This window comes from Panthera tigris, chromosome B4, assembly GCF_018350195.1.
Source record: "Panthera tigris isolate Pti1 chromosome B4, P.tigris_Pti1_mat1.1, whole genome shotgun sequence".
Taxonomy (NCBI): Eukaryota; Metazoa; Chordata; class Mammalia; order Carnivora; family Felidae; genus Panthera; species Panthera tigris.
This window is the reverse complement of record NC_056666.1, coordinates 79,600,929-79,732,206: the sequence shown is the minus strand read 5'-3', so window position 1 is coordinate 79,732,206 and position 131,278 is coordinate 79,600,929. Positions and strand designations below refer to the sequence as shown.

The following is a 131,278-nucleotide window of genomic DNA, read 5'->3' as shown; positions in this document are numbered from 1 at the left end:
ACAGAATCCGAAGCAGGCTCCAGGCTCTGAGCTGTCAGCACAGAGTCCGACACGGGGCTCAAACCCACAAACCGTGAGATCATGACCTGAGCTGAAGTCGACGCCTAACCTACTGAGCCACCGGGGCACCCCTCTGTGTGACTTTTTGAGGACCCACCGAGCAATTTTCCACAGCAGCTGTACCATCTTCCTTTCCAAGGTATAATGTCTCCACATTATAACTAACGTTTGCCGTTTTCCATTTTTGTTGTTGTTTTTAATGACCATCCTAGTTGCTATGGAATGGTATTTCATTGTGGTTTTGATTTCCTTAAAGACAAATGATCTGAGCATCTTTTCATGTACCCGCTGGCCATTTGTAAATCTTTTTTGGAGAAATGTTTATTCAAGTAACTTACCCATTATTTATTTATTTACTTTTTTAATGTTTATTTATTTTTTGAGAGAGAGAGACAGAGTGGGAGCAGGGGAGGGGCAGAGAGAGAGGGAGACACAGAATCTGAAGCAAGCTGTCAGCACAGAGCCGGTCGCAGGGCTCGAACTCACGGACTGAGAGATCTTGACTTGAGCTGAAGTCAGAAGCCCAACCGACTGAGCCACCCAGGCGCCCCTTTTTACCCATTTTTTAAATTGGGCTGTTTGTCTTTCTGTTCTTGAGCTCTAAGAGTTCTTTATATACTCTGGATACTAGGCCATTCATTATCAGACATATGAATTGCAAGTATTTTTTCCTATTTTGTAGGCTGCGTGGAAGACATTTTAAGATATTTAATTTGATGGGCACCTGGGCGGCTCAGTCTGTTAAGTGTCTAACTCTTGATTTCAGCTCAGGCGGTGATGTCACGGCTCTCAAGACTTGAGTGGGGCTCTGTGCTTGCACCAAGGGGCCTGCTTGGAATTCTCTCTGTCCCCCACTCTCTGCCCCTCCCCCACTCGTGCTCACGCGTGCGCATGCGCTCTCTTTCTCTCTCTCTCTCTCTCTCTCTCTCTCTCTCTCTCTCTCTCTCTCTCTCTCTCCCCCCCCCTCCCTTTCTCTCTCTCCCCCTCCCTTTCTCTCTCTGTCTCTCAAAATAAATAAACATTAAAAACAACGATAATTAGGGGTGCCTGGGTGGCTCAGTCGGTTGAGCATCCAACTTCGGCTCAGGTCATGATCTCGCGGTTTGTGAGTTCGAGCCCCACGGCGGACTCTGTGCTGACCGCTGGGAGCCTGGAGCCTGCTTCGGATTCTGTGTCTCCTTCTCTCACTGCCCACCCCCCGCTTGTGCCGTCTGTCTCTGTCTCTCAAAAATAAATAAATAAATGTAAAAAAAAATTAAAGAAAAAAACATAAACAAAGATAATTCATTTGACAACTGCATGTGCAGGAAGGGGTCGAGGAGAGATGAAGGGCAAAAAGAGCAACTCGGAAACCACTGTAGTTCTTCAGTTTGCAGTGAGCACAGAACAGTAACAGTGGGAAAATACCCCCTAAAGATTATGTAACACAAGTGAAATTAGGAAAAGCCAAAGTGTAATGGATGAGATCAGCCATATGTAGAAGTAGCAAATGAACTGGTGTCGTTTTCAGGAAAGCATAATTCTATCAATATATCTAAAGCTCTACAGCCTAATCACTTAAAGTAGAATGGCTGGAGCCCTAACACAATCAAACCCTAACCTAATCAATTATAATAAAATGGCTGAAGTGAACATAAACAGAATCAATTATATTAGCTTGGCTGGAGCTAAAACCCAATCAATTGAATTGTACCTTGTCTTCACAAAAGGGGGAGATAATCCTCCTAGGATTCCCCCTCCCCAACCAAAAAAAAAAAAAAAAAAGTCAATATTTCTCCAGTAACAGGGAAGAAGATTTCCTGTTCTGCCTCCATAAGTGAATATTTTATATATTTATAAAGGAGATGGAGGTAGTTGTATTAGCCATTAAAATTATCCAAAAATTCACCTGTTCACTAAGAAGCCGTCTAGTTATAATGTTTGATTTCCAAACTTGTCAAGTATTTTGATTGGTCAAGAGGATTGTCTAGGCCACCGTAAGTCATATGCAGGACATTAAATCAACCATATGGCTTATACTTCATGCTCTTTTAAGTTTGGTCAGCATAAATGAGTTCTAAGATGAATTGATGGGCCAAAATCAACTTCTGGGCATTCAAGCTGAGGCCCAGATCCTCTTAAAGAAGAAAAATCAACAATGTTTCTATCTCTTGTCACTCTAACATCAACCCAAGTGTGGAAGGAGCCTTACTTTGTGTACTTGGAGAGGTAGTGAGAGGAGTTTCTCTTGTTTGGTTTTTCCATTTTAGAGTGGAACAGAGATTTGGAAAACACTTGGGGTCGCCTTGGGCCACACAGAGTTCACCCAGATTAGGTGCTAAACACTTCATCCAACTCCCAGCCCAGGGCTTGCTCTGCCTCTTGCTAAAGCAATCACCGAGGGGCGCCTGGGTGGCTCAGTTGGTTAAGCGGCTGACTTTGGCTCAGGTCATGATCTCGCGGTTTGTGAGTTCGAGCCCCGCGTCGGGCTCTGTGCTGACAGCTCAGAGCCTGGAGCCTGCTTCACATTCTGTGTCTCCCTCGCTCTCTCTGCCCCTTCCCTGCTCATGCTGTGTCTCTCTCTGTCTCAAAAATAAATAAACATTTTTTAAAAAATTAAAAAAAATAAAGCAATCACCGATTGTTTCTACAGAATGGAAAACAGCACAGACACTGGTAATCACAGACAGAAGAGTGCCAGCAGCCATTGCTGGTGACTTGCAGGTGTGAGCACATTCCCTCCACAAGATGACTGGTGAAGACACCTCAAGCCTTGGGTGCTCAGTGGAGGCACCTCCTGACAGTGAAACAGGTCTTGGGGAGACAAGAGAAGACAGTAGTCTCTTTCTGACCTAACAGCAGTCTGCCTTTTTCTCTGAAGTGTGGGAGGTGTCTTACCAACACACAACTATGATGAAACTTAAGACCACAAAGAGGAAGCTTCCCGGGGTGATATAGCTGCTGTTTTCTTCCAAGAGAAAGGGTTGGGAATTCTACCTGGATGAATTCTTTTTTTTTTTTTTAAGCTTTATTATTTTTTTTAATGTTTTTTTAATGTTTATTTTTGAGAGAGAGAGACAGAGTGCGAGCAGGGGAGAGGCAGAGAGAGGGAGTCACAGAATCTGAAGCAGATTCCAGGCTCTCAGCCGTCAGCACAGAGCCCAAAGCAGGGCTTGAACTCACGAACGCCGAGATCATGACCTAAGCTGAAGTCAGACGCTTAACCGACTGAGCCACCCAGGCTCCCCTAAAGTTTTATTATTTATTTATTTTGAAAGAGTGCGAGCAGGGGAGGGGCAGAGAGAGAGAATCCCAAGCAGGCTCCACACCAGCAGCGGGGCTCAAACCCATGAACTGTGAGATTGTGCCCTGAACCAAAACCAAGAGTCAGACGCTTAACCGACAGAGTCACCCAGGCGCCCGCCCCTACCTGGATGAACTCTTAGGACTGCCGCCTTGCAATTCAGCACCCCCACCCCCCGAATTATTGTATGCCTCTTCCTCCGGACTGAAACCACATAGTCAGCTGTACAGAGAGCAACCTTGCTGTGTATGGTGCAGAATTTAATGTTAGCTATACATCAGAGGAATCGAATTTTCTCATCTTTTCACAGAGCTGAGAGAAGGTGGCTTTAGTTGGGAACAGGGATACTTCTTTCATCTTAATAAGGTAGAAGGCTCTCAGCATGTGGGAACGCGTGCAAGTAAGCTGGTGGATTTGGTATTAGAAAAATCAGACAATCCATCTAACTGCGTCTATTTTATCAATGAAATACGAGGCAAGGTCATCTGCTAAGAGGGAAGTGGAGGGGGTGTTGGAGATTTTAGAAGACAGAAGGTGTGAAACAGTTATTGAGCAGAGTAGAAATGAGAATTTACCAGGGAAATGTAGTATTGGGCAATGTTGAGTTTTGGGTGCATAAATTGAAAGTGATACAAGTCAGGGGTGCCTGGGTGACTCAGGCAGTTAAGCATCGGACTTGGGACTCAGGTCATGATCTCGCCGTCCGTGGTTTCCAGCCCTGTATCGGCTCTGTGCTGACAGCTCAGAGCCTAGAGCCTGCTTCGGATTTTGTGTCTCCCTCTCTCACTGCCCTCTCCCTGCTTGTGCGCTCTCTCATTCCTTTTTTTTTTTTTTTTTTTTTTTTTAACGTTTATTTATTTTTGAGATAGAGAGAGACAGAGCATGAACGGGGGAGGGTCAGAGAGAGAGGGAGACACAGAATCTGAAACAGGCTCCAGGCTCTGAGCGGTCAGCACAGAGCCGGACATGGGGCTCGAACTCAGGACCGCGAGATCATGACCTGAGCTGAAGTCGGACGCTTAACCGACTGAGCCACCCAGGCGCCCCTGTCTCTCTCATTCTAAAAAATAAACATAAAAAAAAATTTTTTTTAAATACAAAGAAAAATAAAGTGATACAATTCAGCAAGAATCTGAGATTTTCTCTATCAATATTTAGCTGCCTAGGTATAGATGTGGAGAGGCTAAATTGTTGGATTTAACCAGAATTAATTTTTTTAATTTATTTTTTTAAAATTTTTTTAACATTTATTTATTTTTGAGAGAGACAAAGACAGAATGAGAGCGGGTTAGGGGCAGAGAGAGAGAGAGGAAGAGACAGAATCCAAAGCAGCACAGAATCTGTGCTGACAGCTCAGAGCCTGATGCGGGACTCGAACCCACGAGCTGTGAGATCATGACCTGAGCTGAAGTCAGACACTCAACCGACTGAGCCATCCAGGCGCCCCAATTTTTTTTATTTCTTAAGTAATCTCTACACCCAGTATGGGACCCAAACTAACAACTCTGAGATCAAGAGTAGCATGCTCTACTGACTGAGCCAGTCAGGCTCCCCAGAATGGATTTTTTTTTTCTTCCCCAGGAAAGTTGAATGGAGGGGGGAAAGGGCAAAGAAGTTAACAGTGTTGCAAGTTTATAGTTCTGGATATGAAGGGCAGTTGATGGATTATTTAAAGAATAAAATAGAGACATAGTACCAATGGTTTAGAGGTCCTTGAGGAAAAAGGGGTAATTGGGTGGGAGGAGTGGTGTTAGGGTATGAAAAGAAAAAGCAGAAAATGGTGCACAGAAGGTAAATTACTTGGACATTTCAGATTTTATCTGGATTAAATTGTTCCAGCTTTCTTTTCTTCTCCAACCCTTGGTCTTTCCTTATTTCTTCTTTCCACCTCTCCTCCCACCAGAGAGTAAGAAACAATGAAGTCTGCTTTTCATTTCTTGTCCGGGTAACTGAGCTTCTGGCTCTCCACCAATCCTCAGTCTGGATCTCTGTCTCTTTTCTTCTGTCCCTTCATTCTGGAAAAGGAAAGCTGATAGTTTGGGGAAGACAAGGCCAGGAGCCCTCCACCTTCCTCCTTGTGGGTGTCTCATTCTCTGGCAAGTGATCTCTTTGGGGAAAATATGACCAGGATATACAGGTTACGAGCATGGTTTCAGCTGCAAACAGGGAGAACACACTTAAGAATTGCCAACAGGGAAAATGTGAGTCCCTAGTGTGAAGAACGGCTTTTTGGAAGAAGCTTTAAATACAAGAAAATTTTGGAAGGGGCCCAGAGGCACGGGGCAAATTAGGCAACTTTCATCCAGTGTCTCCCTGTGCTACATAAAGGTGAGCCCAGGCTCACCAAGGTGAAGAGAACCCCAGAATGTCCCCTCCTTGTCAGTTTTGGCCAAGATGGTCACTCCTAGAGACTGGAAGAACCTCAGTGAAGCCCTCTAAGTTTTCCCAGGGGAGGTCAACCCAAATTGGCCCAGGGTACTTGGAGGGAGGGGGCTATCTGAGAACTTTGATAGGCAACTAGCCTCCAGGCAGGGTGTGGGCCCTGAATCTCTTCACGAAGATCCATTCAGCTGTCCCAGAAAACGTCAGGAAACTTCCTCTCCACCCAAACCTCTTTTTACAACATTGGGGTTTCCATACAATGTAACTGGTCAAATCTAACAGGCTTTCCCCCCACAACTGTGCATTTGCATATATTGTTTCTTCTGCCCAGTATGTTGTCACTCATTTTTCTCCCTAGGAAATTCAGATTTTTCCATCTTTCAAGACTAGTTGAGAGGTTACCTCCTCTCCAAGGCCTTCCCTAAAATAGTTGTCCCTTTTCCTTCATTCCCCCCAAAATTAACTTACCTATTCTCACATCACTGGCCATATCCACTAATCTGTTTATACATGTGTCTGCACCATTAGACTGTGAGTGCCCAAAGGCAAAAATCACGACTTAGTTTTCTTGGTATCCTCCAAATTTAGCAACTTGGTAAGTACTCTAGAAATATTTGTTGATTGAGTGAGAATGTTTATGCTCAGAACTAGACACCTTGTATATATAAAAAAGACAAAACATGAAATGCAATCCTTCTCAATAAGATGTTTATCTACTAGTTAACAACAATTTAATGTAATAATTTAATTACTTAATAATAATATCAGATGTGCCACATACATATGTACCATTTAATGGTGCTCACTATATCCCAGGCACTGAATCACTGAATTAAACATATATACCTGGTTTTTAACTAATTTATTTTTCACAATAACATATAAGTATTGTTATTATCCCCCAAATTACTAGGTGGGTAAAATTAGGCTCAGAGAGATTAAATAATTTGCTTGAGATCTCAAAGTGATTGTCAGAGTGCAGGCGCTTCCAATTTCAAAATTCATGCTCTTAGAACAAAGGGGGTTGGCAGGGGGCACCGGGGTGGCTCAGTCAGTTAAGTGTCTGACTTCGGCTCAGGTCACCATGTCACAGTTCATGAGTTTGAGCGCAGAGCTGGCTTCAGATCCTCTGTCCCCCTCTCTCTCTGCCCCTCCCCCACTTGCCCGCATGTGTGCACTCGCTCGCGCTCTCTCTCTCTCTCTCTGTCTGAGAAATAAATAAACATTAAAAAAATTTTTTTTATGTTTATTTATTTCTCAGACAGAGAGAGACAGAGCATGAGTGGGGGAGGGGCAGAGAGAGAGGGAGACACAGAATCAGAAGCAGGCTCCAGGCTGTGAGCTGACAGCACAGAGCCCAACGGGGGGCTCGAACTCACAAACCGTGAGATCATGACCTGAGCCGAAGTCAGTTGCTCAACCGACTGAGGCACCCCTTATAAATAAACATTTTTTAAAAATTTGGAGGTGGGGGCGCCTGGATGACTCAGTCGGTTAAGTGTCCAGCTGTTGATTTTGGCTCAGGTCATGATCTCTCGATTCCTGAGATCAATCCCAGAATCAGGCTCTGCGCTGACAGTAAGGGAGGGACCTGCTTGGGATTCTCTCTCTCCCTCTCCCTCCGCCCCTCCCCTGTTCACACACTCTCTCTCAAAATAAATAAACTTTTAAGAAAAAATTGGGGGGGGGTGCCTGGTTGGCTTGGTCAGAAGAGCATATGACTCTTGATCTTGGGGTTGTGAGTTCGGGCCCCACACTGGGTATAGAGATTACTTAAACAAATAAAAACTTCAGAAAACAAAATTTTAAAGGTTTTTTTTAAAAGTTTTTATTTGTTTAAGTAATCTCTACACCCAATATGGGGCTCAAATTCACGACCTCAAGATCAAGAGTTGCATGCTTTTCCGCCTAAGCCAGCCAGGCGGGTGCCCCTTAAGATTTTAATTTAAGTAATCTCTGCACCTAATGTGGGGATCAAACCCACAATCCCAAGATCAAGAGTCATGTGCTTCACTGACTGAGCCAGCCAGGTGCCCCTAAAATTCATGTTCTTAGTCTTAATGCTATAGTGCCTGAGTCAAGTTTTGTACAATACAGTTTACACCATCTCTATTACAGAGGAATATAATAAAGCACAAACTCATATACACAATAAAATATTAGAAAATAAAATATTTAGGGGCACTTGGGTGGCTCAGTCAATTGGGCATCTGACTCTTGGTTTTGGCTGAGGTCATGATCTCACCGTTTGTGAGTTGGAGCCCCGACTCTGGCTCCGTGTGGACCCTGCTTGGGATTCTCTCTCTCTCTCCCTCTCTCTCTGCTCCTCTCCCACTCACACACACACACACTCTCTCTCTCTCAAAATAAATAAATAAACTTCAAAAATAAAATATTTAGGGGCACATGGATAGCTCAGTGGGTTAAACATCTCAGTTGGTTAAACATTCCAGGTCAGGTCATGATTTCAGGGTCGTGAGATCAAGCCCCAAATCAGGCTCTGGGCTGGGCATGGGGCCTGCTTCAGATTCTCTCTCTCTCCCCTCCCTTCCATCCCCCAGTTCATGCACTCTCAAAAGAAAGAAAGAAAAGAAAGAAAGAAAGAAAGAGAAAGAAAGAAAAGAAAGGAAGGAAGGAAGGAAGGAAGGAAGGAAGGAAGGAAGGAAGGAAGAGAAAGAAAGAAAGAAAGAAAGAAAGAAAGAAAGAGAAAGAAAAGAAAGAGAAAGAAAGAAAGAAAGAAAGAAAGAAAGAAAGAAAGAAAGAAAGAAAAAGAAAGAAAGAAAGGGGAAGGGAAGGAAAGAAAAGAAAAGATTTAGGGGCACCTGGGTGGCTCAGTCAGTTAAGCATCTGACTTTGGCTCAGGTCATGATCTCGCAGTTTGTGGGTTTGAGCCCCGCTTAGGGCTCTGTGCTGTCAGTTCAGAGCCTGGAGCCTGCTTCGGATTCTGTGTCTCCCCCTCTCTCTCTCTGCTCCTCCCCTACTCACGCTCTGTCTCTCTCTCTCTCAAAAATAAACATTAAAATTAAAAAAAAAAAAAATAGGCATCAAGCCTTTCATCCTGTAAGGAGCAGAGGGTGGCACTTCCTAGGCAGCCCCGCCCCTGCAGAGGATTGCGACAGGGTGAGGTGGGGGTAGGGGTTTTGGGTTCCTGGAAGGTGGCTGAAGCCCATAAGGCTGGCCCTGTGCCCATCGTGTGGCTAAAACTGTCCCCGCCCAATAGTGGCGGTGGGAGAGCCATGGCCTGAGGGCTAGTTCCTGGAAGTCTAGCCACCACTCTCCCCAACCAACTGCTGCATCCTAGGCCTAGATGTCTCCCAGAGTCAGGCTGCCCACTGGCTGCCATTCTGTTCCAAGCGTCTCTCCACAGGAGTGTGGCCTCCAGATGGGTCGTCTTATCCCTCAAGCCCCTGAGGCCCTGCAGCCTCAGACTTTGAAGCTTCCCTCTCCCCGACCATAACAGACTCCAATTTCCTATTGATTCCTTTTCATCTTCCCAACAACACCACCAAATAGGTATTATCATCATTATCTCCATTTTTCAGGTGGGGAGACAAAGCTTGGAAAGGGTGGGCTGCCGCAAGGCACATCGCCTGGAAATGCTGACTTAAGCCCAGGCCTCAGGATTCAGGATCTGGTCCTCCTGCATTCCTCTAAGTGTCATGCTCACATCTCTTTGGAGGTTTAGAAGTGAGCCCTGGGGGTTATTCCTTCAGGGCCACTCTGGACTTATCTATTAGCCTTCATCCATTTGGGGTTCACGGCTAGGTTCTGCTATCAGGACATAGCTCTTAGATGCCGGAGTCTGGGAACCTCAGTCTTACCCAACACCTTAGGCCCATAAGCTCCAAGGTTTCTTGGTCTGACAGTGGGACTCAGTCTCCCCTCAACTCCTGCCTGAGTCAATCCTCTAAGAATTCTTACCACTGCAAAGCAACCTCTTCAAAGACCGTTTTATATGATCCTCACCCAAACTAGAACACAAGGAAGAAAACAATGGATGGTTTAGGAGATCTGGTTCTACTACCTGGGCCTCAGTTTACTTTAGTAAGAGGGGCCTCAACTATTCCGGGGTCCCAGACCCCCCATCCCTACCTCCCCCAGCCATCCGGGGTAACCGCCAGGCTCTGGTGCCTAGGATAACGCCCAGCCCTCCCCTTGCCTCCTGTGGCTGCCTCCCCTTTCCGTCTGTTGAGAGAGGAAGCCGGGGGGTGGCGGGTGCAGCCCTGCAGGGCACTGATAAAGGTCCAGGCCTGCCCCCGCCCCCTGGGGCCACTGCGGTCAGACCAGCAGGCAAGCAGGCAAGGCAGCCATCTCCCTCTGGGACCCATGGCCCTCCCCTGGTTCCACCTCTACTTACCCCGCCCTACTCGGGAAGCTGGTTGCATAACCCAGTGGGGTGTTTGGCAACATTGCTTGTGGCTTGACCTGATGCTGGTGGTGGTGTGCACATGCGTTGGAGTGAGGGTGGGGGGTGGATTCATCAGGGGTGACAAGTCAGCCTTCTGGGGATAGGTGAGCAGCATGGATGGAGAGTGGTATAACAGTAAAGATCTGTTGCTATGTTTTTCTCCATGTTCTGTCTGCTACCTTTGCTGAAGGGGGAGAATCTTGAGATAGGAAACTCTCAGGTATCTTGCCTTGCCAAGCCACAGGCACGATCCAACCCATTCAGGTTCCTAATTCCCTGTTAATCGTAAATTAAGGCAAAGACTTAAGATAGAAGGTTGTTGACTTTGGGGATACCCAGGCAGCTCAGTTGGTTAAGCGTCTGACTCTTGATTTCAGCTCACGGTTTGTGAGTTCAAGCTCGGCGTCAGGCTCTGTGCTGACGGTGTGGAGCCTGCTTGGGATTTTCTCTCTCTCCCCCCCTCTCTCTCTCTGCCTCTCTCCGGCTCCCTGCTCATGGTCTCTGTCTCTAAAAATAAATAAATAAACATTAAAAGAAGAAGAAGAAGGCTGTTGACTCTGGACATCAGGAATCTGAGAGGCGGAAGCTGAAGGAATCATTCCCACCCCCTGAAGGCTGTAAAGGATGCTCTGGAGGCAGGACACAGCCTGGGAACAGATGTAATGGCCTCTTCCTACAGGAGGAGAGTCGGGGAGAGGTGGGAGAGACACTTTTGTCTGGCCAGTCACCTCAGTGAACACTGTCTGTTCACTCGGTTTGCTGTACATGATCGTGTCTGTCCCCCTGAAATAAGTAGGAAACTGCCTCCCTAGCTTGACTTTCAAGACTTTACAATCTAGCTCCGAACTTCCCAGGCTTCTCTTCCACTGCTCCTACCCCACACCCCACCCTAGTAGACCCAAAGAACTATTTCACATTTTATGCCTCTGTTCCTTCATACCTTTGCTTGGAACACCCTTCTCCCCCTCTCTGTCTGGTGAACCCCTAGTCGTTCTCCACAGCCCAGCTCAATCGTCACCTCCTCTGTGAAGCCTTTCCTGAATTTCACAAAGCAGAAATTCGACTCCACGGCACTTTTTTTTCTTCATTTTTTTTTTTTTAACGTTTATTCATTTTTGAGAGACAGAGTGTGAGCAGGGGAGAAAGCTGAGATAGAGAGGGAGACACAGAATCCGAAGTGGACTCCAGGCTCCAAGCTGTCAGGACAGAGCCTGACGCAGGGCTCGAACTCACAAATGGCGAGATCATGACCTGAGACAAGGTTGGACACTTAACCAACTGAGCCACCTAGGCGCCCCCAAAGCACTTTATATAGACCTTTATTAGTGTCATTCCCCAACTAGACTGTGAGTGAGGACATAGACTATGTCTTATTCATCTTCGTGTTCCTGGAGTACATAGCAGACACTCAATAAATATTTGTTGAATGAATTAACGAGCGATGAGGCTCGTGTTATCCACAGTTGTATCTGCAGTGCCACAACCGTGGCCTGAACCGGTAGTTTTCATTCAATAACCGTCTGTTGACTAGCTGTAACCTGATATCATTATTTAATCAGCCACCAGTGTGACTATCGCCACCCTTCATCCCCTCTGAGGGGCCAGAATAAGTATGCCACTGAGAGAGCTGTGTCTGAATGCCCAGATTCCAGGTATGTGACCCAGATTCACGGCCAGGTCATCAAGAGATTCCGGACCCACATGTGCCGTGCAATGAAGCCGCGGGTCCCCTCCTGTCCTACACAGATCACGCATGTAGAATCATCATCTCCTGGGCAGGAGATGGAATCCAAAGGATGTAACCATGGGTTTGGGGTGGGTGTTGATCAGTCCCACACACACAGGCTGCAAGAAGGATGCAAAGAAGCCGTATCAAACTGCCGCTTGAGTTGCTTGCTTGTGCTGCTGGCTGTGGAAGGTCCTAAGGGAGAAGTGGGGTTGATGTAAGGCTGTAGGGGTGGGGAACACTTGGAGGAGGACTCCCAGCAGCTATGCGTTACCAAAGGAAACAGAACATTCCCATTATTTGAACAGTGAACAGGAGCCTATCAGAGGATGTTGGCTGGGTGCCAGCTCTGCCTTGGGGTGACACCTGTCTGCCTCCCACTCTTTGTTTCCAGTATAACTTGAACATTATAAGAAGAAAAAAACAGAGAAAAAGCCTCAGCTGCAGCTGTAAGGACTGAAGCTAGACATAGGAGGGACTTTCCTGACAGCTAAGAGTCAGTAAAAGTAAGCTAGGAGGAAGGAAGCCTCTTCTAGTCTCCAGAGAGAGATCTGTTTGGCCTGGGTCTTGGGTTGTGTGTTGGAGGCCAAGGGATGATGGAGTGACTTCTGGGAGTACTTACTGGCCTGAGAAAGAGCTGCTGTGGGTGCTGGGGATGAACCTGATACCCTATACAGGTGTCCTGGCCTGTCCAGAGTATGCGGCTGCCATGTGTTCGGGTGCCCGGCCTGGCACCCAGGGCCCCCTTTAAGAGAGGTGAATAATGTCCCTTCTGGGCGCCCCCACACACATCCAACTCCCCTCACACACTGACAACAAACCTGGCCAAGAAAGAGGCCTTTGTCCTAGGACATCTGAGGCTGCTGGGGGAGGGGAGAGGGCTACAGGTGAAAGGACACATCAAAGCAGCAACTGCCCCTCCTCCCCAAAAGAGCTCCCCTGCCTCTTTCCCAGAACCCAGGCTTTCCTTAAATAAAAGCAGCGCCCTCCATGCCCACCTGCCTAAGCAGCTGGGACACTAGACATTAGGTCCTTATCTTTCGCTGCCATCCACCTCGCTGTGACTCAGTTTCCCTGTCTCAGAGAGAGTCAAGAGGGCATAAGGAAGGAGGTTGCGACCTGTATAAAGTTTAGAGGTCAGTTTGGAGCGGGCTACCGGGTTGGAATTCATCCTGTGCATAGGAGAAACGCAGGCCTGGCGGGACTCCTGGGCTCAAAAGGAGGGCTGGGAGCCGCTGGGAACCGTGTGTGCCCCCGCTGGCCGGGGAACAAGGTGGGGGCGGGGTGTGGGCAGAAACCACACCGGGCTCAAGTTTCCTCTCTTGGCCAGAAGGGGCAGGAGGAGAGGAGGGCCACGGGGAAAGGGGAGGGTTGGAGGAAGGACGGAGAACTCAGGCCGAGGGCTTCACAGTGGAGGCTGGTGCGCCGCCGGGCGCTCTCCCTCCATACTCAGTGCTCAGTAATGGCCCGGGGGCGGGGCGCAGCCCTCCCCCGTTTTCAGAGGTAGCAGAGATCCTCACCCAGGAGGTGTCAGCCCAGGCCCAGCCTCCCCAGAGACAGCACCCCGGAGCCACATCTCTCTCCTCACTCTGCTTGGACCCTGCACAGGTGCCTGACGGGCAGGGTGGGAGGGGGATTTCAGTGGGATCCCCCGAGGGGCGAGCTGGGGAGGTGGAGGTGGCAGAGGGAGAAAAGAACCAACTTTCCTCACGTCCCTAGGAGATCTCAGGGCTTCCCAGGCTGCCCTGGGTTTAGGAATTTGACATCTTTGGGAATTCATCTGGGAGAAGACCTTGATGGCTTCTGGAGCACTCTGAGAGGCTTGGGGTGAGAGGCTGTAGATGGGGACCAGGCAGGGGTCCTCCAAGGCACCTCTGAGGGGCTGAGGCAGAACCCTTTGGCAGGGGGCTGCCCCTGGAGAGCCGATAGACTCTCAGGTATTTGGCACCGTCCTTCCCTACTCCCGTCCATCACTGCCCTGTCCGGCCAGCTGGGAAGATTTGGGGGAAGGTGAGGAATCGGAGACACCGGATGCCTGGATAGCTGCCAACCATGGCAGCAGGATGGAGTGGTGGGCGCAGGGCTGTTGAGGTCTTGCCTCCTTTGCCCCCCTCACTTCTCCCAGGCCCCCGGGGAAGTTAGAGATCAGCTGGAACCAGCAGGGAGAGGAAGGCATCTGGCCCCCAGTGCGGTTCCTTCAGACTGGAAATCTTAGCAGCTTGGGAAGTAGGAGGCAGGGTAGCCGTGGAACAGAAGAGGAGAGGTATCAGATCTGCTGGGGCTGGGATTCTCTCTAGTCATTGGCCCCCAAATGACCAGGGTTTGGTTTCTAGGGACTGAGTGAGGATAACAGAGACGTAGGCCTTTCTCCCCTGTTCCCATACACCTGTCTGAGTCATGTATGCCCCCAGGAGACTAATCCTCACTCTGAGCAAATCTCTCTCCCCTTTTCTTCCATTCTGTTTCTCTATTTTACCTCTATGTGCCTCTCCCTCTTTTGGGATTCTTCTTAACCTCTCTAAATAGCTTGCTCACTTGCCTCTCCAACACCCCAGGTGTCGCTGATCCGTGCCCATTCTTTCACTGCTTCTGTTGACACCTGGAGAGGCGGGGTGGTCTAACAAGCCTCAGAACAGGATCCCAGAAGCAAGCACCCTCTCTATCTCTGTCTTCCCGTCAAGGCATCCCTTCCCAAATGGTCCTCATCTCGAATCCTTAAGCAGAAAGCTCCATATCATTCTGTGATCACTTTCCTGTGATAAGATCTTTCTGGGTAGGACCATCAGGATCACAGTAAGGAGGATGGATTATAGTCCCTGAAGATGGCTTCAGTCCTACCTGATACATGTTGGTGGGGAGGAAGATGGCTGTGTGACCTCAAAGTGCAGGTGAAACTGGAAACTGGGAACTGTTTACTGTAAAGCAAAAGGGACACAGGGAGGCTCACTCTCCTTTCCCAGGATCTGTCCAGCTTCTGCGTCCTCTGTGATGTTCTGTTTGATCCAATTCTGACTACACTCTCCTCCCTGATCTGTATCACTAGCTGCCAGCCCATCTTCCAGTCCCATCCTTAGAAAGGTAGGCTCCTAAGACCCAGAGGGGACTATGCCTGGTGTATAGACCACTACCAATCCCTGAGTATTTAGGGGAAAACATACTACTCCCCTTTGGCCTGGTACAAACTTGATGCGGCACCAGGGAGATGGTTGGAGCTGGTCCAGAGATTCTCATCAACTCCCTCTTCCCTGACCTTTTGCCTCCCTGAGGGACCCTTCTGGATTCTCATTTCCTTGTCTCAAAGGTGCAAGGCAGATTGAGCTCCTGGTCTTCATGAGAAGGGACTGATATCTAGTCTCAGAGACCAGGGCAGCCTAGAATCCAGCCTTGCCTGGGTCATGGGTTTGAAGTTAAGAGAAGTCTAGAAATCATTTGCCAGGTTCTTTTCTGGCTTTGTGTTCTTTCCTGTAAATACATATGGCTGGACTAGTTGAGCGTTTCTCAAGGTGGGGTGGGCTTCTGGCATCAGAAACACTAGGGCACTTGTTAAAATGCTGATTACTGGGTACCTGCACCTATGAATTCAATTCAGTAGGTCTGGGATGGCTTGCAGGAAGGAGCCTGTGTTTTTACAAGTATGATGGATGAATGCAGTGCATCGTCCAGTTTGTGACTGCCTGAACTAGATGCCAGATACTGCCTCTCATAGCAAAGAGCTTCTAGGGTCCTGTTTCCATTTAATGGAAGAAACTGAATGGGGAAGTGATTTGGCCAAAGTCACACATTTGGAAGGCCATAGAACCTGGTCTCCTGCCTCCTAGGGCAGGATCTTTGAACTGCACCTAAGAGTCAGATCCAGGAAGATACAAGGAGGGAGAAGGGGGGGGGGGGGGGGGGGCAGAGGGCAGAGGGGCAGAAGGACTATGAGGCAAGAAGCATTGTCCCTGCCCCCTAAACCCCTAAACCCCTTCTCCATTCACTTTGCCTTTGGGCAATTTCCTCCAGAACCTGGGTGGGGGAGGGTGGGGTTCCGGTGTTGAAATGGCATCCTGGACAGACATAAACACCCCACCCACTTTGCCCACTGGCCAAGGGCCTGTGCCTACACCAGCTCCCAGCTCTGGGGATAGCACTGTAACAAAGAGGTGGGGGCAAGGGCTAGGGTAGATCCAGCTTTAAAAGGATAATTTGTAATTCTTGCTAATTTGGGGTAAGTCAAAGCGTGAATTCCATATTAGATAGCTGTGATAGGCCATCTTTGTGGTGATCTAAGGTCATGTAATTTGAAGTCATCCAGTCCTATCCTCTGTCCCTTTAGAAGTTTCTCCCACCCCCTAGCCTGCCTGCCTTTACTTATATGGCAGGGGTAGGGTGCTGGGTCTGGCCCTAAGATATTGGGAGGCCCCTGCAAAATCTACTTGGAATCTCTTGCCAAAGGCAGAGAGAACAGATGCAGGGAGATGGGTGTTGGGAATAGGGAGGTAGGATGAGGAGAGGGGCAGATAAAGAGGAAGATGAAGGTAGGGGTGAGGGTTTGTTGAGAATGTTAAGCTGCCCAAGCAGAAAGGGACCTCTGAGTTCAATTTATCCAACTCCCTGGTTTTATAAATGAGGAAACAGAAGCTCAGAGAAGTGCGATGGCCTTGCCCAACCTCACACTGCTGCTTTGTGGCTGACCAGCAGCTAGAACCCACATCAAAGAAAGCGGGGGGTGAGGGTGTGAAGGGGAGTGTGTATGTAAGGCTCTAAAGGATATTCCCCAGAAGAGGAGAAAAGAGATTCCACAGAACTGACTGGCCAATATGGGACGGTAGACCACCAATAGAGGACCGGAGTATGGACACACAAGAGTGGGATGGGAAGGGGTCTGAGAGGCCAGTACAGGCTAGCAGAGTTAGCTAGTATGTTCCAGACCTGAGCCTGTTATTTCCCAGGTTGGGTGTCACTCTCTGAATGGACATTATAGGATCTTGGCAAAAATCAATCTCATAAACTAATAACGATGGTGAAAACATCAGCGCAGTTCTTGGTAGTTCTTAATAGGTCTCTGCTATGATTGTCCCTTTAGGAACCCTGGAAGCCTGGCTGTGTGGGTTGGGGTATGGCTGAGATGACCCTGCAGGGACATAGGACAGAGAGGTCCAGTGTCCCCAGAGACCATTCCTCCTCTGCTGCCTCCAGCTGATAAACCTCTTATCTGGCACAAGCAGGGGAGCCCAGAGCCAGGATAGGAGGAGAAGGCAGGGCTGCTATCAGCCACCAGGCCTGGGCCATATCTCAGAGAAGGGGAGGGGCAGTCTGCTTGGCTCTTCCCACAACACACTCCTTGGGGATCCCCAAGCACTTACTCTCATCTTGAGAACATGAGACAGAGGAGGAAAACTGAGGACAGAGGAGGAAAGCCAGAGTGATCCCTGATGTTGCCCCAGAACAAGGGAAAAAAACCAAACCAAAACAAACCAGAAGATGTGACTTCTGCCCTGCCCAGCGATACGGTTTTGGGGGAGTAAGAAGTAGGAGGAAGAGAAGGAGGCGTCTTGTCTGAAAAAGAAGGTGAAGCCCTACTGTGCTCCCAAAGGAACCGACTACAGCCACAGCAGGTGAGGCAGAGATCACACCGCAGACAAGCCTTTGCTTAAGGAGTTGGTTGATGAGGACAACATAATTGGGGGGATGAGGCCTGTCCTTCTCTCAGGCGAGGCTGCAGGGAATTCTCCATGGAGGCAGGACAAAATTGCTGGGCACTCGAGGGGCCTTTTCTTTTCTTTTTTTTTTTCTTTTTTCAAAGCCTGTTTCTCCTTTGCCACAGGTTGCAGGGGCCTTTGGGGCTTTGGGGACCCTGGACCAGGCCCTGGCCCAGTAGGATGCCCCCGTGTCCTCCCCAGCAGAGCAGGAACAGGGTGACACAGTTGCCCACTCTGGAGCTGGGCGAGATGGAACTGACCTGGCAAGAGATCATGTCCATCACTGAGCTGCAGGTGAGCGGGGCTGGGGGAACCTGGGGGAGGGAAGAGCAGAGAAGCAGGGAGGCTGGCTGGGACGAAGGCAGGGGACTGGAGCAAACAGGGAAGCTTCCAGGGACTGGAAAAGGAAGGGTCGGAGTAGGAGGGGGATCTGGATGAAAGACCAGAACATTAAGGGGAAAGGGGTGTAGAGGAGCAGGGGATAGGAGTGGTGGAAGAATCTGATTGGGGGGTGTAAGCGCTCCCAGCAGCCACTCTGCTCACATCATTCTACCCCACCTCCTGCCCCGCCTACCCTTTCTCACCTTCTTCCCTTCTGAACCCCCTCTCCTCCAATCCTGCCCATCTTCTTCCTTCATTTCCTCCCCCTGCCCTCAGATGCCAGGGCCCCTTTCCCTCAGGTAGTAGAGCAATAGTTCAGGGGCCTCGGGAAGGGGGGTGGTCAGACTATGACGGGGTCCTCGCCTCCTGCTAGTTGGACAAAGGGGTGTCTGTTGGCCTCACAATGATGCCTTTGTCCCCAGCTGGGCTGGAGCACGGTGGCTCCTCCATGTGGGTTGGGGGCTCTGTTTCCAGCATGTTCTCTCCTCCTCTCTGCACCTGGGCAGGGACAGAGGGACTGAAGAGGAGAGGGTAGAGCTAGTGCCAGCTCCCCAAGGTGCCTCTTGGCCCCCAGGCCTGGCTCTGCCTGCCCCCCTACCCCCCCTTCTCTCCCCTGCCACTGTGCCTGGGTCCTCAGGATCTGCCCTAAGCCCTCCTCCCATGCAGCAGCTCCCTCTGCTGGGCACCCAGGGCATGACCAGGGTCTGAACTTGACCCTTTGACCCCAGATAACCATGGCAGGAAAGGCATCTGAGGGGGTCATTATAGATAACAACTTCTTGTGTTCCTGAAGGAAATAAAGGAAGAGCAGCCATTTCAACCCAGTAAGAACTTCTGAAGAGGAGATTCCATGTTGTTGCAACATTAGATAGTCTTTCCTGAAGTCGGACTTCAGTGACTTTCATTCAAGTTTAAGCTGCTTTCTGCTTAAAATAGCTGCGCTGCAACCTTACAAGAAGCTTTGGGTGATTTTTTAGCACCTTTCTGTTCCCTTGTTATTATCTCACTGTGTCTTTCAGCAGGACCCAGCTTGATCCTGAGAGAGAGCTGGTTTCTCTTCCTCAGCCTGTCTCCAAAACTTCTTTATGGCTTTTCTTGCAGGGACTAAATGCTCCAAGTGAGACGTCGTTTGAGCCCCCTGCCCAGGCCCCATACCCTGGACCCCCACCGCCCCCAAGTTACTGCCCCTGCTCAATCCACCCAGATGCTGGCTTCTCCCTTCCTCCACCACCCTATGAGCTCCCAGCACCCACATCTCATGTCCCAGACCCCTCATACTCCTATGGCAACATGGCCATACCAGTCTCCAAGCCACTGACTCTCTCCGGTCTGCTCAGTGAGCCCCTCTCAGATCCTTTGGCTCTCCTGGACATTGGGCTGCCAGGGGGGGCCCCCAAGCCTCAAGAAGACCCAGAATCTGACTCAGGATTATCCCTCAACTATAGCGATGCTGAATCTCTTGAGCTGGAGGGGACAGAGGCTGGCCGACGGCGCGGCGAGTATGTAGAGATGTACCCGGTGGAGTACCCCTACTCACTTATGCCCAATTCCTTAGCCCACCCCAACTATGCCTTGCCACCTGCAGAGACCCCCTTAGCCTTAGAACCCTCCTCAGGCCCTGTGCGGGCCAAGTCCACTGCACGGGGGGAGGCGGGGAGTCGGGATGAGCGACGGGCCCTGGCCATGAAGATTCCCTTCCCGACGGACAAGATTGTCAACTTGCCGGTAGATGACTTTAATGAGCTGTTGGCGCGGTACCCACTGACGGAGAGCCAGCTGGCATTGGTCCGGGACATCCGACGGCGGGGTAAGAACAAGGTGGCCGCCCAGAACTGTCGCAAGAGAAAGTTGGAGACCATCGTGCAGTTGGAGCGGGAACTGGAGAGGCTGGGCAGCGAGCGGGAGCGGCTCCTCCGGGCCAGAGGGGAGGCTGACCGGACCCTGGAGGTCATGCGCCAACAGCTAACAGAGCTGTACTGTGACATTTTCCAGCACCTGCGGGATGAAGCCGGCAACAGCTACTCCCCTGAAGAGTATGCTTTGCAACAGGCCGCTGATGGGGCCATCTTCCTGGTGCCCCGGGGGACCAAGATGGAGGCCACAGACTGAGCTGGCCGAAGGGGTGGGACTGTGATGGAGATTTCCTTTAGTCCCTTCCGATCAAGGTACTCCCCAACCCTGAGGCCCAGAAGGAACTGGGTTCTCTAGACCAGAAGGGGACAGTGGGAAACCTGACGTTTGGAGGGTCCACAGCATGTTCAGGAAGGCTTGCCTTGAGACAAGCACGTGAGGGGAGGGTTGGAATCTCTTTGCCGTGATTCAGCTTCCCGGGACTCCAACCTCCTCCTCTTGTTTGAGCTTTGATATATAAAGCGCTCTACACTAATAGCCTTCCACTGTGTCTTCCTTCTCGAGAGAGGGTGACGAGCTGAGCACTTCAAGTTCACCGCTTGGTGGTGATGGGGAGGGAACCCTGCCAGGCTCGTTTCTTTCCCCTACAGCTCTGTATGAGAGAGGTACGCAAGAAATTTGGGCTTGAGCAGTGTGGAGACCTACCTGCTTAATCTCCTTTTGCAGAGCCAGGCGCCGTGGATGATCTGAGGAAGCCCACCCTCCCGGGTGGCCCAGGATTCAGAGAGCTGAGATTGGGGCCCAAACTGACTGCACCCTTGGTGCAAGGTCTCTGAAGTTTAGGCCTCTCCTTTCCCAATCTTTGGAGCAACAGAGAAGCCTAGAATGCCCACAGGCCTTTTTCTTGTTCTCTCCCTGCTGTCTACTTCCGCAGGACTTCCTCATCATGATTGTGCCAGAGCTCTATTCAGAAGACTGAGATGGTCTTGATTGGAATGAGATAGTTTGATTGGCCATCAGAGTTTCAAGGGATTTCATACCCAAGTCTGGGCAAAACCTGCTCCAGCATGGAGCAGGATATGAATTTTGGTAACATTTTCTATCTCCTTGGTTATGTTAGACACACTACCCTGCTCTTGTTTGGGGCCCTCCCTTTTCTAGATCCTTGAAGATCTAGGGCCTCTTATTTTTCTCTTGAAGCAGAACATGATTGAATGTCAGAATCTGGGGTACCTGGGTGGCTCAGTTGGTTAAGCATCTGACTCTGGATTTGGGCTCAGGTCATGGTCTCCCAGTTTGTGAGTTCAAGTCCCGCATTAGGCTCTGTGCAGAGCCTACTTGGGATTCTCTGGTCTCTCTCTCTCTCTCTCTCTCTGGCCCTCAGTCTCTCAAAAAGAAACATATAGAAACAAGTTTCAGAATCCATCACATCAAAATCCAAACTTTTGACATGACACCTTCATCTCCCAAGTTGGAGTCAGGTGGTTCCCCATCTTTCTAGTCATTGAATTACACCAATTACCTCTTTAGGGTATTTTACTTCTATTTACCTTTCTATTCAATTTGACTAGCTCCATTCCAACAAGGAAAACTTACTTTCAAGTTCTCATAGACAGTTGTGAGACATAAAAGGCAGTGATCAAAAGAGGTGTGGAATCCTTATGCCTATAGATTTCCAGGAACATGGTCTCTAGCCTAGGTTTAGGGAATGAAAGCAACTTAAAGCTGATTCCTAGTAGATCTTTTAAAAACAGTTTAGACAACCTGTCGACTTTGTTTTCTAAAAAAAAAAAAAATAGAAAACGTGGGATCTAGTTGTGAAGGGCAGAGCCTGGGATTAGCTGTTCAGAAACTGGACTAGTTCGGGGCACCTGGGTGGCTCAGTCCGTTAAGCGTCCGACTTCAGCTCAGGTCATCATCCCACACTTCGTGGGTTCGAGCCTCATATCAGGCTCTGCTGACATCTCAGAGCCTGGAGCCTGCTTCAGATTTTGTGTCTCCCTCTCTGCCCCTCCCTGCTTGCACTCGGTCTCCCAAAAATAAATATTAGAAAAACAAAAACAAAAAAAACTGGATTAGTTCACCTGAGGGAACATCGGGCAGTGGTTAACCCGGAGGCAAAATCAGACCTTCATTTATTCAACACTTACTGAGCACCTGAGTTCTAGAGATACACCGGGGATGCAAACAGCTAACAGGAGAAATGCCAAGCACTCAAGATATACCGTAGTGCGGAAGACCACCACGTATGCACACAACTTGGTACGTGGCTACCCAACGCACCGAACAGGTGGAACACCCGTGGACTGTGACCTGGGTTATGTTTCAGAGATTGTAGAACTTCAACAAGGTAATTTTCCTCATCTAGAGTATGGGATTTTTTAACAATCTTGTATTTGTAAAACATGTAGCAAAATACACAGAACGGAAGAGGCATTAACCTCACTTTCAATAGGAACGCTTTTTGCAGTCTAGTGGCCTGAGTTGCTAGTAACTTCATGTCACAAATTAGATTTTTTAAAGAGCCTGAAATGGGGAGAGGGGGAAGAGGGAGAAATCTTAAGCAGGCTCCTACACTCAGACTGACATTGACACAGGGCTTGATGCCACCATGCTCAAAGCACGACCTGAACAAAAATGGGGATGTTTGACCGAGCCACCCAGGCACCCTCAAAATTCGATTCTTAAAACTGGCAAGTGAAGGCTACCTATACATTCACAGCTCAATACCCCTCTTTTTTGCTAGGTTTAAAATTGAGGCTGGAGGGGCGCCTGGATGGCGCAGTCGGTTAAGCGTCCGACTTCAGCCAGGTCACGATCTCGCGGTCCGTGGGTTCGAGCCCCGCGTCAGGCTCTGGGCTGATGGCTCGGAGCCTGGAGCCTGTTTCCGATTCTGTGTCTCCCTCTCTCTCTGCCCCTCCCCCGTTCATGCTCTGTCTCTCTCTGTCCCAAAAATTAAAAAAAAAAAAAAAAAAAAAAAAACGTTGAAAAAAAAAAATAAAATTGAGGCTGGATAACCTTCTCTTTAGCATAGGGGACATTTAAGCATTTGCTAGGGGATTAAATTCTTGCGCCCAAGCTTTTGATTACCTTGGAAACAGAGACTTCCTTCCCTTCCATACTCATCTAATCCTGGTTCCAGATATTTTAGGAGCCGGAGATAGCTGGCAATAAATACTTGCGGAGGCCACTGTAAACACCCTACTTCTAACTAGGCTAAGATTTACTCCTGCGCTCAGAGCCAGTTTTTGCTTTCACTAAACCAGGATCCTACGGTGTAAAACTTCTATAGTAACACCTGGTATTAGAACTACTTCCAGGGGTGCCTGGGTGGCTCAAGCTGGTTAAGCATCCAACTTTGGCTCAGGTCATGATCTTGCGGTTCAAGCCCCGTCTGCTCTGGACTGCCCTCAGAGCCAGGAGCCTGATTCAGATTGTCTCCCTCTCTCTCAAACCAATTGTTCCTCCCTAATCTCAATTCAACCTGTGGTTTTGTTTTAAAGTGTTTATGTTGTTTTACTTTTCCCACCTACATAAGGTCTTGCTTGTTCCTTTATTTTTTTAGTTTATTTTTCAGAGACAGAGCATAAGCAGGGGAGGGGCAGACAGGGAGACACAGAATCTGAAGCAGGCTCCAAGGCTGTCAGTATAGAGCCCAGCTCCAACTCACGAACTGTGAGACCATGACCTGAGCTGAAGTCAACACCCAGACACCTGTTACTTTAAATTTAGAAGGATCCAAGGAAGAATTAGCAAGGAACAAAGGGGAAAGACTTCAACTCTGCTAAAAATTCTGATTTACTATATCATGAAAGTGAAAGAAACAAGACAGAACCAAGTTGAAATCAAAAGAAATTTTATTTAAAAAGTCCATTCATAAAACTGAATGATTAATTCAAGCTGCAGAACAGCTAACAACTACATGGTAGTGAAAATGAAGTGCAGTGGCTCAGATAAAGGTTGTCCTCATAAGGATGTTCCTGCCAAAAAAAAAAAAAAAAAGTTATGAGGCATTTGCATAAGCACTTGGAAGATCCTACAATTATACTGTTCTGTTGACTGGGAACCCAGCTGCTTTAATCACTTTTTGCTAGCTATGGCCTTTTACTAGACCAGACTATGAAAGTTTTTGTTCTCAGGTACAGCTCGTCACGGTCTACTCTGGCAATACCGAGCACTCTTGGCGCCTGTTAAGTTTGTAAACAGCTTACCTTTTAGCCATAAATTTGGACAGATGAGTTTGTTTTGTTTTATATTTTTAAAGAGAGTTGATTAGCCTGGAGTAGCAGACTCCTCCCTAGAAAAGTAAACAACCTTTAGAACTAGCTTTTTGGGAGACCAAGTCCCAGCTCAGGGTAAACCCCCCACCTCCCCCTCCCCAAAAGGGTCCACCCTCCCTCCCCCCAGACTCTTGGGAAGATTCTAACACATTACTTTGAGCCATCGTTTTAAGGAAATGGGTCAAAGGAAGGTAGGAAATAAAATTAAAGGGCAAAAATATATTGTCACAGAATTAAAGTGTTTACTTCCTTCATTTGGGAGCCACCAAATCTAGGGTGTCAATTTAAGAAAATTCATCTCCAGAAAAACCAAGTTCAGCTTAACTGGACTAGTTTTGGCTCAATATATGAAGGATTAATGTTAACAGAAAACTGGATTTTAGAGAACACTATATGGATGGAAGTAAAATCTGTTCTTACCTACCAGCATAGCAATAAAACCTTTTCTCCTGGTCCTGACTGCTAGTCCTAAGAGTCAGGTGTGCCTTACTCTTGTCTGCCTCCTTTCTCGCGATGGTCACTGAAACTTCACTCCCTCCTAGCTTTCATGGAGCGTGCCGTGGCCTGCCCCTGGCTTATCTGTACTCCACATACCACAAGTGTCTACTCTCAGCTGTAGAGTGTCTGAGCTCGGAGCCATTCGCGCTATGCTTGCTAGCAGTTCCTAGTAGCTGAACATCTCTCCTGGATCTTTAAAGGCATTGTCACGAATCCTGAGGTATCTGCAAACTCCCTCAATAGTTAAGGTTCCACCTGCCATTGCAAACTCAGCCAATATCAAACTCACGGAACTATCACCCATGCTTTCCCACCCACCTCCCACCCGCTCCCCCCTCCGCCCTCCTCCCCAAACTTCCAAGTAACACACCCACGAAATTGGGAGGGAATACACAGTCCTAGTGATAAACAATTCTCTATGCTACCAGGTACAATGGCACTGAAATTGAGGGTACCAAAGGGAGGGCTCAAAAGAACCTATGTAACAAATAACAATGATTGGATATTAAGTGACCGTAAAAAGGCTTCAGAAATCATTTTCTGTACAATTAACATTTTCGGATGGTTGTGTGATGTACCATATTTAAAGGAAAACTGCAGTTAGCGTGAATATAGTAAGTTGCCTCCCCATCTCCGCAATTTTAATGTCCAAATAGGTAATTAGTACAGTTAATCTATAGACCTCTATTAAGGACCCACCCAACCACAAAACTGCTGTTTTCCTTTAATGTAAGCCTGTTTTTGTATTAAAAAGAAGATATTCTTACTGGTGCTGGTCAGTTTAAAAAGGTCTCCCAAACACTTCTAATCTGTGGACTTATGGGGTGGCATTAGCCAGCAGCTGGTTTCTATTCTCTGGCAGAGTTTTGAACTTGAATCATGATAGAAGCATTCAACATTATGAGGGGTAGTGGGTAGGGAAAGTCCAAAGCTCTGCCAGTCCCAAATCCATACAGTTGTCATTCCATTCAAGAGAATATTAAATCGTTTATTGATTACACATGATAATGGACGATACACAAGCTTTAATCCCATCTATAATTTTATCTGATACCATAATTCAATTTAGATATATTGCATAGGATGTGCCAACAATCATATTAATAACCAAATAAACTCCACGACTTTGCTTGGGTGACCCTTTTAACGGTGAACTCCAGGTCACAACACATTAACTGTCAGTTCAACCACACCAATGTTTGTGGAGACAACGGCTTCTGTGCCCAAGCAGGTTGCAAATAAATTTCAAATGGAACCTGGCATCACCCTGATGGAATTCTAACTTCACACTGTTGGGGTAGTTTACCAAGATGGCTTCAGAGTAGACTAACTTTACACAGCACATTTAAAAAAAGACACATTTATTCAGCGTCATGATCAGACTATTACATTTAGCAATCAACAGCATGGGTGCAAAAAAAAAAATCTACATTAAAACCCTTTGTTGGAATGCTTTACACTTTCCACAGAACAGAAACTAAAATAACCTGTTATACAATTAGTCACAAATACAGTCCTCGAGTTTTTTGCCCATACACATGAGTATTGTCTAAAACATGTCTTCTTTGTAGCAGCTAGGCCCTGCCACCACTGTGCTTGGCTGAGTTCACAAATCTGTTGTAACCTGTAGCTTCCCTGTCACTTCTCTGGCTCTCCTCTCCTGCTAAGCTTTGTTTCCTGTTGAACAATATGGAATAAAGTTGTTAATCTAAACATATTAAGACTCAAGGCTACAATCCAATAGCAAGTTTTGTTTCCCACAAATTTTGCTGATCTGAATATTAACTTAATATCCACAATTTTACTGCAATTATAATGTTAACTATGTTGCACTGCTCAGCTATATTAGGGTTACTGGATTCATTATCATTTACAAAAGTTAACTTCAAACATAAAAAGATGTTTACTTACCTGGCAGTAATTAAAACCTTCTGCCACTGCCATAGCTACTGCTGCTGCTGGAACCGCCATAGCCACCTAAGAATAGAATTTGTCCCTTTAAGCTTTGGAAGCACATAGAAACACTTTTTGTATCAGGGGCAATAAAGCCTCAGATCTGAGTTCGGGGGCACATGATTTTCCCAATCTGATTAAGTTCTTGAAAAGCTTTTAGATTGTAGCTTTTCACGGTCTACACACACCTCACCCCAAAATTACTGGACCTGGTTATGGGTACCTCACCCTCTAATAAACATATATACAATACCTTGGTTTCGTGGTTTGGCAAAGTATTGGCCTCCACCACCATAGGGGCCAGAGCTTCTGCCTCCAAAATTTCCTCCTTTCATGGGTCCAAAATTTGAAGATTGATTGTTGTAATTGCCAAAATCATTATAGCTTCCACCACCTCCAAAGTTGCTTCCTAGAAATGGAAAGAGAACCTTTATTTGTTATTTGGAGAAAATGGTTAAGTTCTGAATTCTATTTAGTGCTCAGAGCAAAAAATGTTGTGTGATCTGCTTGCCTTCCTCCCAAACTCTGGTGGCTCCAATCATCCTTTTCTGGGCAAGGCACTCAGTTGAATAACTCAATGCTTTTAATAAAATTTACCCAACTTACCATGGCATAATAGCAATATATTCTCTAGGCTTGAAAGTCTGTGCCCATCCGGGGCACTGCAAACGCATGCTGGATGTATCAACTAAGTGCCTAGGATCCCAAGGGAGTTAAGACAACTAAATCCTGCTGGAAGCTAATCTAATTCTGATTAAAGACAGGACTATCCACTTATCCATCTATCTTATTTGGGAGTGAGGCGGCCCCAGCTTAAAGCTAGGAGGTAGCATTAGCAAGCCCGTTAAAAGAGAACACCATGCATTGCACCACATAATGCTTTTAAGAGCATCAAATCCCCTTATGATCATAAACTCTAAAGAGCTAATCTAACTATTGCACCAAGTACTTGGATCACTGGATACCTACCACTACCACCGCCAAAGCCGCCTCCGCCTCCTCCGTTGTTATAGCTGTCATAGCTGCCACTCCCGCCATAGCCACTGCCCTGGTTTCCATAACCCTGTCCACCACTTCCATAGCCTCTGCTTCCTCCAGAGTAACCAGGGCCGCCTCCTCCATAACCACCTACAAGAATACAATTCTTCTCAATAAGACAAAAGTATTCAACAATCAAAACCTGTGCAAGTGTAACACCTAAAAGCCTGCTCACAGCATGCGGTTACGGTCAGAGCTGAGCTGGTCATGCACTACTTTAGCTCTACTACCCTACTCTAGAGATTCCAAAACAAACTTTTCACCTACATACCCATGATAAACTTACCATCGTTACCAAATCCGTTATAGCCATCCCCACTGCCACCATATCCACCACCACCTCGACTGCCGCCAAAGCCACCTGGAAAAAAGTAGAGTTTCAACCACTTTCTGAGGTGTATTGGCTGCATACAAATTATACCCTTCCTAAATTCAAGTTTTCTGAAACCACCCCTGGTCACAAAAATGATTTCTATACTGAAGACTTAACCCTCCAGTAAGAAGCCCCAACACCTGGATAAAAATTAACTTTGGAAAAGCTGGCCCATAGGTACATCCACCATAGGTTGCAAGTGGACAAGTTATCTGGGGATTGTCAAATGACAAGCTTACTATTAATTTTCAGCAAACTATATATAACCACACGTACCTCGCCCACTGAAGTTTCCTCCACGGCCAAAGTTGTCATTCCCACCAAAACCACCTCCACGACCACCACCGAAGTTCCCAGAACCACTTCGACCTTGAAAGAGAAGTTTGAAGTGTTAAACCTACAGATTCGAATGACTTCGTGGCGTGTAAGATCTAATTAAACAAACTCACCTCTTTGGCTGGAAGAAGCACTAGCCATCTCTTGCTTAGATAAAGCTTTCCTTACTTCACAGTTGTGGCCGTTCACAGTATGGTATTTTTGAACTAAAAAAAATTTCAAAGAGAACACCATCTCAAAGACTAGAATACAGCACGGATTTCAGAAACCTTAGCGAGTTGCATGCCCCGGAGACTTACTGACAATCTTGTCTACAGAGTCATGGTCGTCAAAGGTCACAAAAGCAAAGCCTCTCTTTTTGCCACTGCCTCGGTCAGTCATGATTTCAATCACTTCAATTTTCCCATACTGTTCAAAATAATCTCTTAGATGATGTTCTTCAGTGTCTTCTTTAATGCCACCGACAAAAATCTTTTTCACAGTTAAGTGGGCACCAGGTCTTTGAGAATCCTAATGAGAAAGCCCAATTAATTTACTTCCCAATAAAACTATCCTTAATCAAGATCATTAAGAAGTTTAACATCCCCAAACGCAAAGTCCGCTTAGTGGAACACTTTTAAATAACCGAGAAAAGAACTAGATCACTCACTTCTCTCGAGACAGCCCTCTTTGGTTCCACAACTCTTCCATCCACCTTGTGTGGCCTTGCATTCATGGCTGCATCCACCTCTTCCACAGTGGCATAGGTGACAAACCCAAAGCCTCTGGAGCGCTTGGTGTTTGGATCTCTCATTACCTGAAACGTTAATAAAATTTACTACATAATAAAACCCCAGAGACTACTGTCATTTCTACCATGAGTAAATACAAGGCCCTTCAGTTTCCCACTAAATTAACAAGGGAGCCTCTAATCAGCTAAAGCCACACCTTCCCTTGCCAGGTTATTTTCAACTATAATCCCGTTAACAATCTTCACAAGTACAGTAATCACGACAAGATAATCCAAAGAAATCAACTCGTCCTACTGGCCTTTTGTCTCTTCTAAGTCTTACCACACAGTCCGTAAGCGTTCCCCATTGCTCAAAATGGCTCCTCAGACTCTCATCGGTTGTTTCAAAGCTCAAACCTCCAATGAAAAGCTTCCGCAGCTGTTCAGGCTCTTTGGGAGACTAGGAGTCGGGGGAAAAAATCATTACGTGGGGGGGTTACAACACAAAAAAGCTCCCAGTTAGGAGAAGCAAAGCTACACGACAATGATACATAGCACTTATTGTTCCTTTGGGTCGCCGCAAGCCACGTGCTTCTCCCCATTAGGGGAGACGATATGTTGGGGGCTGGGAAGCCCCGAGCGCATGCGTCCCAACTCTGCCTCCGACGCACGCGCAACAAAAGGACGGAGCTGGAAGAATACACAGCCAATAGAGAACTACATCTGCTCCTTAAGAAAATCGTCCCCTGATACAAGGTGAAAAAATAAAGCGAAACAAAACAATCGAATACGCATGAGGGTTTTGCCAGGAGGAACAAGCCCGGAGTGAAAACCAAGTGTTGCAAGACGGCGGCCTCATGGCGACGACGAGGACAAAATGGCGACCCGAACTTTGGGAGGGGTAGGCCCTTGGCAGCAACGGAAGAAATGCCGAGCCAGAGCTGGCGCAAGCAGCCAAACCAAACCACATCCTACCGAATTCAGTAACGGCGAGAAAGAAAATTAGGCCGAAGAGAGCGTGTTACTCACCTCTGACTTAGACATGACGGCGGTGGGAGGGGAGACTTTCACGATGCTTACTCGGCGGCGTCCACGGGCAGAAAGGAGTAATCTAACGAACGTATCTGCCAGCCTACCTTCGGCCTCGCTTTTTTATCCCGCCTCCTCGCTTTAGGCATTGGTAGACTCCGCCCCTGAGTATCTCTGATTGGATATATGCAGTAGCTGCCCCCCTGCTATTGGTCTGTAGTGCCGCATTGCTGTGTAACGTCATCCGTTTGGGCGTTCTACGCAGTCTCCACCCCTTAGTGTTCATTGGTTCCTGAACAATATTACTTTTAGCCAGTGTGATTGGCTCGCCAACCAATCATTCATATTTGAATGTATCTAAGGTATTTAAATAATTTTTCAGTCCTTCGCGCCCCGAAATTACGCTCAACTCACTTGGCAAAACATGATTAATACTATGTATTAGGAAAGAAGTTATGAGGTGACGGTTTTCTTTCTTTTTTTGCAACGACCGCCCACTAAGCGCATGTGTAGTAAAATGGCGAGTTTACGCAAGCGCATTAAGAAGTTCCGCTGGGCGCTTGGAACACGTGAAATGGCGGGCGGGAGACAGCGGCGAATCTACAGCGCTTGCGTAGTGGCGGGAGTTGTGCCTCGTTTTGCGCAGGCGTAATGGGCGGAGAAAGGGTACGGTCCCAGGATTGGTCGCGCAGGCGCAGGGAAGGATCCGTTTTGGCGGGCGGTTGGCGTTGCGCAGAAGGCGGCGGCGGCACTGTCTTGTGGTCCTGCCTCACCACAGAGGAACAGGGAAGACGTTTGCGTGAGTGATCGGTGTCGATTCCGGGTAAGTGACGGATAGTCTTGCCTACCCATACGAGGTCTTGAACTGACTCCAATTGGGCCCGTTATTGTGTGAAATGAATGGACCGCGGGGTGGGGGCTCGTGAAGGGGGAGCGGTGGGTCCGGCCAACCAATGGAAGAACAGGGGTGGGATGTTTTATTCCTGTAAGTTCTGTGGTGCTGTGCAGCCGGAGGGCTTGACTGGCTTGTGTTTAGGCCAATTGGGTCCGCCCTTAGCTGCCGACTGATCGGTCCTTGGGCCATCGGAATGTGGGAGGCGGGTTTCCAGCTCCTGAGCAGCGGCTCCCTGAGCCAATGAGCACGGAGCGCGCGGTAGGTTGGGCTCATCCAAGAGGCAGCGGATTGACTCCAATGGGGAATGCGGGAGTCGGGCGGTTAAATGGATGGACCAAATTTGGAGCCAGTAGACGAATAGCCTACGGGAAGCGCTCGGGCAGGTCGTCCAATCAGCGGTCCAGAAGAGGGAGGTCTTAACGTTAGAGGTTGTGAAGAAGGAGATTCAATGCCTGTGATGGCGCGGCAGCGCATATTTTATCCACTGTGACTTCTCTAACGAATCCTTTAGGCCTCCGTCCCATACACCTTTCTTGTAGGGAAACTATAAGTTCTGTCCCCACACTTTTGGTTTTGAGGGGAGCAAGGTAGGTCTTTGGGACCTCGCTTCTTTAGGAAGACTGACTTGAAATGTTAGAACCAGTAGGATAAATCTATACTGTCGTGGAAAGGCACCCGAGAAAAATCTGCATCGTGAAGCACCTTTCCACGGACAAATGGGTATTTGTAAATCCATAGAAAAAGTTTTGGAAGGCTACATACCGAAGTGTGTTACCTCTATAGACAGAGTGGGATCTAGGCAGGTTGGTGTCTGCTGTTTAAGCCTTTTTAGGGATCGTAATTTGTGATTAAATAAAGATTAGATTAAAAAAGTCAACTTTTGTGTTTCTAGTCATAATCACGGGCTTCTCACAGCCTCTTTTATCCTTACACCTCGATAGAGTTGTTTTTCCCCTAAGAACTAAGGTGATCCTCAGTATAAAAATACAAATATTAAAAAGGTAACTTTTGTTTGACTACATAGTACCTACTAGAGAGGCTAAGCTAAGCGCCTTACAAGCATTATTCATGTCTCAGTGCCTTTATCTTTGTCTCTGATGCCTCCCCCCCCCCCCCCCCCCCCCCCCCCCCCATGTAGATCTTTCTTTACACCACTAAAGAGTTTCTAAGCTCTCTTTCTTCTCTTCCTTTGAGGATGTCTGGATTTTGATAAGGAAGTTGCTTAACAAGGGGGATATTTAGGGTGTTAGAGACAGGACTCATCCATCACCTGGATTATTCCATTGCCTTTTGATTATATTTCCTTCAAAATATTTATTTTACAGGAGCTGTAATCACCTGTTGGTAATGCCCAGTCAGCTGATTTGAAGATGTTTCAGTAAAATAGTGACATTTTCATTACATAATGGCCATATAAGAATCTAAATTGCTCTGTTGTTGTTCACTGATGTATTTAAGGTTAATAGAAGTACTGTTAATAAGTTCAACTACATATGAAGTACACTTCTGATTAGAGACCTTTGTGACATTGTACAAAAGAAAGTTTAGCTGCCCAGAGGAGAGAGTCTCTGACACTTGGCAAGAAGATAAATTTATTTCATATTTGGTTGTAAACTGTAGGTATGCTAATTATGCACTTTTTTCTGCTTAGTTTATAAAGAAAGATACAGATTAAGGTTATCTATCTCTATTTTATTTAGGTTTAAAAGGAATACCATCTTGATCTATTACAGGGTTTCTTGACCTCAGCATGTTGACATTTTGAGCCAACAAATGCATCTCACCTCATCCGTCACCTCCATTTGTGACTATCAAAATGTCTCCACACATTGCCAGATGTCCTGGGGTTGTTGTTGGTGGTGATGCAAAATCTTCCTCAGTTGAAAACCTTTGATTTAGGGGTGCCTGGCTGATTTGGTTGGAGGAGCATATGCTCCTGATATTAGGGTCGTGACTTTGAGCCCCAAATTGGGTGTAGAGATTACTAAAAAATAAAGAAACTTAAAAAAAAAAAAACCCACGTTGATTTAAAATGATATGCTGGGAGCTGGGACTGGCTCAGTGGAGGAACATGTGACTATTGATCTCAGGATCATAGGTTCCAGCCCCAACTTGGGTGTAGAGATTACTTTAAAAAATAAAAATAAATAAAATGATAGATGCTGAAATTATCTTGTCAAAATCTTTCATTTTAATAATTGGAAATTAGACGAAGAAGACTGGTAAAGTGTTTAGAAAATAGTCTTTGGTGAATGGATCACTAAATCCTAATGGATATCTCTTCATATGTAGAGTGATCTTTGTTCCATTGGATAAAAGGACAATTTCATTAAATTTTTACCATTTCTTGAAGTTTAAACACGATTGCATCCATTGTTTGTTTGGCTTCCTAAAATATTAGCAAATATTTTTTGGAAGAAGGTGGACCTTGCATTAGATGCTTCTTAGATTTTTGCCTGCTTTAAGCCTCTTTCCTTTACTGAATTCTTTTGGATCAGAGAGTTTTACCCTGACCCTGTACACCTATTGAAATAGGCTTTACTATATAAATACACGTGCAGAGCACTTTGGTATTTTCTCATCTGCAGTACACGATTTCATTTTCTTAGAAATACAGGTCAGTTTCTGCTGATTTCATGGCCCTAAACTCACAGTTTGGGGAAAAAAAGCTGATCTGAAGAAAGAGAACCAAATCATGCTTCTTACATTACTCTGAATGGATTCCTTCTATCTCCAGCCTGAGCTGCTTGGATTTATAAACAAATTAACCTGTGGTCCGTTATTTGACGATTTTAGTGATATATTTTAATTTGAAAGATTTCAGGATTTGAATACAGGCTTCTTGGTTTACTGTGGTATGCAAGTACAAATTGCTTTTTTGTGAATTCTCTTACAATGTCAGTTAATAGGTCTGATGAACATTTCTCTCTCTGGTGGGTAATTTTTCATTGAAATTCGGAGACTATCAGATTGAAAATCTTAAGTTTAGGCTTATTTCTTGCCGTCAGAGAACCTGGTCTGGTTGTTCATTTGTACCGGTGTGTTAATAAAACAAGATGTTTAGCTTATGTTACAAAAATTAAGGTTCAAGTGGTTATGCTTAGAACTTAAGGGTATACTATTGCCACCAAACCTGAAAGGGAAAATAACACATCTTCACTGGTCTGTCTGAAAACCAATACAAAGAAAGCGATCTGGATAGTAGGTGAGCCGGGTGATGGTTGGGGCAAAAAGGAAAGAAAGAACATGCCTCTGCAGTGACTGGATTTTAATATGTCTGGGAAAGTTTTGGTGGTTTTCAGACCCCTTGATAGTGGCTCTGGAAAAGAGGAAAGGCATATAGGATACAAAGATTTCTGAGGAAGATTAGATTAGCATTTTTTATTTAAGTTATATAATTTAACCACAAAGCATGATTTATATATCTTACTGGAATAGCCCATTTAATAATTCTCGGTAAAGCATCTCTTTCCTTTCCTTGTTCTTTTGCTCAGTCTATTTTTATTTCCATTTACCTTACATGAAATTGGGCTTAAAGCTGTGTGCTGTGGATATTGATTTTAAGAGTAGTGAATTACAATGTGAGATATCACTTGTAACTGGCTTAGTATGGCTGCTGTTTACACATTGTTATTCATGAACTTGGACTCTGGGCAATTATCTTTTTTCCCTGACATAACTTTGATTTTCCTTTCCTCCTTATAAAGGATGCCTTTAACTGATCATTGTACTAATGGGAAAGAGTCCAGGTCATCCTGAGAAGAGTTGGCTTGTGCAGAGTCCAAGATACAGCTTTGTTGGATTTCTGTAAGCTACTCGAAGCCACATATTCATTTCTGATGACAACTTTACACTTGTGTTGGCAGAACACCCACAGTGACAACTGGTGCCTATGTTTAGTCTGTCCAGGAGCTCTACCAGCTAACATGTTTGGGGAAAAACCTACACTGTTCTTGTTAGCAGCTATGTAAATACTAGACCTCGCTGAGTTTGTCTTCCTGGATCTGCCAGTATTTTGGGAGGAAAATTACATTCCCTGATTGCTTCAATTTACCCTTTGAAATGAGGGATTAAAGGTTTTAGGCATTCTTTGGGTTACTTAGAGCACAATTCTTTTTGGATGAGGAATTGGTTTTATATATATCCAGTTTATGATTTTTAAAAATTTTATTTCCCCTGTGTATTAGTTTCCTGTGGCTCCTGGAACAAATTACCACAAACTTAGTGGTTTTCAAACAATAGGAATTTATTCTTACAACTCTGTAGGCCAAAAGTCTGCAGTCAAGGTGTTGAACCCCCTCTGGAGGCCCGAGGGTAGAGTCCCTTTCTTGCCTCTTCCAGCTTCTGGTGGTTGTCAGTCTCATCTTGTGGCCTCAGCTCTTCCTGCTCTGTCTTCACATGGTCTTCTCTGTCTCAGAACTCCTGCCTCTCATCAGGATAAATGTGATTGCATTTAAGACCCAATCAGATATTCCAGGATAAATTTTTCCTTTCACATCTTTTTTTTTTTTTTTTAATTTTTTTTAACGTTTTATTTATTTTTGAGACAGAGAGAGACAGAGCATGAACGGGGGAGGGGCAGAGAGAGAGGGAGACACAGAATCGGAAGCAGGCTCCGGGCTCTGAGCCATCAGCCCAGAGCCTGACGTGGGGCTTGAACTCACAGACTGTGAGATCGTGACCTGAGCTGAAGTCGGACGCTCAACTGACTGAGCCACCCAGGCGCCCCTCACATCTTTTAGTCACACCTTTGCCCTATAAAATAATATTCATGGGTTCAAGGGATTAGGACTTGGGTATCTTTTGGGGGGCCATCGCTCAGACCACTACACCTTAGTTCTCTAACCCCTATCCAAATAAATTTTGCATAATTCAAAAAAGAAAACTTTTTTTTTTGTTTTTACTTTAGAGAAAGAGGGGCAGAGAGAGAGAGAAAATTTTTTTTTTTTTTTTTTTTTTTGAAAGAGAAAGAGAAAGAGAGAATGAGAAGCTCCATGCTAATTGTGGAGCCCAATCTGGGGCTTGATCCCCTGACTCAGATCATGACCTGAGGCTGAAATTAGGATGCTCATCCGATTGAGCCACCCAGGCACCCTAAGAAAAAGTTATTTTAAAAATGAGAGGCAAATGGGGACAAAAAAAGGCTCAGGAAACTTAGATTCTATTCCCATATCTGTCATTAACTAGTGATAGAACCTTGGGTGAGCCATTTGCTCTCTTTGGTTCTTAGTTTCTCCATCTTACATGAAAGGAATTGGATAGGTGATTGCTGATAGCCTTCTAGACCAAAGTCTTTCATTAAATGACTCCTGAATTGTCTTGGAGTTTGTTTTTGAAGCCACTAGTTTTAAATGTACATGAAGAACTCTTTCTAATATTTTGGGCCAATGTAGTCCATTGGTGGTCTTGCCTAGGACTTGAAGGATAGAAGGCTAAGTTGTTGGCTGGTTGTCTGGTTGTCATATCCTTGGGGTACTGACACAGGATAACACATTTGTTAAGTGTGTGTGATTTTCTAAAAAGGGCATAATGGACTACTTGGGCCATTTTTCACTCTCATCCTAATGAGGCTATGGACTGTGTAGTCTGGATTTCCTTTCTGGTAAGTGTAGTTTGTCAAAATTAAACAGTGACAGATTTTTTTACCTGCAGGTAGGTCGTGGGGCTATAGTTTCAAAATTCTTCACATGCAGTCTTATTCTTCAGACTTAACTGAGTGCCTGTTCCATCATGCTTCATTGCTAGAAAGGACACTAGAAAGTATGGGCTTGAGATGGTGTTGTTGAAAGGACTATTCAAAGATCAAGCTTTATAATACACTCTCATTTCTTACATGGAGAAGAGGAGAAGGAACCAAATTGAATTCAAGTATTCTGATTGTAATCTCCATTTCTTAGAATAAAGCAAGTTCATATCTGAGTCAGCAGGCATAATTATGTCGGAATAAAATGCCCTGTTAAAGAGGTCAACCAACAGGCTGGGATATCTATCTTAAGTTTGGTTTCTGAGGCAGATCCTCCACGTGCCTTCTTTCTCATCCCTAAATCAGTAAGACTTACCTCACAGGGAGTTGTGGAGGGTAATAATACTGCTAATTTGTTCTGTATTTCCCAACAATAAATCATATCTAAGGATCTGATAAAACATAGGCAAACCTCATTTATATGAGTAGTTGGAGACAGGCATAGATATAACTTACAGATAGTTCAGAAAATTCATTAAAGTTATTTTAACTTCCTCTATCATCAGACATCTACCTTCTGTTTGCTGTATACTTTCCAAACTGTTCTTTTGTTCTTTTTCCATAACAGACATGAGGTAGGTAGGGCAAATAGCTAACACCAGATTAGATGATAAAGGGATCAATTCATCAAGAGGACACAACAACCCTGAGTTTTACACAACTAATAATAAAGCCTCAAAATACCTGAAAGAAAAAACAATGGAACTGAAATATATACATCTGTATTAATACACTTCTAAGCAACCCATGGATCAAAGAAGACATCACAAAGAATATTAGAGAATATCTTGAACTGAATAAAAATGATAACATGACCTTAAAATTTGTGGGATGTAACTAAGATAGTTCGCTTAGAAATTTATAGTATTAAATGCTTCGGTTAAGAAAGCAGAAAGGTCTAGAGTCAGTGACCTACATTTCTGTCTTAAGAACCTAGGAAAAGAAGAGCAAATTAAACCCAAAGTAGGCAGAAAAAAGGAAATAGTAAAGATAAAAGCATGAAGTATAAAGTAAAAATAGTAGAGAAAATCAATGAAGGTGAAAGTTGATTATTTTGAGAAAATCAGTAAAATTAATAAACCAAGCTGGTCTGATCCGGGAAACAAACAAACAAATGACTAAGAGAAGGGATGTCACTACTGATTGTAGAGACACTTTAAAAACAATAAGGGAATATTATGAACTATGTCCATACATTCAGTGTCTTAGATGAATTGAATCACCTCCTTGAAAGACAAACTACCAAAGTTCACTTCAGAAGAAATACAGAACCTCACTAGCCCTGTAGTTGTTAAAGAAATGAAATTTGGGGGGTGCCTGGGGGTTCAATCTTCTGACTCTTGATTTTGGCTCAGGTCATGATCTCATAGTTTGTGGGTTTAAGCCCCGAGTTGGGCTCTGCGCTGATAGTGCAGAGCTTGCTTGGGATTCTCTCTCTGCCCCTTCCCCATTCACCCTTTTCATCTCTCTCTCTCTCTCAAAGTAAACATTAAAAGAAAAAAAAAAAAAGAAATGAAATTTGTAGTTGAAAACCTTCCCCCAGTGAAAACTCCAGGGCCAGATGGCCTCACTGGTAAGTTTTACCAAACCTTTAAGGAAGAGATAATACTAATTCTACACCAATACTTTCAGAAAATAAGAGAGGAGGGAACACTTACCTAGCATTCATTATTTTTAATTTCATTTATCAGGCACTTCTGTTTCATATACATAATATTTTTTTTGAGCGAGAGAGAGTGAGCGTGAGCCAGCGCACAAGCAGGACGGGGCAGAGAGAGGGGGACAGAGGATCCAGGGCAGGCTGTGAGAGGACAGCAGCAAGCCTGATGTGGGGCTCAAACTCTGGAACTGCAGGATTATGACCTGAACCTATGTCAGACACTCAACTGACTGAGCCACCCAGGTGCCCCATATTTCCTTTATATTTTTAAAAGTGTTTTCTAGCTCATTTGTCTTACCTTCACAGCAGATCTGTGAGATAAGTATGGCAAATAACTTAACACCCTAAGGTTAACTGAACTGTCTAGCTTGATCTTTTCAGTGATCTGACTGGAAGAGGACCACATCTTCTAATTCCTAGTCCTGATTTTGCCACTGTTAACAAGTTGCCCTTTTAGTAGCTTTTTTGTTAACAGCCTTTGGGGACAGGACTAACCAGTGCTGACTTAATCCAGGAGAAACTGTTAAAATCCTTAGCTCTTAAATTGAAGACTGGGTTAGAGACCGTGCCCATGCAATGCTTGACACTTACTAGGCCCTCAATAAATATCCCAGAGCAAGGATCAGAATTGCTATATTAATCATCCCTTTGGCATAGGATTTAAATTAGGGTTGTAGTTGGAAACTGGACAAAAAGCGAGTCAGAAACATCTTACTTGGTTTAAGTAACACATCAGAGCATTCAGTGGAAGAGCTGGGTAGTCTGAGATTGGCTATCCCTTTTAGCCGTTAATCTGGTGGTGGCCTTTCTTTGCATTTAACTATCAATATATCTGAAGTGTAGAGCACACTTTTATGATATTGTGGCATAGTAACTCACACTTAAATGTCAATAGAGACACTTACAAAGACCTACAAGGTTCAATAATTTCTGGTGTGGGTTTGTTTCTCCTGTCATCACCCATTATGTATTTTTTTACAGCGTTTAAATTGCCACAGAGAGAAATTGGTCAGGAACATAATGGATGGCCAAGGAGCTGCCAAGGATACTGTTGTATGGGATGGGAAAAAGTTCAATACTGCCTTGATTTTATTTATCTAAATTGTAGGCTATGACTTCAATATAATTCATGTTGCTAATACACCAAGGTAATAGTAAAGTACAAAATTATGCCATAAGTTGAAGGAGTGCTCTTTTTTACTCCATGAAGTTTAACAGTCTAACTCCAATTCTATAAAACTCTTTTTTTGTCAGCATTGTATTAATCAAATTTTAGCGTATTGACCTAAATTATAATAGCATTTCAATAGTTAAATTAGAGATTTTAGTTTATGGTTATGCAAATTAATTTTTATGTCACTTGAACGTCTTCTCTAAACTAAGGCTGTGAGATAGTGTAAATTGGCATAGAAGAGGCTTTTCCTTAAGATAGAGGATTTGTGGGAGAAACCGGAAGGGGTCTTTGTAGACCCTTAAGCTGCTAATACCTAAAATCTGTACAAGCTGGGGGCACCTGGGTGGCTCAGTTGGTTAAGCATTTGGACTCTTGATTTCGGCTCAGGTCATGATCTCACAGTTCGTGAGATCTAGCCCCACATTGGGCTCTGTGCTGACAATGTGGAGCCTGCTTGGGATTCTCTGTCTCCCTCTCTCCCCCTCCCCCCACTCTCTCTCTCTCAAAATAAATAAATAAACTTAAGAAAAAAATAAAATCTGTACAAGCTGGATGATGTCGGATTAGCACTGCATCTTAATTTTATGGCTGTTTGAAAAATATGACCTCAATTTTACTTGTGGGTAGATCTTTTAGTTCTGTTTTAACCCTTTCATGTTTTGTGAACATGCTCTGCCAAAGTGGTATGTAAAAATCTAAGATTCGTAGTAACTACTCAAACATTGCTGGAATCCATTTTTCTTAAGATTTACTTATGATGAAATTGCCAGGTTCTTCATGAAAGGTGACTGAATCTACTAGTTCATGCTTCATCACATTTAATTAAGGGAGGAGTGGGTGTGAGATTAACTGTGGGACCCAAGGAATTTAACAAAAATCCCCTACCCCTGGACAAGCAGAGCAAGACTAACTCCATCTTGTGCTACACCCGCTATCTCATGTATAACCCCCACATGACCTACTTATTGCTTAAGACACTCCCCCACCCTAGTCACGCCGCCGAGTACACCCTTACTGGAAACCTGCTCACTTAGGAATGCGGAACCCCTAACCGCCAGAGAATGTAAACCCCGCCTTCTGCTCGCCAAACTTGCGCGCCAATTCTGACCAGAGTGATAGGCTAGTTCAAACAGTTACCATAGGGTAAATTGTAATTCAATTGGCCACCTGCATGTGGACTGACATGAATGTGCAACTTTCTGTGTGTGTTACAATCTCATTGGCCACTGGCCCCCTTAAAACTGCTACCCCTCTTAACCTAGGGGTCCAAGTCCCTGCTCTGCTGTGTTGGGTATACTTGGGCCCAAGCTCGAGCTTGCAAATAAACCCTCGTGCGTTTGCATCGGTATCGGCTCCTTGGTGGTCTCTCGGATTCGAAATCGGGGGCATTACATTTGGGGGCTCGTCTGGGATTCGAGACACCCCCAGGACCCCACTTGGAGGGTCCCACGTCTGGTGACTGCACTCAACTTCTACCTTTCGTGCACATATTTTCTGAGAGCTCTATACTGTATCTCTACCTGTAGGAATTCCAAACTGTCTTTGGGTCGGCATTGGCTTAAGTGGACACGCTGGCGAGCCGTCTTGGCGCTCTTGGGAGACATCCCTTGCCCCCGCCAGGAGGACAAAGTCCTCATCTGTGAGGAGGGCCGGCTGCCATTACGGACAGCCAGCCCTTCGTTTTACTTTCTGTTTTGTCTCCGCGGCCGCACTGGAACGTTTGTCTGTGTTATTGTGTCCTTGTTAATCGTCATAACTGTTTGTGTCTTGGTGTGGATTGAAATGGGGCAGACCCAAACTACCCCCTGTCTCTTATGCTGTCCCACTTCTCGGACGTTAAGGAAAGGGCTCATAATTTGAGCACAGACATAAGAAAAGGGAAATTTCAGACTTACTGCATGTCAGAATGGCCAACCTTTGACGTTGGATGGCCCCGAGAAGGAACTTTCCACCTACCTATTATTTTGCAGGTCAAGGCTGTAATCTTCAAGGACAAACCAGATGGCCACCCTGACCAGGTGCTCTACATCCTGGTCTGGCAGGACATGATCAAAAACCCCCCTTCTTGGCTAAAACCATTCTTACCCCCCAAAGCAGGACATACCAAGATTCTAGCCCTGGGGAAAGCCGAGAAGGAGACTGACACAAAGGCCAAAATGTCCCTTTATCTGGTCTTGCAGGATTCCTCTCCAGAGGATCTGATTCATCCACTGCCCTACCAGGCTCTCCCTCCCCCTTCCGCCCCTCCATTGGAAGCACCAGGGGCTGCAGGAGGGGCACCATCCCTCCCTGACGAAGGAATTCCTGTGCGTGGGCCAGCACCAGGGACACCTGGATGGACCCACCGGGCGGCCCCACCCTCAAATATGGGGCCGGCCGACTCCACCGCCCTTCCCCTCCGTGCCATGGGGCCTCCTGACGAGTCTGGAAAACAACCAATGTTATATTGGCCGTTCTCCACCAGTGATTTATATAATTGGAGAACTCAAAATGCAAAGTTCTCCGATAACCGTAAAGATTTAATTGGGCTTTTAGATACTGTTCTCTTTACCCACCAGCCTACTTGGGATGACTGTCAGCAGCTCTTGCAGGTTCTCTTCACCACCGAAGAGAGAACGAATACAGGTGGAAGCTTGGAAGTCTGTCCTGGGAGAGGACAAACGACCGACTCAAAACCCAGACCTCATAAAGGCTGCCTTCCCTTTATCCCGCCCTACCTGGGACTACAATTCGGCTGAAGGTAAGGAGAGACTCCGGGTCTACCGCCAGACTCTAATGGCAGATCTCAAGGCTGCCGCGCGCAAGCCTACTAATCTGGCTAAGGTATATGATGTAAGACAAGGTAAGGATGAGAGTCCAGCAGCCTTCTTAGAAAGAATCACAGAGGCTTTTAGGCAGTACACCCCTGTGAACCCAGAAGCCCCAGAAACAAAAGCCGCAATTATCATGGCTTTTGTTAATCAGGCCACTCCAGACATCAAAAGAAAATTACAAAGAGTGGAGAGGCTAGGAGAAAAGAGCCTGCAGGACTTAATAATAGTAGCAGAGAGAGTTTACAATAATAGAGAAAGCCCGGAGGAGCAACAGACTAAACTATGCGACCGGCAGACCCGAAATCTGGCTAAGATCCTGCTGGCTACAACCATGGATGACCCACAGGAAAAACGGAGGCACCTCAAGAAGCTGACTTCAGGGACAGGTAAGGAAGATGGCCCTGGTCCCTGACGGGAGCACCCTAAACTAAACGAAAAACCAATGTGCTTATTGCATGGAAGAGGGCCACTGGGTGAAAGACTGCCCTAACAAAAGATCTAAGGCCCCTGCCAAGATATTAGAGATGGAGGACCTGGACGACTAGGGGAGTTGGGGTTCGGTACCCCTCCCCGAGCCCAGGGTAACTCTCAGAGTGGAGGGGCAACCAGTTGAATTTCTAGCGGACACTGGGGCACAACATTCGGTCTTATTACAACCCCAGGGAAAATTGGCGAGCAAGACCTCATGGGTGCAAGGGGCCACGGGGACCAAACAGTACTCATGGACTACCCGAAGAACTGTGGACCTCGGCATGGGTCGGGTATCCCACTCCTTCATGGTCATCCCTGAATGTCCCTACCCGTTATTAGGTTGGGACTTGCTCACCAAGATGGGGGCACAAATTTGCTTCCACCCCAAAGGGGCAAAAATCCTAGACAAAGAAGGGAAACCGATTCAGGTGCTTGTCCTGAGTTTGGAAGATGAATATCATCTCCACCAGACGCCCCCAGCCCCAATGACTGACATTGACCGTTGGCTACAGGAATTTCCTCAGGCATGGGCAGAAATGGGGATTCGGGCTGGCCCGACACCGACTGGCTATATAGATAGAACTAAAACCGGGGGCAGACCCTGTCAGGGTCCGCCAATACCCCATGCCTCTCGCAGTGCGAACGGGAATCACGCCCCACATACAACGACTACTAGACTCAGGCATATTAAGGCTCTGCCAATCGGCATGGAACACTCCCTTGCTGCCGGTGCGAAAACCACACTCTAACGATTACAGGCCAGTCCAGGACTTAAGGGAAGTCAACCGGCGAGTAATGGATGTGCACCCCACGGTCCCAAACCCATACACCCTCCTCTCCACCTTGCCTCCAGACAAAAATTGGTATACAGTATTAGATTTAAAAGATGGCTTTTTCAGCCTGCCTTTAGCACCCAAGAGCCAAGACCTTTTTGCCTTTGAATGGACGGACCCCGAGAAAGGCATCAATGGCCAACTCACCTGGACTCGCCTACCACAAGGATTCAAAAACTCACCAACCATCTTCGATGAGGCCTTACACGAAGACTTGGGTGAGTTCCGTTCTGAGCACCCTCATTTGACCTTATTGCAATATGTACATGATATCCTGCTGGCGGCGGAGGACCAGGACACTTGCCTGCGAGGCACCAAGGACTTACTCCAGACTGTAGCGGCTCTAGGATACCGGGCCTCAGCCAAAAAGGCCCAAATCTGCAGAGCAGAGGTGAGCTACCTGGGGTACAAATTAAAGGATGGACAAAGATGGTTGACGGATGCGCGGAAGGAAACCGTCCTAAGGATCCCACAGCCGCAAACCGTCCGTCAGGTACGTGAATTCCTGGGGTCGGCAGGGTTCTGTCGATTATGGATTCCGGGTTTTGCCGAGATGGCCATACCCCTCTATGAGGCCACCAGGCACCAACAAAATTTTGAATGGACAGAGGCCATGAACAAGGCCTTTAATGACCTTAAACAGGCCTTGCTGTCTGCCTCGGCTCTCGGGTTGCCTGACCTAACCAAGCCCTTCTACCTGTATGTAGACGAGAAAGACGGGGTGGCAAAAGGGGTCCTTGTCCAGTACATAGGTCCCTGGAAAAGACCCATAGCTTATCTCTCTAAAAAGCTGGACACGATGGCCGCTGGATGGCCCCCATGCTTAAAAATTATTGCCACGGTGACCACTATGGTCAAGGATGCAGACAGGCTAGCCATGGGGCAAGAGCTATATGTTACCACCCCACATGCTATTGAAGGGGTACTCAAACAGCCCAGACCGCTGAATCAGCAATGCTGGTCTGACCCTACTGCTGAAGAGCCTACTGCTGAACCTATCAGAGCCTACTGCTGAACCCCACCAGAATTTTATTCAAGCCACCTACAACCCTGAATCCGGCAACGCTACTCCCCAACCCAGACTGGGACACTGCTCTGCATAACTGTCAAGAGATTTTGGCACAGGTGCACGGAATCAGGGCTGATCTCCGGGACAAGCCACTGCTGAACGTGGACGCCACCTGGTATATGGACAGCAGCAATTTTGTCCGAGAAGGAATCAGATACGCGGGGGCAGCCGTAACCACAGAAACGGAGATCATCTGGGCAGAGCCATTGGCAGCCGGAACATAGGCTCAACAGGCAGAACTGATCGCCCTGACCAAGGCACTAACCATGAGAGAAGGTAAACGAATAAACATTTACACCGACAGCAGGTATGCCTTTGCCACCGCTCATATCCACGGAGCCCTTTACAGAGAGAGAGGGCTTCTGACAGCAGAGGGAAAGACTATTAAGAACAAAACAGAGATTCTTGAATTCCTAAGGGCCCTCTGGCTGCCCAAGGCACTAGCTATCATCCATTGTCCAGGACACCAAAAAGCAGACACACCAGTAGCCAGGGGAAACCAGCTAGCCGACTCAAAAGCAAAGGAGGCGGCCCTTTCGGTGACCCAGGTTTTAACCACGCTACCCGATCTGGGAGCATCAACCCTGCTGGACACCCCCAACTATACTGGCACTGACTTACAATGGATTAAACACTTGCCTATGACCCAATGCTTGCATGGCTGGTGGAGGGCCGCATACTTCAGCATCATCCTGCCAGAGGAACTAGGACAACGAGTCCTATCCAAAATGCGTCGGAGTACTCATATGGGAACAAGAAAGATGGAAGACCTCATACGACATGCTAAGATCATTATTAAGGACTCTTGAGCAAAGATCGAGCAGATTGTGGCAAGCTGTCATGCATGCCAGCTAACCAACGCCACCACCCATGGGTCTAAGGCCGGAACCCGACTCAGGGAAGACCGCCCAGGAGCATACTGGGAAATAGATTTCACCGAGGTAAGGCCTGGAAAATGTGGGTACAAGTACTTGCTAGTTTTCATAGATACTATGAAGATGTAGATACTACGTGGACAGAGGCATTCCCCACTAAGCACAAAACAGTGCAAATCGTGACCAAAAAGCTGCTGGAGGACATTCTGCCAAGGTATGGATTTCCTGCCAGGATCGGATCCGACAATGGACCGGGGTTTATTTCTAAGGTAACACAGGGAGTAGCACAAATACTGGGGGCAGATTGGAAATTGTGCTTACAGACCCCAGAGCTCAGGTCGGGTAGAGAGAATGAATAGGACATTAAAAGAGACCTTAACTAAATTAGCCTTGGAGACTGGCGGGGACTGGGTCACTCTCCTCTCCTTTGCCCTATATAGGATGAGAAACTCACCATATAAGATGGGACTAACTCCCTGCGAAATCATGTTTGGTACATCCCCACCTATCATTCCTGCCTTGAAACCCGAAGTGCTTGCTGAGTTCAATGACCAACAGCTTCTTTTCTCCCTCCAAATGTTACAAAGAGCCCATGAGCAGGTATGGCCTAAGCTGAAGGCCCTCTACGAGACCGGGTCGCCTCCTGACCCCCATCGGTATCAACCAGGCGATTGGGTGTACGTGCGGAGGCACCAACAGCAGGCACTCCAACCTCGCTGGAAAGGACCCTACATTGTGATCATGACCACGCCCACTGCTCTCAAGGTCGACAGAATAACTCCCTGGGTCCACTACACCCACGTCAGGCCAGCTGATCCACACGCCGTCCTCAAAGACTTTGTTCCGGAATGGAAGAGTCAGCCTGACAAGGACAATCCTTTAAAGCTAAGGCTGCGTGCCTACCACTTGCCTCGCTAATATTACTTGTGCTGTATCCCCTCGCGACTAAATCCAACCCCCACCAATCACTTAATCTAACCTGGCAAATCATCACCCCAAGCACTAATCAGGTAGTAACCCAGCTGTCAGAACTACACCCCAGGGGAACCTGGTGGCCTAGTCTGACAATCGACCTATGTGACCTGTTTGGGAAAAACCCCAAGTTCCATAACGGATGACTAGGGATACCAGGGTGTGGCACTGAAGTAGGCAAAACAGCCCTCCAAAATACCTGTTTTTACATATGTCCAGCCCCCTCCCAATCCAGTAATAGTATCTCATGAGGTGGCTGGGCAGACTACTTCTGCCAGGCATGGGGTTGCGAACACACTGGGACATGCAATTGGCTATCACAAAACCCATCCGGCCTCATAAAATTCCAACTGAATACTACACACCCCTCATGCTCAGAACGCCCCTACTGTAATCCAGTCACCATTTCCTTCATGGAGACCGGGAAACAAGCAACAAATTGGGGAGCAGGACTTCTGTGGGGACTCCGGCTTTACCAAAGCGGGTATGATAATGGAGTCCTATTCATGATCAGACAACTAGAGAACCCAAAAGGTCAAACCCTTGGAATAGGTCCCGACACTGTGCTAGTGCCACCCGTGCTAACATCTCCTCAACCTCAGAGGCTTGCCCACAACACTTCTGATGGGGGCACCCCAGTCCCAACTCTCCTCTCCCCTCTCCTCCCCCTCGACCCTTCTCAACACCTTCTTTGGGCCCTGATGTCCAAAGCTTACAAATTCCTTAACGCAACTAAGCCCAATCTTACCCGATCCTGCTGGCTGTGCTATGATATCTGCCCCCCCTTCTATGAGGGTATCGCAATAATGGGGCAATATAACACGACCACGGACCCTAATGCTTGCAGGTGGCACTGAGAGCCTGGTAGTAAAGGTCTCACCTTGCAGTCCGTGTCAGGCCAAGGACTCTGTATAGGCACTCCTCCACGCACCCACCAGGCTCTGTGCAACGTTACACAGCCTATAAATAATACAGGGTATTATCTACCACCCCAGGACAGTTGGTGGGCTTGTTCCGAGGGTCTAACTCCCTGCGCTCATGGTCAAGTTATATACAGAACTGAGGGATTCTGTGTGCTGGTTCAACTACTCCCTAGAATCATCTACCATTTAGATGAACAGGTGCTTCAATGGAAAGATGCGGATACCCACCAACAAAATAAACGGGAACCCATCTCAGCCATCACCATTGCCTCCCTATTAGGAATTGGATTGGCAGGCGCAGGAACAGGAATTGCCTCACTAGCCACCCAGGCCTCCCATTACAGTAGCCTCAGGGCTGCCATTGATACAGACCTAGAGCGCATAGAGACCTCCATTTCTCACCTCCAAGAGTCCCTAACATCCTTGTCTGAAGTGGTTCTCCAAAACAGAAGGGGATTAGACCTAGTCTTTCTACAACAAGGGGGAGTCTGCACTGCCCTGAACGAAGAGTGCTCTTTCTACACTGACTACTCAGGGATAGTACGAGAATCAATGGCTAAGGTAAGGGAAGGATTAGCCAAGCGAAAACGAAAACAAGAGCAGCAACAGGGATGGTTTGAATCACGGTTCAGTCATTCTCCCTGGCTGACTACCTTATTGTCCTCCCTAGCCAGTCCCCTAATCATCCTTCTCCTTCTGACCTTCGGGCCCTGCCTCATCAATAGACTAGTGGCTTTTGTCAGGGACTGAGTCAACACAGTTCAACTCCCGGTACTCAGGCAACAATACCAACCACTGACTCTCTCGACAGAAACCCAGAACCCATGATTGGGTCCTGCATAGGATCCTCTGGAAAAGGGGGGAATGTGGGACCCAAGGAATTTAACAAAAATCCCCTACCCCTGGACAAGCAGAGCAAGACTAACTCCATCTTGTGCTACACCCGCTATCTCATGTATAACCCCCACATGACCTACTTATTGCTTAAGACACTCCCCCACCCTAGTCAAGCCGCTGAGCACACTCTTACTGGAAACCGGCTCACTTAGGAATGCGGAACCCCTAACCGCCAGAGAATGTAAACCCCACCTTTTGCTCGCCAAACTTGCGCGCCAATTCTGACCAGAGTGATAGGCTAGTTCAAACAGTTACCATAGGGTAAATTGTAATTCAGTTGGCCACCTGCATGTGGACTGACATGAATGTGCGACTTTCTGTGTGTGTTACAATCTCATTGGCCGCTGGCCCCCATAAAACTGCTACGCCTCTTAACCTAGGGGTCCAAGTCCCTGCTCTGCTGTGTCGGGTATACTTGGGCCCAAGCTCGAGCTTGCAAATAAACCCTTGTGCGTTTGCATCGGTATCGGCTCCTTGGTGGTCTCTCGAATTCAAAATCGGGGGCATTACATTAACACCCACCTGAGACTGTGGTCCCTTAAGAGGAGTTCAGTACATTGCAAGGACAGAATTGTTGGAAAGCATTATCTGGAAGACATTTGCCCATAGCGGTGCCAAATTCTACTTTCTCATAAATCTTGGAACAATTGGATGTCTAACCTCTTGCCCAGTGATGGGTTTGGGTGTGGCCTAACTAAATTTAAAGAGGACTGACACTTGAAAGAAGAAATTCAGTAGATTAAAATTTTTTTAAAGTGTTTATTTATTTTTGAGAGAGAGAGTGTGTGTGTGTGAACAGGGGAGGGTCAGAGAGAGAGGGAGGCACAGAATCCGGAGCAGGTTCCAGGCTCTGAACTGTCAGCACAGAGCCTGACACGGGGCTCAAACTCACAAACCGTGAGATCATGACCTGAGCCGAAGTCGGACGCTTAACCGACTGAGCCACCCAGTCACCCCAGAAATTCAGTAGATTTTAATAAAGGAAATAAAATCCCATATAAAATTATTTTGTGAGATTGTGATCTCGTAATGAGATCTCAAGAATTTGTGCTAAACATGTCAGTGAACCAGACTGATTAACTTCAAGCGGTTCTGAGAATCACTATGGTACACATTCATTTATATTTTTTAATGGTGTGGTTCATTGCTTGGAGGAGAGTACAGCCAAATAAAATTTATAAGGCACCCTTTATCTATTTATAATGTATATGTTTTAATCTAAAAGTACAAAAGGCCCTTTACTCCCTTGCTCACTGGAGCAAGAGTCTTGGATAATCAACAAACAGGATACTTTGCCCCAGAATAATTCTGTGACTGGTTGAGGCAGTGCCTAGGCCTGATTTTTAAAGGATCACAAACTGGAGCTGCACTAGCCAAAGGGAGAGCATTTCCTCTCTCCATGCTCCTCTCTATTAATAAAGTTTGTGTTGTCTATATGTGGCTTGTTAATGATAGGGGTGTTAACGACCACAGTTAATCTTCCTCCTCAACTCTTTCCTAATCCAGTCTCTTAAATAGACATTTAAAAAGCTTTTAACTCCTCTTGAATTGGGTGCTCATGGGCTTTTGGTGGAGGTGGAGTGATAGTTACCAGCCCATTTAACAAAACCTGAGACAGGCAGGACAGCTGTAATGTGCATCTCTATGCCGTGTTTTTGTTAAAATGCCACATGGCTAATACTTTGGAAATCATAAATCTAGTAGAAGAAAACATCTTTATAGAGGGTATTTTAGTTTTATGCTGTATGTGTTACAAACTCAAAATCATTGGTACTTCTAGATACATAAAGAACAAAAAACATAGTAGACCAGATTAAAACGGTTCTGTAAATTTGGTTTCTTTTCATCTGTTTTATTTATCACGATAAGGCGATACAGACGACTCCTGGAAGACAGTGCTGTAGCTGACAATTTAATCTTCACCTAAGCTACTAACTTTCCCCAAGTACTTTTGGGAGAGAAATGGGAATTTCTCAAGCCTGGGCTAACTGAATTCACCCATTGGCAGCATATTTAATTAATACATGTGATAGGGAGCTTTGCATATGCCCTCACCCTTTTCTCCTCTTTATGTAGGCTTTCTGGAGGATTTTTGCCTTGCTAGTAGGCTTATAGATTTTATTTTGAAACTCTAAAATGGAGGTGCCTGGCTGGCTCACTTGGTAAAGCATGCAACTCTTGATCTCCGGGTTGTAAGTTCAAGCCCCATGTTTGGTATAGAGATCATTTAAATATAAAATCTTTAAAAAAAAAGAAGAAGAAGAAGAAGAAGAAAGAAAAAGAAACTCTAAAATGAAGAGAGAGCTCACCGATTATGTGTTTTGACATTTGGTCTGACTACCGCCTCCAAATAGTTCAGTGGGTGGTTCAGTGAGGCACTTTACCAGTTGGTTTTCGTTACTTTAAAAAAAATACAAAGCAAGCTCAGAGAAAGATTTAGAATTATGTTGTATATATACTTTTGCTCGTAAGTAGTGATGAAAATAAAATGTGCTACACCAAGATCTAAGAAAAGCCACCAAGACAGCTGGCATTGCAAAGTAGTGACTGGAGGGACTGGAGCAGAGCCTGAACTGGACAAACAGATCCCAGAGACCCTATGTGGGTGATTCTGTGGTTCTAGGATTGATAAATGCAAATAGCTGACCATTACCTCTGTTGTTCTGGATTGTCCCAGTTTTCTGTAATGGTCTCTCTGTACCTTCTGCAGACTAGCAGTTCTTAATACATTTTTTTAACCCTTGTAATGATACAATGAGTGGGATTTTTTTGTCCCTCTTCTCTTTCTGTTTTACCTCCTCACTCCCCCCCCCAAAGATTTATCTGTTAAAGAAGTCTCCTGTCATCGACTTGGAATGTGGGTTCTGACTGTGCCTGGCCACAAAGCTCTTTGATGTTTTTCCAAGGCTGACTTCTTACCAGATCCCTGGTTTAGGTATTTTTTTTTTGCCTAGCGCTCAGGCCTGTAAGGTGAGTTTGCCTTGTGTTGTTGATATGAAGGGTTGGTGGAGCCTACTCTTTTCTCACATCCTGATGGGCAGTTAAATTGCTGGAATCTATCTGTAGCTGTTGATGCCTTTAGCAGAGTTACTGTGTGTAAGAAAGGGCTGAGAACTGTTACGCTTGAAAGACTCTAGAAACTTGAGAAGCTGCTCACCCCTTCCTATGGAGATTTCTATAAGGATAAGGTTGCGCTCAGGCTCATCCTCTCTTCCTTCGTCATGGTATCGGGATTCTACCTTAATCACTCCATCATCCTGCCAGCCATGTCTCATTTCTCATACTTGAACGCTCCCTCCTCTCAAGCTCAGCGTGAACCACCAGTCTTGATGCTTTATCTGGTCCGGGCTCTAGCCCTTAAATTGTCCGTCTGGCTTTGTGTTTCATTTGACCCTAATATACTGGGTCGCACTGTCTAAAGGAGAATTATGTTCCCTCCAACGTCTGAGTGCATTTCTCATTTCTTACTGCTGCTCCTGAGCAGATCTGTAACTTCAAGGTTAAGATAAGACACATTCCATCAGAACTATGTCGTCATCCTTGCCAGCTTCTGATCTGTGACTGTCCAGGAGATTTACAAGACACTTGCATGCCATTCTTTACAGAATATTATGGTTGGACTCTGACTCCTGGCATCACGCCCAATTTGATTTGTCAGCTGTTACAAAACCCATTTCCCAAAGAGAAAAGGACCTTAGCCATGTGCCCTTTAGGCAGTTCTTAAAGAGGGGAAGGAGGAAATTGATCTGACATTATTTCCGGGTGTTTCAGGGAGGGGATACACACCAGAATATTTTTGTCCTTTTCCTTGTTGATTTCACTTTTTTTTTTCCTAAAAGATTGCACTAAAATATTAATGTTGCTGTCATTCTTTCCTGTTCTTTATCTCTTCACAGAATTACTGTTAGTCTTTTCATACTACCACTCCAATGCTTTTCTGAGCTTTAAGAAGTAAAAATAAGTATTTTACCCTTAAGAGAGAATGTACCTGGGGGCGCCTGGGTGGCTCAGTGGTTAAGCGACCCTTGATTTGGCTCAGGTCATGCATGATCTCACAGTTCATGGGTTTGAGCCCAGAGTTGGGCACTGCACTGACAGCTGCGGAGCCTGCTTGGGATTCTCTGTCTCCCTCTCTCTACACCTCCCTTGCTCACTGTCTCTCTCTCTCTCTCTTTCTCTCTCTCTCAGAATAAACTTAAAAAAAAAAAAGAAGAATGTACCTGTGTATTCTCTGAAGCTTTATTAGTTTACTGGTGCCTAGTTAACAAAGACACTCTTCTTGATGTCTACTAACATGTTGAGTTGCAGGAGTTACTACATGTGATAGGGTTTAACAGTTTAGGAATTTGGAAGGTCACATATTTCCTGCTGCTGTTGTGTTTGGCCCTATATTTTTACAAAAGCTTCTCTTTGGGGCACTTACCATCTCTTTGGTTTCTATATAAACTCACTGTTTCCCTAGGAGGTAGGCAGTGGGGATTTATTTGGCCCATTTTAGTGACTGGGGTTAGATCTCAGTTATTTACTCTGTATCACACATGGCAAGTTAATCACAGAGTCAGAACCCTGATCTAATTCCTTTGGCATTGTTTTCATATCCCTTAACTACAAAAAGTTTTAAAAAGTTAGGAAGAGTCCAAAAAGGCAGTTTTTACTCAGATTTCCTGACGGGTCCATTCAAAGTTGAGGAAATCTGTAGTTAAAAACTGTCTACTTTACTCTCATACCCTGCAATCTCTTCTGTTTGATAACCAAAATAATCACAATTCTCTGCTTTTTCCTCACTTGGGTTCTTTGCTTTGGACTGTCCCTTTTTCTTACTCTCCTATGGCAGCAATCTCTGGCTCTAAAGACCTATATTGTAAAGCAGAGCAGGGCTTTGGAGCTCTCCTAAGTGTTCTTTAGGGCCAGGAGAAAGGACACTTTATGGGACTGCAAGTCACCAAGTATTTCTTTTCTTTATCTCAGCCTTCCTTTTCTCAAGTGTTAGGCATTATTGGTATATAGGGTTTTAAATTATTATATATTAATGCTTTGGGTGGGTCGTAATTATTCAGAAATTTGTTTCATAACGTTATAAGAACAACTAATGAAAATGGTTTTAACGATGGTGAGGATGGACTTTTAAACTATTCCCTTTTTAAAAACTACTGAAGGATTAAATCTTTTTCTACCTATAATGTCAGTTGATAGGTTTTTTGGTAATGCTTCAAGTGTTTGGATTCTGTTTCTGTATCTCGTATTCTCCCAAAGAAGGAAAGTTGTATAGTGTCTTGAAATACTTCCTTTTTCCCCCTTTCCTGCTATCCCCCGCCCGCCCCCCCCACCCCCCCGCCGTGCATCCCCCAAGCAATTTTAATTAACTGTTCAGTGACAGATGGTAGAAAAGGCCTTGTTTAAAGTGCTTCTGGGCTCGGTTGGGGTGGGTGGTTTGAACTGATTCCCTGTTGTACAAGGACCTAGCCTTTCCCTTCCCCCTTCCATTTGAGCTATAATCCTGTTAGATGATCTTAAAATGCTATTGATTAATTCCCAGTGCTCTTAGAGGAATAAGTACAAGTTTTGGGTTTAAAACCCAAGAACCGATTCCCTTGAGCTCTGAATGCCTTAGCTTTGAGGCCAAGGGAGTACCTTCCAACTTCTCCACCCAGTCTTCACAGAAAAGGAAAGTTAAGCCTTTTAACTTTTCCGTTTGCTCCCCCCCCCTTAGTCTAGTACTGCTGCCAGTTGCCATGGCAACGGGCTGGGACAGCTGCGCAGTGGCTCCCAGGCAGCTGGGTGGGGGCGGGGGAGCTGCCAGCCCGCCAAGCCCCAGACCTGGGAGGGGAGGCCCCTCCTGTTAGCCCAGAGGGAAAGAAAGAACTGGGGCGATCCGGTAGGTAAAGGAGGGAACCCCCATTCATCTTCTACCTTTGGGGCTCCTCTTCTGCATGAAGGTATAAAGGGAGATTTTCCTCTTTCCTCCCTCAAACTGAAGAACACATATGTAAATCCTTGTTTTTCCTCGTGAGGCATGGGAGGCCATAGCCACAATGCTTAACTGCATGCATCTAACCCGGGGCTGGTTTTAACCCCAGCGCTCTGACTTAAACTGCTCAGCTCCCGGAAATTCCAAGGTGAGTGGGGGTGGGGGTGGGGTACTCTCCCTGGAATATGACATTTCCTGTCTCTGGTGAGGTCGGAGGCTGTTTTTATTTTAAATAAGATTTTTTTTTTTCTTAAAGCTTAGGACTCTCTTCTAAATTCATGGAAAAATTATTTTGAAACTCCTGTCTACATTTCTCCCCCTGCCACCCCCTCTTCCAAATAAAGGACTTTAATAAAAACTTAGTTTTATTACAGGGCAGTAATGGGTACAATTTTTTGGGTGGGCAGCCCTATTGCTAATAGGTTCTGGAGACATGGTTTCCAATTAGATGTTCTTGGAATAATTCCTTAAATGTTGCTAACTTGAGGCAAATTGATAAATGCAACTTTTTATGCTACTTGACTTGAACAAAATTCTGGAATTAGTAGTGGCCTTCCTTGTTCCTGGGAGTCCTCTTCTAGTCAGGATGGAAATATTTTTAGAAAGTGGTGAAGAAAAATCTTTTAAGATTGCAGGAAAAGAAAAATGGAGTTCAGCTAAGAAAACAATTCCTGCTACTCTATAATCCAGGCTGTAGGCATCATTTAACATGGTTAAAGAAGAATTCTTAAAAATGATTATGGAAACAACAACATGGGAACTTAAAAAACTAGATTCTGTGTTGAGTACCCCCTAGTTGTGCATTTTTCTGAGCTTAACTCAATTTCCATTTGTGTTGCCTTGCTTCAGCTTTCCTTGGGCCTATGAATGGTTCCTCTGTGTTTTGAGGCTTCGTGTTGATGTGAGTCTGGGGCCAGAGTTCTTTTTCCTCCTCTTCTTCCTTTGGCCCATAGTCAACTCCAGTTAAGAGAGGTACCTCCTTAACTATTTGGATTAGTTGAGCCTTGAGAATTACTGAACAATCCAATAACTAATTTCTATTCTATGGAATAAAATTTTCTTTTTCTCCCTATCTTTCTCCCATCCCCAAATGAAGAAGGAGGCTTGCTGTGTCTGAGATGCCAGCCTTGCTTTTGTAAGCTGATGGATACTATGTAGGGACAAGCTCAATTTGTTTAAGGGAGAGATGTACCAGGTCACCGAAGACAGTGGTGAAAGATGCCTGACCAAGCCTTTTTTGTGTGCTGCTAAGAGGCTAGTCAGGATCCTTAGAGCAGAGGAAGGCTTACAATTCGTGGCTTTTCTTTTTTCATTTTTATAAAGAAACTTACCTTGTAGGGAAAGGTTTTAATTCTATCCCTCTTTTAAGCTGATGGTTTTCTGCATTTCTTTGAGATCCTGGGTTGTAAACAGTTACAGGAGTAACATACCATACCACTTGTCTTTTGGAATCTGAAAATAGAGGAGTTAGACAGTTGTGTCTAATAATGATTTTGGTCTTGTAAGCTGAAGAGAAAGTTGTGGTTGGGAAAGTGGGGATTCACCCAGTTTTTACTTATATTCTTAGGAATCATCTGTAGAATGCTTCAAGACCCAAGAGAGGGGTACAGTACTCCCTGCATTCCATCAAGAAGAGACAAAGGTTTTTTTTGTTTTTGTTTTTTTAAATTTTTTAGTGTATTTATTTAGAGAGAAAGTGAGTGAGCGGGGGAGGGGCAGAGAGAGGGAGAGGGAGACAGAAACCCAAACTGATGTGGGGCTCAGTTTCCCAAACTGTGAGATTATGACCTGAGCCAAATCAAGAGTCGGATGCTTAACTGACTGAGCCACCTAGGTGCCCCAAGCAGTGACAGAGTTATAACTTCTTGTATGGATTCTGACCATTTTGTCCTTCCTATTTGCAGGAACCCGGTGGCCTTAATCCTTCAGGTGGAACAGCTTGCGACATGGGCAAGAAAACCAAGCGGACAGCTGACAGTTCTTCTTCAGAGGATGAGGAGGAGTATGTCGTGGAGAAGGTGCTAGACAGGCGTGTAGTTAAGGGGCAAGTGGAATATCTACTGAAGTGGAAAGGCTTTTCTGAGTAAGTGCCTTCTTTTAGGCCTTCGGACTCTACCGGGTGGATACCTTTGGTTTCTTTCCCCATGAGCCACCACCATCTTTGTCTTTTCCTCTCTCCACCTGCACTCCTCCTAAGAGTCAGAAGACACAGCAGTAAACGAAACAGAAGTCTCTCCCTTGAAGCTGGGGTTCTAGTGATAATGCTTTTGAGAGACAGTATGGTGAATTAGGTGCGTAGATTTGGAGCCAGATCGCCTGGGTCCAGATTCTTGCTCCCCAACTTAAGAGCTGGGTGACCTTGGTTTTAGTTCCTTATTCTTTTTCCTCTTCAATAGAATAGGAAATAGTACTTGTCATAGAGATGTTGGGTAGATGTAGAGCCTGACAGGTAAGTTCAATGTAACTATAAACTGTTACTGGGGTGCCGGGCTGGATCATTTGGTACAGCATGTGACTCTTGATCTGAGGATTGTGAATTTGAGCCTCATGTTGGATGTAGAGATTATTTTTTTTTTTTTTAATTTTTTTTTCAACGTTTTTAATTTATTTTTGGGACAGAGAGAGACAGAGCATGAACGGGGGAGGGGCAGAGAGAGAGGGAGACACAGAATCGGAAACAGGCTCCAGGCTCTGAGCCATCGGCCCAGAGCCTGACGCGGGGCTCGAACTCAGGGACTGTGAGATTGTGACCTGGCTGAAGTCGGACGCTTAACCGACTGCGCCACCCAGGCGCCCCGGGTGTAGAGATTATTTAAAAATAAAATCTTTCTTTCTTTTTTCTTTTTAAAGTATAAACTGGGGTGCCTTGGTGGCTCAAGTCAGTTAAGCATCCGACTGTTGATTTTGGCTCAGGTCATGATCTCACAGTTTGTGGGTTCAAGACTGGAGTTGGACTCTGCATTGATAGTGTGGGGCCTGCTTGGGACACACTCACACTCACTTTCTCCCCCCCCCCCCCCCCCCCCCCCCCCCCCGCACTCATGCCCTCTTTCAAAAATAAACGTTAAAAAACAAATAACTAAAAATTGTTACTGTTACTATTCTTTTGAATATAACTAATCTAAAATATATATTTTTAAGCAGAAGTTGTCCACCCCATAGCCTAGTTTTTCAAAATGATCCTTGAATCTCAGAAGTGACCTAGGATGAAGGATTTATCTTAATGGGAAACTTAAGTCTGAGGCCACATTTCCCCCCACATGGGCCAATATTTATTTTTGTTTTAATTTCATTAAAAAAAAATTTTTTTTTAATGTTTATTTATTTTTGACAGAGAGAGACAGAGCATGAGCGGGGGAGGGGCAGAGAAGAGGGAGGCACAGAATCTGAAGCAGGCTCCAGGTTCCGAGCCGTCAGCACAGAGCCCGATGCAGGGCTCAAACTCACAGACCGTGAAATCATGACCTGAGCCGAAGTCGGACGCTCAACCAACTGAGCCACTCGGGTGCCCTTTTTTGTTTTAATTTAAAATGTACAGCTGAAGCAAAAGAAATGGAGTGAACACTCAGATACACATTGCCCTAGTTTCTGCAATTAATAATATACTTTATCAGTCTTGGTTTTTGGGGGTTTGTTTTGTTTTGTGTGTGTTTGTTTTTTCTTTTTGTTTTTTGTTTTTTTTTTTTGTTTTTTGTTTTTTGTTTTTAAGAGCTAAACCTATCACCCCCCCATCCCCGCCCTTTTTTTTTTTTAATGTTTATTTATTTTTGAGAGAGACAAAGACAGAATGCGAGTGGGTTAGGGGCAGAGAGAGGGAGACACAGAATCTGAAGCAGGCTCCAGGCTCTGGGCTGTCAGTACAGAGCCCGACGCGGGGCTGGAACTCACGAGCTGTGAGATCATGACCTGAGCCCATGACCTCAGCCGAAATCAGATGCTCAACCGACTGATCCACCCAGGCTCCCCTTTAATCCATGAGCTTTAAGAATGATACCGAAGTGGGGCACCTGGGTGGCTCAGTTAAGCATCTGACTTGATTTTGGCTCAGGTCATGATCTCATGGTCATGAGATTGAGCTCTGTGTCAGGCTTCACTCTGAGTGTGGAGCCTGCTTGGAATTTTCTCTCTCCCTCTCTCTCTGCCCTTCCCTTGCTCACACTTTCTCTCTCTCTCTCTCTCTCTCTCTCTCTCTCTCTCTCTCTCAAAATAAATAAACATTACAAACAAAACAAGTGATACTGAGGTATTGATTGGAATGTCTGTTAGGAAGTATCTGGCTTTATGCTGAAGTGCTAAAGGAGATTATTCTTCTTTGCAAGAAATAGAACTAGACATATATTGAAGCACAGAAGAGGTAGCTTGAAAGGTGAAGTACGTGAGGCTGTGTAATCGTTAGACATTTTGCCTCAATTTCTGATTAATTCCCTTCCCAGGATGCCTGATCACAAAGAAGGGATTTCTCAGAACCCCAGTGAACTGATAGAAAGTGATGTAGGCTTCTTGGAGTGGCTGTCCAATAGAAATCTAATGCAAGCCACATGTGTAATTTTAAATTTTTTGGTGGCCACATTAAAGAAGAGTGAAATTCACTAAATTCTACTCCTAAAACCAAACTTGAATTTAAATAAAATCTTGGAAGAAAGAAAAAGTGAAATTAATTTTAATAATTTATCTAACACAGTGTATCAAAATGCTATTTCAACATTAATCAGTCTAAAGATTAAAATATCATACATTGTTTTTTATGCTAAGTCTTAAAAACCTGATGTATGTTTTATAGCACATCTCAGTTCAGACTAGTCACATTTCAAGCATTCAGAAGCCGCTTGTGGCTAATTGTTATCATACCAAACATCTTAACATTAAAGTGTAGGGCTTCAAGATACTAAAAAGGTTCAAGTTTTGACAGTGTCTTTGGACAAAGGTCTGAATCAGGAGCCTATAGAACATACTTAAGGTTATTTCGTACGTAAGTCAACATTTCTCATTTGGAGCACTTTTGGCATTTTAGATGGGACAGCTCGTGCACTACAGGATGCCTAGCATCTCTAGCACACCGCACCACAGGTAGCACAGCAATCAGAATATGCCCTTCATATTTCTGAAGAGGAATGGTATCACAGCATCCTTTAGAGATGAGAAATACAAGTTGGACAGACCAAGGAATAGGAATTAAAATAATACTGAGGGGTGCCTGGCTGGCTCATTTAGTGGAGTGTGCGACTCTTATTCTTGGGGTCCTGAGTTTGAGCCACACATTGGGTATAGAGATTACTTAAATAAGTGAATAAACTTTAAAGAAAATAACACTGAAAGATTTTAAGGGTGCTTATTGGGCCCAGTGAATCACCATTGGAAACTCTTGGTCGTTTTAAAGGTACTTGAAACTATATGTGTATTTGAGCTACTGGTAGCTTACATAGATTAAAGCGGGGAAGACAATTTGAGGTAGATGGATTAAGGCAGTTGTCCTTACTTTCTCAGAAATGCCCAGGATTTCATTAAAGATGAACAAATTTTGCCCACTTCAGCATTGTCTATAATTAAGTACCTACCTACTGCTTGTTAGGCAATGGTCAGATTTTACTTCATGTGTTCTCTTTAATTCTTATAACAGCCTTTGGAAGTGTTTTCAGTTTACAGATGAGGAAGTTAGCGAAGTTATTTGCCGAAGATGGTGTAAGCATCTGGCACTGGTTAAGTGCTGGCACAAGGATCCAGTATCCGATTTCTTGGCCCTGATGGCCCAGGCTCTTTTTAAATTATATCATGCTGTCTTTTGGGGGAAAATTGGTTGATGTAGAAGCAGCAGTACTAATATGGTAGGAGAAGAGATAAACCTATTATAGCATTACAGGACCGGCTTGCCTTGCTGTCAGTAGAGACTCTCTCCTATCCCCCCATGTCTGCCTAGTTGTGTCACAGTGTTGGCATGCCTCTTGCTTTTGGTGTCTTAATTTCTTCTGGGATAGTAAGCTATATGGTTTGTGGATTTGGGGGAAAGTTACTGTATGAGGTGGTTTTTTGTTTTTTGCTGAAAGAAGAGCTATGAAGGAAGTCTTTTCTAGTTTTAGCTCAGATGATTTTGAAATACATTTTGTCTTATTCTCAAGCTCTTTTTGCAGAAGGTTATTTAAATCTAGAGTAAATACCAGATTTTTCCATTATTCTGCTTAAGTCAAGTTATTCTGGCATGTGTTCAAACCATGCCCATCTAAAGATACCTTAAAAAACAATATTTAAAATGATAGTGCATACATTAAATTTTTTCCCAAGTCAGTGAAAGGATTGTAGAAATCATTTTCTACATTTAAATCATTTTCATTCACATATAATCATTAATCATCCTACAACTAAAATACATTTTTAGGTGTACTTTAATATAAACTAGTAATACTCTGTTAACCGAAAGAACTTCTGCCACTGGCTAGGAGTGAAAAGGATGCCTGGTCTGGTTTTTCCCATGTAGGTACATTTCATGCTTTGATTCCATAAGCTTCTGATGCAGTTGGTAGTTTGGTTTTCCAAAACCCATGCCAGGAATACATAGAACAACTTTGTGAATAATAACTGTTTGTTTTTCTCTTAATGGGACTCCCATGATCCAAGTTTAATTAAACTAATTTATTCAGTTTGGGTTTTTTTATTAATATAAAAATGTATTTTGACTAGTAACAGTAGTCTTGAATCCATAGCATTGAATAAAACATTCCAAATCCCACTTCTGAGTTGTCTTCCTACCATTTGCCTATATTCTAATGATTGAAGCCGTCACTACCTTTTTTCTTAATAATTATTTTCAGTCCTTCAATAATTGTTGATATTTCTTCAAAATAAGTAAAATTAGTGTTAGTAAAGTTAGTGTAAACTGGGGGTGCGGGTCTTACTATGTTATTCCTTAGGATTCTCATAGGTATGAAATCACATTTTGCCACTTAAAAGCAGAATTCATGTTTGAGTTTTTAAAAGCTTTATTGAGGTATAATTTACATACCATAAAATTCATTCATTGAAAATGTACAATTCAACAAATTTTAGTAAATTCATAGAGTTGTGTAGCCACTATTAATTACCACACTCAACTTTTAGAATTTCCGTAATCTCCCCAGATACCCTTGAACTCATTTGTAGTTAATCCCAAACCTCAGCCCCGAGGAACTACTGGTCTGCTTTTTGTCTCTAAATGTGTCTTTAGTAGACATTTCATATAAATGGAATCCAGTAATATATAGCCTTTTGCATCTGGTTTCTTTCAGCTTATTATTTTTGAGGTTCTTTCATATTGTGGCATGTATTAATTAGTATTGCGTTTCTTTTGTTGCTGAATAGTATTATTATGTGTAGATATACCGCATTTATTCATCCGTTCACAAGTTGATGGACATTTGAATTGTTTTCTGTCTTTGGCTGTTAAAATGCTGCTATAAGTAATTGTGTGCAAGTTTCTTTGTGGATATATTTTTTCATTTCTCTTGGATAGATCCTGGGATCAAATTTATTATCTCTTTTAAGTATAGGTTTTTTTTTTCGTTTTGCCTACCTGTCTTTAAGAAAGCATTCGATTTTTTTTCCCCCTCATTCTTTCCGTTTTTTTTTTTTTTTCTTCTTTTTCTTTCCATTCTTTGTGCCCAGGGAGCACAATACTTGGGAACCTGAGAAAAATTTGGATTGCCCTGAGCTAATTTCTGAGTTTATGAAAAAGTATAAGAAGATGAAGGAGGGTGAAAATAACAAACCCAGGGAGAAGTCAGAAAGTAACAAGAGGAAATCCAATTTCTCGAACAATGCTGATGATATCAAATCCAAAAAAAAGAGAGAGGTAAGCTTCCTTTTCCCTTTTCCCCACAAACAATTGTTTTGCCACTCGCCCGCCCTCCCCCTGCTGCCCCGCCCCCGCCCGCCCCCCCCCCCCCCAGCCTTATTATGGTTGTTTCTTTTCTAAGGATGGTCTGCAAGGTAATTTGTTGAACAAAAGAGCTTCCAGGGAGATATGTTTATTGACTACAGCGCCCCCTCCTGGCTGAGTGAGAAATGTAATACTGTGTGCGTTTCACTGAATTGTATTAAGGTGGCAAAATTAAATCCCTCTAAAACAGGCAGCCAGCCACTCCCTGTCTTTTCCATGAGTAAGGCAGCTAGGTTATCTTAGATGGGGAGGGACTTGACATTTTTAAGTCTACAAAAAGGGTTTTAAAATGTTTACTACTTTACTTTTTTCCTTTTGTTCCAAAGGTAGCACTTATTTTCAAACTTTTATATTCTCTCACTTTTTAAAATTGAGGTGTAATTCGCATAACATACCGTTAACTATTTTAAAGTGTACAGTTCAGTGGCATGGGTATTTTCTCTTTTGATCTTATTCTACATATTCCAAATAAATTAATTTTCATCTCTTGAATCTTTTTATTGTTCAGTTTGGAAAGTGTGTTTATGAAATATTGGTTTGATTCAGTTGCTTTAATCCTTCTGATCTTCAGCTCTCAAATAACTAGCATAAGCACTGTTCTTACCGCTCTTTTTTCATCTATCTGTGTACACACACATACATACACACACACCCCACCAGCTTCCACTCGTTTATTTCAAGGTTATGAAGCCTTTTGTGGTGAAGGATGTATCTATCATACCTTTAACGTTTAATAAAATAAAAGCATAAGTCCACTTCTGAATCTTCAGCATCACTGCCATAAGCGTCTCTATTTATCTTCATTCTACTTGGTACCCATTTTTCTAGAACATTAGTTCTCAGCCCTGGCTGCATATTAGAATCACCAGGGGTGGGGGGGGGGGCTTAAAAAAAGAAAAGATCCAGTACCCAAGATGCACCCCAGACCAATTACATTTAGATTTCTGTGGGTCGGACCCTAGGCATCAAAGACCTATATATAAGTGATAGAGAAAATGGGAGATCAGCATTCCAAAAGAATTGAAAATAAGAGTGAAAGATTGGAAGCTACAAGTGAAAGTGGACTCTGGGTTTGTGTTTGTCTCCTTATTTGTTTCCCTGATTAATTTTATTTTTTACAACCTTATTTTTTAAAACTATTCTGGTGAGGGGTGTATATCATTATGGTATAGTGTACTGATGAGGATTTGAGAATGCCTTCCCTTCTCTAAGGAGCTAAGACTTGGTTCTTTTTTTTTTTTCCTTTTTTATTAGTCCTTTGTATTCTGTTTTTTTGTCATTTGATTCATTTTCTAGGTAAGTAAAGAGACCAAATGGCACAGTGTAAGACTTGTGACTAGCCATTTGTGCCATATAGTTTGTTTTTCCTCAACGTAAGGTTTCTGTCCTTTTGAAAAGGAACAATCTGGCTTAGACCTACTGGCCAGCATAGAGAGTTGTCTTCCAAGGCCAGGTTCTGATGCCACTGACCTTGAAAACAACCCCCACACGTCCCTTACATTGTAATGTTCATCTGGGGCCACTGACAGCATTCTCAGCAGTGCTCCCGGCTGTCAGGTAGGCAGCCAGAAAGATAGGTGATTGTATGTTTTAAAGATACAGGAGGGGATTACGTTTCTTTCTTTAGACCACTGCAGAAGAAATTTGTTAGTCGGCATTATGCCTGATTTAAGATTACTGCCTGTGTGATGATTTTAGCATTTTCCTCGCCTCGGCTCCTTTTCAGCAGCTTGAACATTTTTCTTCCCTTCCCTCCCTATGTGGCAAACTGTTTTCAGCCGCCAGCTATGATTTACGACTCAGTTCGTGTGCCAGCATTCCAGCTGTGAGCAGCTGTGTGCACATCTGGGAACCTCCTCCCCTTAAGCGCCCCCAAAAGAGGCTGTGTTTTGAGTCAGTATCTCCCCTGATCCGTGCATGGAATTTCCTTCCCAGTGTGGGTTCTGGTATCTTTGGGGACCACCTGGATCCTGAATACTTTGTATCTCAGAAAAAAGCAGGGTGAATATCAGATCAAAGAGATTTTATTATGAAAATCAGACATCAGAGATTTAGTTCATTTGGGCAGTCTTTCTAAATCTTTTTTATGTTGCCACTAGATAAGCTTGCATTATTTTCTATAATAAGGTTTTTAAAATTACCTGGTTTGTCTAAAATTTCACCATTTTGCTCGCAACCAGTGCCATCACCCTTGAGTCGGGTGTACTCTTGTCTTGATTGCATGATTACATTTTGGCCAAGTTTGAGTAATCTAGAAAATGATCAGTTTGTTTTAAATCACTGTCCAGTTCTGTTCTCTAATGAACAGTTCTGTTCTCTCCTTCAGGAGGGGATGGGCATAGACCAGGCCCTCTTCTCCAAGCATGTGGGTATTGCAGTATGTGAGCTCTGAAAGAAATTTGCTGTTTTATGGTACTGCCTTGAATCATTCTTACTGCTGTTCTTTCATACATATAGAGGACTATGTTAAAAAAAAAAAAGTATTAGAAATATTGGTCACTGTTAAACTAAATGTCTAAAAAATTAAGACGTGGTATATTTGAAGTTTATAAAGCGAAAAAGGGTTTAGTTCAGGTAAGCATGGACTTGTTTATCATCTTAGAAGCAGCATTGTAGGGGTAGTCAATTCATAATATCAAGGAGGTTTGATTACAGGGTTAGATGAGTTCCTAGATGATGATTTCAGGATGTCTTATGGGATATGAAAGAGTTTTGGGGGCCATTTCCTAATCCTGTGAAGGAGTATTAGAAAGACAACTGCATCTTCTTACAAAAATATCTCTTAGCATCACTGTCACTGGCTGGCCCACTATTGTATTTCTTAAGTTCTAAGAATTCTTTGAATTGGTGACAAAATGAACTTAGGTTGTGCTTTGTTGAGCTGAGAAACAGAGTTTTTTTTTACTCTTCTCCAAGCTGTAAACTTTCTTTATCTTCTATTTATAGCAGAGCAATGATATCGCTCGGGGCTTTGAGAGAGGACTGGAACCAGAAAAGATCATTGGGGCGACAGATTCCTGTGGCGATTTAATGTTCCTAATGAAATGGTGAGAGAGATTGGGCCTCAGTGTACAATTGTGTTTCTTTGCCAGTGGCTTGAGTTTGTATGGAAGATAGGGAAGACCGAGTATTCCCCAACAAAGAATTTTGATTGTCAAAGATCTTTGGCTCATATCACCTATTAGTATTAACGGGAATTATGATCGAGAATGAATTTAAGATATTCCCAAGCTTTGGTATTAAGCCAAATTACATTAGCCCCAATACCTAAGGTAGCTTTAGGTAGGAACCCTGTAGACATGACCTAACCATTTATTTACACAGTTCTGAATCATTTACCATCAGACCATGAGCCTGTGGCCATGAGATGGGAGTTGAGTGAGGCTTTCTGCCATCACTGAGGATCAAAACAACTGAATGATGTCTAAAAGAGAAAAATAATCTCAACAAAAAGCTTTAAGACTAATACTAGCCAAAGCATAAGTTATTTCATCCGGTGGAGGGAATGTCTCTTAGAGGAAAGTGTAGTTACTTCCCCTCAATTTGGTTTCTTAAAGACAGGGTGATTTATGGTGTGGCCCTCACCACCTCTCTGTTTCCAAGTATTCTGGGCTTGTGATTTAAGCTTGGTCTCTAGATAGAGGCTTCATGCCGCATTGCTGCTGAGGAAGCTAATTTACCTTAAAAGTTGTAGAATCAAAAGGTTTAATATTTTATCTGATCGAAATTTTGCTGGTAAATTACCCAGAAGCCTAGATTTGAAGAATCATTATACTCTGTCAGAAGTAAGGAGCTGTATTGACTGCTTTTTCCACTCAGCCATATGCGTTACACGATTTACATTCACATATTAACTAGCTTTTTTTCCCCACCGCAGTCCAAATTTGAGTATCTGCTCTGAGCTGTGTGTTTTCCCCTCCTCTTTTCATCTGTAATACTTACCTCTATGAATTAAATATCTCCGTTTTCTAGAAAAGGAGGTAGTTGTCTTTGCTCATGTGTCGGTGGAATTTTAACTTAAAATATTTTTTTTCTCGATTTGGAATCCTGGTTAAGACTTGCTGTGTTTTTCTGTCCTACGTGGTAGTAGAGCCTTTGTAAACTTGGATAATTGAGATTTGCAGTTAATTCCTACATTTCATTTTAGTGACTAAATTTTACATTCTCCTTTATTCTCCCTTGTATAAGTACTGTTGCTGACTTAAATTTCTGTTTTCTTATTATTCCAATCCATAGTTCTCTCCAAAAGGACAATGAGTGTTTAAAAGGCCACAAGATGAGGAAGGTTAAGACCTTTTCACTCAGATGATCCAGAAACTGGGTTGATCAATCTGTGCATAATCAATAGGACTGAATGTAGGTTTGATCGTGTGTTCACTCACATGCTCATACACACAAATCAGAATTACAGGAGCGAAATTTATATAATTTCATTTTCAGCCTTTTGATTAAGCCTTCTGTTTTTCATCTAAGTTCTAGCTGAAGACTTCTGTTTCTGTCTGATGTGGTAGTTAAATGATACTCCCTGGTAATTTTTATTTACTTGAATTTCTCCTTGAAAATACTGAGCTGTTAGGGTCCTTCTCACCTTGAAATCAAGATGGAGAGGAAATCAAGTCTGTTAAATCCATATAACAACATAAACCTTGGTTTAGATAGATTATCTCTCATTCTTACTTCCTCTCCTTCTAAGTCTTGTATTCTCTCTCTCCAGGAAAGACACAGATGAAGCAGACCTGGTTCTTGCAAAAGAAGCTAATGTAAAATGTCCACAGATTGTGATAGCATTTTATGAAGAGAGACTGACGTGGCATGCCTATCCTGAGGACGCGGAAAACAAAGAGAAAGAAACAGCAAAGAGCTAAAGGAGGGGGTGGTCTCTGTCATTTCTCTTTGTATATAATACATTCACCTCCCTGCCTCCTCTCCCTTCTGCCCACCCTGTTCTATCCTAAACACATCCATAAAAAATGTGCTTATCACTGTGCTCCACAGGAGAAATGTTGGTATTGGTTCTCTTGTAACATAACTGATGGTCTGATTCATGATAAGTGTCTCTCTGTGAAGACCAGGCATTTACATACTGTGTGTAATTCCCACAATTTTTTCCTTTGCCCTGATCTCTTCCTTCTGCTCCCCTGTGACCTCAAGATGAGTTTTAACTTTTTAAACATCTTAGAGTCTTGATCTTTTCAGGGTTAGTTGCTTTTTAGATTGGGGGATTTTGTTATAATGATGATGAATTTTGGTTTCTTGCTTTGGTTCTTAGAACATGTTGATGACCAGCTAGCTTTTGTTTTGAGATGTTGGGATGGAAAAGATGTTCCCATCTTTTTAAAAAGCCAATAGCAACTGCCTACCTGTTGGGGCTTTCCCAACCTCATTCAGCTCTACCCAGTAGAATACAGGGTTCCTGGTGTGGTCTTCTGGGCCACCCTCTGTTGTTCATCCCCACTCATCCTCCCAGAATAGCTCCATCCTTTCGAGGACTTGAAATTTTACACTCAAATTTGTCAAGGCACTCTTAGCTCCAGGACTTTTGGCCTTGTTTCTTAGCAATCCTTGATTCTACTTCTGCAAGGTGGTGTAGGTAGTCGGTCATACAATGACAAGAATGTTAACTGTGGAGATTTTTAGCTATTAGTACATGAGGATGATGGGGTAGGATATAATTGTCTTTATTATCACATATGGTATATATGTATTATTTCCTTCCATCCCTCACATTTGGACTATATATTTATGTAGGTGTGAGTGACTGCCTGGTGCTTGCTTGTGCCAAGGTGCTAGGCACCCTCCAGCCCTGCCAACTTTTGTGGCCTCCCAAAGCATTCCTGTTACCAAAGAGGCTTCAGACCTGACTCTCACTTCTCCGTGGACCCAAGTGTCCCCTCCATGCCATTATTTTCAGTGGGGAATTCTTGGAGGGGAGCCATGGCCACAACATCAAATTTTAAATATTCATAGTGTTTATAGTCCTAAATTTCCTGCTTTGTTGACTCCTGGATTTGCCACCAAGAGTCCCCAAAGTATTATAATACTCTTCCCTTTTTCCACCCTCAAACTCTTTGTTGTATCTTATTTTTATTTTTAAAAATGCATTTCTGTGGAAGACTATCACCTTAGAGTGACAGGCCCTGGCATTAGCATGCTGGCACAACCTTCTGTTCCTACTCAGCAAAAGATTTCACTTTTGGCTTCCTCCTGCTTTGCCATTATATTGAGAGATTATTACCATATCCTTCTGCCTTTGTGCCCCAAGAAATGCCCTACTTCTCTTTAACCATTTTCTTTCATGTGGGGGGGGGAGGGTGGCTAGAGAAACAAGACTAAAAGTAAGGAAATAGCAGGGTTATGAGCATCTGTGTCCCAGTCCAAAGCTGAGGAATTAAGAATAAATGCTTGAAATAGCCTTAACTCTAGAGTTCACCAGCCATTGAGGTTGTTTTCGTTGTTGCTTTTGATTTTTAAAGCATGTAGCTGTCTGGCCAGGAGCATTCAGCCATTTCTAGATGATTCAGAGTAATCGGGGGAATGGATAGATTGCTCCAGTCCACAGATGAGCTGAATAATATGCAAATCATATACCCATTCATAGCATTTGTTACCATTGCTTTCCTGCTCAGCTGCTGATTGAATTCTGTGTGCTTGTATAAATTATGTCAAAAATTATACTGCACAGTTGAGAAGACAGCTGTTGCTGCAGTGACATGACAGACTGGAACAATGAAGCTTTTGGTTTAAGTCATCCAGGAAAATCCTTCTGAATGGTAATGTGATTGGGTGAGAACTCCTAACCCATAGCTCAAGTGGGTAGGAGTTTTTATCTCCATCTTTCTTTACTCTGAAAGAATTCAAGGTCTAGATCAAGTGCTAGATAATTGCTTAGTACTTAATCTGATGGGCATCTAAAAGAAAGAAAGGATGGTCAGGAAACAAATTTGTCCTACAAAGAGCCAAGAATATCAATTAGGGTAGACAAGAATAAGACAAAAGTAGGCCAGAGCCCCTCAGGAGGTGATCTGGGTCTGTTGATTTGCAGGTGGAGAAAATCACCCCTTATCCATGTAGCCAGTGTGCCTCCCAGGAGCAGTGGGCCTGTAAACTACAGTGACAGTATTTTTAAGACCAAGACCTAGCATTGGACAAAGAACACCATGGAATTATTTTGTGCTGAGATTGGTCCTGAGAAACCTGGGGCATGTGGTTGCCGTGGTTATAGGTAATATTTAAGATACTCATCAAAACCTGATTTTCTTTTAACAAAGGAAGTATCATCTACAACTCATCAGCCCTTTAAAACCTTACTCTTCACTCCATGTTTTCTGTTCACAGTTTATTGAATCATGGTCTTATACTGAGTGCTGCCAGCACGATTTTTGTTGTTTTCCCTGACTACCCACAGCTGCTTCGGTAGGAATGTAGGGAGCCAGGGGCCAGTATTGATTTCAGCCCTCAACAGAAAGGAAACCAGATGCCCGCCTGTGCCCCGGCATTTGTTAGTGCTGAGTAGCTGTGCTGGCCCTTGCAGAATTGCAGCCTCAAAGGGAAACCTGTTTTCATGGGGCTTTCTCCTCAGAAGAGTTAGTAGCCATGGGCTAAGCACTCCTAAACATCTAGGTCTCAGGTACTCGAAATATGTTTTTCCTGTGTTTAGTCTTCTTTCAAAACCTCTTTCTGATGCTGAATTTCTTCTTGTAATCAACATTCAAGGACCTTCCTTTCCACAGAAAGTAGCAGAGTCTTGCCCAGCAGAGTTTTCCAAGGTCAGGGTAGCTGCTTTTCTGAGCCCTGAGCTCTGGGCCAATGCCCTCATGTTAGGATTAGCTGTTAGGAACGTCGGTCCTGATGGAAGCACCCATTTTTAACCTGGAGAGGGCCGTATCATTTTCCCTCTGCAGTCCAGTTTTCATCTGCTCAAGGGAGCATTTGAGCCGGTGGTGTTCCTTGATGCTCACAAGTCTAGGTGGTCCTTGGCTGTCTTACAGCCATATCTGTGAACTGCTTTTGATTGGTGATGAAAGATTAGTCCTGTTTCCATAGCTTGGGCAGTTAGGTTATTCTTAACTCTCTTCATTTCTGTTCTGTAGCTGGCCTCCTGGAGGCCATTTTCCATCTGTTCAGGTCAGATCCTAGGGCTTTTGGGAAGGTGCTTGGGATTTTCATCTTGTGATTCTGTTGGGTTGGCATTTAGTCTAGCTCACCTAAGGTACGGTCAGGGGTCAGAGGGATCTATCTTGTGTCTGGGCTGGGGAGCAGTTTTTGCCCTTAGGGTTTGAATTTGAGGGCCTAAAATACTACTTCGCAATGCCATGAGAACCCCAGGAAGGGTTATGTCATCAGATTTGAAATGTGGAAGTTGTTTCTCACAAATGAGGTCAAAGGAAAAGCTCATTTTGCACCATGATTCCATCCTTTTGGTTTAGATTCTTAGAGTAAAAATCACACTGTTGCGATCTGTACCTTTGTAGTTGAACCGCCAGGTAAGCATACCTGTGGCAGGGTGGAGAGAGGAAGGTCTGGATCCAGTGTATTCGAGTTTGATGCTGGCTTTACCGCTAATTGTAACAGTTACGTTTTCAAAAACAGAGATATTACCAGCGTTGCATCCAGGAGTATATGCTCAGAAGTCAGTGTCCCCACCCAATTAATAATAGTGGATTTGTATTGAACTGTCCATATTCCAGCCACCTGAGTGTACGTCAACATTCTTTTTATTCAACAAGCATTTTTTTGGCCTTGGGGGTACAAAGTTCAAGAAGACGCAGTCTCTGGCCTTAACCTTGATGCTGATGTGGGATGAACTGATTGTGAATAGTTCAGTGTAATAAATACCATAAATGGGGACATGTTTCTGACTTGGGGGCAGTAGGAAGGTGACAGTTGATTCATATGTGGAAAAGACCTGTGACCTTGGATGAACTGAGCTAACTGGCCATAGATGGACTACAACAAGGACTTGCTTTATTCCAGAAGATAAGGATAACTGAAGGTTGGTTAGAAATGCTGTCGCTGAGAGAGAAAACAGGTGAGTGGGGATTGAGAACCCCTCATTTTAATCCCTGTTTTAGGCTCTTTGCCAAAGTATTTCTTAAGATCTAGTGAATCCTTGTTTGTGGAAAGCGTATTATCTGTGTTGCATATCCAGTTCGGTGTTGGTGACATTATTGTGGGTTCTGTAACACTTATTGCCATCAGAGTTGCTGACACCTTTTTCATTTTCTCATCCCTTTTGGAAGAATTAACGTGAGGTTGGCTTTAACTCTGAAACAAGGACATACTTTTCAGTGACAAGAGATTAGCCACAGAGAAGGCTTGGGGCACATCTAACATGTGAGCCATGTATTCTGTGCAGTGTAGTTTTATTTAACACTACAGGGTGGTGATTTCTGTCCTGGAAATGCACATACCCTGAAGTTTCGGATATAATTAATCTAGGGAAGTCGAGGGTGAGGCCTAGCCCTGTTAAGAACCAGTTTAACCATAAGAAAATTCTCCGTTCTGAACTGTATAACCACAAGAAAAAGATACTTTTCGCTGCCTGGGTAACTGAGAATTGACTGACTTTGGTAGAATTCCCAGGAATGAAGAGTAACTGTTCTGGAAAATTACAATGTGCAGGTTCTTTGGATAGCTTCATAAAGACAATTCTAATTTCTTTGTGCTTGTGCTGGATTTCTTGAATTGTAAACTACCTCATCTTGTCTTTTTAGAGTGACTTCAACTTGTCATTGCCACTCTATAACATCATGCTTGACTTTGGTGGTTTTCTAACATGGAGTTTTTTCTATGCCTTGACAGCACATTCTCTTGCCTTTTCATCCGGATCCTCATTTCGTCATCTCGTATTGTTCTTCTGTCAGAGAAATGTTTTAAAATAGCTTAAAATCTTGGTTTATGGGAAGTGATCCTCCACTGCTATTTGTCTCTGGGATCAGTAAGAAAGAGTTAAAACACGGCGGTGGGGGGAGGGGGTAGAACCTGCACTGGAGGCAGCTGAGGAGGGAAGAGCCATTAATTAAGACAATTTCAAAGTCAACTGATTGTGATCATTAATGTCACAATAGATCAAAACCTAATTATCACAGCCTAGGTAAGAGCCATCAGTATTAATCGGAAAATCTAATAGGAAACTATTATCAAGAAATTAGGCTAAATTGAATGCAATGAACTTTTTATCTTGCCAGTCTGTTTGTGTGTGAGTGAGAGAGAGCGAGCGTGCGCGCGCGCTAAAGCTGTCTGTGTCCCCTGGCATTGACAAGTATGACCTCACAGTTGATCTAGGCGCCAGTGGCCAGTTCATCACACTTTTTGAGGAATTCCAAACAGACTGAACCTGAACTGTCATTGTCATTTTAATCAGTCTTGAATATTACCATCACCTGGGCTTGTCCAGTGTTGGTCAGGAGTAAAAAAAGGTGTATATTTAGATCTTGGGATGGTCGGTCCTTCCTGGCATTAGAGTAACCCTGGTGGACATTATACCATGTGTGTTGGCAAATCATTCTTTGAGCTTCTGAGGTATGTTAAGAGTCCAGCTACTCTGGCTACTGTGAGTGGGGGCACAGAGGAAAAGAGGGGCTTCCTGCCTGGAGATTCTTTAAGGAGACCCGAGAAGATAGAGTTTAATTGTGTCACAGCACTTTTAAGGCTCAAGTCCGTGTTTTGCAGTTTCCAGTAGCTTTAGGATTTGATTCAAAGCTAGGACTGACTGTGTATTTAGTTTTTTTCCCCCTAGTTTTAGGACAAGGGTCTTAATCATTACTACCAGAGTCCAGCCGTAGTCCAAAGGAGGGGGGAAAGTGCTTTTCCTTTTAGCTTTCTTTTGTCAAAAAGTTAGGCCCCTGTCAGGATTTTAAAGAATATTACGAGAGTCTTACAAGTAGTTCTAGAGAACACTTTATCCCTTCTCCCTGAATGGAAAACTAGGGGTCACCATTCACATCCTTAATTTTGAGAGCCATTCATGAAGATACTGCAACTCCTGAGGTTGGGCTGGGACAGAAAGTTGGAAAGATGCCTTGTGGCCATTGAGGGGAAGGACAGTGGCAGCAGAAGGATCCCTGCCTCCTGCCTCGTCCCATAGGGACTGCTGCTGCCACCGGCACTGTTGTTGCTAATCTTGCCCCCCACCCTCTCCCCTCCCAACCTTGCAACTCCACGCATGATCAAGATCACTGCTGTGGACAAGGTTCTTGTTTAAATGAGGTTTTGTTCTTGAATTTCAGGATTTAGGAGTAGGGGTTCTCACACAGAACTCTGGGAAATCAGCGTGACTTAGTCCTTCACGATAAAGTGAATATTTCTTTATGAAAGAATTCATGCCCTTAATGCTTGAAATGGAATTTTATTTGCAGAATATCCATTAACACGTGGCTTTCAGAAGCAGTTTGTGTCTCCAAGCTTCCTTGTGTTATGCCAGATAAAGAATAGGCCCTCTGTTAATACTTGTGGGTTGATGGAGATCATCTAGTTTGCAGTGTAAGGTGTACCTGCTGACTTCCTTTGCTTGCAAGTGCGCCCTAAGAAGTAAAATGCCCTGGGGAGTGGAACAAGAATTGAGTGGATGCTGACTACGTGTGCCAACCTCCTCAACTGATTCATAATGGCTGACCTTGGGCAAGTCACTCCTTCCAATGCCTCAGTTCCCCATCTGTCAAATGGGGTTAATGATACTGACCTACCTCACAGGGGTGTTGTGAGGCATTGTAAATCAAAGTTGGTAGAGTACCGTAGGGTCCTCGCTGGAGGATGCCTTGAGCCGAAGTCTAAAGTCTAGGCCTGACATGGGCTTTAGTCCTCACTGAGCTGTCCCAAGGTTGGAACTGCCAGTGACCTCGGCAAGTTCTCTGCCCCCCACCCCCACCCCTCATCAAAGCTGCTAGTTCAGATGTTGACAGTGTTTTTGTGAATGTTGGAGTCTTAATAGTCCAGACTTAGGATGTCATGGGGGAAGGCACTTAGTATTTTCTATGTCTTGCATCCACGAAGAGAGGCTGTTTCAGACCCAAGAGTATTGGATTAGGGAACCACGAGGCAGGGACGCTATTGCTTGTTTCTGCAGGTTGGGTGTTAAGGTCCTGTTCCCCATGGGATTGGAGCAGACTCCAGCTGTCTCAGGAGCAAAATGAACACAGTGGGCTGAATTTATAGCGTTGATTTTATTGCCCCCTGAATGGAATCACTGCACCCTCGCCTCTCCATAGGAACCAGCTGGTTCAATAAACATAACCACTTTGTCCATCCCCTACCAAAAAAGAGCCACTGTGGGAAAGTTTTTGTCTAGAGATACATTTAACACTCAGAATGAGGCAGTGATACTCCTTAAAGCTTCATCCAACTTACTGTACTCATTTGTCCTCTTTTTCTCAGTGTCCACAGTCTGAATCTGACCTTGACCTCTTTTTCCTCCGGTTTGGGAAAACTTTGGACACTATTTCTACTTGCCCAGATGTGGGCTCAGCCAGCTCCTCTTCCCCACAGGGCTCTTTCTCCTTTCCCCTCTCCTTGGCCCTAGATGTGTAACCCATGGAAAAGCACAAGGTCCTGGCCCCTTGCTGCAGTCACATTCCGGTTCTCCGCGCTCTGTGGACTTTGTTCACTCAGCGCTGGCGGCACCAGGTGGTTCTGTGGAGTCCTGGAGGGTGGAGAGCGCACAGTCTGACCTCCTGCCTCCTGCCAAGTAGCCAGGAGTTGACTCACCCGTGGCCCAGCAGCCCTTGCCCTTTCTCACAGGATGGGATCCGAGAGACTCAAGAGGCTGGGCTTCTTTCCGCACTCTGTCCCATCCTGAGTCACAAAACACATCACACTTGGTAGCCAGATTTCTAAGTGGAAAAATGGGAAGTTGAATTCTCTATGGATCTTTTTGGTTTGTGGGGGAGTTTTGGTTGTGTTTCTTGGTTTTAGTTCAGCCAAACATGTCTGCTTTTCATTTTTTTTTATTTTTTTAGGATAAGTGATATATATATATGTTCGCCTTTTAAATGTAAATGTTTAAAAGTAGGCAATTTATGTGTTTCCACAACTGACATTGATGCAGACCTCATTCTCTCCCCCTCTTCCACCCTCTTTTCCCTCTTTTCATACTCTTGTATTGGTTCTAATAAATGGTTGCTTTTCAAATATGGATCCTGAGTGGTGGTTTTGAAGATGTGGGTCTGACACCCTTCCTTAACTTGGGTCCTGGAATGTCAACTAGTCACAAATGCCTTTCCGAAAGAGCTGCGAGACTTCCAGAACAAGGGCTTTTTTTCCTGAGGATTGTTGGTCTCTGACTTTCTGCAAATCGCCACAGGGTGGCGCAAGCCTGAGGGAATAAGAGACCATGTATCCTGTTCCCTATTCTATTCCCTAATAACCTGTTCAGACTGCCTTCCTGGTCTCTGGATGCACTCAGCGCTATACTAGTGGCCCAGAGAGTAAATATTAGCCTTCAGCCTCCCAGGGACCCCCAGAAGAGTCTGCTCCTGGTTATGAAAATTTGTGGAAAACCATACTGACCATCTAAATCAGGCTTGAAAATCCCAATGTGCGTGAGCTTGTAAATATAGCTATTTTATTATCTTTTCTGATTTGCTTCACAAGTGCCAAAGAAACTGTTTCTCTGAGGACCTGATTGTGGGTCAGGAACGTGGTGGGGTGGGGGTAGGTAGCAACTGGAAGTTGGATTAGGAGGAAAGTATGTTAAATAATAGTTTATAATTATTAATTAGTAAAAGCCTGATGCGCTTTTCAATCTAATGGAGACAGGCAGAAACTCTCACCAAAGTAGGGTGAGGAAGCCAGAGAGGTTCCAGAAGCCAGACCTCCTCCCACTGAACTGCAACCGCCCCCCCCCCCCGCCCCCCGAAGGCTGAGGCCTCGTTTCCACATCTCTTATCTGCAATTCTTCCCTCTCGTTTTCCCTTCTTGCTGCTGAGTTATAGGGTCTCCCCAGCCTAATCTCGTAAAGTCTTATGAAGACATCTGTAGGTTGGCTGGTTTAATGGTCCATGACCCCATAAACATGGGACAGGAGAGCCATTTGGTCCACTTCAGAGCCAGCCCCTTCTGGACATTATTTATTTCCCACCTCCAAAGCCTGGGACTGCTTGCCCCCTTCCTTCCCTTTCCTAGCAGCTCCCGCACCCTCGCGCCACTTTGTCTCTGCCCAGGGCCCGCAGAAGGTGCGGCTCCAGGGTTTGGACGCCCGCGCCCCCGCTCCTAAACAACTGCGTCTTGCTTTTTGTTTTCCTCCAGTGTGTCAGGGGGTACGCCCGCATGGCCCTCATTCAGATGAGCTCATCATTGCTCATAACTCTTCTCCCAGGAATGTTGCCTCTCCGTGTGCTGGGCAAGCCCGGAGCCGGGCTGTTTTGCCTCCCCCTTTGTCTCCCCTAAAGAGCTACGGAGCTAGTGAGATCGATGCGGCACTGACAGCCGGGGGAACTTGCAGGACCGAGTGTGGGGGTCTGTGCTTAGGTGGGTTGCTGAGTGCACGTGGTCTGTTAGAGGAAGCGGGGCCCCCTGGCAGCCTCTACCTTTGGAGGGGAGCGGGAGCCCCGGTTGTCAAGGGCTGCTGCACATGAGCATGTGCAAGAGGGGAACCCATTACATCCTGAGGACATGCCAAGCTGCTACCCAAGTGACCCGTGGAGGAGGGTGGGGGCACAAGGCAAAAGCTGGGGCCAGCTGGTGTGGTGAGCGTGCCATACAGGCACTGGGGATTCTTACTCTGGCAGAGATGGGGGGCAGGTAAAGACCGAGTGAGAAACCTCTCGAACCCTCCTGCTTACAGTTGGGGACGGGCTGAAGGCGTGGGAGGGGAAAGGTCTGGTCCTTGTCTCCTCGGCCTTTGTTTCCTTTCCCTGCCTCTGCTCTCCTACTTCCCCCACCCCCTCTGCAGCTGTAACATCTTGCTTTCCAGGTGCTGGCTCCCTCCTCTCTCAGCTTCTGTCTTTATTTGTGTCTGTGTTTTTTATGGTTTCTCCCCTTTGTCTACTGTATCGTGTGTGTTTTTCTCTTTCTTTGTCTTTTTTCCTTCTCATTTCTGGTCTCCCCACCCCATGTTCTCCCCACCCCGTTTAAATTTCATAAGCAGCCTCAATTTGGACATTTAATTTCAACCCCATCAAATTATTATCTTTCTTGCAACAATCTGGGACTCTTTATGAGCTCTTTCTACCCCATGCCACCTCTGGAAACAGGTGCATCTCTTTCTGTGTATAATGTGATGCTCCCTCCCAGATGGGGAGAGGCGATACCTCATGCCTTTTCTCAGAAAAGCCTTGTGTGATCATTTGGTTATGAGCCAGGGAGAGAGGAAGAGAGGCTGAGAATTGGGCTGGCTTATAAATTTGGGGGCTGCTGAGATGCAAAGGTTTGGTATTATCACTGCACTCCTTCCTTTCTTCCCCTTTCCTGCTGCTGCTGTTTTCTGGGGAAGGAAGCCGGCCGGCCGTGAGCTGCTGGCTGCAGCGAGAAAATTCAGCTTCTAGGTCTGCAGCGAGGGTGGGGGCGGGGGCAGGTGAGATCTGCAGCTCTGGAGAGGAGGACAGGTGAACTGAAGCCCCTGCCTATGTTGTGTGCGCCCAGGATGGACCGTTCCTTCCTTCTGTTTCCAACAACCATGCAGCACCTCTCTGCCGCCTGTTCCCCCTGATCCCTCTGCCCAACATTGGAACCTTCTGCTGCCTTACGTTTCAACTCCCAGAGACCTGGGCCTGACAGCGCCTTTGTCCTCTGTCATGTGCCCCCCTTCCCCTAGTTCCCTTCTCACCTTTCTGGTCTTATCTGCACAGGGACCTGGAAGGTAGAGGGGACAGAGCCGCCACGATGCTCCCAGGAGAGAGCAAGTCTGGCCTACTTGCTTCTCAAAGGTGCTGCGGAGGGTGGGGAAAACCTCTCCTGCTTTGAGACCAGGATACAGAGGATGCCCCTTCTTTCCATCTTTTCTCTGCCCTTCTTCCTTCTTCCTTTTTCTCCCGCTCGTTGTCCTTTCTCAGTTACTGTTTTTCCCTTTTCTCCTCTCCCCATTTTTATTTCCCTGTCTCTAGGAATACACAGCTAATAAGAAAGCTCACAGGAAGAAATTGAGAGAGAAAGTAAAATACAGATTTTTTCCCCCTCCTCCACTTTGCAGGTGGGGGGAAGGGGAGTCCTTCTCTTCTTGGGGACTGAAGCATCTCTCCATCCTCAACCCTCCTGATTTCTCTCAGCAATGATGACTAAAACAGGACTCTTAACCTTGAAAAGCAGTTCCTATTTTTAATTGGGTTGTTCATGATTTTGTATGTGAGAGAGACCCTTGTCATCCCCACAAAAACGGAGTCTGTTCTCTGTGTGGTAATTTTCTGTTAAAAATGTTAAGATAATCACTTGGTAATTTCATAACCCTCCTCGAGGTGATTGGAGACCGGATTGCAGTCCGGCTAAACCAACTGGATCCTTCCTTGTTTCTGTCTGAATTTTTCCTGCCTTTCAACATAGGAATAAAAACTTCCTTCCATTGGAAGTTTCTTGTTGCCCCACTCATCAACCTAATGGATCATGGGGGCAGGTAGAAACCATTTCCCTGATTCTCTCCACCACTCCTAAAAGGCAGGCCGAGCCTGCTGATAGAGGGAAGTGAGGGAGAGTGAGTGATCGAGTGTATTTACACCCACCTTGCTTTTTTCACTCAAGGCAGAGAAGAGGCTTTCCAGTTTGGATTAAGGAGCTGGGTCAGGTGTGGCTAGGGACAACATTGCTTGGTTAGAGGACACGGAAGAGGGAGAGAAGGAGGTACAAGGTTGTCCCCGTGAGTGGAATGAAATGAGGAAGGGTGGGGGATGAGGGGCTTGGAGGAACAGACGCTGGGGTGGGGGGGCGCGGGGGGCGTGTGTGTGCCAGAACCCAGATGCGAGGGGTGTGCAAGCTTACCGAGGGGCCTGCAAGGCCGCATTCTCTGCTCCAGGCAAAATGTCTTCTTCACCCAGACACAGACGGCTGGCACTTCACTTCTGAAGAGCTCTGGGCAATGAATCAACTTAGCATTTACCCTCATGTGTTCTGAGTTAGAATAGTCTTTGCTCTGAACTGGACGAGTGCCCTGAAAACCTAAAATATATTTTAATCACTTCAGGAGGCCCTTTGGCAGCAATGCTGAAGGGCTTTCATTTCTACCGGGCTGTGGGGGGTGGAGGGCCTGGAATCTTGACATTTCCTTCCCTCAATCCCCAATCCCGCTTCAAGTGGTCTCAGGAAGTGTATGAGGGGGACCATGTATGGGGGAGGGGAGACTGGGGGTTGGCAGTACAGGTGTCTCAGGGGGGAACCCTAACGTGCCTTAGAAACTCCTCAGAACTGAGTAGCTATTGCTGTCTCCGAAGAGGAGCTGGGGCACACAGCTCCCCCTTCCTCCCAAAGAAATGGTAGGTCTGTGTGTCTATGAGAATTCAAAAAATACACTGTGCTCATGTGAATCTATGAAACCCCACTGGGTCCAAGTTGCAGCTAATGGAGGGGAAGCAATGGCCTAGGTAATTCAAGGTAGCAGATAATCCTCAACTTGGTTGATGAATATGATGGAAAGGTGCTTTGGATTGCACACCCGGGACAGGCCTTGGAAGGTGCTGTGCGGGCTTCTCTGGGCCACTAGAGGAAGAAATCCTCTAGTGGAGGAGGCAAACGAAAGCTGCTCTTAGCTCTGCACCAGGACAGCCATACAGATCAGAAGCAGAAAATTGCAGGCACTGTGTCCATTCAGGTGGAAAGGCAGGGAGGCAGAGAGGGCCTCAGGGAGAGCGTGCTATTGGAAGGCCAAACACACGAAGAGTGGCCTGCTAAAGTGTGCGCTGAGAGAGGTCACGAAGCAATAGAAGCTCACAACTGACCTCATTCCAGAATTAGCCGAAGCACCAGCCCAGAACAGCCCCACTACGAGGTAGGGGGGGATCATTAAGTGAAAGTTCAAGTCAGGCTTCGTCATTCATAGGCTGTGTGATATTGGGCAAATTAATTTCCCCTTCTGGGTATCAGTTTCCTGGCATGGGGGTGGGGTGGGGGGTGGGTACTCGCCTTAAATGTTGAATAATGATTTCATTTTTCACAAAATATTTTGTCTTTTATTATAATAAAATATTGATATAAGGAAACATTGGGAAAAGTATAATTCTGTCATGTTAATATAATGAATACATGTTGATGTTTGTGTGTGTGCTTGACCAGATTTTGTCCATATGAGACAAATTCTCTCTTTTCTAAAAAACGTATTTATTGGGGGGCGGGCACATATGCACGAGCTGGGGAGGGGCAGAGAAAGGGAGAGAATCCCCCGCAGGCTCGGTGCTCCAACTCAGAGCCCTACGTGGGGTCCTATCTCCCAACCACGAGATCATGACCTGAGCTGAAATCAAGAGTCAGACACTTACCGACTGAGCCACCCAGGTGCCCCTATATGAGACAAATTCTTGTTTTTATGTAGTGTGTGGACCATTCTGTTTTTTGTTTTTTCACTTAACATCATAAAATAGTTCCAGAGCACTATGTATTGGTAACAATTACTGTTTAAAATGATCGTGAAGGTACTAGGTATGGATTCTAGCAGGATCCAGGGTCTGCAAGGCCCCCCTCCTACCCCTCTGGCCGTTTTATCTCAGCCTCGTACCTCTGAAATAGTGGTGGTTCCAAGGGTTCCCCTCTTAGCTCTTGTTCTCATCGCACTGTTTTCTCCTCCTGAGATAGTTCATCCACTCTCACCATTTCAGCGACTGCTTATGATAAGCACGACTGCTCATGACCCCCAGATCTATATCTCTGCACCTCAGTTATTTCTGTCTCCCCTGTACCCACATGCCCTCTGTTGCCTCCTCCTGAGCATCCTGGAGAGCTCTCAAAGCCAAGAGTTTTATCGATGGGAGTTCCGTGTCATCCCTGCCTTCTGGAGCTCACGGTCTAAGACATAGTTGGTGCTTGGGGAGTAGTCATTACAGACTTTCTGAAGGATGAACAGTGAATAAGGATGTGAACATAATTTAAAGAATGACATGATGTGACATCAAGAGAGATTGGATTTGTCTTCGTCATCACCAACAGGGGTGAAACTCACTGAGAATACCCAACACTGTTTGGCAAGACCTTTACTGCCCAGACTGTCCAGCTCTGGTCCCAGCTCCACAGTCCTACTTTCTGCACAGGACTGCCCTGCTCTCAATACCCTTATCACCGAGGCTGTCCCCGTGGTGGAGTTTGCGCATTATGTTCCTTGAAGCATCAGAAGGCGGTTTCTGAGTTTGGGATCTCCAAAAAATGGCTCATAAATCATTAGGGCCCTGGTGGGGAAGCACAGAGGACAGAGCCAGGGAATTGGAGGAAGATGATGAAGAGCTCCCTGAGGGGAACAGGTGAAAGCATTTGAGATGGAGAAAGGAAGGATTTCTGGAGGGTGAGAAGGATGGGAAGAGACCAACCTCAGAAGGAAGAGGAGAGAGGAAATGGGAGGAGAAAGAGTGGGTGCATAAAGGGAGAGGGAAAGAAAAGAGGAAACAGAAAAGTAAGAAAGGTGAGGTATGTAGGGAGAGGGGGAAAAGGCACTGCATGAGGGAGGGGCACCTGGGTGGTGTCCAGGCACCTCCTGGGCACCACGACAACCAAAGGAAGGTGATGAGAGTCTTAGCAGGGTCAATTTCAGCATGTCCTCCTGTCTGGGGGAGTGGGAGGAGAGGGCAGGGCATTCCAGTGATGCCCAGGCTCATGGATGTCACAATCCTTGACACACATGCGGGCACACATACGGCCTCCTGTAAGGTAACGGAGTTGCTGGTTGTCTCGCCCAGAAAATGCCTGTTTGGGACTCTCTGGGTGGGAGTGGGTTGGAGCCCTATGTGAATTCCCTCCATGTTGGGCACACCCCTCTCTGGTGTGAAGCTGAATCCAGGCTGCATCTCCTGATGGGATAGGACCTGGTGTATGTATCCAATGGAAAGTCAGTGTTAAGAATGAAGGGTCTTGGGGCTCCTGGGCGGCTCAGTCCGTTGAGCGTCTGACTCTTGATTTCTGCTCAGGTCCTGATTGCAAGGTCATGGGATCGAGCCCCATGCCAGAGCACGGAGCCTGCTTAAGATTGTCTCTCCCTCTGCCTCTCTCCTCCACTTGCACACACGTTTTCTCTCTCTCTGAAATAAAATAGATAATAAAATAAATAAAAAATGTTAAGAAGAAGAACAACAAAGAAGGGTCTTGTCATCAAGAAAGTTGAGACCAGATGGGAAATAGGGCTGGTATGAGGCAGGCCCCGGCCTGAGGTAGGGTGAACCCTGGGCAGAGTCAGAGGGACGAACATTTAATAAGACAAGCATCCAGCAGAAAGAGCTTTCCATGCACTGAATGCATTTACACTTCACAACTCAGAGTTACACCCTTTGCGATCTGTCCCAGGCGTCAGTCGATTAGTGGTAAGAGCTGGGTCCGGAACCCAACTCTACCTTCCCCAGAATTCCCCATTGTGTTCTGTTCCCAGAAGTTTTTTGCCTGTGTCCTTCCCAATGCTGGGATGCCTACTGAATGCAAGATTGTTCAAAATCAAGGGCAGGATGGGCAATTGGGTGTGGAGGAGCCTGCTATAGATGGGCCAAGGGAGCAGCAAAGCCACAGGAAAAAACAGGAGGCACGGGAGGGGGGGGGGTCAGGTGAGGGGAGGGGAAGCACACCAAGACAAGCCTGGGAAGGGACGGTAACAACAGCAGAGGGGGCTGGGGATGCTGATTCAGGCAGTTTTCAGAAGATGGCCCAGAAGGGTCTCCTGCCTCTCTAAGGTGTCAGGCAGTCTGAGGTGATTTGGGGTTTTTTGCTGCCCCCTGGTAGCCATCGAGGGAACAGCAGTGAGGACCATCAAGCCCATAAGTAGGTAGGCCTTCCACCCTTCAGGGTAAATGTCTTGCTGTCCCACAGGTTCTGGCAGAATGCTTACTGGTGAAATCCGAGGCCCTGGAAACCTCAGTCCTTTACACTTTTTGAAGTGGGATCATTACTGGAGGTGCTCTCCTCCCCAAGGGAAGGGGCAAGATGGATCCTCGTATCATCTGCCTGCAATGACACGTAGCGAGCATTTCCTGAAATATTGCGTTCAATCATTATGAAGTCCCTATTAAGTGGTCAATATTATTTTCATGATTCCCAGTTGAGGAGATAGCTTCAGAGGAAGGAAGTTGCTTTTCCAAGGTCAAGCAGCAATAGAGTTTGACCCTAAATCTCTGGACTCTGAGTCCAGTGCTCTCTCACTGCACCAACTCTCCACTCATCCTCCTGGTTTCTCACCTCTCACAATCTTAGGGGTGTTTGGACCAAAAAGGAACTGGAGAGGGAGGAGGGACTCTCCTGTGGGCTCACAGATATCATGTAAGGGATGGCACTCAGCAGAGTCCTGAGTGTCTATGTGTGTCATATTCCACACATACAGAGTGCCTGGGAGAATCACAAGCTTCCTTCCTTCCTTCCTTCCTCATTCAGTATTTCTGAGCATCTCCTGGGTGTCAGGTTGTGTGCTTCGGAACTGGGACACAGCAATGAACAGACATGGTTTCTGTCTTAACTGAGAGAACCCCGCAATCTGGTGGGTGCAGCTACCCAAACGTGCATGCGGGAGATATCATTAGAAGTTTCCAGAGATGAGAGAACTTAAGGAGCTCTCCCCAGGGCTCCCAGAGGGAACGCTTTAGCACCCATTTAAGCGTGTTTGTCAAACAAACAACAGGGAGGGGCAGTCCAGGTGGAAACAAGGCACTGGGAAAGGCCAGGCTGAGGGAGCGCGCATGAGTTTAATGGATCCCCTGCAGTTTTGTGTGCCTGGGTCTGGCTACAATGCAGGTGATGAGGCCAAGCTAAAAAGAGACGCTGGCAGAATGTGAGGGGCTTTCCCTTGGCACGAGTGAAAAATATAAGCTCTATTCTGCTAGCCTCGGAAGTCCACGGAGTTTTAAGCTCTCGACCGCAATCAGACCTATTTTTCAGCAAGGGACCCCCGGAGGCAGGACTACCACCTAGGAGACGACACACTGGCGCCGGCAGGAAAATCTGGCCAGAAGCCCCTGGTCCGAAGGCCGCAGAGACAGGTGAATACATTCAGGACACAAGGAGCCGATCGAGTCCCAGAGAGACGAAGGAACCGGGAACAGGGGTTTCAGGCTTGGCCTGCGGCAGTGCGACGCAGACAGAAGCCCAGGAGGTGGCGCGAGCCGGGGTGGGGGAAGGCGGGAAGGGCAGGGCTGCGCCGGCCGCAGCGCCGGGAGCCGTGAGAACCCTCCGGCACCTGGGGCGTCCAACAGGGGCGGCGGACGGGTGTGGAGAGAGCGCCCGCCCCGCGTGGGGCCCGCTTGCCCGGAGCCGCCCGCCACGAATTTATGGCCCAAAGCCGGATGCAGCTGTGCGCAACTGGGTATGCAAATATATGCAAATGCACACTGCCCGAGCCCGGTTGCTGGCGGCTTCAAAGGCTGGGGGAAGGGGCGCGGCGTCGTTAGGGCTCTTCCGCTCCCCAAAGGAGTTCAGACATGGGGTGGGAGGCATCTTCCCTGCCCAGACGGTCCCGTCTCCGGACCCTGACAGTCTCTTGTAACGAACGTGGGGTCCCCTCCCTGTGCCCATGGTGACCTTGTGCAACCACCCCATCCCCCAGCCTCAGGTGCGGTTAGAGGGACGGCCCCAGGCAGCGCCGGCACTACCTGAGCCCGCCTGCTGGCGAGAGCTTCCTTCCCCGTCTGTGAACCGGAAGGAGCCGCTGGGCAGGGGATGATAATCCCACACCCTCCCCAGCCTCAGAGAGGTCTCTCTCAGGGAAGGAGAGGGTCCGAAAGCCTGTCTTCTTTCATTCCTTCTTTGCGATCTGTCCTTCTGCTTCCCATCCACTTCTAGAGAACTCCTTCCGGAAGTTTAACCACAGTCACACTTGCTACGGTTTCTGTGTTATTTCTCATGATTTGGCGAGAAGACTCTATTCGGTAAATTCCACTTGTTGGGCTTTGAGGGTGTGGGAATGGGGCGAAGGATTACTAGGCACAGCTAGCCACCAAGCCTCCCCCCCCCCCCCCCCCGGGGGAACAAGTCTCTACCCCAGGCTAGACCTAGAAGGGACTCTGGGTTGGGGACTGCCATCTCCGCTCTGGCCCCCTTTCCTTGCTGGCTCTTCCCACAGCAGCCACAAGGGGTCTTCCTTGCGCTAAGAATGGGAATCCTGCGCCTGGGTCGAGCGCTGGCGGGGGCTTCCCGGTGGAGTGTCCTCTAGACTGCGATCCCCGGGCATCAGACCCGCAGGCGTCCGACCACCCCCGCCCTACCCCGGTGGCTTCACCCAGTCGCGGACGACCTTCAGCTCTCTTACCCCGCGCTCCGGACTGGAGACCCGCACTCTTGGATCTCCTGCTTCTTCCTTTAAGCCCAGGGAGCAGCCAGAGGGCTGGGAGTCGAGGCGAGGAACTCGGGTTGGACACATAGTAGGCGCTCAATAAATGGTTTTGAGATGAATGAATGTGGTGGCGGTGTCCTGTTCAGTAGCTGGGGGAGGACGAGATGACCTAGATGCGGTTGAGCAGGACTCTCACAAAACGGGAGGGCTCCACAGAGGCGGGGCCATTCCCTCCCCGGAGAAACTGAGGCCATCTATGGGCCCAGGCGCGTGGGACTTGGATATTCGTACCGTTGGGGAGGTACTGTACTGAGATGGAGAAATTGGAAGGGAGGGGGCAGCCAATCAGAAAACAGCCTTGGATTACCTTGACAATGAAAGGCAGGAGAAAAAAAAAAAAAAAAATCGGCCCCTAAAGAAGGCCTTGTCAGGAAGGGGAAATGGGATGTCAGCGTGGTTGAGGGCTGGAGGTTTGCATTAATTAGCCAAGAGGAAGAAAGTTAAAGCACTCACTTTCTTCCGTGAGGACAGAATTTGTCAGGTTGAGCTACAGCTGCAGCAGGAGGAATGGTGGTCAGACACTAAGCAGGACTTCCCCCGTTGGAATCAGACAGGGAGTGGTGGTCGTGTGAGGGAAGGACGACATCGTTCGCGGGGCTGGAGGCGAGTTACCTGAAACCCCCGACAGCGGTGGTGGGGCAGGTGGGGACAGGAGAGAGAATATAGAAAGTTAAAGATTAGACGCAGGCAGAAGAAACCTAGATGGAGGCGGCTGCCCTTCCCCCCACGGAAGAAGCTGCGGGGCTCGAGTGGTAGGCGGTGTCCCACCAGGTGCTCTCACTCTGACCGCCCACCGGGACAGACGCCCGGGTGGCCCAGAGACCAGCCCCCCCCCCCCCCCGCCCCTTGCCCGAGGCTTGCCGGGGCCCAACCTCAACCGGATGGGACAAGCAGTGTCTGGATGAGCCCGAGTCTCCGACCGCCCGCGGGCGGCTCAGACCTCCTCAGAGGTATTTGCACGTGGGCTCCGGTGGCACCTCACCCGCCCTCCCACCACTTTGACACGCGCAGGGCACTGCCTGAAATGTCCACTCTGGACCCCTAGGGAAGGGGTCTTTCAGGAAGCTCGTCCTACTCGTGCCAGGCAGACCAGGAGTCCTCTTAACTCCTCCAGTTTGTTTCCCTGGGTGACCCTTCATCTGTGAACTGGGACCACACCTTGATCAGCACACAGTAGGGACACAAATATAGCCGGGGGGGGGGGCGGGGGACGCCTGGTTTTAAGTCTTGCACTTACTGACCGTGTGACCTCGGTTTGAAGCCTCCATTGCCTCATCTGTGACATGAGGATGTAATCCTGTCCTGTTCACTTCCCAGGCGGTTGAAAGGAGGACTTTGTGAAGCAATGAAAGTGATAGCATTTCTTTTTTAACGTTTATTTATTTTTGAGACAGAGAGAGATAGAGCATGAATGGGGGAGGGTCAGAGAGAGAGGGAGACACAGAATCTGAAACAGGCTCCAGGCTCTGAGCCGTCAGCACAGAGCCCGTCGCGGGGCTCGAACCCACGAACTGCGAGATTGTGACCTGAGCTGAAGTCGGACGCTTAGCCGACTGAGCCACCCAGGCGCCCCAAAGCATTTTGTTTTATGCAAATTGTGAGCTGTGGGAGCTCAAGCCGCGCAGACCCGCCGTGCATTGGCATAGGTCACACACACAAGTTGAGGCTTTGGGAGGTGCCAGGTCCAGTCCCGGTCCTTGGAGGCGATCAAGGCAAAAGCTGGAGAGCCAACTGTTGGCGATGCTAGACAGGGAACCCAAGAATGAGACGGGTGGTCCCCAGAACTGACCGTCCCAGACCTAGGATCCGATTCTCCAGGGCAGGACGCTAGTTTTCTGGGGGATTCTGGGCGCAGCCCCAGAAACCTGGAATGGGAGACCCCACAGTAGGAGAACCGAGTCGCGGCTTCCAGGCCCGGCCCCCAGCAGAGGGCGCCCAGGCCCGTACACCCAACTCGCTGCCGCCCTTGCTAGGTCCGGCTCGCCTCCCGCACGCCCTCTGCTGGCCACCGGGGGCACCGCCGCGCGCCCCCCTCCCCTGTGGTCACCACTTGGGCAGGTTTCTGCATACCTCCGTTCTCCTGGCCACACTCCCCTGCTGAAACCGGACGGAAGCCAGACGTCCTACCCTCTAGCCAGGCTGCCTCTAGCTAGCTCTATTCCTCAGCTCTCAGGAGGAGGGTCCAGTTCCAATCCACCCCTTGGAAGTGTGGGTTCATTAAAGTCCCAGGTTTCCTGCCATCGCCGCACACACGCTGGACAGGAGGCAATAGACAGTGAGGAAAATCTCAGCAGCCTCTGCTTACAGCCTTTTTATGACTTACGGAGGCTTGAAATCCAACCCTCCTGCTCCCAGCCCCCTGGCCACCGCCTCATCCCCACTGTCAGTCCTTCAGGATCTCCCAGCCTGGACATGCTTCATCCTTCTAACCGGCCCCTCTGCCTACCTTCTCTCCTCTGCACCTTCCACATTCTTTTTCTAAAACACAAATCAGTGCAGATCACTCTTCTACTTAAACCTCTAGTAGCTCGCCTGCTCTGGGCACCTGCATCCTTTGCCATCTGGCTTCACATCTCATCAGGTTACCTCCTTGCCTCCCAGCTCACAGTTCTCCAAACACTTCCTGCTCTTCTGAGTCTCTGTACATACTTTCCATTTTCTCTTGGCAAATTCCTACTCATTCCTCAAAGCCCAGTTCGAATGTCCCCTTCTTTCTGGGACTTTTTCTCTGACACCCCCAGGATGTTCTTGTGCTCCCATGGATTTCATACACACCTCTTTTTTTAGGGCACTTACCCTGGAACAGACTTTACAAGTCTGTTTTTCCCCACAAGTATTTGATCTCCTCTAGGGCAAGGTCTGGTTTTTATTTGTCCTTGCACATGCTGGCAGCTCAATATAGGTCTGTTTGGTGAATGACCAACTGGTGTTTCAGCTTCTCCAGTCATGGAGAATCGATGTCTTGTTTCTGCCTCTGGGCCTGGAACATGGCAGGGATACCTCTGCCTGTTTAAAGACTGATTGGGCTCCCTCACCACCAGGGTGGGCTTCGGCTTCCCTTCCCAACCCCAGGAGATCAGCTGTCCCTCTTTCACCCTGTTCTTTGCTCCCCTCCCTACTGGGAGGGGGGTGCTCCAGACCCTCTGGAGACCCAAATCTAAGTTCTGTGCAGGGCTGTTTCTCAAGAGCCCGGAAACAGACGGTAGGGGGAGGCTTCTCCCTCCTGCAGAGACCCAGAGATACCCCGCTTCTTCTTGGACCCCACCCCAAGTCAGTCCACCCCCACCGCAGCGCTCACTCAGTCCTTGCTTGTCTAGCCTGGGGCTTGGGGGCAAAATCATAAATTTGGGAGACAAGAGGCGAGATAAAGATCATTTGTTGAAAATGGTGTCATCAATCATTTGCTGGAGAGAACACATCCACGAATTCCCCAAACCTGGGTGCTCAGCTCCCCCCACCAAGCTTCCTGTTGTGCCCCCTCTCCCTGCAAAAAGGGTAACCCCACCCCCACCCCCCAGACCTCCCTGGTCAGCTCTTTCCAGGGCCTGAGGTTGCCAGGTCAGTCTGTTTCAGCCCTTCTGCCCTTCCGCATTCTCAGAAAGCCTTCAGGCGCTCTCCTCCTCTCCCACCTTGGTAGGGTCTCAGGATGGAGAAGACCCATCCCCCACCCTTCCCTGCCCATATTAATGATCACATTTCTGAAATAGCCTGGAGGGGAGATTCCCAAACTCCTAGTTGCAGAGTTTCAGGCTGAGGATGAACAGATAAATAATGGCTTGCCAAATTAATTAATTATTTTATTAGCCTGAGTAATTATTAATCAGGTCATTAATCACCCAGCTGTGCACTATGAATAGTAATTGCATTGGTGGCGGGGGGGGGGGGGGGGGGGGGGGGACAGTGGTGGAGCAGGTTACGGCTCTAGGGCCTGGCAGCATCTGGACCTTCTCCTGGCCCTGGGAAGGTTTGGGAAGGTTTAGAGGCCCGAACTTTCTCCCTACCCTCACACTCATGCTTGGAGACTAGGAACTGAACAGGGTTTACCTGGATCCCTTTGCAAGGGCAGGCGTCAACTTCACCCTTCTCCTCACTTCTGGGGTTCAGACTGCTGCAGGACACAAAGGCAGGGACGTGCGCACAGAGGTGAAAGGGAAACGAAGAGAACTTTTACTTGCAGGTGTGTGTGTGTGTGTGTGTGTGTGTGTGTGGACATGGCGAGACTAGGGCAGATGTGATGGGGAGACCCAGACAGAGGCAAGTCCTGAATGTGCCAGATGTCCCACAACGTCAGTCTGACCGGTCAGTTGATATGTAAGGGCAATGCTGCGACTGACTCAAAGTTTTGCCTTTGAACCTGACGCTTTGGGATGGTGTAGATGCCACTAAAGAGAAGTAGAGGAGGGAGAAAGGCCGAGGTAAGACACAGTCAGAGGAGAGGAAGGAGGAGGGCAGGATGGAAATGTTCTTTATCTTTCCCGCTTCTGAATCTTTCCCCTTGGCTATTTCCTGGGACTCTGCCTACTGCCCCTATGGGGTTGGAGGGAGGGGGGATGGGAGAATAAAGGGAAGGGGAAGCAGTGGTAGATTATACTTGCCCTTGGCACCAGGAAGTGATCCTGTATCCTCTCCATCTGCTTGCTGTTTAGCGATCCTATCAACTCCTACCTTAGCTCTTGGGCCCCTTCAGATAGCAGTAAACTCCTGTTCCTCGTGTTGTCCCTCTCCCAAATCCTCTTTCTCCCTGGGTCAGGTGTTCCCAGGTCCCCTTTCCCTTCCCCACTCACTTGGGGAGGGGTCAGTGATCTTGTTTTTAAGCCTCCCTCTTGATAGCCCATTTCACTTCTGTTTAGGGTGAATTTCACTCTATTTACAGAAGGTCCCGCTTTGTTTATGACCTGCTTGGGGTCAGTTTCATTTTTGTGTCTCCAGCCTCTTTCCCATGCACTGTGTGTTTATTCCTCCTCTTGGTGCCCTCCTTGCAGGCCCTTCCCTAAGGCCCCACTCTGAGAGGGTGCAGGGGAAGGGAGGGCCTGGGGCTGAGAACCTGGACCCTGCCGCTTGAAGAGATGTTGGGGATGAGAGGGGGCTCTGGAGGCGGGTGGTGGTGGCTCTGACTCCTGGTCTGGGGAGGGCGAATGGAGGGATACCTACTGAGGAACAGGAACCAGGTAGAGGGCCCCTGGGTCGTGAGAAGGTCTTTCAGGAGAAGAGGCCTTACATGCTCGGGCCACTTGGTTGGGGAGCAGGCTGCCGTGAGAACATGGACCCCCATACTCCTCCAGCCCTGGCCCCCTGGAGGGCCTGTCCACTGCACATCCCTGTTCAGTGTATCCTCACTGCAGAGCTCTGGGGTCAGGCGCAGGGGCAGCTTCTGACAAGACAGAGCCTGTCCTGAGATAAACACAAACACGGGGCCTGGAACCAGCTTCTTGTTTGGAATTCTTGATGGCTGGGGGGTGGTGGTGTTGGGGAGGGGCCTGCTGGCGGGAAAGGAGTTGGGGAGGGGAGGGAAGACCTACTGGAGGGTCTAGGGGCACAGAAAGAGGGGACTACAGCCCTGCAGCCCTTGAAGTTGCTCAAGGACTTGTTGCCGACTTTGAGGAAAGGTGCAGCATCCAAAGTCCCCTGAGATTGACCAACCTTTGCACGAAACAGTAGTGGGCACGGTGGGTGAGCGGAGGGTGAGAGATCTGGGGATTCTCAGCACCGCGGGGTCAGGAAGGGGGAAGGTAGCCCGTCTCAGAGTTACAAGTTCTTCCTCTAGTCTGACTTCCACCCCTCTGGCTGTCAGGGACTGGGGGGGGGGGGGGGGAGGGGGGGTGGGTAGGGAGGGCAGGAATGTGAGTGGAGGAAGCAGGTTCTTTGCTCTTCCCGGCGGCCTATTATCATCACCAGTTGTTCATCTCAGCCAGGTTCTGAGTGTTATCTGGAAGACACTCCAGGGAACCAGCTCCAGTTCTGCTGGAGTTTTTTATCTTGCCTGCAGACAGACTCAATTAACCTCTTCCCATCCTCAGTGTGTGTGTGTGTGTGTGTGTGTGTGTGTGGGAAAGGAACCCTCTGCCCATCCCTAGCAGCCCCGCCCCCGCTTTCCTGTGTCTTTGGGGGCATCACGGACATTCTTCTTTCTCCATGTTCTCTCCTGTCCCCCGTCTTTGTCAGGCTGCGACATGGCTGCAGAGGAGGTGTTGTGTATTTTCTCTCCCTCCCTTCCCCTGAACCATCTCTCTGTATCCCTGGGAAGCCCTTCCCCAAGACCTTCCTTCATGTCTTCTCTGCCATTCCGTTTCATCTGCCCCAACTTGTCCTTAGAACCCAGGCATTCTAGGGGTGCCTGGGTGGCTCAGTCGGTTAAGCGTCTGACATCGGCTCAGGTCATGATCTCACAGCTTGTGAGTTCGAGCCCCCCGTCAGGCTCTGTGCTGACAGCTCAGAGCCTGGAGCCTCTTCAGATTCTGTGTCTTTCTCTCTCTCTCTCTCTGCCCCTCCCCCGTTCACACTCTGTCTCTCTCTGTCTCTCAAAAATAAATAAACATTAAAAAAAATTAAAAAAAAATTTTTTTAACGTTTATTTATTTTTGAGAGACAGAGCGTGAACGGGGGAGGGGCAGAGAGAGAGGGAGACACAGAATCGGAAGCAGGCTCCAGGCTCTGAGCCATCAGCCCAGAGCCCGACGCGGGGCTCGAACTCACGGACCGCGAGATCGTGACCTGAGCTGAAGTCGGACGCTTAACCGACTGAGCCACCCAGGCGCCCCTAAAAAAAATTTTTTTTAAAGAACCCAGGCATCCTAGTCCTAGACTCCAATTTCAAAACTCCTCTGGTCGCTATTGCCCTTGGTCCTTTTATGGATTCTGTAGAGGTTTTTCCAGACACTTGGAACGCTGGAGAGAACCTCCTGGCCTGCCTGGTCGTCCTCTCCTTCCAAAGCTTCTGGTTTCTCAGTAGCAGAGGGAAGAGGAGTGTGCAGTTCTCCCCACTGCCAGCAGAGGGCGACACACTCAAGCCCAGGTCGAGGGTGTGATGGTGAGGGGTCTGAGGTGGGGCCCGCTGTGAGGATAGGTAGGACAGAGGAAGCTTGCAGCATAGGGACTGGCTTGGGGGCAGAATTAGCAGGAAATTCCTAGGACCCTAAATGGGGTGGGAATCTTTACTTTTTGCCGTATGTACAAAATCTATAGTAGCTAATAATATTGGCTACGGTTTGAGGCACTTTATATAACATGTCAGAGTCTCAAAATAAGCATGAGGTCCTATTATTTTCATTTCACAGAAGGCTAAACGGAGGCTTGGAAAGGTTAAATCACGTTAGGGCATGTGCCCAAGGTCACACTACAAGGAACTGGCAGCACTGGGATGTAGTGGTCCTTGGGAGGTGGCCCATGCCTGGGGGTCTGCCTCCTCCCCAGACATGCAGTAAGGAGCCTGGAAGGGGCCCTGTGGCGCCCACCCGGCCCCCTCCTTCCGGCACCCAGCAGGGTTCAAAGGAGGGGTTGGGAGGCTGGGCGGGGGACCCCTGCCCCCACAAGCCTCCCTCAGCCTGGCCAGATGCCTTTGGGGCCTGGAGACAAGAGCTGGAGAATGGGGCTGCCATAAACAGTGTCCGGCCGCACCGTGAGGCTGTAAAACCAGCCGGGCAGAGGCTGGAATGTGGAGGGATCCAGGAAGGATTTTCCGGCCTGGGTCTGGCCTGATAGCATCTTTGGGGCCCTGGGGTCAAAGGGGAGCCCGCCTACCTCCCCTCCCTCTCCTGGCCATCCTGCTGTCTCCCTACCCCTTTCCTGCCCCCTCCCCTCCCACGTTCCTGTCACTTAGTCCATGTGTCTCTACCTCTACTTGGTCCCTCTCAGCCCCTCTGAGCATTGGTATATCCCATCCCCATCCACCCCTGCGAGCCCGTTGGCTGTGTAATTTTGCGACTTTTTTTGCCTCACTCCCTTCATCTGTAAAATGAGGAATAGTGCTAGTACCGATCGTAGAGGATAAATGAAGTAATATTTGCAGAGCACTTAGAACAGTGCCTGGCTCCTATTAAGTGCTACCTGTCTGTTAATAAAATAAAGATCAGTGTGTTCCAGTTTTCCTTCCTGCCCAGGGATCCGGGTGCGCCAGTGGGCTTTCTTCTAATTTCTTCTCACAGCCTTCACTGGGATCTTGGAAGGGAAGCAGCTGAGGGGAAGGGTGGCTCTAAGGACAGGGTGCATAGTGGATGTCCCCACCAGTCCCCACCCTAGGCCTGGCTCTGCGGGCCAGGCGGCCATCCCTCCTCCAGCCAGCAGGGGGCAGCAGACGCCCGGACTGTGTGATGCCCAGGAAAGGATGTCCCTCAGCTACCTGGCCCTGCTGAGCGAAGGGGCCAAGGAGGGTGTGTGTCTGGGGCAAGGCCAGGTTGATTCCTGGGTGCTTCCCTCCTGCCCATGCCTCCTCTCTGTGTGTGAGGGTGAGGGAGGGAGGAGGGTATCTTGCCCTGTCCGTTACTATGTTGTGACATGTTTGGGGGCAGGTGTATGCTTTGGAATGTACCGGAACCACGGTCTCAGCATGTTATAGCCAGAAGGGACTCCGGCATTGTCTAATGGTCCAATTCTCTGCTTCAGATGAGGAGATCGAGGCCCAGAGAGGGCAAGCTACTTGTTCAGGCTTGCACAGTGAGTTAGTGGCACAGCTTTCAGACTCCCACTCTGTTGCTCTTACTAGTGCGTGTGCGTGTCGGCACGATCTACGTGTGTGTGCCATTCTGTTCAAAAGCTTGGACTTCAGAACAAGGGCCTGCTCGGTTCCCAGCCCCTGGGGCTGCCTCTGGGAAGTGGTCCTGCCCGCTCCTCCCCTGGCTCCCTTTCCAGGAGGCTCTGCCTCAACCTTTTCTTCATGGCCTTCTTCCCCAGAATCTGGATCTCCAGAGATTGGAGCTCCTGTAATAATAGCAGCCAAAACATTTGTAGAGCCACATGCATCAGACCATTTAACTACTTAATCCTTCCACAGCCTTACGAGGGAGGCACTCTTGACTACTCTCAATTTACATATGAGGACGCAGAGGCACAGAAAGGTCAGAGGCCTGGCCCAAGAGCACACAGCGAGCAGGTAACCAGGCTGTCCTGAGGAAGCTCCGAGCACTGAGCGTAATGTATCCTCCAGTGGCGCAAGCCCTAGCCCCGCTACACTGACTGCTGAGTGCTCCCCGCATGCCAAGCGCTGTGCCAAACACTTTTCTCTAGGCATGGGCTCTCATCCCCGCGACGGCCCTGCGAGGTTGGTTGCATCACCCCTACTTTGCCGAGAACAGAAGTTCAGTTAGGAAGCAGAGGAGGCACGCCTCTGCCTGCGCTCTGTCTGGCCCCTTGTGAAACCCCACACACTTAGCCATTTGCTGGCACAGCGCTCTCAAACTTTACATCACCTGGGGATCTTCTTAAAATGCAGATTCCGGTTCAGGAGGTCTGGGGCAAGGCCCAGGATGCCGCATTTCTGTAAGCTCCTTCCAGCGGTGCCCATGCTGTTGGCGCATGGATCATACTTGGAGCGCTAAGGGTCTATGGATCCTCCCGATCTCGGCATTATGGGCTTTCTCTGGGCCTCGGTGTCCCCATCTGTAGAAGAGGAGGATCCACAAGTCCGGATTCTTAGTTCAGGGACTTTCCATCCCCACCCCCCTATTATCACTAAGCATTGCCACCCCATGTCCCAGGGTGGAGGAAGTGGAGGGTGTCTTAAAGACCTCGTGGTGCGCCCTGTTTTCTAGCAGCTGGGACAACTGAGGCCCTGGTGGGGGGGGGGCGGGTGTCCTTTCTCAACATTACAAAGCACATTCGTGGCAGATGTGGAACTGAAACCCACGTCCCTGACTCCCAGTCAGGTGCTCTGCGCTCTTCCTGAAAGGGCCTCGGGTGCTCTAGGAATCCACAGGGAGTCCAAACCACTGGGCAGTGAAAGGGCTGGGGGCTCCCACGAAGGGCCGCGTGAACCCTTATTAAGCCCTTATTAAGTAGCTTCGAAAGGGAAATTGAGGTACCTGGAAGCAGGTTGCCCTCCTTTCCCTGGCACCATCCCGTCTGCCTTGGTTTCTTTCTCCTTCTCTCCTCCCTCTCTGCTTCCTGCTGTCCCTACTCCCTATCCACTCGCGCCATCCCAGCCCACCAGTATCCAGAGTCACAGGTGTGACTGTGAATGGTCATTGACCAATTTGCACCAACAGCCCCACTCTCCCTTTCTCTGGCTCGGTCTCATCTTCCCATGCTCCGTGCCCTCCAGCAGCCCTTCAGCAGGGACAAGCCCCCTGCGGCTGGCAGAGGGGGACCTGTCTGCCTGGCAGGGTCTAGAGAAGGAAGGTGAGTCCCATCCAGGCAGGGATGGTCCTCCTGCAGAAGCCAGGCTGGAGGGGGCCCCCCAGAATTTCACCCCTGCATTCAGTGGCAATATTCAGGTTGATCTCTCTCTCGGCCTTTGGCAGGGGTTGGAGCACCCATAACCCTTGGTCTTTTCATGCTACTGACAGTCTGGTCTCCGGAGGGGTCTGCTGACCTCACACGTCTATCTAGAGGATGAGTGAGACAGCCACCCGCCAAGGAAGCCCCGTAGCAGAGCGGGGTCCTGCTGCTCTCTCTTGGTCCCTGCACAAGACTGAGGAGGGACTGGGAGCCAGGGCATCTGGTTCCTGGCTTCCTGTAGGACTCAGACTGGAGGGAACAGGAGCAAGCAAGCCTCCTCCTGGCCTTTCCCAGGGACTCTACGGAAGTTTCTGCCGCCTGGGCAGAGGCCAGGAGGGATTGACTGATGGAGTCATTCATTCTACAAATGCCTATTGAATACTTTCCTTGTGTTAGGTGCCAGGATGGACATCACACACTCAGGCCCAACTCAGATGCTGGTGAAGAAAGAGAAGGGGTCTGTTCCTGCACTAGAGAGTGGAAAGGAGGCCTCAGCAACATCAGGACTGAGAGGCAAGGCCAGGAAGATTTTTCCTGGAGTCGGGGACTGAGGAGGCACGGAGAAGTGAGAGGCCCTCCCTGCCTGCACGTGTGGGGTCCAGTGTGCAGCCGGTGACCTGGGCAGGTGGCTGTGCTTCTCGGGGCGTCATTTCCTTTCCCTGAAAAATGATAGTGTGAGACGAAGTCAGCAGTTCTCAGGTGCTGACTCAGAAACACTGGGGGTTTGGTGTGTGTGGGGGGGTGCTGGTTAGAATTCAGATTCCCAGGCCCCTCTTATCCAGGAGCTCTGGGGTCTGGACCTAGTCCTGTTTCCCTAAGCCTGCCATGGTCCTGATAGGCAGCCAGCGATGGGTCGTGGAGCTAGGAGGCTGGAGGACCTCCCTGATTCCCTCCCTCCCTGCCTCCCTGCCTCCCTGATTCACTCGCTGGCCTGTAATTGTGAGGAAGCACTGTGCTCGACTCTTGACAGTGCTGGATATTGGCTGCATTCGCTTAGATCCCCGACAGGCACTATTGGCCCCAGGAAAGGAAACCCAGGAAAGAAAGACCAGAGCTGTTAAGTGAGACAATCCTGAGCTCCGTAGGTCCCCGCTTCCAGCCTGTGGCTTTTTTCTCCACTCTCTCTGTGCTGGTTTCTCTTTGTGGACGAGACACTTCCCTTTTCCATCTCCTGCCATGTCCCCTTCCTCTTCCTTTCCTCTCTCGTCCTGTCATTTCCAGTTTCTAATAATCTAAAATATTTTCAGAGGATGTCCTCATCGACCTGGCCCCAGTGTCCCCAAACGACCCTGTCGTTTGCACCAAGTCCCTCCTCCAAGCGGTGTCCAATATTCCTTGCTCCTTCCTCATAGATGGGGAGGAGAGAGGGTCTGAAACACCACCTTGCCGACTCTCACCTGTCTTATCTGACTCCCCCTTGCCTCCTGCTCCCTCCCTCTCATCCATCCTTCCTTCCTCTTCAGGTTTCAGAATTGTTTGGTTTATGACCAAGGCAAAGAGCCAGAATAATGGAGCCAGCCTCTCCAGTCCCAGCTGGAAGGATTGAGGTTAGATGCCTGGAAGAACTTCCAAATAGCCAAAGGGAGCAGTCCTGGAAGGGGGCTGTGGGTCCGGGAGGAAGCCTGGTCTCTGTCCAGGTTTATGACCCTCTTCTTCTCCCTAGTTCCTCTTCTTCACACCCCCCCCCAAGTCCCTATGGGGTGACTCTGTACCTGACCTCTTCATGGACGTTGGGGGAGGGCTTGGTGGTCATGGGTTCCTCAAGACCCCACTGGTCTCACGGTCCGCTCCAGCCATCCCCCATCACAGAGAGTCTGCTGGGGGTCATCCTCTCTGTGGAGCCAGGGGTGTGAGGGGCCCTGTCTGGGGATGTGGGCATGCCTGGGTGTCCCCGTGTGGTTTTGGGTCAACCCTTGCCTGGGAGCTGCAGAGGCCCCATCGTCCCGGGGTTAGCCATTGGGTGTGATGAGCTCAGGGCTGCAGACTGGGCCTTTCTCAGAAGGTGGGGCACCAGGGTTTGCCCCTCACTGGGTCGGTGCTCCCCCACCCCTGCTCCCTGGCTCTGAAGGCTGGGCATCCGGACGCCGAGCTGCCTGTCCTGTCTCCGCATGGCCACAAGGGGGCTCCGGGACCAGGTTTTTCTTTTTTCCCCTCAGCTGGAGCTGCAAGGGTTCCCAGCAGCCCCTGAACACTGAGCTTTTCTGGAAGTGTTGGCCATCCTCTTTCAAGTACCACTGAGGAAGGGTCTCTGCCAGGCTGGGAGGCCATCAGAGAGGGATGTCGCCTTTGCCCTTCATAGTCCTATTCTGGAAGTACCCCTTTTCTCTGTCTGGAAGTCTTTCCATCTGTCTACCTTCCATTTCCACTGCTACTAGGGGGGGAAGAGACTGGGCTCAGTTAGCCACTTAAAAAAATTCTTTTGTGTGTGTGTGTGTGTGTGTGTGTGTGTGTGCATGATCACTCCTTACCCCCCAGGCTTGAAGTAAAATATTTATTCTCTTCCCCATTCTCTGACCATGAGAGCTCAGATTCTGCCCTGACATCATAGCTAAGGACTGGATAGACAGCAGCAGGAAAGATGTAAGCTAGACATTAGGAAGGACTTTCTGACAGAGAGCTTCTGAAAGGGGCTGTACACAAGGCAGTTGCCTGTTCACCTGCGGTGAGGCTCCGGTTCTGTGGGGTTGGGAGAGTCCCTGGTAATCCACAGTCCTACCTGCACTTCCCTGGTGGGGATCCGAGAAGAGAGGAGGGCTGGGTACGGTTACCTGCCACTGTGCGTCTCCGAGCCTCAGAGGACCATGGACGTTTCTGGGCCTTTGGGTTCTGGGGACAAGGAAGAGATCTGTGTGGGGTCTTTCAGAGGAAAACACCTGACCCACTCCCTCCGCTGGCTTGGTGATCACCGGCGGAGGGAAGGAGGAGGGGCAGTTTTCTGCCTCCTCTTACGTGTGTCTTCAGAGCCCCTGTTAAGTCGTTAGATTTTTAGACTGAGTATCACCAGCCTCTTAGGCAAAGACTGAGTCGATGCAGGGGGGCTCTCCCGGAAGTGGGAAGTGACACCACAACCTCATACCCTTCCACGGGGTGGGGAGATGACTGGTCCCCCCTCTCTCCTCTGCATCTTGACTTTCAAGTGTGATGTGAAATGTTCTCTCTCTCTCTCTCTCTCTCTCTCTCTCTCTCCTGTCCATAATGCTGAAAGGGCCCTGGGGCTGTGGGAAGAGAAGGGTTTTGGAGTCAGACCCCGCCTCCTGGAGGCAAATGGAGTACCTACCTCTCTGCCTGGGTCCCTCACATCTGTAGGGTGGGAGTAAATCCTGCCTCTCAGGTGAGTTTTGTGAGGTAGGGGGTGTTAGGGGCCTCGGGGCACACAGCACAGCAGGTGTTTCTGTCCTTTGCCCTCTCCCCAGCCTCACTTGTTCTCGGAGAAGGAGAGATGTGCCCATTTCCCAGACAGGAAAATAGGGGCAGGAGTGTCGGCTCCCTCCTTCTCGCCCCTCCCTCTTTCCTCACCGGCCTTCTCTGACCCTTCTTCCTTCTGCCCCTCACCCCACGTCTTTCATTCCTTGTTTTCTTCTCCCTGTCTTCCTTCTTCCCCACTTCCCCTTCAGCTATATTCCTCTGTTCCTCTACCTTCTTCTCTCCGTTCAATCATTTGATTAGCTTTTAGAAAAGCCAGAAGGACACATCCTGAGCCCTTGGACAATCTTCTGGGACTTCTCCTTTTACATACGGCGCCCACCTCTTGGTCCTTCTGTTTGACCTCCCCAACAGGTTGATGCCTCTGTTCCGTGGGCCTGCCTTGGAGAAAGAATGTGGTAATGAAATCTGGTCCAATGAAACAATGTATGCTTTGGCAAAAGAGCCGAGTAGGACAAGTCCCTGAAAGGCTTGTGGTTAGGGAGGGGGGCGGGGCTGTCAGTAGCAATGTGACAAGTACAGCATGCCAGGCTTAAATATGGTGTGTGTGTGGTGGTGTTGGGGGGGGGGGGAGCTCAGAGGAACGTCAGGGAAGCCTTCATGGAGGAGGCAACAGCTCAGCTGGGTTTTGAGGGATGAGCTGGAGTTTTTCCAGTTCATTAGGTGGTGGGAAGAAAGGCAGTCCTGTTAGAGGGGCCACAATTGGTAAAAGCACGTTGCTGAGGAAGGGCGAGGAGAATTCAGGGAACTTCCAGTGATTTGGTGTGGCTGGATCCCAGGGAGCTTGTGGGAGACTACAATCCCAGCCCAGAAGAGGGTAAGCAACAGTATCTAATGGTTAGCTCACCGGACAGCAAGAGGGGTGCAGAACAGGGCATTGCTCAGGGCCAAATGAATGACAAGGAGAGGGTAGAATGGAGACATTCAGAAGAGTTCTCATTTTCTCCCTCCTTGCTGACCATACTGCCCTGGGAAAGTTACTTAACAGATCCCGGGCCTCAGTAGCCTCATCTATAAAATGGGGATAGTGATGCATCAGTTACCTGAAGACAGGTAAGGCAAAACGGTGTGGCTTCCTGGGGTGCCTTCCAGTACTGAGAACTGTAGTTTTATGATCACTCTGGACTGTGTGACCAAGGAAATCTTCATGGAAGAGGAGGGCTTGGGGCCTGACCTTAAAGAATGGCTAATGTTGAACTAAACAGAGGAGGGGAAAGCTGGGGGAAACGTGGGGACAAGGTCAGAGGGAGGACAGCGAAAATCATGTCTGGAGGATAGTGTGTGGCTGGTGCCGGGTACCGAAATGCTGTCTGTAAGGGAGGAAAGACGGTGTCCCTTGGCAGGGCAGGGAAGTGTCTTGTGCTGGTGGGAGATGTATGACAGACTCACTGGCACCAGTGTGTGGACCCCACCCTCGCTCCCACCCACCCTCTCTCTGCCCCCAACCCTCCCGGGGGCCAGACTGAGCTCCAGAGAGCCTGGAATTGGAGGGACAAGGTCTGTGGGATGACTGGGAATCAGGGGCATGCAAATGAGATGCAAACACCATGTAAATCAGCCACTCCCCGCTATACCCCTGCCTGAGGTCTGTTTTGTCTGGGGCTGAGCTAGCGGGAGGGTGGGGGGAGCAGAGGGTCCTTCCCCTTCCTGCTGGAGCTCCTCCTGCCGCATTGGATAAGCCTGGCCAGATATGGGGACACGGTTCTATACTGCCCTTTCGGTTCTGCAGGCCCAGGAGCTGTCCCCAGAGCTGGAGGCCTTGCCCCTCCTGTCCATCCCTGGAGGATCGGCCGGGTTCCTGTGGGAGCCTCCCCAAACCCACAGGAAGTGTCTGGTCTCCCTGAGAGGGTACATGACGGGCAGGTCAGAGAGATGGCCCCAGACTGGGGTCGCTGGGATGAGACCACAGAGAGGGAAACTGAAGGGACAGGGACACGGCATGGAGAGGCCTCAAGAGAACAAAAATTCCCAGGAAATGATAGTTGTGGACCCAGTGAACAAAAAGCCCCAGAGATCCCGAAAGACACATTCTGGCAGAGACCCTGACTGGCAGGGACAGACAGAGAGAGCGCTTCTCTGTGTCCAGCCTGGAACATGCCGCAGCAGTCCCCTGTCAGCTTCCTCTCGCCTGTCTGCCTGTCCCTGGCTGACGGTCCCTTTGTCTGTCTGGCTCTTTGTTTGTTTGTCTCTTTGTTTGCCTGTCTCTCTCCCAGCCTCTCCTTTCCCCCCTCTCTGCTGTCTGTCTGTCGGCCCCGACCTGTCTGTCTGTTGTTGCCTTCTGCCCTGTCCACCTCCCCAGGGAGACAAAACTGCTCGTTGGGACCGTGGGACCCCTGGGTCCTGGCCTCCTGGTCTTGGACAGGTTCTCACTTTTCTTCCTCCTGAAGCTGGGCCTCAGTTTCCTCCTTTCCGGGATGGCCCCATCTTGTGTCTCCTCTCATACTTATAAGAATCAGGAGTGTGGGTAGTTGGCCATATTTATGATTACTCAGGCATTGGAACAAAGGGTCTATAATTCACTGGAGAGCCGACACTGCTTTTCGACCTTCTGAGGACAAAACAAGAAGAAAATAATGGCTGCAGCATGAGGCACAGTGGTTAGATATTCAGAGGGACTTCCAAAAAGAGGGGTGTAGGAAATGTGAGAACAGATGAGCAAAAACGATTTAGCAACCATGTTCATAATCTCCCATGGAAGAGCCCCACGGAAGGAAAGGTGATGGCCAATATGACCTTCCTGGGTCCATGTAGTCTAAATGTCTTTTAATGTCGTAAGGTAGCAGGGACTTGCATGAGAAGTCCAAGGTACCAATCTCTGCCACCACCTACCCGGGGAGTGGGGGGTCTCAGCTGTATAACCTCCTAGGTGGCTGGGGGAGGCCCTGAAGGGAAAGGGGTGTGGAGGAAGTGCTATCTATCTCCCCACCTTCACCCTATTTCCCACCATCTTCCCAAGCTCAGGACCACCCCGCCCTTCCCCCCCCCCCCAATCCATGAGAGATGGCTGCTGGGGACGGAGTGATGTATGTAATGCAGATAAAATGTCAGCAATTCTAAATGGGTCCGGAGATGCAGCCATGGGGGGGGGGGGGAGGGAGAGAGGGCGGAGCAGGGGGGAGAGAGGAAGGGAAAATGAGATGTGGGTCCTTACCAGGGATGGCAGCAGGGGCAGACACCCCCTCCCCCCAGCAAAGGCCAGCGGAGGGCTGGGCCCAGGCGGCAGGAGCCCAAATGAGATTTTGAAGAGGGAGCTGGAGGGTGGGGGGTGGAGGAGAGGAGGAGGCGGGTGGGGGCAGCGGGGCCGGAGCTGCTGATGTATAGCGGTTTCATAACTTCCTCAGTATTAAAGGCAGGTTCATGGGGAGGGCAGCGCCATTAATCACCAGGCTGAATGGGGCTGGGATTTGCTGAGAGACGCGCTTGCTGTCTGCTGCGCCCGCCCGGCTCGGGGCGGGAGGGGGCAGGCAGGGATGCCCCTCCTGAACTGAAGGGTAAGACCCCAGGAATCTATTCCGGGTGTTGGGCAAGTGGGTCCTTGCTGGTACCGGAGGGAGCTGGGAGGGGGCATTGGGGACCTTGGCAGGAAGAAGGAAAAGGATGAAGGGGGTTGTGGCAGGAGCTAGGGGAAGTGGGGTAGGGGCTGGGGGGGGGAATGATGGGGATCAGAGGCTGAGGGGGGACCCCGGGGGAGAACAACTGGGTGGGGGGAGGGTTGTGCATTTGAACATGAAATTGATCACATGTAAATATAATGCAAATAGCATGCAAATGAGCACAGGATTTCTCTGGGTCCATAGCTCAGGCATTCCGTTTCTTGGACTGAGAATTGGGGCCAATTTGCATCCAGTTGCATGCCCAGTGCCTCGTTTCTTTATTATTAATATTTTCAGAGGGAGAACTCAAGGTCTCACTTGCTAAGGGGGTGAGGAAGCCAAGGTGAGGCTGGTCCTCTGGGCTCTCGGCAGAAGGATGGGGCCACCTCCCGGGAATGGTAGCATCAGGAAAAAAATGACAGGCCTAGTGACAGTGAGGGGGCTGGGTGGTAGGACTCCTGGGCTATGCCTGAGATGGTGGCTGTCAGAGAGGCAGAGGCTCAGTAGTGAGGCAGAAACATGGAGAGAGACAGATCTCCACAACTTTGGAGACAGACTCTGAGCAGATAAGACCAGGATGTGCTGTGGATCCTTTACAGTCAGTTTTGTCATCCTCTCTTCCAGGGGAAGAATGAAATGATCAGCCCAAGGACATACAGCTGGTAGTTACCGTCGGCCATTGCCAAACCCCCAACTCCCAAGTTTCCCCCAAAGTTGAGTGTTCCTTCAACCCGCCGTAAGGGCATCTCTGAATGAGATAAACAAAAATGCACAGCAGATATTTTTCTGTTTTCAACAAATATTTATTGAGCACCTAATAGGTACAAGGCAGTGGGCTTGTGCCCAGGAGAGAGGGGAATGATTGCCGACCTCTCAAAACAATCGAGCAGGGGCTGTAAGGTAGGTTAGCAATAAGTGAAACATTTAAGAGTTGGTGACAAGGCTTCCCGGGGATGCGCAAGCAAAGGGAGGATCAGAGAATGCTTCCAAGGGGAGTGAGTAGAATGTATTCAGTGCCAGAGATGGGGAGGGAAGAATGTTCCAGGCGAAGGGGACAAGATGGGTCACTGTGCAAAGACAGTAGAGGATGAATCAGCAAAGCTTTCCAATGTGTCATGGGATAGAGTGTGTGGAGAGGCGTGAGGAAGGTCAGGCTGAGATGACAGGGGCGTCAGGATATGAGAGGGTGGGGAGGCCAAACCGGGGATGTGGATGTCACCTGGAGACCAGCCAGGAGTAGCGAAGAGGGTAAATCACTCATTGGATCGTCGATTCGGTCAACAGACGTTTCTTGGGCATCAGACACGGACCAGAGCTGTCCTGGTACCTTAGGATGCAAAGACCAGATGTGGTCCCTCCTTCAAGAAGTTCAGTCAGCAGCAGTGTCCTCGTCAGTAAGCGGGGATATAGAGTACGGCCCTTGCCGTGTTACTACGAGGAGCCCGTGTAAAGTACTTAGGGCGGTGTCTGGTGTAGAAGAAAAACTCAGGAAAGGTTCGCTACTGTCATCATCCTTATCGCCGTTCTGAAAGGTGTGAAATGGAGGGCAGAGGCAGAGAAAGGGGTCAGCCGTCCATTGTGAACTTGGGGAGATACGGAGTAGGGCAGCGGGGACAGGTTCAAAAGGGCTGTGGAGACAAGAGAAGGCAAGTGACAGAGGCAGTGACAAGGGCAGGGACAGCGTGGCCTGGGAGCACTGCAGGGAGGGAAGCAGGGCTTGGTAGGCTCCTCCTCGGTCAAGTCCCTGCTCGGCTGCTGGTTCCTTGGCGGTGCAGGGTAGGGCAGGGCCGGGTGGCGGGTAGGCCAGAAGGTGGTATGTTGGGCCTCCTTCCTACTTGGCTAGGTGGCTCCCCTCTCACAGACTCATCTAGACTCTTCTCAGTGGCTTAACTTGGCTCACCCTGCGGGAGAGGCTCCTCCCACTCTGCCACAAGTTGTGCTGCAGGATTTGGGGACCAGTCCAGTCCCCTTGGCTGGCCGTCCATCTGAGATCTGTGTGGTCCCCTCAGGATAATTGCTCCGGACAACTCGAACACCACTCAGACGGATTGCCCGGCCTCCCGGCCCCGACACCTCCCACCACCGCATCAAGCCAAATTACTTAGCACCCCCCAGCCCCGGGCTCCGGTGAAAATCCGATTAGTGAAGAGAGAGCCACGCTGAGCTGACAGCTCCTCCGATAATTGCTTCCCAAGTAAGCGATGCAAATCAGCCCATCCAGCCTGTCCTGCTCCTCTCCTGGGGACCCCGGCGTCCGGGCCCCAGGAGAAGGAGAACACCTGAGTTGGAGAGACCTGGAAGCTGTCACCTGCCTTCGGTTAAGTGACCATCAATCCGTAAAGCTGGTCTGTGCTGCCTTGGGGCTGAGGTGGGGGTGGGGGGTGGTGAGGCTGGACCAGGAACCCCACTGGCTCTGCATTTCTGTCTTCTCTGGGAGCATGTCACTCTGCCCCTTATCTCACCCCTTGGAGAAGTAGCCTCTGTACCCATTTGCCAGTAAGGTAGAGGAAGGCAGAGCGATAGAAGACACGGGAACAGGGTGAACCTGTTAACAAAGCAATGGATGTGTCCACGGCCAGGCTTCTCCAGTTCTCCCATTCTGGGAGGGAGGGGAGAGCGGGACAAGAGAGCGTTCTCCCTTTGTGAGTCACCTCCCCACAAGGTTGGGGGAAAACACTGAACGTTAAGTCCCCACAGAGCTGGCATGGGCCTTCGATATGATATATTTTTGGAGGACTGGGAAGCCTGGTCAACCTTGAGACTTTTGTGCCTGTACCAAGGAGGACATGTTTTTGGGATGCCGTGGCCCTTGCTCACCCCACACGCCAGGGAGTTCTCTCCCCTCCCTTATTCAAGGTCCTTTGAAGGGCCTGCTAATACCTTTTTTTTTTTAGTGCTTTTCCTTCCTACATCTTTATCTCAAGTTCTTTCTTTCTCTGACCCTCTCATCCAATTTCCTGATGATCTTGGAGAACTTCCCTTGCAATCCCGAACTTCCGGCCCCCACACCTAGCCCATATGGGTCACTGTCTCTGTGGAAATCTCCAGGGATGCGTTGCCCAGTCTTGACCTCTGTGCTTGTGCGTCTGATATGGCTCTGTGGCCTGGATCTTGGGTTGTCCGACTAGCATCTGCCTGAGACCCGAACACACAGTCGCAACAACAATAACTAACCTTTCTAGAGCACTATTCTGTGCTAGCCACGGTACTAAGCACCTATGTAATGAAGTCATTTTTTTTTTTAATTAAAAAAAAATCTTTATTTATTTTTGAGAGACAGAGTGTGAGCAGGGGAGAAGCAGAGAGAGAGAGGGAGACCCAGAATGTGAAGCAGGCTCCAGGCTCTGAGCCATCAGCACACAGCCGGATGCGGGGCTCGAACTCACGAACTGTGAGATCATGACCCGAGCTGAAGTCGGACGCTCAACCGACCGAGCCACCCAGGCACCCCTGTAATGAAGTCATTTAATTATCACCAAAGAAAAGATGGATTACAATGACTATCCGATTTTACAACTGAGCTAACTGAGGCACGGAGAAGCATCTTGCCCAAGGTCAGTAAGTGGCAAAGCTGGGATCCAAATCCAGGCAGTCCTAGTCCTGAGACCACACTCTGAAGGCCTCTGCTATGCCACCTCTCCTCTCCAACGCTTTTTATTTTATTTTTGTTAAGTTTTATTTATTTTGAGAGAGAGAGAGAGAGAGAGAGAGCAAGAGGGGTAGGGGGACAGGGGGGAGAGAGAATCCCAAGTAGGCTCTGCACCGTCAGTGCCAAGATGGCTGTGGGGTTCAAACTCAACAGCCGCGAGATCGTGACCTGAGCTGAAATCAAGAGTTGGATGTTTAACCAACTGAGCCACCCAGGCACCCCTCCAAGGCTTTTTTTTTTTTTTAATGTTTATTGGGCTGAGAGAGGGAAACCCCCTAGTGTGGAGGAGCTGGAGGATATGGCTAGGCTGAAAGTCAAACACCAGAAGCCCGTTGAGGTCCCCTAGGGCAGAGGTGGCAGGAGTTACCAAGGGTGACATCTGGTACTTGGGGAGGGGGAAACGCGGCCCTCACCTCTTCCAATCCCTGATACCTATTTTCTACACTGGAGCCGCGCAGCTAGGCAACCCCCCTCTACTCTGGAAGCATGGAGGCAGGGGAAGAAGGGCTAAAAGATCCGCCTAGAAGCCAATGAGCGGAGAGTCAGAGCTAGGACCACCAGAGGCCGATAGATGGCGCTCGTGGCCCAACACAGCCTCGGCAGCTCCAGGAAACCAAAGGAAAACAAGCCCTCCCGTTAACCCCTTCCTGCCTGGGCTCTGGCTCCAGGAGCAGCCTGCTGGGCAGCAGAGGGCCCTGCCCCAAGCCTGGCTGGACCCTAAGGAGTGGCCCAACTCTCCAGGCTCTGTCCAGGCTACAGGTCTGCTCCTGCTCCTGCTAGGTAAGTTCTAACCATAAATCACAGTCGGCCAGGCTTTGGAGACTTCCCAGAGGGCCAGGAGACTAGGACATAGGCAAGACAGGTTGGCAGCCCCCACCCCAGCCCAAGTTTCATCTCTTAGGCTTAACCTTTTGAAAATCTCTCTGTCTCTGTTACTAAGCACCCCCACTTCAGGAGAGTTCCTCACCTCCATCTTCCCTGAGAAGGACCCACCAGGTGGGGAAGAGTAGCATGGTCTAGAGACAGAGAAGGCTCCCAGAGCCCTGCGGGGTCAGCTACAAGAACTCACTGTGGGGTTGCCTCAGACTCAGTTTCTGCCTATGTTGGGACTCCCTATCTTTGGGCTCCTGGTGTAAATGGGCTTACAGGGACAGAAACAGTCCTCTAAGTCTTTCTGGAAGTTGACATTGGGAGTGGGGGTCCTGGGGGTATCTCTGTTTGCTTGTCACTCATTTTACTCATTACTTTCTTACCAGGAGTGGCCTTGGAATGTGGAGGGGCCACCATGATGATACACTGGAAGCAGCTCGCAACCAAGTGGCAAAGGGATGGGGTGGGGCAGGAGGGTTGTCCAAAGGATGGTGAGGCTCCTAGCATTTTTAAGCAATAAGATGACAACACAGTGTGGTTCCCCCACCCCGCCCCCATAATTTTGGTTCAGAGACATACAAACGCATAGATCTATGAAGAGAGAGGAGCCTGAGGGGGCAGTTGGTTCTAGAAGCTCCGGATACTCTTATTTCAGTCATTCCAGAGAAAGAAGCAGAGGCATGGGGATAGATGTACACAGAGGAAGACCGAGACACATAGATACAGAGAAGTATCAAGAGAGTAGGGATAGAGAGACATTTACATAGGCAGAGAGAGGCAAGGACAAGCAGGGAAAGAATCTGATACAAATGTAAGCTCAGGGAATAACAGACTGTGAGGTGGATGATTAACTTTATTTCCAAAGTCTTGCAAAGGTGGGGTGGTTTTTCACCTTTGGTGTCAGAGGGTTGCTGCTCACAGTTCCCTGAAGCTCATGCCGCACCCAATTAAGTTTTTGTCTGTTTGTAGGAGAGCAGGGGAGGGTTGGGAAGGGGGTAGCATCCTTGTTCTCTCTCCTTTTCCTGTCCTGGGGTTCACTGGTCTCCTTCTTTACCACCTGTAAGGAGACCTTGCTTCTTCTTGATCTCAGTCATGGCTGTGCTGAGGGGTGCAGGGGGTAGGGGGTGGGAGGGATTTAGAAGATAGTTAGCCTTATGGGGCTTCCCCGTGTAATGAAAATCTTAGAGTCAGGACACAGAAATATACCCAGGTGGGGGACAAGAACAAAATTAGGAACGGGACAGCTCTGGACATTGTTTTGGGTTGGGGAGGTGGGAGGGAATGGACTGTTAGGTGCAGCCATGGGGTTAGGATTGGTCAGGGAAGGTGTCCTGGACAGAGTATTTGAGGGGAAGGATTTGGAAGGATGGGAGATTATAGGGCTGGGTAGACTGCACAGCAGAGGAGAGAGAGAAATCAAATGGGAAAGCCATGGAAACACAGGCTTGGGCAGTAATGGGAAATGTAAGTGTCTCAAAGCCACTACTAAAGAGTTGTCAGCAAAATAAATAAATAAATAAATAAATAAGAATAAAGTTGTTAGCAGATTCCAGAAGTGCCTCCTTGGATGTTCTAGATACTGTCCTTTGAGGGCTGCAAAGAAGAGATCTCTTATCCCTTGGGCAGCAGGAGGACTAGAAATGGTCTTTTTTCATTTAATACCCTCAGGTGAGCTTCGAGATTGGGGAATGGTTGAAGCTCCTTGATTCGCAGTCCTGTTGGGAAAAGTCTTGTCAATGAACTTTTGGAAGGGTGCTGCCCTTGAGGGCTAGCGGCCAGGACCTCTGAGGTCCTTAATGAGCCTGGTCTCTCCTAAAGCCTTCTTGATTTTGCTCTGATGTAAGGAATAAACTACAACCCCCAGAGTCACTTAGGGCTAACTTAGCACGCCTTCCGGGGATTTGAGTACTTCCGGCGGAAGTTGCCGCCGCTACGCCAATCTCCTTCCCTAAGCAAAGTAGACTACAATTCCCTCTGTCCTCCGCGCCCGGGGGCGGGGAAGGGAACCGGAAACCGGATGGAGAGCTGAACCAGGTGAGGAAGTCGGGACCCGGGGACCTGGGGTGCTGGGGGGCCGGCTTGGGGCTCTCAGGGTTGCGAGGCGGTGTCGAGCGGGGAGTCAGAATGTGTGTGTTTGAGGGACCCTTGCTCCGTTTGGGGCTTGCCCCGGCGCAGGGAGAGTCGAGTCCACGGAACCTCCCTGAGGGCCTGCGGAGACGTGGCTTTCCCGTCGGGCGGAGCCCTAGGGCGGACGCGGAGGTTTCTTACGGACCCCTAGCTGGCGGCCGTCTCAGAACCAGTAGGAGGGATAAAGTGGTGTTTTTAAGTCCATGACCTACTACTGCTGCTTTTCGTTTAAGGATTGCTGATTGTCCCTGTCGACTCTTTGGAGTGCCCCCAAGGGATAGGGGAGTGGATAGTGTCTAGGATTCCTTCTTCCACTTCCTGGATTTAGTGTCAGAGAACCTAGATGGCCAGACATTGCTGGATCACCCTCCGCGGCCTTTGCACCTAATACGACGCTGTAATTTATAATGTATCTACGTTTCTTAAGTCTTTGGTTCTTGGTGACTTTGGATAGGACTTCCAAGTTCCACCTTTGGGTTCTCGTAGTGCTTTGTTTAGGACAATAAAGCTCAAGTGACAGTGTATGAAAATTGTTTTATGTTTTTCTGAACGTGGCCTCCATTTTCTTATTTATTATTTCTTCAAGAGATGACCACAGTGCCTTTCATGTAAGAGACTCATAAATATTGGAAAAAATAAATGAGTTAACAGCTTTTGATAGGTAGGTCGGATGGAATATGTGATTTCATAGGGAGGAGAGTTAAATGGCTTGCGTAAGAGAAACTTAGAGATAAAACTAGGCTAAAAATGGATTCAGTTGACACTCAGACTGTGGTTCTTGTTATCAGGTTAGGCTCTGAAACTGGAACGCTGAAAACAAAGTCTTGTCACTCTTTTTCATACCCCTCAGCCTTGCTATCCCCAGCACAGGTCTCTAAAGGTCAAAGGTAGGCTCAGTGGAAGAAGAGAGAGATCCCAGAGCTGGAACAGCCAGTCCACTAACATTGGCACTACATGAGGAGATGCCGAGCAGGGGCCCCTCAAGACATTTGAGTTCTCCACAGTTCCCTTCTGGGCTTTTGTTTGAGCCCAGTTGGCCCTGGTTAGCCATCTGCACAGAGCAGTTAAAGACTTCTGAGATCAGTCTGGGGAAAGATTGTCTAAGTTTGGCCCTGACTTTTTTTTCTCTTCTGCTCCCCTAGGCTGAGGTCAGATGGATCAGGCTGTTCAGTCAGCCCCTGAGGTCCCTTCTGGGAGAAGAGGTTGAGAGGGAGAAGAACCCTGACCCCTGCCCTATGGGAGGCCCAAACAGGTTGGAAACGTCCAGAGCCTGGCAAGCCCTCAGAAATAAGCAGAATGCCAAGTGGACAGCTGAACCTTGAGTGAACTCAGGCTGTAGAAATGGAGAGTTCATCGGGAAAGACTCCGAGGTAGAAGGTAGTTTTAAACAGGATTGGAAAAGATAGAATGGACAGAGCTGAGCAGGTATTTGTTGATTACCTAATAAAAGCTAGGATCTTGAAGGTATAGAGGGAAACTGAACAGGGCACCCTAGGAAGTTGGTTTAAAATACAGATTCCCAGGTCTCACACCAGACCTTCTCATGTGTAGGGTGGGACTGGGAAGCCACGGCAAATGCCACAGTGTCCTGAGGTGGGAAGGGACCAGTGTGATCTCTGGAGCTGCATCTTGCAGGCGGGGGTACGATTTGGATGTGTGGAGAGGCAGAGGGGTCACAGTCCTGGTTGATTCAAAGAGTGTGTCTGGTCGGGTTTGAAGAAATGGCGTGTGCAGAGTTTTGGGAGTTGGGGTAGGAAAGGCATTTTGAAAGCGTGAGTGGAATGGTCAGGCTGGAACCCTGGGTTTGCGGGGGAATTGTGAGAAGGAAGATTGGGAAAAATTGCCTTTGTAGGCTGTAGAACTTGCCGGAGTGCTCCCTCGGCCTCCTCACCCCCATCTTCCCCCTTTCTCCTCTGCTCCACTTCCTCCCCACCCCCCATCCCCACGTCCCTTATGTTACTATTATTGAGTGGATATTATTATTCTTAGTATTTGGATGAGAAAACCTGAGGCTCTGGCCATGGTTACATGGTTGTAAGAGTCTATTCTGAGCCTGGTAATCATCCTACTCACCACTGAGAATTCTTGACTGTGGGCAAGAAGCTGGGCTGGGTTTGGGGCGGGGGGGTTGTTGGATGAGCAGGGTGGCTGACTGAACCGTCTCAGGCAAGATGAGATGGGTGGTTAAGAGCGTAGCCTTGAGCCAGACAGATTGGGTGCAGATTTCAGCTTCATTACTTGTTAACCGCATGACCCTGGGCCAGTTACTTGGCCTTACTAAGCCTCAGTCTTCTCACCTGTAACATGGGAGCAATAATAGTCCCCTCATGGGGTTGTTAGGGGGACCAATGAGGTGTACCTGGCACAGAGCAATTGCTCACCACCTGGAAGCGATTGTAATTAGCCTCCTGTAATTAGTCTCCGGGCTCTGGCTGTGCACCTGCATTTCATTCTTCAGCACATTGGTTTTCAGGACACAGCCCATCCTGGCTGCGCTTGTTTTATTAAGGGTGACATTAGAGGCGCTGGAAGTTTGCCACCAGTAAATATATGCTGAACACCTACCATGTGTCTGGCATGGCCTAGGAACTAGTGACTCAAGACCTATGCCTGATGGAAAGGAGGTTTGGAGTGGGGTACGATGGCTTAGTCTAACCAGGTAACATATGGAGAAGAAGTATACTTGAAGCGGGGAGAGGAAGGACCCATCACTACCAAGAACTGAGATGAACTCAGTCAACCCTAGGGGGTGGGGGACGACTGACAGTCTCTTCTGAGCCCAGGAAAGGGCAGCCCTGGCCAGTCTGGATCCCTCTCACTCTAGGGCTGAGGGCTGATGAAGCTTCTGTTCATCTCTTTTCCAGGTGGCAGTGACATGGCTTTGCCCCAGGCTTATCCACTGGGGCCCCTCCATGAACCTGCAAGTGCCCTAATGGAGCCCCAGCCTTGCCCTCAAAACTTGGCTGAAGGCTTCCTGGAGGAGGAGCTTCGGCTCAGCTCTGAACTGAGCCAGCTGCGGTTCTCAGAGCCCGTGGGCATCATCTACAATCCTGTGGAGTATGCGTGGGAGCCACACCGTAGCTATGTGATCCGCTACTGCCAGGGCCCCAAGGAAGTGCTGTTCCTGGGCATGAACCCAGGACCCTTTGGCATGGCCCAGACTGGGGTAAAGGGCTTGGCTTCCCCTGGCGGGTGGAGTGGGAGGCTCCAGGGTGGATGTTTGGTCGTGTGTGCTGTGGGGGGAGGAGCGTGGGCCTGGCTGTGCACATGTGTGGGTACGGCCCCCTCGTCCCCTCCCAGGACACATGCTGGCTCCTGTGGTTTCAGACGCTCTCCTGGCCTTGCTGCCTGTAGTTAACCAAGCACATTAATGGTAGTTCCGTTTCCCCTGTGAGCTGTCCACTAATTGCCTCTGCGAGCCCTTCCTTCCGCTAGCTCCATCTAACCCTTACCTTGCCGGATCTCCTCTTTCCCTAGAGCATGGTTGGGGTCGGGAGAGGGACCAGGACTACTGGGTCCTCAGGGGAGACTGGTCGACAGGGGTGGGTATGGAGGAGACGCAGGGCATCCAGCCGGCCTGCTTCTGTTTCTTAGCTGAGGAGAAATTGAAAACAGAGCCGGCTCTGGGGCCTGCCTGCTTTCCTTTCAGACCTCAGGATGAGTGAATGCCCCTCAGTGGGGGTGCTTGGCAGATGGGGGAGGGGAAGAGGCTTCAGGGCAGGAGGCTCAATCGCTTTTATTGACCCCAACTGGGGGATGAAAGGTGATCAATGATGATCGATGGAAATGACAACCTGAGGCTTGGGGCTGAGAGGGCGCCCAGAGAGCAGTGGTCAGTCCTGTCCTTGGGCCTCCTCTACCCCTGGCAGCTTTCTGTCTCAGACCATCTGTCTGTCCCCAGTACTACCCATCATATCCTGTGTAGGACCAGATATTCCCATATAGTCTTTGCATGTGGTCCCAAAGGCAGGTGGGGATAGAAGCAAACAAACAGATTCTTCTGGACTGCAGTCCACAATGAGAAGTTGGAGAAAGATAAGCAGGATCAAACCTTAGGGCCAGAATCTTTGTCTTGAGTCTTTGGGTGAAGGGGGTGGGGGTGGGGTGTCCAGACTGGGTCCCCATGCAGGGTGGAAAGGGGTCAGCTGACCCAGAACCCAGGCATCAGGTCTCCGGAACGAAACCCCCATGTCTCTCTCCCTCCCGGCAGGTGCCCTTTGGGGAAGTGAACGTAGTCCGGGACTGGTTGGGCATCGGGGGGCATGTGTTGACCCCTCCCCAAGAGCACCCTAAGCGACCAGTGCTGGGACTGGAGTGCCCTCAGTCAGAGGTGAGCGGTGCCCGGTTCTGGGGCCTTTTCCGGAAACTGTGTGGACAGCCTGAAGTCTTCTTCCGTCACTGTTTTGTCCACAATCTGTGTCCTCTGCTCTTCCTGACCCCCAGTGGGCGCAACGTCACTCCCGCGGAGCTACCTGCCGAGCAGCGAGAACAGCTTCTTGGGGCCTGTGACGCGTCCCTCCGCCGGCAGGTGCAGCTGCTGGGGGTGCAGCTGGTGGTGGGAGTGGGGCGGCTGGCAGAGCAGCGGGCACGGCGGGCTCTGGCAGGCCTGATGCCTGTGGTCCGGGTGGAGGGGCTCCTGCACCCCTCACCTCGTAGCCCTCAAGCCAACAGGGGCTGGGAGGCTGTGGCCAAGGAGAGACTGAATGAGCTGGGGCTGCTGCCGCTGCTAATGAAATAAGTGCCCACGTGGCCCGGCACGGGACACGTTCAAGGTCCCCAAGTCATTCTGGGGCAAGCCACGTGCTTCCTGGACCGGAGCAACAGAGTCTTCCCGGGCTCCCTCCCTGGTTGCTGGGACCTGGTGTGGCAGTTTTGACACTACTCTGGCTTGCTGCTTCCTTCACCTTCCTTCCAGCACTGCCTCTGGTCGTGTGGTAACCAACTCCACAGAGACCTGCCATCTGCAAACTGCTCTACCTCAGTGTTCCCTTGGGAGCCTCTGGTCAGCTGAGAGTGACTTCTGAGGTCGTGTTTGCTGTGTTAGAGAAAAGATCCTGCCAGGATCCCCACCTGTCCTCATAGAACAGCTTCCTTCAAGCTGAGCCTTTTCCTCACAGGGACCAGGACAAAGCGAGAGGCATGGATGTTAAGAGGAAACTTCCCCACGGGAGACTGAGGCTGGGTCAGAGAAAGAATTCAGTGTGGCAGAGTGGGGAAGGACCAGAAGACCCGGATTTTCATCTCGGCTTTGAGACTTTACGGCTTTGGGCAAATCAGCGAACCTCTCCAAGCCTCAGGATCCTCATCTGTAAAACGAGGATCCCTAACTCATGCGGTTGGTGTGGGGATTAAGTGAGGGAACACTTGAAAGTGGCTTGCGTAGTGCCAGGCAGGTGGGTGCTTGTTAATCTCGATTTCTTGCCTCTTGGGTGGGGCATCGCTATATCACACTACAGCGGGAGCTCCCGCGCTCTGCAGACCTTGCTGGGTGAGGGGCAGATTCTTGCCCTGCCAGAGATGGACCAGTCACTTCATGAAACCCCCAGCCTGTGATTTTTAGTCTAAGCATGAAAAGCTCCTAAACCCTTTTGTGTGGTCCTTTTTTTATTTTTTCCCTCCTGCATATGAGTCCAAAGTGGTGGTTTAGATTTTCCCTTCTCTTACCTCTTCACTGTTTGCAAAGGGTTCTCATGGGTATCTGGGAAGAGATGTAAACAGGTCTCTGATTGCCTCACCAGAGCTTAAGGGTCTCTGTCAGGGGTTCGTCTGCTACTCAGGGCCCCGGGGGAGCAGGCAGTGAGTGGGTGAATGGGAGCACGGTATCTCCACCTAACTCATCTCTTCTGTCTGCTGGCTGGCATGCCCCTTTAGGAGGACTGGGAAGGTGAGTCAGTTTGGGAATAGGATGGGTCTTGAGGCCATCTTAATGACGAACACACTGGTTGGACTCCCATCTCCTGGGACAGGGCATCTCCGGCTTTCAAAATTAATAAGATTTTTACTATAGGGGAACCTGGCTGGCTCGGTCAGAGGACCATGTGACTCATGATCGCGGGGTTGTGAGTTGGAGTCCCATGTGAGGTGTAGAGATTACTGAAAAAATATACATATAAAATAAACTTTAAGAAACGTGAGGTTTTTGTATAATAAAGACTTTTTTTTTGGTATACTAAAGAATTTGGCTGTTGTCCTTGGGTCTTGGGAGGGAGTCTCTCAGTCCTTGGAATTTCCCAAGTAATAAGAGTGTCTTTGTTATTCATGGAGTGCCCCTCAACCACACCAGAGGCTATGCGGAAATTGACTCTGGATGAGGGCTGACTGTGCCAGAAAGGCCAACCATTTGATCTGCCTGATTTGATTAGAGGGTTTGATTATCACCTAGCTATGAGCTAGGTGATACCAGCCTGACCTGGGTGGGGGGAGGTTGGAGTGAGGGCTGGAGATTGAATTTAACCAAACGGTCCATGATTTCGATTGATAATATCTCCGGAAGGGCGCCTGGGTGGCTCAGTGGGTTGAGCATCCGACTTTGGCTCAGGTCATGATCTCACAGCTCGTGAGGTCAAGCCCCACGTTGGGCTCTGTGCTGACAGCTCGGAGCCTGGAGCCTGCTTTGGATTCTGTCTCCGTCTGTCTCTGCCCCTAACCTACTCTCATTCTGTCTCTCTCTCAAAAATAAATAAACATTAAAAAAAAAAAAAAAGATAATACCTATGTAATGAGACCCTAAGGAAAACTCAGGACACAGGTTTTGGTGAGCTCCCTGGCTGGTGAACACATGGATGCAACAGCAGGGTGATGTGTCCTGATTCTGTGGGGAAAGTACATAGAAGCTGTGTTTGTGACTCACTCAGACCTTGCCTTATATATCTGTTCACTTGGCTGGTCCTAATTCGTATCCTGTATAATAAAACTTGTTATAAGCAAGTGCTTTCCCGAGTTCTGTGAGTCATTCTAATGAATTATTTGAACCTGAGGGGGTCATGGGAACCCCTGAATTTGTAGCCAGTTAGAAGTGTACTTTTTTTTTTTTTTAATGTTTATTTGTGAGAGTCAGCGGGGGCGGGGGGCAGAGAGAGGGGGACAGAGGATCCAAAGTGGGCTCCGCACTGACAGCAGTGAGCCCGATGCGGGGCTCGAACTTGAGAACCGTGAGACCAGGACCTGAGCTAAAGTCTGACACTTAACCGACTGAGCCACCCAGACACCCCCAGAAGTGTACTGACCTGTGGCCTGGAAGTACAGGTCTCCTGGGGACCCCTGAACTTACAGCTGGCATCTGAAGTGAGGGCAGTCTTGCTGGGGACTTGGCCTTAAGCCTGTGGAGTATGTGCTCCCTCTGGGTAGTTAGCATCTGAATTGCATTGCACTTTTGCACCCCCTCATGCCTCTGACTCCTTTCCTCCGGGCTGTCAGTACCGTGGTGCTGAGTAGTTATCGCCACATGTGGCAGAGCACTAGATTAGACACGGAAATAAGTGCTCAGAGATTGTTCCCTTATGTGTGTAGCTGAGGTAGTCAGAGAAAGCCTTCTGGAGGAGGTGGCACATCACGTGGCCTGAGAGACTGGGAGTTTCGGAGAGCATCGTTATGTTCAAGGGGTAGCAGGTAGATTAGTGCAGACTTGGCCTTGTTGGGAGAAGCAGCTGGAGAGGTAAACTGAAGCCATCTTGTGAAGGGTCTCGAATGCTAGACTCATCTTTGAGTATTTGAAGTCCAGTGCGGAAAGACATGCACAGAACACTCACATTTAAAAATATCCAATAGGGGCACCCGCGTGGCTCAGTCGGTTAAGCGTCCGTCTGTTGATTTCAGCTCAGGTCATGATCTCACGGTTTGTGAGGTCGAGCCGCCCTCCTCGGGTTCTGTGCTGACCGTGAGGAGCCTACTTGGGATCCTCTCTCTACCCCTCGTCTTTCGGCCCCTCTCCCACTGGTTCTTTCTCCTCCCCGCCAAAAAATAAAAAAAAATGTTAAAAATCCCCAACAGATAGGGATGAAGGGGCAGGCCCTGTATAGGAGGCAGTGTCAGTGCAATGGGGTCAGAAAGGGAAAGGGGAGGGGGATTATAGGGAAGGTGTCCTCGTGGGACAGCAAAGGCTAGGTGGAAGTCTAGAATTAGCGATGGGAATCATGAAATGGGGTAGGGGTGGGCAGTGTGTAGGGACACTAGAACAGTAATGACCAGGATGATGGCTTGAAGACAGATGTGGCAGAGTCACTGCTGGATCTGCCTTCTAGTAGGGCTGCTGTTCCTCAATTCTTGGGCACGTCTTGTCAGCAAGAGACTGATTAGGGACCTGGGCCTACTTTTCTTAAGGACACTGTATCAGTTGGCCAGGGCTGCCATCGCAAAAATACCACAGCCTGGGTAGCTTAAACAACACATTTATTTTCTCACCATTCTCGAGGCTTGGAGTCCAAGCTGCCAATGGCAGCGGGTTTGTTTTCTCCCGAGGCCTCTCTCCTTGGCTTGCAGACGGCTGCCTTCTCACTGCGTCCTCCCGTGGCCTGTTCTCTGTGTGTGTGTGCCTCCTGGTATCTCTTTTCTTATATTCCACCAGTATATTGGATTAGGGTTTTACCCTTAGGATCTCACATAACCTCAATTACCTCTTCAAAGGCCCTTTCTCCAAATCCGGTCATGTTAGGAGTTCTGTTTTTAACATGTGAATTTGAGGGGCATGGGAGACACAATTTGGCCCATAACAGGCATCTAAAGTCATGTCCCTGCTTTTCCTGTCCCCTACCAATATCAACCTCTAATAAAAGAGGATACTCAGGAGTGCCTTCCTCTAGTCTGGGGTAGAGTGGTATAGTGGCTTAGTTACCCAATAGGGCTGAATCCATCAGACCAGCCCCTACTCCCTCAATTCATTCTAGAGTAGTTTTTTCAGTGCAAATCGGAGTGTCCTTAGGGAGCAGAAGCTACTGGGCCAAAGGGAAGGGAGACTGGAGCAGCTACACAACAATATTCTGAGAAGTATTTAAAAAAATTTTTAACATTTATTATTGAGAGAGCATGAGCATGGGAGGGGCAGAGAGAGGGGGAGACACAGAATCCGAAGCAGGCTCCAGGCTCTGAGCTGTCAGCACAGAGCCCGACGTGGAGCTCGAACTCACTGTGAGATCACGACCTGAGCCAAAGTCAGACGTCAACCAACTGAGCCACCCAGGGGCCCCTTGTGAGAAGTATTTAAAAGCCGCATTGAAGTGATTTGGGATCATCTAGAGTTTGGGCTGATATGGTAGCCGCTAGCCACGTGTGGCTGTTTACGTCAATGAAGTAAAATTAAAAATTCAGTTTCTCCATCACTAGCCATGTTTCAGGTGCTCAACAGCCACACATACACCACAGATATGGAATATTTCATCATTTCAGACAGTTCTGGATAGCAGTGATCAAGAGATCAGTAGCGTGGTGCACAAGGGTGGCTCTGTTGGTTAAGCATCCGACTCTTGATTTGGGCTGTCAGTTTGTGGGATCAAGTCCCGCATGGGCTCTGCGCTGACAGCATGGAGCCTGCTTGGGATTCTGTCTCTCCCTCTCTTGCTGTCCCTTCCTGGCTCATGCTCTCTCTCAAAAATAAATAAATTAAAAAAAAAAAAAAAGATTCTCCCTCTGCTCTGCTCCCGTTCTCTCTCTCTCATTAAAAAAAAAAAAAAAAAAAAAAAAAAAAAAAAAAAAAAAAAAAAAAAAAATCAGTCACTTACAACCCTGCCTGTGAATCAGAATTCGCCTGCGGAGGTTTAAAAAAGGCCCAGGTCTGAGCTACACTTTAAGAGCTTTTGATTTGAGAGGTCTGCAGTGCAGCCTGGAATCTGTTTTTCTCTTTGTGCTACAGATGTGCGGCCAAGGTTAAGGCAGGATTGTACTAGGTGCCCTGAAGGCAAGGAGAGGGTCTCTTATATTCCATACCCCAGTAGGTAACCCAACACCAGGCACAAAGTGGGTGTTCAGGACAAATATGCAAGTAATGCACAAATCTGGCTTTGGAGATCCACCCCCAAGGTGCCCATCCAAGTAACGTGTGTCCCCAGAGTTTGTTGCTTTTGCCCAGTGACGGTGACTGAAATTCTGGTTCAGAGGAGTGATGGAGGCTTAGAAGTCCCATTCCAACACATGCACATGCATACGCACACTCGGTGGTAAAGGCCGAGCTGTGCTTGGGGTCGCGGTGCTTCTGAGACTGAAGGGTGGAGCGTGTTGAGGAAGAAAAAGACTCTTCCTACTGTTTTTATTTGTATTTTTTTTCTTACTGAAACAGGATGGTGTAAAGGAAGATTGAGTCTTGCGTTTGACTGCTGTGTGATCCTTCACTTTCGTTTCTTAATTTGTCAAGCATTTATTAACTCGTCCACTGTGTGCCTTTCCCTGTGCTAGTCACCGTAGGGAGTGATAGAGGTGAATTACATGATTCTTTGCTGCCACGTTGCTCACTGTCCGGTGCTGGGAGATACAGGCATATAATTATAGTATCAATCAATGCGAAAATGTGTTGGGAACAACTTCTAAACCCAGCGCCCTGGGCGCACTGACTGTGGAAGTGATTAGCCCTTGGAGTGTAGGCAGCAGGTGCGTGTGCCTGTAAGAGAGGGTGGTGACTGCAGAGCTCCCTCATCACTTGCCGTCTTGCCACCTCCACTGAGTTCCTGTTCGAAAAAGGGGACCCCTGTGGCAGATCTCCAAGAATTTCTCAGCCCCAAACCACAAGGGGATAGGAAACAGGATGAGGGGAGTGGCTGGGGGCAAGGGATTGGCACAGCTAAGGGCTGGGTGGGGGGCGCTCTGTGGGACACTCAAGAGGGGCTTCCTCTTTGATCTCTTGCTCTTGGAAAACTGGGTGGTTGGGTGGAAAACTGCAGCAGGTTGGGTCAGGGGGTGTCCAGGTGCGGGAGCAAAAAAGACCAGAACCCCAGCCTGGGCACAGCTGGGCAGAGAACATCAGTGGAATGAAGGGAATAACAATTGTGGCCCAGTCCAGACTAAGTCTCTACTCCTCAAATATTCTGGTTTAGGAGGAGGTAGGCCAGGTGTTTTGTTTTCTCTTTTTTTTTCCTAATGCCCCAAAGAAGGAAACAATTTCAGTTGGAGTATGAGACACTGAGGTTAGACAAATGGATAAACTTCCCAGCTATGACCATCAGGTGATGCAGAATTAAAGAGTTTTGGGGGAAGCCGAATTGCTTTCTTCTTCAGGAGCCTTAATGCCAGCCTGGCCTCAGCCCAAGCTTACCGGTCAAGGTTGAATTATAATGTATTCGGGGAAACTTTCCCTCCCTTCCTGTTTTGACCCTTATTCTGTCCAAAACAAAACAACTGCAATAGAATGTTCCTGCATATCTTCTTGCTCATTCTTCTGCCCCTACATCCTGCTCAAGGATCTCAGCCCGATGCCAGTCTCTAGGCCCAGCTTGCAGAGGGGGTGGCTGAGAGCCCAGAACAGTCCTTCACAGCGTCCTGTGCCAAGCCGGGTTGCCATTTCCATTTTCATTAATTGAAGCAGCTTGACCCTGATCATTTCAGGCCAGCAATTTCCTGTCTGCCTGTTGGGAGTGTGCGGAGGACATGCTCGGCAGGTCATTCTGTCCTTCCATCTACCTTGATGATGCTAACTCCTAGTCCAGGCTGCAAAAATGGGTCTCCCACTGATAGGGCAGAAGCCCAGCCTCACACACATGCCCAGCCTCCCCTCTTGGTATCTCAAACCTTCTGTTTTTAGGAAGGCCTTCCCAGTGTCTACCCTGAAGCCCACCTGTTGTAACTTGGGCTCAGGTTTGTTTGTGTCTTTGTTCAGTGGTAAGAAATTTGATGCCCGGTGCAATCGCCTCTCAGGACCCCATCTGATGATGCTTTCTGCTGTGGCTTGGGAGAACAAGATGTTTCTGGAGGAAGAGTGTGCCTTCCAACCTGGAAAGGCACACAGTCAGGTGATTGGGGGCGTCATGGCCTTGCTCTGAGTGTGAGAGTGAATGTGTGTTTGGCTCTTTACCTAGCTTTAGGGAAGGTCTGTGTGTCACCCCGGGAGGCCACTGAGTCAGCATGATCTTGTTCCCATGTGTGGTACTGTCACTTTGTAAGAACCATTCCAAGGGGTAGGGTGATGTGTTTCTTCTGGAGGGTAGGTCCCCAGTGTATTCCCACATTTGCGGACTTTTGTGATCCACTGGATCGTTCTCGTCTCTTCACTTTTTCACCTTCCAGATGGACACTTGTGTAATTTAGTGTGACCCATTTTTTTTTTGCTGCTCTCGTGGCTTTGTGTGTCTGCGTTTCCGTGCGTCTTCAGGGGACTTGTTGTGTCTTTCTGAGTGTCCTCTGGCTCCGTTCGGGCGCGGGTGTGTGTGTGTGTGTGTGTGTGTGTGCGCGCGCGCGCGTGGGGAACAGGAGAGGGAGCCCAGACGCGCAGGGGAGCCGTCGGGGCGGGGTGGGGGGGGGAAGCGTGCGGGGAGGGGGCGAGCTGCAATCTGTGACTCGGAAAACAGATTTGCGGAGGAGGCGAGCAGCCCGGGCGTGCGGCGCGTGCGGGGCGGGGGCGGGGGGCCGCTCTGGCCCCCAGCTCCTCCGCAATCCAATTAAATAACATTTAAATGCATAACCAGCCCGCGCGGCGATGAGGCTGGAGATTGGAGCGGGCGCGGCGGCGGGCCGCGCGGGCGGCGTTTTGTGGAGCTCAGCGATTCTGGCGGCAATTTCCCCGCTCGGCGCGGCTTTTACGAGCCGGCTCCCGGCGCCCGCCCCGCCCCGCTGCGCCCGCCCGCGCCCGCGCCGCCGCCTCCGCTCGCTCCCCCGCCCCCTCGCCCGCGCCGCGGCCCTTCTGCTCCGTCCGTGCGCGCGGCTCCCTTCCGCGGCGCCCCTCGGCCCCGCGCGCCTCCCTTTGTCTCGCTGGTCCCTGCCCCCCGCCCGCCCTCCGGGGCCAGCCGCCTCCGTCTCCCCCGTCGCTCTTCGCCGCTCTGCCTCTGCCTCCCCGCTCTGCCCCGCCGCCGTCAGCCGGTGTCTGGCTCTCTGTGGCACCTCCTGTCTCCGGCTCGTGCCATCTGGCACCTTTTGCTTCTCTCCCCGTTTCTGCCTCTGTGCCCCCCCCCCCCTCCCGCCCTTTTCTGGCCGGTGCCCTCTCGGCTTCTCTCGGGATGGCCAGCTCCTCAAGGGCCTGGTGTCACTGCCTCTGTGACCTCCCACAGCCTTCCCCTGGAGCTCACTGGCCCTCCCCGCGACTCGGGCCTGGGGCTGGGCCCTCTGGCCTCACCCCTCAGCCTGCCTCCACACGGGAGCTCATGGGGGTTGATGACCAGGAGCAACAAGGAGGGGCAGAGGAGGGAAGGGGAGTGGGGTGGACTGGTTGGGCCAGGCCCTCCTGGTCGTTGGTGGAAATAAGTAGTCATGAGTGAGTGACCAAGGAGACCCGTTCTTCCTACCCCCTGTAGGAGCGCAGCAGGGAGGACCGCCACACTGGGCATCAGGCGGAGCATCAGGCATCAGGCCCATGGAGTCCTGGAGGGAGGTGATGTCGTGGGGCCTGCGGTTCTCCTGAGGGTCAGCAGAGAGTGGGGTCCTTCCCGAGGAACCAGAGAGGGGCCAGACCCCTCCGAGGAGGCAGACAGAGCGTGCGAGACAAGCCATTTTGTGTCTTGTGCGGAACCAGACTCCGTTGTCTCCTCTTCCTCTTCACTCCCGTTCTCATCCCTGCTCAGGCCCCTCAGCATATGGATCCTGCCATGTACCAGATGCTACGTACCCGTGCAGATTTCTGGGGGAAGAGCATTCCTGACCCAGGAGCAGCAAGGGCAGAGGCCCTGATGGGAGCCTGTGTGGCATGTTGGAGGAACAGCTAGGAGGCTGACGCGGCCGGAGCAGAGATAGTAAGAAAAGAGAATAGGTGACGGGCCTGAGAGGTAATGGGAGTCAGACCAAGATCTACCAAGCCGGTGCAGGGACTCATGAGTCACAGGGAGGCCTGGCTTTCGTGCTGAGTAAGGCGGGGAGTCACTGGAGGGTTTTGAGCAGGAGAGTGACATGACCCACCTTGTATTTTTACAGAAAATCCTTACTGCTCTGTTGAGACTAGGTTGAGAAAACAAGGGCAGGGAGCCCCATTAACAGCCTTCTGCAGCATCAGGTAAGAGATGATGGTGGCCTGGACCACAGGGGTGACAGCGGAGGTGGGGACAAGTAGTCATGTTCTGGATATATATCTCTTGCAGAGAGAGCCAAGGAATTTGCTGATGGGCCATATGGAGGGTGTGAGACAGAGAATGGAGTCTGGAGGAGGCTGGGGATTTGGCCTGAATGACCAAAGCCATGGAGTCCCCATGAAGTGACATGGAGACAACCTCAGCAGGAGCTGGTTTTCCGAGGGGATCAGTTTGGGACCTGTTAGGTTTGAGGTTCCTGTCCAGGCAGAGGTGTCGAGTAGGCGGATGGATTCACAGCTGTGGAGGTCAGTAGTGAAGGTCAGGCTGGAGACACAAGTTTGGGGGTCATCAGTGACACTGAATGAGATCCCTGAGGAGTGAGCACAGAAAACAGAGGACACCCAATGACTAAGACCAGGCATTTCAATATTTAGACGTGGAGTGGCAAAAACCAAAACAAAAATACCCCCTAAATGCTGAGACATCACGGCAGGAAAGATTGGGGGATGGGGTGGGTGGTGGCTCTTGGCTTCGTCATTTTTCTTCATTCCCGGCCACCCTGGTGGGCAGCCCCTCCCTGGCCTGTATCTGCATAGTCCCAGTTCACTTACTGGGCCTCGGCTTCCTTCCCCTCCAAACTCCACACTCCGGCTGGACTGACCACCTCATGCCACCCCTGCTCTAGAACTGACCAGAGCTCCGGAGAGCTCAGCGTTCTGGTTTCAGGGCCAGGGAAAGAGAAACTGGAGTGAGAAAGGACTTGATCTTGGTTTGCCTTTATTGCTTTGCCAGTAGGGAAACAGTGTCTTGTCTAAGGTCCCTGGGTCAGTAGGTGGCCAGGGCCCCCAAGACGTAGTCGGGTGCACTTTATATCACCCTGTGCTGCTTTTTGGACCACTTCTCAACAAGCACCAAATGTTTACTGAGTACCTGGTTACACCTGCTCTGTGCAGGATCCCGAGGCCCCCGGTAGAAACAGATGATGCAATTCATGCCCTCAAGAAGCTTGAACGAAGCCCCCCTGAATAATTTCCCCATTTTTTCCCCGTCTCTTCCCTTTCGTTTCTTGTGACTCCTGGGCACCTAGGTTTGAAGCATTCCCCAGTTTTATCTCCAATGCCTAGCCCAGCACTTCGCACCCAGTGGGTGCTTATTAAATATTTCTTGAAAGGATAAAGGAATGAATGAATGAATGTCTTAAGCGTCCAGCTTCCCTGTTGGGCCCCTGGCCTGGCCTTTTGCTTTCAAACTTTAATGTGTGTATGAACCATCTGGGGATCTTGTTAACCTGGAGAAGTGGATGGACCAGATCCCGACTGGGGCCTGAAAGTTTGAATTACTAGCACGTTTCCAGGGATGCTGATGCTGCTGGTTCTCAGATCACATTTTGAGTAACAAGGCTCTGAGGGGAGGTGTCTCTCAGACGGAAGGAACATTCCATCTAAAATTGAAAAAGAGAATGATGAAGATGGAGAGAGTGAAAGAGGAACCAGAAAGAAAGGAAGCCCACCACCACTGGCTTATGGGCTCCAAAGCCTCTCAGAAGCCCTCATCCCGATGGTCTCAGGAAGCCCAGAAGCACCTGCAGCATCTCCTGAAGCCTCTGTCTCCGGGTGGCCCCAGCCCTGACTTGGGGGAAGGGGACTCCGGTGACAGTTGCCAGCCCCGCGTTGGGCGGGGGCGGGGTGTGTGTGTCTCAGTGGGGTTCTCCCACTTCTGAGAACCCTGTGAGTCACAGAAAAGAAAGCTGGGTAGAGAGCAGGTTTGGAATTTTTGTTGACTTCCACAAACATTACCCAGACTACCTCGCGGCACCAGGCACACAAGGTGAACAAGACCTGGGAGACGCAGCTAGTGGGGAGGGAGACAGCTTGCGTGAGTGAAAGCAGCTGAATTGACTTTGACCTTGGAGGAAGATGGGGAGAGCTTTGATGAGCATCTGGGAGCCCCAGGGGCTGGTGGAGAGGGCACTCCGGGCAAAATGGGCTGGAAGGAGGATGGTTCGGGGCATGTTCCTTGAGGAGAAGTTGTAGGGGCTCTTCTGGGTCTGCACGAAGGAGGGCTCTAAATGCCAACTTGAGGAATCAGTACTTGGACGTGAATGCAGGTTTATTCTGGATACGTTAGGGAGCCATGGAAGGGAGCTCCATGAGATGTGTGTATTGGAAGAGAGGCTTCCAGGAAAGACTTTGCCTTCTGTTGGTTTCCCTGCCCTACCAGGGAGGGACCCTTCTCTGTGTGTCCTCTTGTTAGTCTGTCTGCGCTCACTGGAGGCTTGGTCAGGCTTTGAAGCTGACAGGGTGGCGCCTGGGTTTGGGAGGAACTGGGTGTTTCCCCCACCCCCACTGCTGGGAAGAGCTAATTTTGTTATGTGGGAAGTTTTACGAACTTCTGCCGTAATCCCAGGTTCTTTGTTTTGTTTTGTTTTGTTTTTAATGTTTATTTAATTTTGAGAGAGAGACGGAGCAGGAGTTGGGGAGGGACAGAGAGAGAGAGAGAGAGAGAGAGAGAGGGAGACACAGATTCCGAAGCAGGCTCCAGTTTCTGAGCTGTCAGCAGGGCTTGATGTGGGGCTCAAACCTATGAACTGCAAGATCATGATCCGAGCTGAAGTCAGATGCTTAACCAACTGAGCCACCCAGGCGCCCCTCTTTTTTTTTTTTTTTTTTAATGTTTGTTTATTTTAGAGAGAGAGAGAGAGAGAGACAGAGACAGAGCATGAGCAGTGGAGGGGCAGAGAGAGAGAGAGAGAGAGAGAGAGAGAGAGAGAGAGAGAATCCGAAGCAGGCTCCAGGCTCTGAGCTGTCAGCCCAGAGCTTGATGGGGGGCTCAAACTCACAAACTGTGAGGTCATGATCTGAGCCGAAGTCAGATGCTCAAGCTCAACCGACTGAGCCACCCAGGCACCTCCGGGTTCTTTTAAGCAGGAGCCCCTGATGAGGACACGCTCTGCTTCAGGAAAGGGACAGGGAGGGAAAGATAAGGTCAGTTTTTCACGGTGGCTGAGCAGGTAACAGCAAGGCTGGTCTGTGCTGGTGAATGCTTGAATGCACCAACTCGTCCAGGAGTGTGCTGCCATCTGTCTCACCAACCGCTTGGACCCCCCTCAGAGTGTTTCACGGCCTTGGAGTGGGTGCCCCTGGGCATGTTGCCGGTGCCACATGCTTAGAGGCTTTCCTGCTTAGGAACCTCCAGCACTGGCCAGGCCAGGTGCCAGCCTTCCTAAGAACCAGCTTTTACGTTTAACGTGTGTATTTCATACACAGGCACAGATCGGGGTTCCCCAGGCCCTTTTCTTGCTGGCTGCTGGGGCAGGGGCAGCATTTTTGGGATTGTGGGAGGGAGCCCCACCCCTGCCAATCTGGAGTTTTCCCTAACAGGGATCCATGTCTCTCCTCTCTGTATGTCCCTGTCCTCTGTCACTCTCTTCTAACTTGTGCTCGTTCCTTCATCAGCTAGAAATTATGCCAGCAGGGAGGGCAGATTTTGTTTCCCTGGGAGATCCCGGCATATCATTTTCCTCTGATGATCCCCATGCTGATGTGCTAATGAGCAGAAGCAGCCAAAAGCAGCCATCTCCAGCATTGCATGGAAGGTGGGTAGCTAGACGGGCAGGCAGGGACTTTGTCTCAAATAGGCCACTTAGGGGTGGGAGGGGGGCTGAAAGGGCTGTTGGGAGAGGGCAGGGAACCCGTTCGAGATCTGTCACAGACACACCTCAGCTGGGTCTCAGCTCTGGGACAACTTTGCGTGGGCCTTGCCTCTCCCTGTGTCCCATGGCCTCTGACTTTTATGTTCCTCTCTGCCCTCTAGCTCTTTCGGCTGAGTCCTGCCAGTTCTATAGCAGACGTGTCCAGAAAGGTCTGTGTCCTCGGTATGGGTCCCATCGTTGACCATGCATGATCCATGGATGCTCAGTATGATCAATGAACACATGAAGGGGCTTCCAGGGTAGGGGAGGAGGGGTTTAGGCCACTACCCAGCCTCATTTATTGTCGGCCTTAGAACGCTGATAGCTAAGTTTTAGGTTCCTCTGTGGCAACTCTCCATCCTTCCGGCAACTCATCCCTCCTGGGGAACATTTTCTCACCCTCACTTGTTTCTCCCTTCTATTTCATGGGTGTTTTGATGGTTCCACTCTATCTGTTTCTTACCTGGTAGATTATCTCAGATCTTGGGGGGGAGGAAAGCGGGGGAAAAAACCGCATCTCTGAAGATAGTCATATTTCTCTCCACCCTGTTTTCTTTTTGTTCTGGTGGGTCCCCAAATGAAGGGGCTGTCCATCAAATGCAGTCACACCAGGTCTCCTGCTGGTCACAGGGCGAGGCAGGGTGGGGGGAATGCCTAGAGAGTGTACAAACATCCAATTTCAAGTTTGGCGAGGAAGCATGATGGGAAGAGGGGCGTCAAGGGAGGACAAGAGAAGATGAGAGAATTAGAAAGAGGGTCACACAAAAAAACGGGAGATCAGAGATGAGGCAAAGGCAGAGGGGCATAGGATCTAGACCTCAGCTTGTCATCTGTAAAATGGGGTTAATAGGGCTGTTGTCAGAAATAAGAGAGTTAACACAGGTGAAGTGCTTAGCGGGTAGTGAGCATTATAGAATTGCTTGACGATAATGATAATAATAAATGGGGCGATATTGCCTACATCACCAAGGCTGTTGTGAGACTCAGGGCTTGCACAACACTTGTGAGCTGCAAAGTGTGAATGCTGTAGCTGCTATTATTATTATTCCACTCTTGCAATTCTTTCCACTGATGAGGGGGAGCCACCAGAAGGAGGCGAGGACCCCTGGGTTCTGTTCTGCTTTGGGGACTGTCTCCTTCCTCACTTTCTCACCCCCTGGTGAGCAGAGTCCAAGCCCCTCACCCTCCCTGCAGCCTCATCTGCCCTGGGGCACAGTGCGGAGAAGGTAGAGGCTGGCAGGAGGGATATGGGAGGGGGGCGGAGGGGGGGAAGCCAAGCTGAAAATGAAAGCAGGGAGGGGGCAGCGGAGCTGCGTGGAATCATGTTTGCGTGACAAGCTGCACCAGCTCTGGCTTGCTGCTTTTCCACACAGAGCTCTTTCTCCTTTGTCTCTCCGCCTGCGCTCTGGTCTCCTTCCTTCTCTCTCCTCTCCAAGCCACGGCTCCTCATTTCCCTTGCCCCTCGGTACTCCCTGCAGCCCCCTGCCCCCTGCCTCTTCCCTTGACTCCTGCCCTGAGGCTCCGGTCGGGTAGTCGTTGTCCCTCCTGATCTGATCCTGTGCCTCCCTATCTGCCATCCATTCCTCTCCCTGTAGGGTCTCCCCCCCCCACCCAGCTCGCTCTTTTCTCTCAGCCTCCAGGTCTCCAGGTCTTACCTGCCTGCTTCTTTCTTCCTCTTCCATAGACTGGCTCCCTTTCTCTTTAGGGACCCCTCTGCCCCCACCTCCAGCATTCACCCATGCCCTCCCCTCTTTCCCTGTCCGCTTTACTGCTTGGATTTAGGGTTCACTGTGTGGCCCTCGTTCACTTGCTGAAATGATGGTAAACAGCAATTCTAAAACGGACTGGGCGCTTCCTACGAGCAAGGCGATTTATGTATGAATTTGTCTCTCATGTAACCCTCTCAGTAACCCTGTGAGGTATTATTATCATCCCCATTTTACAGATGAGGACAGTTGGGCCTAGAGAAGTTAAATAACTTGCTGAAGGTCTCACGGGTAATAAGTGGTGGAACTTGAATGCAAACCTGACTGACTAGGGAGCCTGTGATCTTAACCCCAGGAATCCATGCTGGCCCTGGACAATGCTGCTGTCACTTTCTCTCCAGTGAGCCTGAGAGCCCTCTGTCTTGGGGCGCCTGGGTGGCTTAGTTGGTTAAGCGTCTGACTTTGGCTCGGGTCACGATCTCATGGTTTGTGGGTTCGAGCCCCACATCGGGCTCTGCCCTGCCGGTGCGGAGTCTGCTTGGGATTCTCTCTCTCTCCCTCGCTCTCTGCCTTTCCTCCACGCACACATGCGCTCTCACTCCCTCTCAAAACAAACACATAAACTTAAAAAAGAAAAAGAGCCCTCTTTCTTGAAACATCATCTCAGCATCCCCAGATTCCTCCAAAGGTCATCTGGCCCCTTCTCCTTTCTCTGCACAAGACCAGATCTAACCTAGCCTCAAGAGCTTCTTCTCTGTGACAGCGAACAGTCCACATCACCTCATGTAATTGCCATAACCGCAAGGTAGCTGCCCTCCTCATCCACGTTTCACTCTCGAAGAAACTGAGGCATGGGGAAGTAAGTGACTTGCCCACAGTCACACGGTTACTAAGTGGCAGAACCAGGATTGGAACGCAGGCGTTTGGCTCCGGAGACCCTCCCTAAGCCGTGACCCTGCTTCGCCCGGCTCTTGGGACGGCAGGTTTTGGTCTTTCCCCACGGTTCGCAGGCCAGCTGTTTGAGAGGCTCTTCCGTGCCTCCCATCCCTGGGCCGCAGCTGAGGTCCATGGGCACTGCCCACTGCGGTGCATTCTCTGCCAGCAGCACCGACAGCCCTCAAGATTTGGTCAGGCCTCTAGCCCTAATCGGTGCCTGAGGGGATTTATTGGCTGCTGCCCCCAGGGAGCGGGGACAAGTGTTTTCCTCTCCAGCCCTGCTGTGCCGCTGCCCGGCCTGACAGCTCCCTCGTTCCGGCCCATCGCGGCGGCTGATTTACCTCGGTGGCTGGGGGATTTAGCTGCTGTCCTGGCTCCTACTATAAATCCCCAGGCAAATAACCGAGCTCTGCATCAAACTGGCCGACAGGGGAGCGAGTGGGAGCAGATGGCCGCTTTGGCTGTGGGGTGTAGAGGGCAGGGGTGGGCGGGGAAGTCTCCGAGGCTCTCTTGTCCACCCCTGGCCACGAGGCCAGGTTGCACCTTGCTCAGGCCCACAGGGCTCCCCCTTAACTGTCCAAGGATGTAACTGCCCTATCCTGGCATCTATCCACCCTCAACACCAGTAGGTTCTGGTTGATGTTGGGTCTTATGCCCACTGCCCCATCTGAGGTCTATTTGCCTGACATCATGGGTGCTGGTGAGAACTGACTACCATCCCTGGGGTTGACGAGACTTCAAAGAGTTGAACATTGTTTGGCGTTCTGGGGCCCTGTTTGGCACATATTGGATGTAGGTTCTAGCCTCCCGGGAGAGAGGCTCAAACTGAAACAGGCAGGGGTAAGAACTTCCCAGTGGGAAGGGGGAAAAGGTCCCAGATGGTAGGTGACCTGAGTGGCACTGAGGGAGACCTCCAGAAAATAGGCTGAAGTAGATTGGGTGAACCCCAAAGGGTAGAGATAATTCGTAAAAGTGAAGGAGGGAGGGTTGTGGTAGCCATGGTCGGGACCCCCAAACCTTCCACACTGCGATCTGGACTCAGGAGGACAATATGGCTGCTCGGGGGTCCACACTGGAACTGGGGATGGTGGGACCGGGTAGGGGCATCCCTCCATCA

At 48.5% G+C, this 131,278-nt stretch overlaps 4 protein-coding genes and 2 long non-coding RNA genes across 26 annotated transcripts; 4 read left to right on the top strand and 2 right to left on the bottom strand.

Moving 5' to 3' along the window:
• Positions 1–13,197: 13,197 nt before the first annotated feature.
• NFE2 (nuclear factor, erythroid 2) lies at positions 13,198–20,307 on the top strand. 5 transcript variants are annotated; one of them, XM_007081421.3, is made up of 4 exons: positions 13,198–13,467; positions 17,345–17,456; positions 17,666–17,834; positions 19,023–20,307. In XM_007081421.3, exons 3-4 carry the CDS (start codon positions 17,721–17,723, stop codon positions 20,028–20,030), a joined length of 1,122 nt encoding a protein of 373 aa, XP_007081483.2. In that variant the 5' UTR covers positions 13,198–13,467; positions 17,345–17,456; positions 17,666–17,720; the 3' UTR covers positions 20,031–20,307. The 5 variants fall into 5 exon arrangements, with proteins under 5 accessions (XP_007081483.2, XP_042848374.1, XP_042848373.1 ...); XM_042992440.1 differs by having other exon boundaries at positions 17,286–17,456; XM_042992439.1 differs by having other exon boundaries at positions 16,925–17,456.
• LOC122240364 lies at positions 14,322–18,524 on the bottom strand. Its single transcript, XR_006219978.1, has 2 exons — positions 18,125–18,524; positions 14,322–14,774 (listed from the first exon to the last, which is right to left on the bottom strand). It is a non-coding gene; the product is annotated as an uncharacterized LOC122240364 (long non-coding RNA).
• A 3,304-nt stretch (positions 20,308–23,611) lies between the features above and the next one.
• On the bottom strand, positions 23,612–30,095 carry HNRNPA1 (heterogeneous nuclear ribonucleoprotein A1). Of its 4 annotated transcripts, XR_444940.2 has the most exons (12): positions 29,989–30,095; positions 29,303–29,419; positions 28,900–29,046; positions 28,550–28,760; positions 28,364–28,456; positions 28,191–28,283; positions 27,828–27,902; positions 27,473–27,631; positions 26,757–26,912; positions 26,462–26,527; positions 23,984–24,069; positions 23,612–23,752 (listed from the first exon to the last, which is right to left on the bottom strand). XR_444940.2 is itself a non-coding variant. In XM_007081419.3 (11 exons), exons 1-10 carry the CDS (start codon positions 30,001–30,003, stop codon positions 26,472–26,474), a joined length of 1,122 nt encoding a protein of 373 aa, XP_007081481.1. In that variant the 5' UTR covers positions 30,004–30,095; the 3' UTR covers positions 23,612–24,069; positions 26,462–26,471. The 4 variants fall into 4 exon arrangements, 3 of the variants coding, with proteins under 3 accessions (XP_007081481.1, XP_007081480.1, XP_007081482.1); XM_007081419.3 differs by having other exon boundaries at positions 23,612–24,069; XM_007081418.2 differs by lacking the exons at positions 23,612–23,752; positions 23,984–24,069 and adding an exon at positions 25,518–26,227.
• A 213-nt stretch (positions 30,096–30,308) lies between these two features.
• On the top strand, positions 30,309–75,316 carry CBX5 (chromobox 5). 7 transcript variants are annotated; one of them, XM_007081414.3, is made up of 6 exons: positions 30,455–30,811; positions 55,849–55,923; positions 56,186–56,364; positions 61,914–62,100; positions 65,134–65,234; positions 66,902–75,316. In XM_007081414.3, the coding sequence occupies exons 3-6, from the start codon at positions 56,228–56,230 to the stop codon at positions 67,050–67,052; spliced, it is 576 nt and encodes a 191-aa protein (XP_007081476.1). In that variant the 5' UTR covers positions 30,455–30,811; positions 55,849–55,923; positions 56,186–56,227; the 3' UTR covers positions 67,053–75,316. The 7 variants fall into 7 exon arrangements, with proteins under 7 accessions (XP_042848375.1, XP_007081476.1, XP_007081475.1 ...); XM_007081415.3 differs by lacking the exon at positions 30,455–30,811 and adding an exon at positions 54,085–54,188; XM_042992441.1 differs by lacking the exons at positions 30,455–30,811; positions 55,849–55,923 and adding an exon at positions 30,309–30,350.
• A 34,221-nt stretch (positions 75,317–109,537) lies between these two features.
• Positions 109,538–116,239, top strand: SMUG1 (single-strand-selective monofunctional uracil-DNA glycosylase 1). 7 transcript variants are annotated; one of them, XM_042992433.1, is made up of 4 exons: positions 109,551–109,603; positions 110,839–111,121; positions 112,561–112,862; positions 113,907–116,239. In XM_042992433.1, exons 3-4 carry the CDS (start codon positions 112,572–112,574, stop codon positions 114,432–114,434), a joined length of 819 nt encoding a protein of 272 aa, XP_042848367.1. In that variant the 5' UTR covers positions 109,551–109,603; positions 110,839–111,121; positions 112,561–112,571; the 3' UTR covers positions 114,435–116,239. The 7 variants fall into 7 exon arrangements, with proteins under 7 accessions (XP_042848372.1, XP_042848367.1, XP_042848369.1 ...); XM_042992435.1 differs by lacking the exon at positions 109,551–109,603 and adding an exon at positions 109,646–110,105; XM_042992438.1 differs by lacking the exon at positions 110,839–111,121 and having other exon boundaries at positions 109,538–109,603.
• A 7,126-nt stretch (positions 116,240–123,365) lies between these two features.
• Positions 123,366–127,724, top strand: LOC122240363. 2 transcript variants are annotated; one of them, XR_006219975.1, is made up of 5 exons: positions 123,366–123,555; positions 123,734–123,812; positions 123,898–124,133; positions 127,284–127,423; positions 127,642–127,724. It is a non-coding gene; the product is annotated as an uncharacterized LOC122240363 (long non-coding RNA). The 2 variants fall into 2 exon arrangements; XR_006219976.1 differs by having other exon boundaries at positions 123,366–123,812.
• The last annotated feature ends 3,554 nt before the right edge of the window (positions 127,725–131,278 follow it).

What these genes read in the sequence shown, in the direction of transcription:
- HNRNPA1 (XM_007081419.3), bottom strand. An exon ending in CGGCTTTGGCGGTGGTAGTG is followed by an intron (nt 26,913 to 27,472) that starts GTAGGTATCCAG and finishes TTCCATTTCTAG; the next exon opens with GAAGCAACTTTGGAGGTGGT. An exon ending in TGCCAAACCACGAAACCAAG is followed by an intron (nt 26,528 to 26,756) that starts GTATTGTATATA and finishes TTCTATTCTTAG; the next exon opens with GTGGCTATGGCGGTTCCAGC.
- NFE2 (XM_007081422.3), top strand. Translation starts at nt 17,721, where the DNA reads ATGCCCCCGTGTCCTCCCCAGCAGAGCAGGAACAGGGTGACACAGTTG. An exon ending in TGTCCATCACTGAGCTGCAG is followed by an intron (nt 17,835 to 19,022) that starts GTGAGCGGGGCT and finishes CTTTTCTTGCAG; the next exon opens with GGACTAAATGCTCCAAGTGA.
- CBX5 (XM_042992441.1), top strand. Translation starts at nt 56,228, where the DNA reads ATGGGCAAGAAAACCAAGCGGACAGCTGACAGTTCTTCTTCAGAGGAT. An exon ending in AAGTGGAAAGGCTTTTCTGA is followed by an intron (nt 56,365 to 61,913) that starts GTAAGTGCCTTC and finishes CTTTGTGCCCAG; the next exon opens with GGAGCACAATACTTGGGAAC. An exon ending in AATCCAAAAAAAAGAGAGAG is followed by an intron (nt 62,101 to 65,133) that starts GTAAGCTTCCTT and finishes TTCTATTTATAG; the next exon opens with CAGAGCAATGATATCGCTCG.
- SMUG1 (XM_042992438.1), top strand. Translation starts at nt 112,572, where the DNA reads ATGGCTTTGCCCCAGGCTTATCCACTGGGGCCCCTCCATGAACCTGCA. An exon ending in TTGGCATGGCCCAGACTGGG is followed by an intron (nt 112,863 to 113,906) that starts GTAAAGGGCTTG and finishes CCCTCCCGGCAG; the next exon opens with GTGCCCTTTGGGGAAGTGAA.